The sequence below is a fragment of the Armigeres subalbatus genome, chromosome 3 (assembly GCF_024139115.2).
Source record: "Armigeres subalbatus isolate Guangzhou_Male chromosome 3, GZ_Asu_2, whole genome shotgun sequence".
Lineage (NCBI taxonomy): Eukaryota > Metazoa > Arthropoda > Insecta > Diptera > Culicidae > Armigeres > Armigeres subalbatus.
In genome coordinates, this window is record NC_085141.1 from 267,447,203 (window position 1) to 267,591,381 (window position 144,179).

Sequence of the window (144,179 nt, forward strand, 5' to 3'; positions counted from 1 at the left end):
AAATTCACACTTATGCCACTAAAGTTTTCTCCTATGACTAAAAACTACTCAATTATGACTCCAAAATACGGTTATTTGTGAGATAACGATTACACTCACAAAAAGGCACAAATATTATGTGAAAATATGATTCAGAAATGACTAATTTTAATGAACAGCAACGGGGAAATGTGTAAAAACTATGCTTTTATGCATTAAGGTAACTCCTGACAGAATCCAAGTTTCAAAGTGCTCGCGTTTTCGGGGGCACACCACTCGATACGGAGGCGGCGGTCAACTGTCATTTTTGTTGATTCAGCTTTGCTGCGTCGCAGCATGCGTGAAAAATAAAGATGACAGTTGTGCGTTGCTTCCGTATCGAGTGGTGTGCCCCCGAAAACGGGAGCACTTTGGAACTTGGATTCTGTCAGGAGTGACCTTAAATCCTACCCCCTGTAGGCAGTCGCACGCCTCTGCAAAAGAGCACATCTTTCCCCGAAAGAGCACTTTTTCAGTCTTCCGTCCATAATAATCGTGTTGAAATGAGAGATTAGAGAGGGTTAAGAAATGGTCCATTTCCAGTATTCCTTAGGAAAATCAACTAAAAACAAAACAAATAAAAAGTAATCACTTAGCTGTTGAATGTCAGTTCTCGGAGAGAAGTGGGTAGAACTTGTGGATCCGTTGTTGTTTATAATGGAGATCCACCGTCGGATTTTGTCATGCTCCATCCATTCCTTCATGAGATTCTTCGTTTTCGTAGGATTTCGTTATTTAGGATGTAGAATGAATCTCATTCTTGATCCGCATCGTCGTCGGGTCTCTTGATAAACTTTGCACCAGAATAATCCTCTGCTTATTGTATTGACTGATTTCGATTCTTGAGATTAACCTTAACCTTAAATCTATGACACTTGACATCGGATGTCAAAATTTTTCCCTAATTTAATGGTTTAATAAGTCTATTCAAATTTAATGAAAAAAATGACAGCATAGCAAAAGAAACACATCCAATGCCTCCGACTACTATGTTCAAACCAGGGTTGCCACATATACAGATTTTTCTGTATTTTACAGATTTTTGAGGTAAGGCTGTGGCCAAGAATCTGTATATACAGATATACAGATTTTTGGAAAATTTACAGATTTTACAGATTTCTTGAGGATTTTAGTACCAAAAATTATTGTAAATTACTTTTATGCTACTCTAAAATAATCTTATTAAAAGCAATTTTTAGATTAAGTAAATTCCAATTTAAAAATACAGAACATGTGGTCTCTGGTAGGTTTTGTTCCTAATTGGCAATTTATGCAGATCAATTATTTTAAAATTCGATCAGATTATGTTCCAAAAAATGTTCAGATTATATTTTAATACATGTGGTCTCAGAAAACGGTCTAAAATATTACTAAAGAATCAGGTCTAACTATTATTGATCATATCTGAAATGCTTTGAAACAGTTTATCAGTGATTCTTTTTAGTGTGGCTGAATATTAATCCAATGAAGTTGTTTTGCATATGGGTCATTCCGCGCCAAGTGACCGAGAAAAAGTGAAAACTTGCAGGTGAATACTATGAATTCCAACCAAAATTGGTGTATTTACTTACTTTGGGCCTACATTTCGAAAAAACATTTGATCCGACCGTTTGAGCCGCCCCTCCAGCCAAACACTCCTCCCCGTTTTTGAAGATTTTTAAAAACATGCCATTTTCAATAATCGATATCTCCGCCCCTGATGAAGCTACAAAAAACGTTAGTACCAGTTTTCTGCTTGAAATTTTGTTAAGATTTTACAAAAAATATTTTAGATGCAAAGCAGTGTTGCCAACTACATTATTTTCATAAAAAAAATAAAAATAACATTTTTCTCAAAATACGTATATTTTTTTTTTTGATTTCTCAGCGTTTATCAGTTGAGTTTATCAGGCAATTTCCTGTCAGGAACACTTGTCGTTACAAAGTAAAATGAGCAGTTGCTGAGTTATGACGGTTTTAGCGTTTTAGTTAGGCATAATCGAAGGTTTTCATTCAGCACATCGTTCAATTCGTTCTGTAAAGGTAAACAACTATGATAATGTAGTTTTTTTTAAGTTTTATTCGAATAATATTATTTACAAAAAAACATATTTTTGCTGCACATAATGCTTTTGAGGCCAGTGATGCCAGACTGAATATGTTTTAATGGTTTAAAGTTATTTTTGCTATTCCTGATCATAATACCTGGTTTACAGTTCGTCTTTGATTGATAAAACGGCCTACTTTTCCATACCAACGAAATGGGTGATTTAATGACCATTATGCAACTCAAATGGGTTGCATAAATTTCAATATAGCATTCATTTTGGGTGCTGTAACGAAAAACCATCATTAGGACAGTAGTTACATGACTGCATTTAGCTCAATTAGCTCTGCTGGTGGGCTACAAAGGTTCAGTTTCAATAGATCTTTAAACGAGGGAAATGCGTTGATTCTGTTAACTTCAAGTTTCAAGAGAGAACAAGTTTTACTCCCGTGAACACCAGTTTGAAGTACTCGTGGATTACACATACACATACTGCATGAGTATGTGCTGCTCCTGCTAAAACGCATTCGAGCAGCCGATGTTCGGCGAATTTGATAAATCCAATTTTGTAAAAAAAAAAATCCTTGAAGAGGGCATATATTTCAGTAAGATTCGCTAGAACCAGTGGTTTTGGACATAAACCCCCCCCAGAGAAAAGAATTTCAGAAGAAAATTTTTTTTCATAAAAAAAATGTTCTGAAAACCCCCCCCAGACCAATTTTCTGGCTACGCCACTGGCTAGAACCAAACGCTTCTGCTTCTGCACCCGTTTTCCTCCTTCACGCACGCTTTTGTACTCTTTTTTCCCTGAACTTTTTGTACGTTTTCTTGTTGGAGGAGATTACCCCTCTTAAGATTGGGCAGCACAAAATACCTTTTGTGTCAACGCATTTTTTCATGTTCCTTACTAAGCGTTCTGAACACTGAAATTCGTCTGAAGATAATAAAATTTTGATAATTATGTCAGAACATAAATTTATAATCCATAAGGGGTGGCCCATAAACCACGCTACATTTTCGAACCCCATCTTCTTTAATTCCTTAGTACAGAGGTTCCCAAATTTTTGGATATGCTAGGTGGGTCTAGCAGAATCCAATATTATTTGCGACCCACAAGGTGCAAAATTTATTGATTTTCAGAAATTTAATAAGAAGTGAGTTCTATTGAGCGAATCATAATAAATTACTTTATATTCCTTCATTGATTGGATTTGGATTGGGTTTAGATTGGATTGGATTTAGATTTGGATTGAATTTCAAACGATTTGGATTTGTTTAGTATTGGATTGGATTTGGATAGGGTTTGGATCAACTTTGGATTGGATTAGATTTGGATCTGGATCTGATTTGAATTGGATTTGTATATGATTTGACTGGATTCTGATTTGCTTTGGTTTGAATTTGGTTTAGATACGGATTGGATTTCAAATAGATTTTTCAATTGAATTTATATTGTTTTTGGATTGGATATGGATTTTGACGACCAGCACAGTTCAGCATTCATATTTTCACCTGTTTTGGATACCTAAAGAAGGCTATATACTTCCAAAAATTTGTTGTTCTTTAGTCATTCGTTTATTAGTATTCCAAATCTTATCATTACTTATAAGATTCAAATCTAAAAGCTGGTATACATTTTTAGGACAAAAAAGAGACTCAAGTATGAATCAAGAGTTGTCTTTTGCGGCACATCAATGATTATCCCGCGACTGCTCTGGGGGTCGATAAGTGTTTTCGATAGGAAATTGCCTGATAAACTCAAATCCGCTTAGAAATTGAAAAAAATATGCGTAATTTGATAAAAATGCAATTTTTTATTTTTTTTTTAGAAAAATAATGTAGTTGGCAACACTGCATATGAAATATTTTTTGTAAAATCTTCACAAAATTTCAAGCGGAAAACTGGTACTGACGTTTTTTTTAGCTTTATTAGGGGCGGAGATATCGATTATTGAAAATGGCATGTTTTTAAAAATCTTCAAAAATAGGGAGGAGTGTTTGGCCGGAGCGGCGTCTCAAACGGTCGGATCAAATGCTTTTTCGAAATATGGACCCAAAGTAAGGGGCCGTGCACATATTACGTAAGCACTTATGGGGGGAGGGGGGGTTGGTCAATATCTTACGCTGCATATAAATAAAAAATCATTTGTATGAAACAAATCTTACGGGGGGGAGGGGGATCAAAAAACCCAGGAAAATTGCTTACGTAATAAGTGTACGACCCCTTAGTAGATACATCTGATTTGGTTAGAACTCATAGTATTCACCTGCAAGTTTTCACTTTTTCTCGGTCACTTGGCGCGGAATGACCCAAACAAGATTTACTAAAGCTGTCATATCTCAGCAACGGCGCATTTTACTTTGTATCGATAAGTGTTTCCGACTGGAAAAAGTCTGTTAAGCTCGAATCCGTTGAGAAATCGAAGAAAAAAATATACGTATTTTGAGAAAAATGCTTTTTTATTATTTTGTGAAAAAAATAATATAGTTGGCAACACTGCTCAGCATTTAAAGTATTTTTTCTTAAAACTTCATCAAATTTCAAGCGGAAAACTGGTATTAAAGTTTATTGTAGCTTTATCGAGGGCTAAGATATCGATATTTGAAAACTGCATGTTTTTAAAAATTTCTAAAAACAGGGAGGGGTTTTTGGTCGAAGGGGCGGTTCAATCACCATGGTCATATGGTTATTCAAAATAATGGACCAAAATTAATATGTGCTAGGTATTTTTCATTAGTTTTAAATAGGTTAATTGCACGTGCTCGGTCACTTGGCGCGGAATGACCCATATGGCTATAATGGATCCTTGACATATGTTATTCGTAAATGATTAAATATTAAACCATGAGAAAGCAAACATTGTTGCTTGCATTCCTTTATTTGTAATCCTTGGAAAGAAATGTGCAAAAAAATAAATTATGACATGTCTGACTTGTAGTTTTGCATAGTATTTCCGGACTTCATCTTTTCAAACCAAAGTTAAAGACGATTGTGATTTGGTTCGGATGGATATATTTCGATTTGTAATACAGATTTTTTGACCTGAGATACAGATATAAAGATTTTCTGAGACATAAATACAGATTCAAATGTGGCAACCGTGGTTCAAACCCAGGATCCATAAGAGTGAGCAATAGTTGAAAAACAAAATGAAACTAATGTCGTTTTCGTTTTTGCGGTGTAGCTCCCGTTGTTATTGTTTTCTTTTTATGGTATCCAACAGATATCCATAACAAACAAACCCAACTGCACTCAAAACGTTCGTTCTTGCCGTGCAAAATGCTGCACTAAACGGTGTTGCTACACGGACAGATAAATCAACCCAAACTTTGAGTTCAATATACGCACTGTTGAGAATATCGCAGAAAAAAATTATCCAAATTTGAGTAGTTTTCCCTTTTTTCCCATGATTGTTGCCAAAAATAGAGCAAGATGTAAACACCTCACCGGGGTTGCTCAGCCCAACAACCCAAATTTGAATAAATTCAATATTCTCAATTTTGAGTTGATCAAGGTCCGCTTTGGATAAATTAAACTCAGCTTTGGGTAAATTGTTTACATGGAATTAAAGGCAAACTACCTAGTGCCAGAAAAGTCATTTTACTCAAATTTGGGTTATTGGCCCAAACCACTTTTGGGTAGTTTGGTTTTCAGTGTACACCTCAAAAACGAAAACGACATAAATAACCCACACAAAAGAAAGTAATGAAAAATAAACGACATGTGAAATAAACGTAAATTAACGAAATATGTCTGGCTGTGCATTCTTATTTAACCTCAAATTGAGATAAAATAAGGGTTGGTGATTGACATGAACTTTCCTATTACTATCAATGTGGTTTAACAGCCGTGAATATCTTCTTATTTTCAATTTCAATCGCGTTTCTTTTCTACTTTCCTTACGTTAAAGAAATTATGACGCTGGCGCTTAATCCAAAATTCAAAGGGACAATCGCTCACTTTGAGCGATTGAATGTTTATCCTCGCGAAGGATGAACAATTGAACAAGATAGAAAATGGTTCTCGACAACGATCCGACGGGAACAAGTAGGCGAGGTGCACAGCGACCAAGGTGGATCAATCAGGTGGAGGACGATTTGCGGTCCCTCCGCAGACTGCGTGGTTGGCGACGTGTAGCTATGGACCGAGTTGAATGGGAAAGACTTCTATGCACTGCACAGGCCACTCCGGTCTTATTCTGACAATAATAATAAGAAAAAACTAATACAGTTGTATAGAAGTAGCATAGGTCACATCACTTTGCATTGTGAATCCCGATCTATGTTACTGATAACCCCTCCCAACTAACACAACTTTCTTCCCGCAGGAATTGTGGAGATGCAGAGGTATTCTCGGTCAATAACCACACATTAACATTCCCTCCCTTATCTAACTATCTGTAAGGATTTGACCGGCGCCATTTGCGAGCTGCTGAAACGTGCACTTCGAGAATAGATGGTAAATCCCAACCACTGCTCACTTGGATCGTAGTGCAATTTGCACCAGTTCTGATCAATCACGGAATAGCAACCATGTACAGCAACATATGTACAGTCAGTCTAAGCTAAACTAAACTAAGCAAACATGACATGAGATGATTTGCACTGATTGATTGTGATATTCAATGATAAGATTGCACTTTTTTTTAATTTTTCATTTATATTTTTTTACAATTTACATAGTAATCAAAAGCGATGCAGTCATTTTCTTGTTTTATTATAGTTTTGCTTTCAACTATTTTTTTTACGTTCTGTTCTCACTTTAGCTCAATGTAGCCGAAGCCGCTTATTATCGTGCTGTGAGTATTTTTTTTCCTCATCGCAGCACACATTTCTCTTCCAACCGCTAGAAGATCACCTAGCTACTTAACGATGCACATCAGTTCTCGGTACGCTGAAGCTTTGTCGATTGCAAATCTATAATCAATCAACAACAGTCAAACCCGAACAAAGGGCTACTCAACTGGAACGGCCATGGCTGTTATCCACCACTAATTGAACGCAGTCAGTTATCAATTGTGGCACACTAATAGTGCTTTGAGTGTAACGTTTTTTAGTATTTGTATTAAATTGTTATGGTAATCTGTTGTTCTCCATTATAGATTATCAGTTTGCAAACGTTTGGCTGAATGGTAATTTGGTCGAATCAACCTTTTCGATACAAACACAAAAACTATGTCATAGAGGTCTACCTACGAGCTCATATAATTATCACCTACTTAAATAATAGTTCATACTGACTGTATAGCTATAGTAAGGAATTTACTGAAACAATTCAATTAAGTTTAAAATGGAAAAATGAACTCACTGATACAGTCAATATTAGCATATTGCCCATTTTTCGGTCAATCATTCAAACGTTTTTTCAATCGACACACAATCGACCGAGAACGGATATCATATCGTAAGCATGAGGCAATCCTCCGCAGTAGAGCAAAACAATCCTTTGTGTGTTTTGTGGTTTGTATCGTTTGCATTCATTAAACATCTTAGCTTTTATTTTTTTTTCTCTCAATACTTTACTTCAAGCGTTTTGCTGTAGCAGCGATTTTGTTAAGATTTGCTTCGGTATTTTGGTTTGTTTTGTTAGTCTGATTATAATTGTGCACAAGTGCAAGAAGCAAGCCATACGTAGTTAGTTTACTGATTTGGTAGGATTACATAATGCTGTTCGTTTTGCCTTTAGCGAATTTGTGATCATTGGTTTACTTCAGCTTCAGCGTTGCTTTTTACTTGGTTTTCTTCCCGCGCCTTCGAGGGTTGCATTATATTTAACATTGCGATTTGTTTAATCTGTTATCTGTGCCTGTTATCCCAACTATGTCAACGTGAGATTATCATTCTCCCGGTTGATCTTCGAACAAAGCGCCCATAACAAAATCGTGCTTGGTTTAACAAAGCAATTGATACGAATTATCACTGGATTCGGGGTGACCATAACGCCTCGCCTTTTCTTTCCCCGCTGTCAATAAAAAATAAAACGCATTCCTTTCTTTTTGGTTTCGATCCCTTCAAGATTCTGCTTGCGTTCACTAACATGTCACAAAAGCTCCTAGATGAAAATAATATTTGTTTTGCTCTTACGTGTTATAAATATACTTTTGTTGCTACAACTATTTCTTCCATGTCTTTTATATTTTAGCATACATACTTGTGTTGTTGGTTTTGAAGGCAAGAAATGTTTTTTGGATTTTCTGTTTTATATATTTACATTTACACGCGTGACTTAGGTGAATATATTTTTTTGCGATGGGTACGTAGGGATGACGCTACTGATGTTGCACTGTTGTGGGTGTTTTGCGGGCTTTATCAGTGGTTTGTACGACTACTACATACGAGAAATGATGCCGATTTTCCACTACAAGATTGAGTCGGTTGTCTGCTTCTAAGTGGTTTTCTAAACTGGGGAAATCGATTATACGAGTAGTGATATTTTCTGTTATATTTTCGGTTGATATAGTTATCTTGCTGTATGAGTCAACAGAATAATTGCACGAACTGGAAATAAGATTTCAGCGGCATTTCAAAAAGTAAATCGTCTCATTCTCAAGCACTTTATGGATTGTATTCTTTGCAAGTAAGCATCGTACCTCGTGTTGGTGTGATTTCTTGGTAAAATATTTGCTCTTTTTAGACGGCATTCTTCAAGTTTCTTTCAAATGTAAATAGCTTAAGATCGTAGAAAATGCATTTCGCGTCGGTTGTGTAAAGTTCCTGAACTGGAAGTAAATATTGGTCCATCTTGTAAAGATAGAATTAAATTCAACTCATAGAATGCAACGTACTGTTGTTTCGTCAAACAAAATATTAGCTTTCGGATATGTTGAATTTTGTGAACTATGTATTGACCACACATTTTAGGTGCTGCATGAGGCAAAAATAAACGAGTATCAATCATGTAACAAAAATCTCTCAACTCTCTACAGATGTACAAAACACAACAAAAAAGTGTTATATTGACTGACTAAACAAAATCTAGGTTTACCGATACAACTGTCCAAAATATTTACAATTTCCTTTCTTGCTTCAAATCATTCCTATGCCTTTAAATCTGTTTATGCTACTCCCTTTTCTATATCGTCACCGACCCTAATCACTCAGGAAGAAATATAACCTGTATTGAAGCGTATATTTGTGTTCTATTTTCTCATTTACTATTTTTAAAGGACTGGCAGCAGTTGCTAAGTTTGTGGATCTACTCCCGTATTTCGAGTGACGTTAGAATTTTTATTTCACATGGAATTGTTTGAAAACGTTATTGGCTAACTGTGTTGCATGCTGCATGATTTTTGTTTTTCGCACGACTTGGCAGGAATGTGTGCAGATGTCTTCCGATGTTGACTTAATGTGATGGTTTCAATACATTGACCTCTGGTTTTTCATAGAGGTGCTTGAATTCCACAATTTTCAAACCTCGACGCGTTACCGAAAAATTTTGTTCGCTACACTTATCTTTCTTCGCTGTTAAAACTGATCGATTTTTTGAAAAATGCTCATTTTTAGGGTTGGCCAATTTAGGCACTAAGGTGGCCAAACCGGGTACACTTACCCTACATTAAATGATGGCCGGCCGGCTTTGGTCCGATTCGTGAATCAAAATCGAATTAAACTTAAAAGTGACAGTTCAAAATTTCCAAATAACCCTGCTCGCAGAGCAAGGTTACTTTTGACAGATATTGAATCATTTTTGATAGATGTTTTGTTGTTCTTGCTGGGTAGCACCAGCCATTCTTATGAGCGGCGGATTTCATAATTTCCGAACTGTAACTTTTAAGTTTAATTTGATTTTAATTCGCGAAACGGACCAAAGCCTTAGATGCCATCAAACGTGAATCATAGCGTGGGTTGCTACGGCAACCTATAACCATTGAAAAGTAGGCTGTGCGTTCAAATGCATTGTTTTTATTTCCTCGTGACGTTTTCACAAGTCATCTGATCAGCAGAATTTGAGTTAACCATCTGAAAATCCGAGCTAGCAGCACATTTGAACGTGCTTTCTGCTCGCGGGCTCATTCTGGCAGAGTTTTCAATCGTTCAACCGGCATGACACATTGCGGACCTATCGTAATCCGTTGTAACTGGTGAACCTGGAGCACAGAGAACAGACGTTCATCTTCATTTGCGTGGTTGTGTAAATGTTTGTACTGGTCATTTTGAAGTATATCGTCATGCCCCTGTTGCGCGGTGCTAGTGTGCTGATGAATATGGTAAAATTTTTCCGTATTTTACTTTTTAGCGATACTGTTCATTCCTTATTTCCCCTAAATTCGCTCCTAGGTGGTAGCACTACATTGTTTATGTAGTGTATGCCAACGCCATCACTTAGTGAGATTGAGTTTTTATGACGTGCAGCCTGCGTTGGTGGCGCTGAGGTGCGATTTAAATCTTTACATACGTTTTTAACGAAATTTTGTTTCATGTCTGTTCTCAGTGCCTGACGGTAGAACCACATTGAAGAATCTCAGGCTCATCAAGCCCATCAAGATCGAGTAGACCAAATATAAACCGGTGCTTCGAGACGATCCTCAATGTATGAACTGTTTCCGTTTCGGCAAAGGAACTCGAAACTGTTTCATGAACTCTCGAGGAACAGATTGAAGAAGCGGACCCCAAGTGCGCCAACTGTGGTAACAAGGACTGGGCCACAACAAAGTCCTGCCCGAAGCGTGCCGAGTTTTGTGAAAACCGTTTGATCCGGAGCTCTCTTTCAACTCTCATCGATCGTAACTTTCCGGCGATTCCGTTTTCTGGCCGCCGATTCCGATCTTTCTACCACTGCAACCACAGAAAAGGTTAGCAGCAGCCACAGCCTCAGTATCAAGCATTCCAGCTTGCTCGCTCAAAAGCAAAATAATCCAGCTTAGCGGCTTCTTTAAAACCCACCTGAAGCCAAAAAACAAGTGCAACAACTACGGATTTTAGCCTGATGAGATCATATCGAATCCAGAGGGGGAGGACTGGCCATCACATTACGAAGCAACATAGACTCCCGCCTGCTGTAGCGCATCAAGCTCAAGTTCATCGCATCCGTTGGAGTGGAAGTTGCCACTTCCGTCGGCACCATCACATTCATCATGGCTTACTGTCCACGCTAGCAAAAGCCAGCGATGTAACATTTGATAATCTAAGAAACGAAATCGCTAGGCTTACAGCCACCCTCAGCATAGTCTTGCTTTGTAGCCGCGCGTCTGACCGCACGGCTAAGGAGGGCCCCCAAATTGACATAATCTGGTGCAACGATGAGCTGGAGGTTCATTACTCAGTCGACACGGTACGGAGCCCACACTACGCTCGGCATCTTTGTCACCAACATGGACGACCAAATAGCTCAACCGATAGTCAACCAAGCTACCAGCTTCGGCTACCACTATTCGGTGGAAGTCGAAGTTGGAACTTCGATAGGTCGGCGCCCGCTATCCCGGCCAAATTATCAACAACAACTATAGCCCCTTCATCTATTTTATCTACTTTGAGTATCTTTTCAAAAATTCTCGAACATTTTAACACCTCATTAAGTAATCTTAGTGGTAATGTGATAAATCCGGTCCAACCACCTAAGGCAATTGCGGATCAATCACACTCATCCGTATTCTCTTTTCTCAAGCACGTGCTTTCTGTTGTAGCCCACAGTATCGAAGTGTGTTTGTTTACTTGCCGATGATTGCTACAATGACTCAAATTGATAGCGCTTGGTTATTGCGTCTAAGTGTAGTAGCGCTCGGCTTTGTCCAGCACACTCAAAGGACAATTTGTGATGGATCGCCGTCAAGTTCCCACTGAGGCAGTGAATATTATTGTATATTTCATAAACAAAATATGCAAAATTCCTCCAGGGGCTCCGACGAGAATCCTCCAAGGATTCCGATGAGAATACTTTATTGATTCCGACTTGAATGGTTCAGGGATTCCGAGGGGAATCTCTAGAGAATTCGAGGGAATCCACCAAGCATACCGAAGGGAATCTCCAGGGGTTCTGAAGATAATCCACCAGGGATTCCAGCAGAAATGTTCCAGAGATTCCTATGAGAAACTTCTAGATATCCTCCATCCTCCAGGAATACCGACGGGAATATTCCAGAAATTTGAACGTAAATTATCCTCCCGTGATCTCGACGGGAGGGAGGATTGTTTGGGAACCGCTGAACCGTATACATCATTCACTACCTCGCGCGCTACTATTTTCTCGTCCTATACGCGTAAGGTGTCTCGTCGTGATAAACAGTGGCAATAAACATGAACTATGTTATGTTATGTTAGTTATTAAGCGATAAGCGTTTTTCGGCATATTGATGTTGTGAATCTACATTCCAAAGCAATATCATCAGCTACAGTCATTTGCTAATTTGACCTGTTGTCAATTGAAAGGTGCATCACCGATATATTTAAAGTACAGTCGCATTGCGTATCATTGAACTGTTATCGAATTTGCAGTTAACGACATGAAGGCTTGTCGAGTTTGTTCAAATCCACAGAATGCTGTTAGGACTGTAACATGCAGTGGGACATGTGGCATGTTATGCCATCATATTTGTTTTGGACTCTTTAAGTCGCATCATGGTCGGCAAACGTTGGGCTGTACTGGTTCTGTGAAGCCTGTCGACTGAATTACGACCCAGCAGTTTACGACCGAGAAAAAACGATTATAAAAGCACTGCGAGAATTGTTAATAAGAACAGACTCTATGGACACACGCCTTGGTAATTACGGGGAGAATCTAAGCAAAATCAACAAAACACTCTACGGTAGACACCAGCAACAGAAGCAAGTGAATGTGAATCAGTCCTCAGACCAAACATCTTTCCAACGTAATTTGGATTTGCTGAATTTCGACGACACAAACGATCCTATCCAACGCTCCAGGTCCTGTGAGGACACATCTTTTTTTGAAGTACTGGATGAAATAAACTCAACAGTTGCCCATAATTCAGAAAAGTTTATAGTGGGGTCGAATAAACGAGTGCATATCCTAACCAAGAAACCATCTTCAAGTTCAAGCGGCCAAGTCTATGCCACAGCTTCAACTCCCGCTACATAATCACGTCATCCGAAAACATCAAAAGGGGGTCTTCCGAATTCCACCCGTAGTCAAGTATTATCATCCATCTGTTTCTGCTGTGCCTGATTGTGTACCAGTTTTTAGCACAAGATGTGAAGACGAGACGTTAACCAACCAACAAGCTACAACATACCATAAACGAACATCATTGGATAACCTATTGGCACTGTACTATGAAAATGTACGCGAATTACGAACAAAATTGGACGAATTACGGACACTGCTATCAAGCTGTGACTACGATATGTATTAGTATTTACCGAAACTTGGCTCCGGGATGACAGTAATCTGCCTTCGATCATTTAGTAGTTTGCCAATAACTTATTCCAGAGGCCTAATTTCAAAGTGTATTGTATGGTGGACTTTTAGTTCGAAGGTTTTTCTACAACTCTCCGTAACAGGTCGATGTTCAAATTCCACTATTAAAGGAGTTACGGTGCTAGTTGCTATACTTATACTAAATGATAACGAAATATGCAATCATTTAGTCTATGTTACTGCTACTAGCGCTATAGCTCCGTTATTAGTGAAATTCAAACAACCAACTGTTAGGCAGAGTTTTATATAAACCTTTGCCCTAGAAGTCTCCCATACAATACATTTTGAAATTCAGCCTCTGGAATGAGTTATTGTCAAACTACTAAATGATCGAAGGCAGATTACTAAATGATCGATAACATCCTTGTCTGCAGCTCCGAGATATCATCAGATTACTGTTTCTTCCGTTGTGATCGTATTGTTCATACCAGCGATTTTTTTTCGAGGAGGAGGAGTGTTAATTGCCATAAAAAGCAATCTTAATTGTAATGCGGTCTCGTTATCAGATTACTTGAACAAGTCGTTGTTCGCATCATGCTTTCTACGCATTCAATATTCGTGAGTATATATCTACGTCCAAATTCAAGTCCCAGTGCATATCTCTTACTAACGCCAGTTCCGAACAAGAATTAGCACTTCTTGAATCATTGCCTGCTCATGAACTGATTCAAGTAAATTATGTCACGAACCTAAATGGACGTTTGCTAGATTTAGATTTTGTCAATGCCTCGGACGTTATTGAAATAAATGAAGCTACACAGCCATTACTGCCGATGGATCCTCATCACAAGCCATTTGTCATACTGACTCACAGTTGTGGCAACATAATGAATAATCCAGAACAACAAAATGTAATTATTCAGATGGACTTTAGGCGCGCCGATTTTCAAGCACTGAATAGTGCTATAGCTTATATCGACTGGTCGCAGCATTTTACTGGTAATACAGTCGATGCAAATACAGCAATCTTTTATGAAAAGCTTTCTGAAATATTGAACTGTCATATCCTTTGTGTACGTCGTACGCCAACTGAAACGAAGCGGAAACCATGGTGGACTGCTGATCATCGTCGTATGAGAAACAAGCTGTGCAAGTTAAGAAAAAGTTTTTTCAAATAAGGCATAAGGACGTTAGGCATAAGTACGTTAGGCATAAGAACGTTAGGCATAATGGACGTTTGGCATAATTCTGCCTTCTTTATGTCATGGGCTGTTCTTTGGGTAATTTTATGCCTAACGTCCATTATTCCCCTTCGTATATTATGCCTAACGTCCGTTATGACTAACGTCCATTATGCCTAACGTACTTATGCCCAACGTACATATGCCTAACGGGGTACACCCGTCGATAGTACTCACCTGCGACATATGGAATGTACAAGAGTTTATTGACCAAAACACACACTGAACACATGGAACAAATACAGCGAGACTTGAAGCAAAACCCAGCATCACTCTGGAAGTTTGTAAAATCCTTGAAAGCTAGTCCTAAAATACCAACCAATGTTGAGTTCAACGAAGTGACTGCCGAAAACTGAAGCCACAAGCATTTTCGCCGACTTCTTTTGGCGAGTTTACAATGAAAAACAACCAAATATTCACCTTGGATGTTTTCAACACGTACCTACTTATGATCTAAACTTTCCCTGAAGTTTTACCATAGTCGATGTGCACAAAGTTTCAGCAGAAGTATACGCTTCCAAAGGGCCTGGTGTAGACGGTCTAACACCATTGTTCCTCAAAAACTGTGCCTCGACATTAGCTTACCCAGTAACTTGCCTCTTCAATCAGTCGCTCACTGACAGGATTTTTTCCAGTATTTGGATAACACCTAGAATAGTACCTATACACAAAGCTGGAAGTCTTTATTGTGTCGATAACTATCGTGGAAGATCAATACTTTGTTCCCTCGGAAAAATTATGGATGAGATGGTTCGAAACCTACTCACTAGAATAACCAAACATATGATATCGTTAAATCAACATGGCTTCATGGAACATCGATCAACTACAACAAATCTCATGTGTTATATCAATGTTGATTCTGTCTATGTTGACTTTCTAAGGCATTCGCTGTCGTTCCGCATAACTATGCTATAGAAAAGTTTAAACACATGGGATTACCCGATCATATTGTCGAATGGTTGCGTTCATACCTGACAAATCGCAAAGCATTTGTGAGTATCAATGCAGATTGCTCCGAAGAATTTGGGAATAATTTTCGACTCAAGGATTCATTCGCAGGCACACTTCAGCATTCTCGGACATTTACACTCTGAAATCACTTTCTTTGTGCGCTGGTTTATAGCCTCATGGAGTATGCAGTCCCGATCTGGGCTCCCTACCATACGGTACACGTCACTTACCGGAAAATCGACCGAGATGTATGTTGATAAATTTGGAGACGCTATAGGCCCGGAGAAAGAAAATTCAACGGTTGTTTGTATTTGATGTGTTGGAGGGTAATATCGACTGCCCGGAGCTTCTACAAGAGATTAATATTATTGTCCAACCTCGCAGGCTCCGTAATCTTCCGTAATCCACAGAATCCAACGGAAATATTTCAAGATTCCAATAAAAATCTTCTAGAGATTCCGAATGGAATCCTCCAGGAATTCTGACGGGAATGTTCTAGGAGTTCCAACGGGAATGTGACTGAGACTCCGTCGGAAATTCTCCAGGAATTCCAACATGAAAGTCTCCAGGGATGTAGAAGCAAATCGTCGAAGGATTCCGAAGCAATATGTCGAGGGGTTCCAAAGCAAATTATCGACCCAACAAACAGTTTTAGCTGAATAAGCTAGTTTTACAGCTGAAGAAGACTATTTTCGGCTATGTAAGCGCTTCACACACCACCACTGTTTGTTGGGGAGGCACTCCAAATTAATCCTCCAGGGATTCCGTAGAGAATCCTCCAGTGAACTAAGTCTTCGAGGAATTCCAAAGCTAACCGTCGATGTATTCTGAAAAGTATCGTCGAATGATTCCGTAAAGAATCTTCCAGGGATGTTGAAGCAAATCATCGAAAGATTTCGAAGCAATTCGTCGAGGAATTTCGAAGCAAATCGTCGGAGGGATTGTGATCGTCGAGGAATTCCAGAGAAAATCATTGAGGGATTTCAAGGCAAAACGTAGAGAGACTCCGAATTAAATTATTAAAAAAGTGCTCTGAAAGAAATCGTCAAGGTATTCAGAAGCAAATCTCCGAATGATTCCGAAGCAAATCCTTCATGGATAATGAAGGGTGTCCCCACAGATTCCCATGGGTATCCCTCAACGATACCGAAAGGCATCTAGTGTGAATTCTTCTGGATTCCGGTTGGAAGTCTTTGATGATTCTGAAATGAATTCTTAAGAGATTCCAATAAGAATTCTGCTCAGATTCTGATGCTAATTCCTCTGGATTCTGATGAGAATCCTTCTCGAATGCTGTTTGGAATTGTCAATATTATCATGCTAAATAAGCGGAAGTCTGCTGATAAATTGTCATTCCAGTCCGTGAAGGTTAATCACATCGCTTTGACTGCTGGCGATTGCTTTGATTGATATTTTGGTGGCTCTCCGTTGTTGTTCATATCAAGCTTACTTTGATGCTTTCAAGTCAATTAGATCTTTCAAGTCAGATTAGATTAGAGATATTATAGCCTTTTAATCATTACACCAAGTGCAATTTCACTGCCACACAAGAATCTTTTTCAGAAATGAGAAACAAGCCCATATGTCTTCTACTTATTTTATTATGATAGGGTGAATATGGGAGATAACTCTTTTGTCTTCAAACTTTTTTAGTAATTCATCATGCTATATGTTGAAAATTGATTTCACTGCTAACTAACTTTTCAAGTCCTAGAGGGGTTGGAACACCCCCGTCCTCCTCCCACCTATATACGCCAATTACCATTGCCATTTACACTGGGCAACCAGCGCTTGAGACATGTTGTGTTCGCAAGACAAAAACTATCAAGACCAAAATGATGGACCTTCGAAATAGGGAATTTACCCATAAGGTCCGTGCTTTCACAGACTGTGCTAAGCCCAATTGACCTTTGGTCGCATTACATAGACAATAATGGCTATAAGGATCGCTTGTTAAATCCTGCAGACCGCAACGAAGGCCGCCGAATTCATCGGTATCAGGAAGGAAGACAAAGGAGCATCATCCCTCATCTTGGCTGATCTGCTTTGGGTAGAAAAAAAAGACACATCGCACCAAAATGCGAATATCTTATTTCAACGTAGAATCTCTTCATTACTGTGATTTTTACTGTACAAGAAGTTCATCACTTATAAAACAAAAGTAAAATTGGAACCGAGAAGGACATCGCAGTATCAGACACAGAGACTTGATGAAAATAAGTCATAAGTCGACAAAGATACAACAGGTTAAGGCGATAGTCGGTAATCGTCTAGAATGATGATGTTTCAATAGGCTTCGTGCACCACACGATTAACTGCGGTGTTCCAAAACGTCATTATTAGCACTAGCATTAGCATTGTTACGGTGTAATTCGTAGATTGGACACTAGTGATACTTATGTTTTACTTTTGATATCCTTATCTAGAATGCTATCAGAAATCAAGAAGGGGAGTGGACCTTGATTAGACAAAAATAACAAAAGCATGAGGATTACTACTCATGGCCACGCTCATCTTCACCGTAACTAGGGAGAGGAAGGAAGTGTTGATGTGGTACTTACTTAACGAGAGGCCACCTACTTAGCGACACCCTCATAAGTATCACGGAGTTGGATAATGAGGAAGGTATTCGTTGGGTCAGGATTTGCCTGTAGCCTGCAATGTAACCGTGGGAAATCTTACCCCGTAACACACCACGTAAAGGTGTTTACCCAGCGTTACGGGTTATAACTGCGGTGTTCCAAAACGTCGTTATCCACAAAATCGATAATGGAATATCTCATTATCGGTCAATATCGGTAATTTGTTAAATTGATTAAATATATTCAGGATGCTTCTGATTTTCACTATACGATCGTGGATTACAATATTCTGATGTTCAATTATCTGCAACTTCTTGAGACCAAATCGAATCAAAATAAATCCTTAAACGTCTAATACACACTTACAGGATGATAACAACCACATTTTGATCACATATTAACAAGAAGTGTAATTGTCACAGACAAAAACGTGTTTGCTTTTGACAAACTATTTGACCGAAACGACTGTCTGAGCCTTCTAGGCCAAGTGAATTTGTTTTTACCTAACCCAATAAAGATAGTTGCTTTGAAATTCTAGACATCGTATACCTACCAGTATATCCACTAGAGAAATGTTTCGAAATTTTTAACGTATTGAGCTATTTTGATTTAAATAAAAGCAGATAACGGCTTAAGAATAGTTTCAATATTATCCTATTCATAAGGTGGCATAAGAATTATTCATTTTGCGTAGCATAGCTGAGGATAGCGGGTAATTCAATAAATTATTCTGCGATATATCCTAACTATGTCGCGAATGGTAAATTTCACACGAGATCTCTGTACTAAAAACCATCACACTCATTCAACCGACTTACTTTTCACTTTCAAACTTCAACATATAGTGGTCTCTCAATTCCCATCGACTGATCGTTTTCCATTTCTATCGTTTCATGGTGTTGTAAAATAAATGTTGAACATATAATCTGTTCTCTGCTCACACTGTCTATACAAATTACAAACTACATATTTGTTTTAGCTAATACCAACATTTACCGAACTCAGCCAAACTAGAAATCAGGTGATGAATCAGCGGCGTACAATTACAAGGACTCTTCAATCACTCGATCTAGCTTACTGTTGCTTCCGTCGTCATCCTTGGGCAGCAGAACCTGCTGCTGCTGCTGCTGTTTCAACTGTTCGAGCGATACTTCGTCAACAGTGTTTCGATGACTCAATAAACTATTGCTAAAACTATCACTGTCGCTGTCTATGATACTGGCTGTTGTTTGCTGATGGTTGCTGCTGCTGCTGTTGAAATTGATGTACGTCACCATCGTGATGGACGTTTCCGTCGATAGCGTGGACGCGATGGATGCTATCGACAGCGACGACAGCGATGATTTGCGGCTGCTGCTGTCAATTCTACTACTAGTACTACAGGGAGCTCCAGCGGCTTTGGTGAGTGCTATCTTCTGCCAGGCTGCTGGTAGCATCATACGCTAAGGACTGTTGGGACACTCGAAGATTCTCTTGTTTATCAGCGGCGACTGCAGGTGCCGATGGGGATGACTTCCTCTCCGCGGCGTATGGCCAGATTTCCTAAATTACAATTACGGGGTCTTGATTTACTACAGGTGGAAATGCGAATGGCAGGGGTTCGGTGTATTTGTGAGTCGTGTTGAAATGACATTTTTATTGGGGATGATTGGAGGGACCACGTGGGGGTAAAAAAGGGGTAATTGTACATGTTGTAAGAATCTGGAGGACATTCAACTTCTGGGTAATGCAATGCAATACTGTACCTGCAGCGATTTTGCTCGTTCTCAGGAACTGGCCTTATCCTTTTTTAGTGAGAACGAGCTCATCAAGTTTTTTAAAGTCGCTCCAATTCCTTTTCCCGGTGTGTGGGAATCAGCCGAGTAGCGACCACTACCTTCCGGGTGAGCATCGAGACATTTCTGGTATCGAAGCTGGAAGAGACATTCCACATTTCGGTTCAACTGACGACATACTAATTTCCAAAAAAAAACTCACCTTGCAAGCAGCTTCTATCGTTTTGCACAGTGCCCCGCTAGATGGTTCGCAGTGAAACACGTGTGCTACAAATTTGTCTTGCGCCGTGTGCATGATAAACGCACAATTCTTGATATTCTTTCCAATTCCCAAAAAGCTAAGATACCTCACTCTACATTCGCATAACAAACGTGCCTCCGTGTCCTGGAATCGAATAAAACTTCTTTGTAATGCGGCATTCATAAACTATGCGAGGTGAACCGTTAACCCACCGATGTATTCACACTGATCATACTGGGAGCCACAGAAACGTTAACGCCGTCCCAGTTTTCCACCGGAATGCTGGTAACAAGCTTGTCAATGGCATCATTCAGCACCTCCATGCCGGTGGGTTGATCAACTTCGAGCGAACCGAGATATTGCGCCCTCAGAACCTTTTTCGGTTCCTCCATTGGAGTGGGAAAAGATGCCGCTGTTGAGGAAGACAGTCATTATTGTTAAATGTGGTGTAGAAACACACGAGTACGTACGGTGTCGTATCCATCGTCGGTTCTCGGTTGGTAGATCAGTAGGACGTATTGCACAGCGGGAGCTGCCCGAACTAGAACTGCTCACATCGAGCTGGAGGGATCGTTCAATCATTATTCGCTTGCAAATGTCTCTGTAGATGAAAAATATATAGATTGAATGGTAATGTATTTAAATTGACTGTAAAGTTTTTGAGCATCATTATAGACATCACGTATATAAAAACACATATAGTAGATCAACCGATTTTATTAAGTTTATCAAAAGACAATCTTCAAAACCCAGATTAATCCACCTAACGTTGGTGGAGCCCTTCTTGCGCATAATAAAAATTAGAATAAACAAACGAGTGAGGTAAAATAGCTCTTTAGGGGTATATATTTTACAAATTCTATCAGCATGAGCATGAGCATGAGCATGATGACCGTGCATTTCGTAGTTGCTACTCCGTGATCGACCAGAACAATCGCAATTGCACAGGGAACCAATGGATGGAAGCATGGGATTTGCTCTCCAACCTCAATGTGCACAGTCCGAGAGCTCTAGTATTTTTGGATAGTCGATAACGGCGCTGGCCACGTCCTCACGGTCATCGGGGATGGGAAGGAATTGATGATGCAGTCACTCGCCCACTGCAAGCCGAGAACACCTCTGCACTCGCCACGAGTTCCTGCGGAGTTTTATTGGAATCTTGGGGTTAAGGTTTTATGGCAGAGGTTCGTCTTGGTTAACGGGTTGCCAATGTGGTAGTTATGAAAGGGTGGTGTAGTATTCTAATTGGATGCCGAAACGAGCTTTTTTCGCTCATTTCGAATTCTAACAGTTACCTGCTAGAACTAATCAAGTTGTAGGTATAGGGATAGAAGATGGAAACGGTATGAAAGCTCATTTCCAGTTCTAGCGATTGCTAGAACATGAGAATTATATGAAAAGATACAAAGTAGGAGGAATGGAACGGGCCTGGGATTGAACCCACGACATCCTGCGTATGAGGCAGAAGCGGTAGCCATATGACCACCAAGCCCGTTTAGATTTTACAAATTCTATCAGGGGAAAAGACGGCTTTGGCAGGTTTTGTTCTATTATTGGCAGGGGGGTTTTTGTCGTCCAAACTTTATGAAATTTGGCCACGATATACTTTGATATGCAAAGAATGTTTAGGCCAAATTTGAGCATAATCAGTCATAAAAAACCCCCCTGACAATAATAGAACAAAACCTGCCAAAGCCGTCATTCCCCCTAACTCATATCTATTTGAGAGCATTGTAGTGCAGCAGTTTCTGCAAAAACGAGTTTCCTTCGATTTTGAAAAAAAATCCCAAGGTCCAAAAAACAATACTTTTTAATAATTCTGGAACAAAATGGCCAATTGTGCCAATTTTTAATACGAAACAACTAGACCGAATTCCGAGTACCAAAAAGTGTGTCTCACATTTTTGAGCACATACTCATACACACATACAGACATCACCTCAATTCGTCGAGCAGGGACGATTTGTATATAACAATATGGGTTTCCGAACTCGCCACCGCTGGATTGGCAATCCTACGTATTTGAACGCGAGACTGGAAACCCAGATGTTGGGAAATAATATAATAGTACGCCGACACCACATTAGTTCGTTTCTAATTAAAGAGTCCATCGCGGGACATCCCGGGATCAAAAATCCCGGATTTGTGAATAATGATATTTCCCGAAACCCGGAAAATATTTATTTTGGAAATTTCGAAGACCCTGGCATACCTCAAGACTACCTACTTCTAGAAAACAAATAACTTTTATTAATCAAAAAGTCTTTGAATTCTCTAAACCAGCGGTTCTCAACCTGGGGTACATGTACCCCTGGGGGTACCTTCGCTGGCCCTAGGGGGTACCTCGGACAAAAAATGCGTTATTGCGAACGTATTACAATTCCAATCAAAACTCATTGATACAGTTTTGATAATTGTGTATTTTTATTTCAAAAATTTATATTGCACATAATATGCTCTGCGATCAATAAATTCCAATTGAATTATGCCTTCCACAACCAGTACATTGTATGAAAGGCTGCGGAACAAAAGATCGAACGTGCAAAACGTCGAATGAAAAAAAAAATTATTCACTAATGCTCGGTTGCTTTGTTGAAGAGGATTAGAAGCATCATTCTACGCATCTCGGAAGCCTTCTTCCAAGCAGCTCGGAGGCCTCCTTTCAAGAGGTTTGGAAGCCTCCTCCTTTCAAGTGGATAGGTTGCCTCCTTTCAAGAGGCTCGTAAGCCTCCTTTCAAGAGGCTCGTAAGCCTCCTTTCAAGAGACGCGGTAGCCTCTTTTCAAGATCCTTTCAAGAGATTCGGAAGCCACTTTTCAAGAGGCTCAGAAGCCTCCTTTCAAGTGACTGAAAAGCCTCTTTCAAAGAGGCTCGGAAGCCTCCTTTCAAGAGGCTCGGAAGCCTCATCTCAAGAGCCTCGGAAGCCTATTTTCAAGAGGCTCGGAAGCCTCCTTTCAAGAAGCTCAAAAGCCTCATTTCAAAAGGCTCGGAAGCCTCCTTCCTGGCTCAGAAGCCTCCTTTCAAGAGCCTCAAAAGCCTCCTTCAAAGAGGATCAAAAGCCTCCTTCCAAGAGGCTTTGAAGGCTCCATTCAAAAGACTCGGAGGCCTCATCTCAAGAGGCTTAAAGGCATCCTTTCAAGAGGCTCAAAAGCCTCCTTCTAAGAGGCTCGGAAGCGTCCTTTCAAGAAGCTCAGAAGCCTCCTTTCAAGTGGCTGAAAACCCTCTTTCCAAGAGGCTCGGAAGCCTACTTTCAAGAGGCTCGGAAGCCTCCTTTCAAGAGGCTCGGAAGCCTCTTTTCAAGACGCTCGGAAGCCTCCTTTCAAGAGGCGCAGAAGCCTCCTTTCAAAAGGCTCGGAAGCCTCCTTTCAAGAGGCTCGGAAGCCTCCTTTCAAGAGGCTCGGAAGCCTTCTTTCAAGAAGCTCAAAAGCCTTCTTTTCTAGAGGCTCAAAAGCCACCTTTTCTAGAGACTCAAAAGCCACCTTTTCTAGAGGCTCAAAAGCCTCCTTTCAAGATACTCGGAAGCCTTCTTTCAAGAGGCTCGGAAGCCCCCTTCAAGAGGCTCAGAAGCCTCCTTTCAAGAGGCTCGGAAGCCTCTTTTCAATAGGTTCGGAAGCCTCATTTCAAGTGGTTAGGTTGCCTCCTTTCAAGAGGCTCGGAATTCTTTTTTCAAGAGGCTTGGAAGCGTCTTTTTAAGATGCAAAGGAAGACTCCTTTTAAGTGGCTCGAAAACCGCCTAGGCTCTAAAGCCTCTAATCAAGAGGCGCGGAAGCCTACTTTGAAGGGATTCAAAAGCTGAAAGGAGCTTCCGTTCAAAGGGCTCGGAATTATTCTTTCAAGAGGATTGGAAGCCTAATTTCGAGAGGGGGTACCTCAATTAATGCAAAAGTTCGAAGGGGTACCTCTCAAGAAAAAGGTTGAGAACCGCTGCTCTAAACATTGATACACAGTTGTTTTTTACCGTACTTCATGGAAATATATGCCAGAATCTGAAAACCAATAACAATTCGTCAAACAATACAATCAACTTCCTTAAACTACAAATAAGTCCTTTCAAGCTTAACCAACAGTTGTCTGCTTTAATAAGCAGCCTTTAGATAAAAGTACCAAAAGCATTTGTATGTGTTATATTTTTATATTGTAGGCCCCGACCGAAATCAAAGCCGCAACATTTGCGCGAAATTTCCAAGCACTAGACCTATGCACCGGTTGAAAATGTATCGGTGGCGGTGTCACGCCGTTGGTAATCGACGGCAGCGTTGCAGCGACGTGGGTCGGCGTGAGCTCATTTCAAGTAATTTCGAATTTCTTCCACAAATTCTTCCGTAAATTCCACCAGGAAGTGCTCTGAGAGCTGCTCCAGAAATTGCTCCAAAAGTTCCACCAGGAATTCCTCCGGATGTTCCTCTAAGAAGTGCTCCAGAAGTTCCTCCAGGAAATCCTCTGGAAGTTCCTCCAGGAAGTCCTCCAGAGGTTTTTCCAGCAAGTCCTCCGGAAGTTCCTTCAGGAAGTCCTCCGGAAGTACCTCCAGGAAGTCCTCCGGAAGTTCCTCCAGGAAGTCCTCCGAATGTTCCTCCAGGAAGTCCTCCGGAAGTTCCTTCAGGAAGTCCTCCAGAACTTCCTCCAGGAAGTCCTCCGTAAATTGCTCCAGGAAGTCCTCCGGAAATTCCTCGAGGATGTCCTCCAGAAATTTCTACAGGAAGTCGTCCGGAAGTTCATCCAGGAAGTCCTCCAGAAGTTCCTCCAGGAAGTCCTCCGAAAGTTCCTCCGGAAGTTCCTCCAGGAAGTCCTCCGGAAGTTCCTCCAGGAAGTCCTACAGAAATTCCTCCAGGAGGTCCTCTTGAACTTTTTCCAGGAAGTTCCTCCAGGGAGTCCTCCGGAAGTTCCTCCAGGAAGTCCTCCGGAAGTTCCTCCAGGAAGCCCTCCAGAAGTTCCTTCAGGAATTCCTCCGGAAATTCCTCCAGTAATTCCTCCGAAAGTTCTTCCAGGAATTCCTCCGAAATTTTAGAAATTCCTCCGGAAGTGTCTCCAGGAATTCCTCCTAAAGTTCTTTCAGGATTTCCTCCTAGAGTTTTTCCAAGCATTCCTAAGGAAGTTCCTCCGTGAATTCCATCGGTAGTTCCTTTAGGAATTCCTCCCGAAGCTTCTCCAGGAATTCCTCTGGAAGATCTTCCTCCTCCGGAACTTCCTCCCATAAATCCTCCGAAAGCTCGTCCAGAAGGTCCTCCAAAAACTCGGCCAGGAGTTCCTCCGGAAGCTTGTCCAGAAGTTCCTCTAGGATTTCATCCAGTAATTCCTTTAAAAAAATTAGAAATTCCTCCGGAAGTTCTTATATAAATACTTCAGAAAATCTCCAAAAAGTCCTGTAGCTTTTTAAATAAATTTCTCCAGAAATTCTCTCTCTAAAAACACTTCATAAATTACTTCCTCCAAGAACACTTCATAAATTACTTCGCAAACTCTACAGAAATTACCACGAGAACTCTTCAGACATTTCTTCTGAATTCCTTCCAAAGTTCACATGAAATTCCACTAAACCCACCTCCCGGTAATTCTTCCGGAAAATTGTCCAAGAATTCTTGGAAAACTTCTTATGGCAATAAAATTGCGGAATCTAGATCTAGAAAATCTTACGCGCATTCCTCTGGGACTTCTCCACACGAGCCAATTCGACCTATCAGTCGGCGCTTCAACGAATTCTTCGACATGTTTTTTCATGTTTTGTCGATTTCTAGACTTTTTCCGTACCGCTGGCCACAACCAATTTATTTAAGTTGTATTCATTTGGACATTTGTTGTCAGTTGGATAATTTTATTAAATAAACAAATAAATCCAGGCATGTAAGATGTTGTAAGGTCTCCAAATTGTCCTGGAGTTCTTATCAAATGGTCTACCAAATCAACCACGACTTTCATGATGTTTCCAGTCGCGATTCTCAGCGATTTTTCTTAAAGAATCCCAGAATAAATTTCCTATGAAATTTTCAAAAAAAAAATCTCCTTGGTTCTTCTTCTAGACTTCTTCTTATTGTTACTTGAACGTCAGATAACAACTCCAAGATCTTGAACTGAATAAGCATAGTTTAGCGGTTCATCACCGATTACGTAGTTTCATAATTATCACCGTGAGCGGGCACTTCTTTCGATCAAAACTTATGATGGAACACTTTAACACGCTTTAAATCATGTAATTTGCCCAACACCAGACGAGAAGCGATGTCTAGCACCCTTAGCTTGATGCATACTGACGATTTATCGACGACAAACATATATTTGCATGTGGTCTGCTCATAATATGCAGTTGCCTGCAACATTGAGGACCACACCGCTTTTTTTGTTGGGGCGTAGAACCACTGCGTACATTGAGTTGAACTTTTGTGTTATACCCCTGATTACTATTAACTATGTGTTCGCATCTTCTAGGTTGATCACCATTTGTCAAGTAAACAGCCTAATACGCGTATTTTCCCAGTCCGGTATAGTTGAGTTAATAAAACCCACTACCTTTCCAGGATTTGCAGTCCAAATATCTCCTGGTTGCATAAAGCCACTATTTAGAAATTTAGATCTACCCTTGTATAATGCATCACAACTGCAAAGCAGATGTTCCGAGGTTTCACGTTCCATGTTACAGAAACGACAGATATCATTCTAAATCTGGTCAATATTTTTCAAGTGATATCTGTTCGGGCAGTGTTCGGTTATTAGGCCAGTAAAGGTGCAAAGAGCTCTCTTGCTGAGCTCTAAGAGCTTTTCGGTTACTTTAACATTGGAAATTATAAATCTCTTTGATTGAGCACACTTTTCGGCAACCAACCAATTGGTCATCAACCTTTGTGCTTCCCAGGATTTTAATTCCATACTACAACGCTTAAGAAGAGGGAGAATAGTAACGATCCAAGATTTCTTCGCTATAAAAAAATCCGCTTGTGAACCATTCAGAAACAGAGAAGCCTATTTTGACCGCTAGTTTTCTATCACACATATTGGACCTGAACCAACCAAAAAGCCCACACAATTTGAAGATCCTACAATATTTCAAATGCTTGAATTTGAGATGCAAATAAAAGACAAATACTCGGAGGACATAATGAGGTTGATACCGCGGCTGGGGACATCAGGTTGATTCGGTAGACCATTTAATTCAAATTCCAGGACAATTCGGAGATCCAAGAACTTCATTGTGTAGTTTACAATGAATTCAACAAGTTCGCAGAAGATAACATAATTTGGAACATTTTCTGTAGTATTATACACCCTCAGGGTTCGGATTTATCACTCACTCACGCGATAACAGATCTCTCCACCATCCATTTTATCCGGATAAATTACAGTGCGATAAAATCCGGCGAGGTGATGGTGCGAAAAATAGTTATCCTTCTTCCCATGTTTCGCAAAAATCAAATGCTGCTTACTTTGCCTCTCCAAACCGATTGAATCTGCTGACGATGCGTCACGATAAGTGGAAGGTTCAATACAGCAGTTTTTCACTTCGTTCTCAATAAATTTGTGTGGTAGCATGGTTATAGTGGGCGCTCTAAACATTTTGAGATTGTTTTGGGTTAGAAATCCACTGCGGTTCTAAATTTTTGTAAATATGCTTGTAAAATTTATCTGGAGAGGCGACGAGAAGGAAAATTTGTGGCGAATTTATCACCCGCCATTCTATCCGGTTAAAAATGTTTAATAAGGCTTTCAAAAACAGTAATTTTCACTCACAACGTGGCTTATAACCTGAAATTAAGCAATTAACTTTGATTTGTCTTGATATTCCCTTGGGTGCCGAGAACCGTCCATGTTTGGGTGCCGACAACCATAATTAGCAATCATTCTGAAAATGTGAAAATAAAAGATTGATAGCGAACGCTACGGTAGCATTCAATATTGAATCACAAAATATAGTAAATTTATTTATTCTTTATTATAGAGGTCTTCAGCTGGTTCACCTCTCAAAATAGAGAAAATTTACTCAATGATCGTCTTCCGTTTTGTAACACTAAGCAAATAACCGAAAAAAAACTTCTGAGTTTTTTTTCACATGATCTGAAAACCTTTTCCTTGTTTAACGAAACATAGGCTTAGGTAGTCGGCACAAAAATATCGTGCTTATATAGCGCGTGCTTGACATGTGTCAAAATGTCCATATCTGTTATCTGTCAGAAGTAAAGTAAAGATGCAGAAACTCGACCAGTGCCAGCAACCGACCACCTTTCGTGTGTATATAAAGTGTATATTTTGGACCTCATTTCCTGAACTCGTCAAATGATACAAAATTTATAGGAATACAGTCCCGCATAAACTATCCATTCCTCTTAGAATCCATTCTAGCTGTGGTGCAAATCCCGTTTGTTGCTATGTAATACAATATATGTGTCAAGTCCACACCAAGACGTCACTTTATTTTATCTCTTCATTCAATCGAGCAATTATCTGGACAGAACTTTTTATTTGCACACCCTCTAGTGCAGGAACGATTTTTTTTTGTCTAAGAGTGCATAGGTGTTAGCCTTGTAATACACGAATGCCAGAAAATGGAAACTAAGAAATTTCGAAAGTGATAACTGTGAAAGTGCTTAATGCATAGATATGAAGCGGCAATGTCCTAGTAGGGGATGTAACGTCATCTAAGAGGGAAGAACTCATACTTCTTCTTCTTCTTCTTCTTATTGGCATTACATCCCACACTGGGACAGAGCCGCCTCGCAGCTTAGTGTTCATTTAGCACTTCCACAGTTATTAACTGCGAGGTTTCTAATCCAGGTTGCATTCGTATATCATGAGGCTAGCACGATGATACTTTTATGCCCAGGGAAGTCGAACCAATTTCCAATCCGAAAATTGCCTAGACCGGCACTGGGAATCGAACCCAGCCCCCCTTCAGCATGGTCTTGCTTTGTATCCGCGCGTCTTACCGCACGGCTAAGGAGGGCCCCAAGAACTCATACTATAAATAATAAAAATCAGACCCTCCACAAGTTCCGGTCTCCGATAAGCTGATAAGCGAACTGTAATATTCTTCTGAAGCAATATAAGAGTGAGAAACGCATCGAACCCATTCATTGTGCCAATCTGAAAAGTCCAACCTGTTTGAACCAGAATGAAAGCTTCGGTATTTGTGATTCTGTTTCCATTCTGTCTAGCGGTGAAAATCAAGTTGGAAAATTATACTAACACATTTGAAAGTGATTTTCATTCTTTATTTTGTCAATGCTGGTGTTATCATTGAATCGCATCTTTTCAGCAACATTCGGATGTCTGCAGCTCAGTACGAATGATGGCTGTCGACCTTATCTGTCCACCAACAGATTCAAACACCTCAGGACAACGGTAAATAACGTTACCATTATGAGGATGGGTGTGATGGCAGCTGAAGGACCGCACATCCGCTTGTCAAAGATCGAGTATCCGGTAGACGCTAAAATTAATGAAATCGGTAATTATGCATATACAGCTTTGAATCGTGCACACTGATAATTTCTCTTAATTCAGTACTTTCTGCTTGGAACAATACGGCAAGTGAGATGCGAAGTTACGTACGCAAGGCAGATGGAACTTTAACGGATTATCAACTGCTGAAACGTATCAGTACCCCCGGGATGTTGTCACGGTTCTATCCGATGCTGTTTACGATGGAAATAGACCAGAATGGAGTTGTCAAACTGGTTAAAGATGGACACAGGGTTCCGTTGGTGGAATTCCAAGATCGAAACCTTTCGTTTAACTATGTGGGATTCTGTACTTACAAAGCACCGGCCACATTCTTCTTCGATTGTCCTCTTGTTTAATGGATAACAGTCGAGCTTCCATCTTACTTATTTTTATTTCTTTATCTTTAAGTTCAGATTTTAGGCCAAAAGTAAGTTTCATCACATTTTAATGTTTTGATTTGAATTCCAAAAATAATTATATTCTATAAATAATTACCAAAAAATATAGGTTCATTCTTGAAATTTGACCATGAATTAGTTTAAGAATCGATTGAGCACATGGAAATCTCGAATTTCCTTCTCTAAATTGAAATTATTGTCATGATTTTTTATGTGCAGAATAAGTTTCCAGAACATTGTTGACCTCAAAAATTCGACCATGCCAAGTTATTTATTGTATACCAGTTTTTAAAGAATAAAATGACCAAGTAGTGTAATTGTCGCCGAAAAATGCAAATAACAAGCAACAAAAGAGAATAGCGATAAGTTTTTGTCTTCATCTGCAGATGATAAGGACAATGTTGCGTTCCATTTTCTCTGCAACAAACATGGAGAAGTAATTGTTGTGAACTTTTCAAACTGCGATAAGTTGTATATTACAGAAGTAAAATACAACCCATGTTAACAGATTGTTAAGTTTATAACTAATAATTAATAACTGATACTTATTTAACCTTCTTCAGCTAGGAAACAAGCTTATTCAGCTAAAATTGTTTGTTAGGCTTTTGAATTGCTAAAAATACCGGATTGTACCGAACGTTCTGTCTATCTTTGTGTATTCCTAATGGATTCTCGATCTGCAGCTAGCATTATTGCTCGGCAAATTCGAGTTCTAGTTTTTGAGAAAAGAATTTAACATGAGTAAAGCTCACGTCACAAATCATAATATGCAGAAGGAACATGTATTTAAACGCCCTTGGAAAAGCCTGAACATTTCTAGGATTTGAGACAGAAAACTAAAAAAAATTCTGCGTCCATCGGTTTCGTTTATTTTAAGAAATGTTATGCAAATTTGACAACATTTTGCATATCTCAACCTTTTTGTCTAACTACTGTACGAGTAAAAAATGGACACAATAATGTGTTGAAGCAATCACACCATCATTGGAAATCAGTCGATTTTTCTCATTTTATAATTTGGGCAACAAAATATGGTATCAAAACGTATCACGTTTTTTTCTTGGTTTTTCGACCGCCCCTCCTCCCATGAAAGATTTATTTCATACAAATGATTTTTTATTTATATGGCGCGTCAGAAAACTATTTTCAATTGCTTTGGCAGTTAAACAATCCTGCTGTTCCGATTTCGAAATCTGTGAAATGATTTAAGAATGAAACAATTGTGAAATTAAAAAAAATAAAGCACTAATTTTTCCGATTTTTCCCCCGCAAATTAACTTAACGCCCACACCTCCGCTAACATCCAAGCCAACAACTAGCGCCATTGGAGGTGGCTACACTGCTGCAACATCTGTGCCGTTTCCTGACCCGGACAGTCGTGGAACCTTGAGACCGAATTCCATACCCCAACCAGAACTTTTGAACCAATCACAACAACTGTGTCCTCGGTAACTAGCGCGCCAGTAAACCGGACGTTATGACCCCACCGGGACGAGCGGGTCGACCTCGGCACCTAGTGCTTAGCTAATACCGACTGTACATATAAATGGTTGCTACTCCGTGATTGATCAGAAGTGGTGTAAATTGCACTTCGATACAAGTGAATAGTGGTTGGGATTTCCCAACTAACATTTTATGTCAATGTAAATGTTATTTCAACTCGTCTATACGGCTTCAAGCTGAATATGTGTGCTATACATATGATCAAGAACTTCTATTCAATGATTTTACCAGCAAATCTGGCGAATCTATTCAGCTGTTTTTGACGTGCCTGCACAACTACTTTACAGCATGTTACACAATTTTGTCTCAATCTTTACTAAACCATTTAGTCATATAATTCGATTCAATGGCGCTTATTCAGATTTTTTGAATCTGTTCAATAAGTTTTATACAGCCACTGAATTCAATTTGATTAAATATTATTTAAGAAAGAGAGTAAATTTCGGAGTTTATTTAATTTTTATTTGTGAAATGCCAATTTTGTTGCTATCTAGATTCGAACTCCTGATCTCCTGATTCAATGGCTGCTGCTTTGTCATCACTGTCACTTTGACATATGTAAATAACAAAGAAAATTATGGATGTGCTTCTTCGCATACCCCATAGTTTGTTTTACTAACGCTATTTTCAGATTCATGCTGTATAAATGTTAGGAAGAGGCCTACATGCTGCTTTCAGCACATATGCTTAAAAACTATGCTTTCAGTATTATTTCAACCATTATTCAAACATCTATCAGCATGTTCTGTTGGCTAACTTTTATGCATCATCAATCGATGAAATTGTTTTTAGGCAACATTTTCTCAATCTGTATAGATGCTACTCTGCTGCTAATCGTTTAACAGTAGCCGTCAACAGAAATATTGCTTCTAAATGGCCTGTTTTCTTACACTATCTTTTAGCATTAATGACAGCGCTTTGTCAGTTGCTATAAGAGCAGGTGAATACCTTTGTAGCTGCATTATAGAAATCAATAGCTCATACACAGCTCCGGCAACAAAAATCAAATGTAAACATTGCGGTTTTGACGTTCCATACTGATAAGCTATTAAAAGAAGCAGTATAAGGTTTACTTAAACGTTGTGTAATCTTCAAAGATACTAAAGTTGCCTTAAAGCTTCGTTAGTTCATTTATAGCGTCATTACGCTATATTGTTAGTGCTATAACAACAGCGAAAACGTTTTCGTTGTGAATGCTACTCATCGTAATATGGGAAGTTGCTAACAAGCAACTCAGTTACATACATGAGCTCTTAACCGATAAGCTTTGTTGCTAATTCAGACAGAGCTGTTTTATGACTATATGAAAGCTGCATAAACGATAAAAAATGACTAGCTGATAGATATTTGGGTAATAGTTGAGTTGAAGTTGTAGGGATTATTTGCAGAGGCTTTTCATTTATTCAGCATTGGCTGCTTTTATTCAAATATTATACAGCCAAAGGCTAGAAGTTGAAGCTTTCAGCTCCAAAATTGTTAGTTGGGTTGCTATCTATTCTCGAAGTGCACATTTCAGCAACTCGCAAATGTTGACCAATAACAGCGCCGGTCAAGTCCTTACAGTCAGTTGGGAAAGGGAGGGAATGTCAGTGTGTGTTTATTGTTGCTACTAGAGTCCGAGGATACCTTTGCATCTCCACAATTACCACGGGAAGGAAGTTGTGTTAGTTGGGAGGGGTTATCAGTAACAAAGATCGGGATTCTCCATGGAAAGTAATGTGACCTATGCAACTTCTATAAAACTGTATTAGCATTTCCTTGTCTTGTTCAATCGTTTATCCTTCGCGAGAATAAACAAGCAATCGCTAATGCTACGTTTTGACAGCGCAAGTGAATTGAACAGCTCAGTTGAATTCAATTGACTTGCCAAAAGTTGAACATGTTCAACTTTCTTTTGGTTCAAGTGAATTGAATTAAGGTGTTTACACGTTCAGTTCGCGTTCGATTCAAGCGACTTGCTCAATTCACTTGCCTTGTCTAAACGTAGCATAAAAGTGAGTAATTGTTCATTTGAAATTGCTTTCTCATTTATTCACTTGCACAACGAAAAACTAAATATTTCTATGTTCACGCGATCGTTCTGTGTGATAGAGGGAAAAGGTCGGACGTGCACTCAGTAGTCGAGAATTTTAAGAATTTAATACAATCTTTTAAATCTATGTACAAATGCCAAAATTTGACATAAATTCTGGAAGGCTTTTATACAGAAAAAATGATTCAAACTAAGATTAGACGCTCTGATATAAAAACATTCTAATAACTTTGAAATTTTTCAAGGTAATTTTCTCAGCGTGATCAAAATGTTACATATGGCGATTTGAAAAATTACCCGAGAATTGAATAAAACTGTGAAAATGGGTAAAAGAAACATCCTCGCCGGTTATCTGCTTATCTATTCCGAGAGTTTTAGAGTCCTAAATTTCAGCTGATCAAGAAAAAAAAAGAAACTTTTTTTTTCTAATGGCTTAACACCAGCGGAAAGCCATTTGAATATTTCAAACCGGATAACGGATCGGTTAAACGTCAATCGGCAAAAAATCACGTTCCCCCGTTAACTCGCTGGACAATCCTACTCGTGTTCCATACCATACTGAACCAGCAAGAACCAACACTCGCGCACTCCGCGGAAACTTTTCCGAAATCGAAATTCGTAATTCAAATCGAAAAAAAAATCGAAGGCGAGAAAAATTTCCTGTCGAAATATTAAACACAACCGACAGCGTGCAAGACCTACTTCGATCGTCAATGCGCCATTTCAAGCACTCCTGGTCGACCTAGGCACCTAGTGGACGAAGAAATGTCATGCAGGAGAACTTGTCCAGAGCCCCCGGTAGTCTCCCATCGATTATGTTACCCCTCCAGATTTTTTCGGGGAACAACAACCCAACGCATCACATGGTTTCGGTTCATCTAACGGTTCATCATTCGCCCCTACCTTCTTCTGGTTTGGAGACGATAGCACACTCTTTCGTTAAAGGTCAATCTCTGTCGCCAGTGGAACATCATCGGCTTATGGAACAACCTTCCCTATCTAAAACTGCTTAGCCATGACACCCCGCCCCGTGGATTATTGGTATTAAGGAGCCTTAATCCACTGAAATGTAAGCTAAGATTCATGCACATGAATGGAACAGTATTATAAGCGTAATTCCACACGTGATATAGCCTAAATGTATATAATATTTGACGTGAATCGTCAATATTGCATACAAGTTGTAAGCAATCTTGTTGGGAAGAGGACCATTTCAGCGTAGAAAGGCGTAAACTTCCACTTGTTAAGTTTTACGCGCTGTTTATATTTCATTATTTTTTTTGTGAGGCTCACATGACTCCATGGACTCCGCTTCCTTGGCAGGAAGAAAAAGTGGACCATCAACCCTAGCAGCACCTAGCAGCACAATCCAAACAGATTTGGTTGCAGCTACTTGAGTGTGACTAAATTCAGATGTATATGGGTCACAGAACCTTTTGTGCAACATATGTGCTGCTCGGGAAGATAGTTTCAAATATCCGGCACCCGAAGGTGATTGGGGTCTATCGGGATATCCCATTATATGTACATCAGCTCGACAAAGACCCTCCAGTTGCAGGAATCCGTCTCAAGGAAAGTTACGTGGTCAGTGAGGTAAATCTCTATTTACCTTGTGGCTCTGTACTGGGCATTCAGAGAAATGTAAGCGACATTATCAGCGACTCTCCCGCCTCTAGCCACCGCCATCGACGTGACCGCAGCCAGTCGGTCAATACTCCCGTCTCTTGAATGAGAAGTGCCCACTGACTTATTCGGTTTCGGTCACTGTCCACGCTTCGCCCCGGGCATCAGCCGGAGGCCAAGCTAGTGCTACAATGCCGCCAGCTGGGACGCATATGATCACCAACCACCTCTGCTAAGTCCCGCTGGGATTGGTTATCCCATGATCAAAAACCTTCCACCCTGTAGCATACTAGCATATCATGTCGGGAAAATCCAACAATCAGCAATAAGGATAAACCCATTAGCATAAATTATCGAATACCTAATTAGCTACCATTATCTTGTCATTGTCATTTGTCTACGAAAAGTACTCTTTACGGTTTTACCTAAAACAAACCCACTAACGGGTTTTGCCCAAAACATCACATTATAAACATCAACAATAAACGCCTTAACCTTAAGCACACTTCCAATGTCAGACACCACACCGTTATATTATTATTTTACCTACTCACGTGTTTGGGTCACGTACCTGAACGCAAGAAGACAATTGTAAACTAGTATTTAAGAAAGATACAATAAAGAAACGACGTTCATTCTTACTCAAGTCAAATCCAGACGGACATGCTGTCCGATGTGTTGTGAATCTGTTCAAGTTATCACCACCCGTGCAGGAGCACACTTAATGGCGAACCGTGACTCTAATCGGCGATCTAGCCTTTGCTGTTAAAAGTGTCTAAGTAGCTCAGTGCGATCCGGACTTATAATCGGCAACCTATAGTTATCAGCGGAAAATTAGTGAAATCAAAGCCTGAAAATGTGGTTCGGTGACACGATAATCAACCATAATGAGAACACCATCGAAGTGCGAGTGATAGCGGGCACGTTTGTTATTATGCTAGGCGTACTGGTCGCTTACATGTGTATACGCGCTCACAATAAGTTCACAAGTGCGAAAATCCGACAAGCCGCCCAGGCGGAGATCCAATTAAATAACATACGCACACAGTGAGAACAAAAGTGCACACGCAGAAAAACGAACTAATGATAAAACTCGCGTGCGGCGTAAGGGCTGTTGGCCCATAATAGTGACGACGACAACAGAGGGCAGTACGTCCACTCATTTAGTGGAAACTACCGAAAGTGAGGAATACTTACAAGTGCCAATGGAACAATTTAACATCAATGAAAACGTTATGTACTTAGCAATAATCGCCACGTTAGCGATAGCGGTGATAGTGCTTACAATCATCATTGCGCTATACAAACACAAACAACAAAAGAAGAAAAGTGAACAAGCAAAACTGATCAAAATAATCATAGCGACAGCGCAAGCCAGCGCGGTGAAGGATAGTGAAATGCAATAAGTCAGCCGTAGTTAGCAACATCCAATCATCACAACAAGGGGCGAACGGTCGAAGCCAGACCACCCTACGAGACGCTACAACGAGTGCGGAGACATCACACATTGTCAGGGGCGAACGGTCAAACCTGACCACCCTGAAGACTGCCGGTGCCAGCAACCGTGGTAGCAGTAATACCGTTATACGAAGTAGTGAAAAACATACAGGTATGAAAAAAAAAAAAAAGTGCTAGAATATATTTATAATTCATATGATAAGCAATGATGGACTAGTGTGATGTGGAAAAACAATACTAAAATTCTTTCAACGACAATTAAAAATTTGTTATAAATGTAAAATCCTTTTATTTGAAACTAAATGAATAGACTGAGAACGATCGATGAGTACGTTAGAAGGGAACATACAAATTTGTTGAAGAATATAAAACGTCCTCGGTCTCTACAGGGAATACTAGAAAAGGGCGAAATACTCAAAGATTTTTAAATGAATATAAATCGGTCTTAAACAAAAACAGGCGTTGTCTTTCGGATACACAGTGGAACGACGAAGTGAAAATTTACCAAGCGTTAAAGGCTCGATACATGGAATGTACTAAAATCTTAGAAAATACACAAATTTTGAAAAATACGCAAATTTCCACTCCGTCCAAACCTACTCTAAAGTCTGTAGCAAACTCGATAATTTTTTGTAAAAGGTTAAGTGGAAACTTCAGAACGTGGGAAAATTCCCCCACCGTTTCCATCACGTCTAATCCAACCCCAATTAGCAAGCAGAACCCTACCACCATTTCAATCATGCCTTCCGGGACACCTAACGAAACTTTTGACATCAAAACTGCTACAGCACTCGTGCAGCCGTACGACGGCTCTGCCGAGGGGCTGGACGCATTTTTGGATGCCACTAGCTTGTTAGAGGAGATAACAGCAAACAATATGGTACCCAGGGCCATAAAATTCTTGAAAACACGTCTTACTGGCAAAGCCAGGCTGGGATTACCAGAAAACCTCAACACAATTGACGAACTAGCGCAAAACGTCAAACAACGATGCGCTAGCAAAATCACACCAGACGATGTGGTGGCAAAACTGAGAGCGGTTAAGCAGAAAGGATCTGTAGAAAATTTTTGCGACGAAGTAGACACGCTTACAAACAAACTGAAGGCGGTCTACATCGAGCAGGGTATTCCCGTGCAATTAGCAAACAGCATGGCAACAAAACGGGCGTTGAAACCCTAATTAATGGTACCAACTCCCAGGATAATAAAATTATATTGAAAGCAGGGACTTTCAATGACATAAAAGATGCGACACAAAAATGTTGGAAAATTCAAACAATAACAACCAACATGCTCAGGTACTCTCGTTCAACACACGCGATGCCAATACACATAGTAATCAAGGACAACACTCTAGGAACTACCGCGGAAACTACAGAAACCAAAGTTCCAGCAATAGAGATTCAAATTACTACCCTAGAAATTATTCGAACAACTGTTTCAGAGGCGGTCGGCCGCAACAACACCGCTCACAATTTAATCAATCACAATTCAATCAACCGCCACAACGACGGTATTACGGGTATAATAATAACCGTTTCCAGCGCGGAAGATCAAATTTCAATACGAGAAACATTTTCACAGCGAGCGCGCAGGAGCAAGCAATGCAAGTGCCAATGCCATTCAATACTCCGATGGCAGTGGTAGGAAACCAACAACAAGGAATGTTGACGATGCCACCAGGAGGCCCGGTTATGCAACCAGGTGGCTCGATGCAAAATAACGCTTTTTAGGGCACCCGGGTCAGTTCATGACCCCACAAAATTAGTATACACAATCAACACCAGTGCAGCCAATTTTGTGACACTGTATGTCCAATCGTCCAAATGTACATTTATAGTAGACTCAGGGCAGAAATTTCCATCATTAAACAAAGAAAATTAAGCCCCACGCAACCATTTGATTTTTGCAAAATATTTAAAGTGACAGGCATTACAGAAGGTTTTACCAATACAGTGGGCGAGGCTCAAACCTGTATAACCTTCGCTAATGGTTTAACGTTAGAACATACACTTCAGATAGTCGGGAACGACTTTCCGATATTAACCGACGGTATATTAGGTCGGGATTTTTCGTTAAATATAGATGCACCCTAGACTACGAGAACTGGTTGCTCAACTTTAGTTTCAATAATTGTTTGGTATCAGTACCAATCGAAGATAAATTTAACAACAGCATCATCATTCCAGCGAGATGCGAAGTGGTCAGAAAATTTCCAAATCTTAATGTTACAGCCGAATCAGTAGTATTATCACAGGAAATCCTCCTGGAGTGTTCTGTGCAAACACTATTGTTTCACAAAGTGCTCCATATGTAAAAATTGTAAATACCACCTTCAAACAAGTGGCTATTACACACTTTGAACCAAAAATCGACTTGTTAGATGATTACATTAAACCTAAAAACAGGAGCAATGTTCCTCAGAAGGACCGGGACACACGATTGAGTAAAATCTTTTCAGAAATTAACATGGACCAAGTCTTACCCAGCGTAAAACCAAAACTTAAAAACTTAATTAATGAATTCTCTGATGTATTTTGCTTACCTGGAGAAAAGTTGACGACCAACAATTTTTATTCACAGCATATCCCATTACAGGATACTTCACCCGTGTACATACCAAATTATAAATCCATACATTCGCAACAAGAAGAAATTCAAAGTCAGGTGAAAAAACTTCTGGATGAAGACATTATTGAACCTTCAGTGTCTTCTTACAATTCCCCAATTCTCCTAGTACCGAAAAAGTCTGATGATAGTTCAAAAAAATGGAGACTTGTAGTGGACTTCAGGCAATTAAACAAAAAGGTATTAGCAGATAAATTTCCACTACCACGCATAGACACAATTTTGGACCAATTGGGAAGAGCAAAGTACTTCAGTACTCTTGATCTTATGTCAGGATTCCATCAAATCCCACTAGACCAAGAATCCAGGAAGTACACCGCATTCTCTACTTCCTCGGGTCATTTCCAGTTTAAACGATTACCTTTTGGTTTAAATATCAGTCCCAACAGTTTTCAGAGAATGATGAACATAGCAATGGCTGGACTTACTCCAGAATGTGCGTTCATCTACATTGATGATATTGTAGTTACAGGATGTTCTGCTGATCATCACCTTGATAACTTACGAAAAACATTTGAGCGTTTAAGGCATTACAATTTAAAACTTAATGCCAGCAAATGTAATTTTTTTCGGACTGAGGTTACCTATCTCGGTCATAAAATTACCGATAAAGGAATACTTCCAGATGACTCCAAATTCGATGTATTGAAAAATTTTCCTAGACCCACGAATGCTGAAGAGGCACGCAGATTTGTAGCATTCTGCAATTACTACAGGAAGTTTGTGCCAAACTTCGCGCACATTGCCAAACCATTAAACGAATTACAAAAGAAAGGTTCAACATTTCAATGGACCAAGGCCCATGAAGAAGGTTTCCAGAAACTCAAACAATATCTAATGTCACCCCAAATTTTACGCTACCCAGATTTTTCAAAGAAATTTATTGTCACTACAGACGCGTCAGATATAGCATGTGGTGCAGTACTCTCCCAAATGTACGAAGATGGAGATTTCCCAGTTGCTTTTGCAAGCAAAAGTTTCACACCCGGTGAACGTAATAAACCAATAATCGAAAAAGAGTTAACAGCAATCCATTGGGCAGTTAACTATTTCACACCATATTTGTACGGAAGAAGGTTCTTGGTTAGAACAGACCATAGGCCTCTGGTATACCTATTCAATATGAAAATCCTACGTCAAAACTCACTAGGATGAGGGTTGATTTAGAAGATTTTAATTTCGATATCGAGTTCGTAGCGGGAAAAGCAAACGTTTGTGCGGACGCGCTCTCACGTATTGTAATTCCTACTACTTCAGAACAACTTAAAAGTCTAAAGTGTTCTTGTGGTTAACACAAGAGCCATGACAAAGAAGAAAGAAACATTAAAAATACCCACGGATTCACAGGAAGCTAGCAGTGAGACTGATCACCTCACAGCTTGGCAAACTGAGAACCCTTCTCAGACTAATAAACTCCTTAAACTCGATGGTAGCGTGCACAACAATCGGTTAAGGATGTCCATTTAATCATAATTATAGAAAGATGCTAGGAACAGTTAACGTAACATTCACGCGCGAAAATGGAAGTCAAGCTTTAGAGTTTGCTCTTCTAGAAATATCGAAATATATGAAGCATTACAAGAGAGATAAGCTAGCACTCTCAACGGAAAACGAAATATTTAATTTTATCTCGCTCCATACACTCAAGGAAATCGCAAACAATGCCATTTCCACGTACGAGATAATACTTTATAAACCCCAGACGTTTATAGAAAATGAAGAGGATATCAATGAAATACTAACACATTATCACATGACACCTACAGGAGGTCATATAGGCCAACATCGGCTATATTTAAAATTGAGAGAAATATATAAGTTCAAAACATGAAAAATTTAATATCAAACTTTGTCAGAAATTGTGAAAATGTAAGGTGAATAAAGTAACCAGACATACTAAGCAGCCAGAAGTAGTCACTACGACTCCTTCTAGACCATTTGAAGTCCTTTCAGTAGACACTGCAGGTCCACTGACAAGAACTGATAAAGGGAACAGGTATATTTTGACAATACAATGTAATTTAACTAAATATGTGGTACTTGTACCAGTACCTACAAAGGAAGCTGCAATATTAGCCAGAGCACTAGTATACAATTTTATCCTGATCTATGGATCATTCTTGGAAATTAGAACTGACCAAGGATCAGAGTATAATAATGAGGTTATGGAACGAATTTGTAAACTATTGGAAATAAAACAAAATTTTTCGACAGCATACCACCCACAGTCAATTGGAGCACTGGAGAGAAATCACAGATGTTTAAACGAATATCTGAGATGTTTCACCAATGCTCATCAAACAGATTGGGATGATTGGGTAAAATTTTATGAATTCACATTCAATACTACACCACACACCGAACATGGCTACACTCCTTATGAGTTAGTATTCGGCAAGAAAGCTAGGCTACCGCAAGATTCTAAAAATTTAAACTCAACAATTGAACCAATTTATAATCTTGATCAGTATGATGCCGAACTAAAATTTAGACTCCAAAACTCCAACCAAATAGCTAGAGATAGCTTGATTCAGAGTAAACAAAACCGACAAATTGCAGCAAATACAAATACAAACCCTATTTTATTAAGCGTAGGAGATAAAGTTTATATCACAAACGAAAATAGGAAGAAATTAGACCCTTTTTACATCGGCCCATACGTAATAATTAAATCAGAAGAACCAAATTGTATAATCAAACATACGGTCACAAATAAACAGTCCAAAGTTCACAAAAATAGATTGATTAAAGCGTAAAAAGTTAGGAGCGTACATCACTTCATATTGAAATTATATATATTTTTTTATTCTTTTCGAATGGTTACACCATTCTCCTAAAGGGGGGAGGTGTAGCATACTAGCATATCATGTCGGGAAAATCCAACAATCAGCAATAAGGATAAACCCATTAGCATAAATTATCGAATACCTAATTAGCTACCATTATCTTGTCATTGTCATTTGTCTACGAAAAGTACTCTTTACGGTTTTACCTAAAACAAACCCACTAACGGGTTTTGCCCAAAACATCACATTATAAACATCAACAATAAACGCCTTAACCTTAAGCACACTTCCAATGTCAGACACCACACCGTTATATTATTATTTTACCTACTCACGTGTTTGGGTCACGTACCTGAACGCAAGAAGACAATTGTAAACTAGTATTTAAGAAAGATACAATAAAGAAACGACGTTCATTCTTACTCAAGTCAAATCCAGACGGACATGCTGTCCGATGTGTTGTGAATCTGTTCAAGTTATCACCACCCGTGCAGGAGCACACTTAAACCCACCCTTTCCCAAAATCTGGTTCCTTAAGTTGATCAGCCAAGCATGGTCTGAAAAAATCTTTCAGGACGAATGGCGGAAATGTCTCGTTGTACCCATCCCCAAGAACATTTCCTCCCGAGATGGCACAAAGTATCGTTAATTGTCCTTATGTCTACACGGTAGTGCGTCTCCGCGGATAGTGAACCGGCGCGGCGGCTGAATCGGATAAATTAGATGCCGATGGTTATGTTCGGCTTTCGCCAACATGCGTTTCGCCCTGGATACGGCACGGGCACATATTCCGCATACCTGGAAGATGTACAGCCGAACGATGGCAAGCACGTGAATCTGGTTTTCTTGGATATTTTCTTCAACAGAACTCTTCCCTCTTCGTTCTTCAACAGCTGAAATAGTGAGGCAACCTCCTTACTTTTGTCCGGAATTAGCTCACAGGGCGCTTGTGATTGGTAATCAAAGTACGAGGACTCTTCACGAAGAAACCAGAGTTCCACAGGGCTTCGATCTAGCCGTCACGGTATTCTTCGTGCATATGAACGGGGTGCAGAGCAGGCTATCATTGACAGTCCCTTAATTCAAGATCTAGAACTGAACTGTATCGCCTACCGTAACCTCTTCGAAACTCTGTCGCCAATATTCAATTCCTTCGTTCGAACTGCCAGGATTAGGGTTTGTAGAAATCGCTCTCAATAGATAACAATAAAAGAGAGGCAAAAACCTATTCCAATCATAACAAGCAATGAAAACATGTTTATCAAACTTTTATACAAGTGCGAAAAAACGAACAGTGGGTAATGTCTGTGACATAACCGCTAAGTGGACGTAGGACTTGACTTGACCATGCCTTTAAAAGATACATAATATGTCCAAATTTCTCACATCAACTATTTTGGATAAATAATCGGCGTTGCATACCATTCCTTGGCAAAATTTTTTCATCAAACCGACACAGAAATCAAATCTACCTCGAACAAGAATCATCAAAAAAATTCAAGAAGTATCTGTCCGGTCACGAAATATTAGCCTCGACAGTGGCAACCTTCCCACTGAAGGACTGCCTGAAATAAACCACAAGTTGGCTCAGCAGGGGATGTAGACTGTATCTCAGCCCTTCCACTGAAGAGCCTTCTAATCCGTGCGATAGCGACTGAAGGAGAACATTATTTTTAACTCTTAGAGCCTTGAAAAAGGCTGTATGCTTCGGCTTAGTGCAAAAAGTAAGAAAACGATCTTTTCAAATAACCGCGAATTTCTAGTGATGGTATAAAAAAGACTGAATGCTCTGCGCGCGAATGCACTTTTCTTTTATACCTTATTTTGAATCTTCTCTGCTTCCCAATTGGTGGGCCAAGCAGCTAGTGTCTTGTATCCCGCTTCTTTGTCAGCCAAAGCGTCATCATCATCAACGCGTTCGAGAAGGGCTTCTTCTTTTTTGCGCTTGTTGCTCGCTGCTGGCGTCTATTTCCTAACGGGACTTTTCGCTAGATACAGGCCAATAAGCCGGGCAAGCGAGCTTAGAATTGCAGTTCAGGTGCGAAGTACGTGTTTTTTTCTGAAGACAGCATTGTTAGTAGTATAAGGAAGGAAACACCCGGACATGGGATTTCGGGTGATAAGATTTAGAATTGGTAACATGGAACATTGGGGCCCTCCTTAGCCGTGCGGTAAGACGCGCGGCTACAAAGCAAGACCATGCTGAGGGTGGCTAGGTTCGATTCCCGGTGCCGGTCTAGCCAATTTTCGGTTTGGAAATTGTCTCGACTTCCCTGGGCATAAAAGTATCGTCGTGTTAGCCTCATGATAATACGAATGCAAAAATGGTAAATGGCTTAGAAACCTCGCAGTTAATAACTGTGGAAGTGCTTAATGAACACTAAGCTGCGAGGCGGCTCTGTCCCAGTGTGGGGATGTAATGCCAATAAGAAGAAGAAGAAGAACATGGGACGATCATTCAGTCACGTTCGCTTTGTGTGCGGTCAGTATCAAACAATGTTTATCTACATATTTTTTTTATCAATGCCAAAAATTCCAACATTTGATGAAAAATCGATTGATAGTTTATTAATGTTTGAGCTGTTATCGGTGTTTTTTTATCCAAATAAGATTATGTGAGAGATTTGGACATCTTATGAATCTTTAAAGGCATGGTCAAGCGAAGTCCTTCGTCCACTTCGCGGTTAAATCAGAAAAATTATCCACTGTTAGTTTTGACGCTATTTATGAAAATCACGCATAAAATACCCAAGTACAATTTCTATCCCGAAGGGTATTGAAAGCATTGATATTGATCTCTATTATTGGCTCTCTGAAGAACCGTTTGTTTTTTGGACATACATGCTGCATCATGTGGCTTTTCTTCAGCCTGTCTCGGCTCAGCACCGATGCCGGCCGGTCTCGGCTCGACTCTGTTGCAGCTGCCGGTATCTACTCAGCATTGCTGCTTTGTTGGGTCTGTAGGGTGGACTGCTGATGTACTGGCTAGGTTTCGGCTGATGATGGTCGCTTCGATGGTGTCGAGCCGAAAAAGCGGTCGGTGTAGACTTCATTCCCTGCTAAAAGGTGTGGGTGCTGTTCAATCGATGATGCGGTTGCTTCGCTTGTCCCGGTCAGAATGAAAGGAAAAAATCGCGTTGCGCTATTTTATGGCTTCTCGGCAGACCCAGCGGCTGCTCATTCGCTGATGTCTGCACCAATCAGAACGTGATAATGGAATGATGCAAGAATTATGTGGTACCCATATTTATAGGTTCCCTTGATCTTAATGTTTTTCATTGAAAACAGTTTCATGCCTATTGAAACAAGTTTTTCGGGTCTTATCAAGCATGGACATGGAAGGCATACTTGAAATCTGTCGATTGAGGGGCTTACCGCAGAAATTCGTCCACTGAGACGAACGCTATTAACGTTTAAAATCTTTCAACACAGCGTAACGCGGTCGATTTGAATATTTTGAAATGACACCCGGTATAGTAAAGAGAGACGTAAGTCCTACGTCAAAAAACAGAATTGGATAGGTAGCTCCCACCGAGAAGCCGCTTGGTTCTCGCTCATTTTGCGTAGGGACCATATTTTTCGCACAGCTATGTAAAACAAGTTGAAACGCATCGTCAGAGCCGGTGACCCCTGCAATTGATGCTTTAAAAGGATAAGTGTGATATTTTTTTCCTTTTTCTTCGGATTCAGTTTTTGGTCGAGATTGTTACCCTCAACTCAACACCAGTCGAGTCTGCCTCTGTCAAGGCCATCTGCTTAAAGCCACCTCGTTAGACGCAGCCACGTAGAATATAGGATCATTCTCTTCACTAAAGAGAACCGGATTCAAGGCACGATGGTTGGCGTCGGTCTCCTCTAGTTGGCGCCATGGAGCGAGGAGCTAGTACTCTTCATCAGCTATTATAAATAGCTACATAGCTTAACATCCGTAGAGGTGCAACTCCGTGGCCGAGCTTGTTAACAGAGATTTTCGCAACCACAGACACAGGTTTACGAATGGGTCAGTTTAGGGTCGGTTTCACTGTCCCAGACAACCTCCCGGATATGTGCAGCATCTTCTCGACCAAAGCAGCCACGGCATTCATCGCTGCCACCTACCCGTTCAAGGAACTCAACCTCGCCCTGTCTTACTCTGCCAGCGTCATTTCCACATTCCAGAGCGACCAGCCTGAGCCCAACCCTGAATCCAAAGCATCTTTGCGTACATGTTACCGAACACGACATGTGATTGGATTCCGGGTCACTGCAAAGGGCCTGGCAACATTACGGCAGATCTCCTTGCCGGAGCCGGACATGAGGGCTCGCCCCTCAAAGAAAATTTGGAAAGTTCCTGGATCGCCTCCACCTCATGATACCTTCGGAAAATTAAAAGGAACCGCATCGCCATGGACAGATCTACTCAACCTAAAAGACAATCATCTTAAGGCTCCGAACTGGACTCACACGGCTCTTGCATAACTTCGGCAGGATCACTTTACGTACAACTTGCGACGTCTGTGATGTTAGCAACATTGTGGAGCATTATGTCTGACGATGTCTCAAATTTTAGGTTCCGAAATTTAACACAAACGGCTTTACGTGCATCCCAAAATCAATATCGGGAGTAACTTCTCGCAACACGAGACTTACTAGGGCATACTTTTGATTACCCCAGGATTATAAGTTCAACCCTAAACCCAACCAAAAACCAACCTGAACCTGTATTATTGCCACCAAAGTTTATCTGGATTTCCCGTACTTTTTTTCCTGTAGTTGGAATCATTTTTAACCAGTTTAATTTAAACTTTAAAGTTTTAGCATTAGGTTTTAAAATGTCAGTAAAGCCTTCAGAAATGGGCACTTTATTTTAGAGATAGTGGCGTTCCTAGTGATCGGATATGCAAGTTTTTCACAGCGTTTCATAATTAGTAAACCATTCTTTTGGGTCTATTTTTTTCACAGTTTGAAACTTACATGGTTTCAAAATATTCACCATGCAGGAAGAAAAACGATAAATAAGTCTGCACAGTCCTGCAAAATCCATCTTCGTCAAAAGCCAGATTTTACCCTTCATTCAGTCCCATGATGGCCCATTTACGTTTTGGCTAGATTTAGCCAGCTGTCATTGTAGCAAGGAAGTGCTACAATGGTACTACAATAGTGGAGTCCAGGTCATCCCAAAAATCTGAATCCATAAAATTGTCCTCAATTCCATACAACAGAATAATTTTGGGTGATTATTGAAGACGAAGGGAGCAGTTGCCACTGCCATTGGCTGTATAAAGAATTGGTGGAATTAGCTAGCCAAAATCATGACTGGAAAAGGTGTGCGCCGACTGACAAGCGGCGCCGACAGGAAACTGCGAGATTTTTTTTTCGAAACAACGATGCGTGATTCGTTTCAGTCAAATCGGAAATATAGGAAAACACGTGCTTTTTTTCAGTTATGCTACACAATCGACTTCAGTTTCAGCACTGTATTAAGGCGATTATACAATCAAGCCATGGGGTGAATTTCAAATTCACCACACGGTTTTCTACTCCTATTATCAAAAGTTCAAATCTGGCTATTAATTTTAGTACAATGTTGAAATTAATGTCGATTGTTTAGCATAAGTAAGCAAACGATCTACGGATGTTTCATCCCCATAGGCGCTGTGGTTCTCTCAATTCGTGCTCTTGAAAAATCACAAGAAAAGCACGTGGTTTCCAAGATGGTGTTGGCCTTGTTGTATAACCACCTTAAAATTATTATGTCGTATTTTATCTATTGAAGATGGGAGTGGAAAAACATGTGGTGAATTTATAATTGATTGTATAATCACTTTAAATCAACTCAAAACTAATGAGATAACTGCAGGTTTTGTTAATATTACTCCAAAAGTGGATATTTTTGTTGTATATTTGAATTCATAACGATTTGAGATTTATAGGATACTAGGAAAAACAAAGTTTTTCCCATATAAACATAAATTGCCTTTGCGCCACCCCTAAACCACCTCCAAATTGCCTAAAATTTTGCCAGGACTCCTAAGTCATCAAAAAGATGCTGAAGTTCGACTTTAAGAACATTTTTAAAAATTTGAGCTCCCTAGTGGCCATTCTGTCACCCCTTCTGCTAAGTTCCCCTGGCCATGGCACTCTTGACGAGTGAAGAGAAGAACTTAAAAACTTGAAAATTCACATAAATAAAGGAAGAAAAAAATCCTGGGTAGTAGAAAATAGCTAAATAATTATCATGCGCCGGCAAATCTATATGGAAGGATGTGTTTAGGGAATACTAATCGTTTGAAGTATAATTACTGGTTGCCATCATGGCTCTTTAGCCTATTAGCTAGCATTACAAAGTAGGTAATGTGCAATGTGCATTGCTCTACCATTCAATAACCCTCTTACCATAATCCAAATAAAAACCAGTTATTAATGTTACACAAATCATGGTCATACACATACACACACTGAAGAAGACATTCATATTTCGTTAAACTCCGATAAGCACATTATTAAGAAGTAAGACAAGTAATACAGCGATAAGAGAGTCTGAAACACTCAAACTAAGCTTGATCTCTTAATGTGTTCACTGTTGCCTGTAAAGGACTGGAGAAATCAATTTCAATTTATACGAAAATGAAGAGTTTGTTTATCATTATTCTAGTTTCGACTTCACTAGCAGGAGGACTCAATCCAGAAAACCACTCAAACGCATTTGAAGGTAATCGTAAGCAATTAGCTATTCCAATAATAATAGTAAACTTATCGATTTGTTTAGCAACATATGGATGCTTGCAATACAGCACAAAAGATGGATGTCGCCCGTACCTTTCGACCAACAGGTTCAAGCATCTTAAAACCACGGAAAACGGTGTTACCATCATGAGGATGGGCGTCATGGCAGGTGAAGGACCACACATCCGTTTGTCGAAGATCGAGTATCCATTTGACGTGAAAATCAATGAAATAGGTAAATCGGATTTTTGTTTCAAATCTAATTATTTATGTTCAGGTTACCCTTATTTCAGTGCTTTCCGCTTGGAATAACACGGCAAGTGAGATGCGCAGCTACATACCGAAAACCGGTGGAGGCATTGGAGAATATCAACTGTTGAAACGAATAAACAGTCCCGGGCTGCTGTCACAGTTCTATCCGATGATGTTTACAATTGAAATCGATCAGAAGGGAAACGTTAAACTGATTAAGGACGGCGAACACGTCCCGCTGGTGGAGTTTCTAGATCCAAATATATCATTTGAATATATGACATTCTGCAATTACATGGTGCCAGCGACATTCTTTTTCGATTGTCCGCTGGAGATCGACCGGCGGGATTGTAGTGGTGTTGTATTCAGTTAATAGTGATAAATAATATAAACAAATTTCCTCTATTTCACACGTAGATCTAATACAAGCTAAATAGAACTGTAGTTGGAAAAGTAAAACAAGTATCATTTTGAAAATTTGAGTCAAGTTTTAATCAACTACTGGTTGGTGTAAATAAAAAATAGTTTTCGGCTATGAAGAAATTGGAAACATAGAGCTGATGATAGGTTGACAAGTTGATTATTTATTTAAAAAAAAAACCTCAACAATGTATTACTTATGGGGTCAAGATAACCTTTCTTTCATGCCTTCCTGAATCATGTGCGCTTTGGAAGCGTTTCCCGACGAAAACAAATCCTATTCTTTCCGTGCGCGTGGAAGATAACGATGATTAAACGTCAGATAGCCTTATAGAAAATGGGTCATGGGATTATCGGTTCGTATCGATAATTTGGATCCCAAAGTATGACGTGAAAACTGTTTTTGGAAACGTTAATAGCCTATTCAGATTACGCCATTAATGACATAATAATTGGCGTTTCAGGGTAAATACGCTTTATGATGTCATTATTCACGTAATATTCCATACATTTTGCGCTGTCAAAAGATACCCGCTAAAAAGAGTCATAAAGAATTTATTACGAACAATTATTACGAGAGAGCTTTCGTTCTAACTGCACGCTTAAAATCAATAACACAGAGATGTGTTTGCATCACACAAAACGGATCTAATGCGGAACATCCACGGGGATGACATGCTACGCCATCTTTGTCACATCTTTTCTGAGTCACCAATACGAGTGCACTGCGAATGCAACACAAACAACTTCCAGGGTGAAAATGATATAAAACGAACGAAGGCATAAACAGTGTCTTACGCAAGTAGCATTCTAAAGAATTGAGCAAATAAGTTGAACATTCTTAAGTTTAAAGCACAGAGAAACAGACGTCTCACTCTACACATGTATCATCGTTCATCTTTTTAACGGTGGATTCAATTTTTTGTAGGTGGTCAATCGGCCACCGATGGTGCTTCCATCGGTTTTGCTTGTGTTTGACGTTTGCTCACTATCGCCACCTGGTTGCCGCTTGTCCACTCACAGTGCATTTAGCATTGGGCGGTAATGTTTCCGTGACGATGATATTGATTGCATTTTGTTCTAAGTGAGACGTCTGTTTCTCTGTGTTTAAAGCATGGAATCGAGTCTAAAATAGTTTTAATTTATAGTTCGTTCATTTTTTCTCTATTTTCTCATGATTGTATCATGTTGCATTATTGAGTGAAATGGGCGTTTTGCATAATATTCTCCTGTGAAAACGTAAACATTCAAAATTCGCGCACATACTATTGCAAAATAAATCAGTATTGGGGTGATTTGACACTGGGGGATAAATTTATCACCCAAAAAAGCACGAACAGGCGAACCTGTCAAAATCCATAGTGAAAAAAATGGGTGTCGTTCCCCTGGGAACATCCCCTAGATGAGCGATAGTTACACAGCCACAAAAATAGCTCGTGTGGTTTTATTGAAGCTAGGATTTCAATATTTTCAACAGTATTTGGTTCCTCATGAAACAAGGAATCTGTACAAACGTTTACATGTTGAAAAGGACCGTTATCACGACCCTACGAGGCTTTTTTGTGCCTGTGTAACTGTCGCTTATCTAGGGGATGTTCCACATTAGGTCCGTTTTGTGTGATGCAAACACATCTCTGTGTTATTGATTTTAAGCGTGTGGGATGCAGGGAGAAATTCAACAAAACAAAACTGACAAGCGTCACGCTCTCTTTGCCAGAGAGAAAATTCTCTCTGTTTTCATTTCGTTTCGTAGTTGACAATCATGCTCTTTCTGTCGCAGCAGGGTCGAATGCATGTTAGATGGAAATCTTCTGAGCGCTGAAGAATAACTCGGATTGTGATGGTTTTGTGGAAAGCATTTTATATGATGAAAAATAATGATGATAATTATTTATTCTCCCCTTATTCAACATAAACTGTTTAAAAAACAGATGCTCTCTAGAATTAACATGAAGTATTTAACTTAAAACTAGATTTAATAGAACAAATCGAATAAATTTTCAAAGTTCAAGGGCCAATGCGGAAGACAATTTAAAACGTAGGAATGGTTGTAAAACGAATATATTTGATGAATAAACATGATTTCATAAATTGTTTCAATTCTGCTCCTTGAATGCCTGAATATAAGGCTTGTACGCGACAAAATCTGGACACCTTTAAACACGTATAACTTTTGAAATAGCTCATCAACGAGTGAAATATTTCGTAGATTGATGAATCTATGTCTGTACTTTCTGAAAATATATTTCTTATGAGTGGTACAAGTACGTAGTGAATAATGGCGTCGAAGGAATTGCAGGTTCGGAAAGAATTGTGTGCAGTCGCAATTGAAATTCGGGTCTCTCGATCCAGAAAATGACTAAAAACATTTTGTTTTCATGTGAACACTGCTCAAAGCGTTTTAAAATTTGTCGATGCTTGTTCGACAATATCTAAAACGTCAGAGATTGGAACAAAAACGGATTTTATGAGCCACCAGAAGGATACGAGCTCGAAACAAATTCTACTGAGGATGCCAGATCATTCGGCACGTATTATTTCTTAGAAAATTCAAATGTCACCAAGTTTCGTGCATACATCGAAGCATCGATAAGGAATGAAGCAATTTGAAGTGAAAAACGTACCGAATTAAACCAGCAGCAGTTTATGTTGATTCTTAAAGTTATGTGTCCAGATTTTGTCGCGAACAAGCCTTACTTTGGATTTCAACATTTTTCACGTGGGACAACTGTACGATTTGAATGGGATGTATATATAAAGTAGAATAACCTTAAATAAAACATGGATTGGTAATGCATCAATTCATCCAAAATCCAGTTTAAATTATATCACATTCACACGATTCGATTTTGTTAGAAGCTGTATCATTGATTGTCGAGTAGAACGCAATGGTTCAGTTTCCATTTTTGAAAAAAATTAAATTGCTGAGTTGCCCTTCATACATGGAGATACTGGTGGAAATACATTTTAGTTCGAAAATATTTCTTGAAAATTTGTCTAATCGTCCTTTTTTATTTATTTGTGAGAATTCCCAAAAGTATCCAAATTTTTCTATCAAATCTCCGTTCGATCATAGTACAGAATCAAAATACATTTTAAACTTAAAAATAAATTGAGGAATAGTCTGATTCCCCGAAGAACGGCGCACCCAACTAATGAATGTAGCTTCGCTCATTATCCTTAATGAGAGCTTTAAATATTCTTCGAAAATCCCTTTTCATATTTTTTATATATTTTTTTCGTAGAAACTTTGTTCAGAAAAAAATGTTCGATTGTCGCCACACAAATGCTTGATTTCGCAAATTAAATTTTAAAACTCTCCTTGAATTCAACCCTGTATTAGCGTGCAAATGAGGAAACATGGAAACGTCAAGATATATTATCTTGCTGCAGTCTGAACACCTCGTAATAATTGGATACCCTCTCACTTAACAAAGTCATAAATAGCTCAATCTGAATAGGCTATAACGCTCAGGTCGCTAGAAAGGACTTGTTCCGTCCCACAATCGGTAAGAAGAGCCTTCACTCCGCTACCAATGACAACGGCATACGGCTAGTAAATTTCGCTGCTGCCAGAGGGATGGCCATCAGTAGCACCTACTTTGCACGGAAGAACATCCAAAGGCACACCTGGAGACACCCGAATGGTGAAACTTGCAACCAGATAGACCGTGTTCTGGTAGATGGGCGCCAATTCTCGGATGTTGTCGATGTGTGGACATTAGGGTGGTTCAAAAATTCGATTTTGCTCCACACCGCTCATCTGATTCTGTTCCATGTTCTGAGTGTCCTCTGAAAATTTGAGCTGATTTGGATGAAAACTGATTGAGCACAAGCCATTTCAAGTTTGCATGGAAATTAGTATGGAGAAATTAAATTTTCCGTCGTACTCAATATAGCGCTTCCCCATTGAGCGTAGGCGAAAAGATAACCCACATAGCTAAAAGGAATACTCATGAGCTTTCGCTCAATGAAAATCGCATCTGGATTAGTCGTTCCAATAATTAGTAATCGATTTTAATACAAGTTGCAAATCTTTGGTCATGAACATTAAACTTCTCTGAGGGCATCACTGAAACGTGCAGTGCAACATAGTAGCCCGAATTTGCTCTGCTATTTTTCGCGCCAGAGGCAGCAATGTTGCCTGTTAAATAGTAACGCAATTAGCTCTAGAAAACTACGATATAGATTAAAATCGATTACTAATTATTGGAATCATTAATTAAGACGCGGTTTTCGTTGAGTGAAAGCTCTCAAGTATTGCTTTCAGCTATGTGGGTTCTTTTTTCACCTGCGTGCAATGGGGAAGCGCTATAATCAGTACAATGAAAAATCTAATTTTCCCATACTAATTTTCATGCAAACTTGAAACGGCTTGTGCTAAATCAGTTTTCATCCAAACCAGCTCAAATTTTCAGAGGACACTCAGATCGTGGGACAGAATCTGATGAACGGTGTGGAGCAAAATCGAGTTTTTGAACCACCCTAATGGACATTCAGAGGTCCGAACATTGACTCTGATCACTACCTCGTTGTCGGTAAAATTCGATCACGGTCGTTTACTGTATCGAACGAAAGATCACAGAAAACGATGCGTTACAATATCCAGCAATTGTCGGCGGAAAGAGTATCGGATGAGTACGGCCAGAAGCTCGACGAATGGATAAGTGCAATCAACCTTAGCGACAACATCAACGATCTATGGGAGTCGATCCATGGAGCGGTGAGCACAACAGCAAGAGACGTGAAAGGCACTGCACAGAGGCGACCCAGGACTGGTTGGTTCAATATGACAGACGAGAAGAACGTTGCCAGAAGCCGGATGTTGGTGTCGGATACCCGATAGAATAAAGATCGGTACAAAGAAGCAAAAGCAGCCGAAAAAAGAAACCCACCGCAGGAAGAAAAAATAGTATGAAGAACAAGTAATCAGTGAGCCGCATAAAACAATGGAGCAGAATGATATGCGGAGGTTTTATGAGACTTTCAATGGCGTGCGGAGAAAGACAGCGCCATCTCCCGTCATGTGCTGCGACCAAGAAGGGAAGTTGATGACAGATAAAACTGAAGTGGCTGCCAGGTGGAAACAACACTTCGACACTTTAATTGGGAAAGTACACTTTGTTGAATGTGGAAGTGACGGTGCATCGGTGAACAGAGTAAATACTAGCGATGCGCAAGCTGTGGAATCGCCTACACTAGATAAGGTTAGAAAAGCTATTTAAGAGCTAGAAACAATAACGCTGCGGGCTGTGAGGTTTGAGTACCATCAGCGTGTGATTATACATTAACACCTCTGCGTGTCAATCAGTGCGCAGTAAGCCATGACTCGGCCTCTTCTTGTCAGACCTCCGTGGCGTGCACACGCACCCACGGAGAGCTGCTGTCATAACGATTTGCTCCGGCCATTTGGGGCTTCACATTTTGGCGATCTTGCCAGGTTATTTGTTGGGTCCTGACGTTGATTTCAAAAGGTGAGTTGAATTCAATTGTTAATGTGCTAATGTGTTAAAATATCTGATGGTTAAAAAAACACAAGGCAATGGGTTTGTATTGCTACAAAGCGCGTCTGGTAGAACGCTGCCAAATGGATTGTGGTTTGAATAATCATAAAGAAGGTGGTTCGAGACCGCTGAAAAATGGATTGTGGTTTGGAAAATCACAAAGCGTGTCTGAAAAAACGCTGGAAAATGGATTGTGGTTTGGAAAATCACAAAGCGCGTCTGGAAGACCGCTGGAAAATGGATTGTGGTTTGGAAAATCACAAATCGCGTCTGGAAGACCGCTGGAAAATGGATTGTGGTTTAGAAAATCACAAAGAGTGTCTGGAAGACCGCTGGAAAATGGATTGTGGTTTGGAAAATCACAAAGCGTGTCTGGAAGACCGCTGGAAAATGGTTTGTGGTTTGCAATTCCACAAGGCGTGTCTGGGAGACTGCCGAGAAAATGGTTGACAACCTAGAAAATCCCAAGGGTGGTCATGGAAGCACTGATTTTGGTTAAATTAATTTAGTTTGAAATGTATAACTTAGCGACTTTAGTGTACATGAGACTACCAGTTAAGCTAGTTCTAACGAAATCTGAGAGACATGGAGGTCTATCGTATGCTACAAAGTTGTTTGGAAGGCTTAAGGTGATTATACAATGAAGCCAGAAATCGGCCATTTTGCTGTGCCACCGGCCACCATGTGCTTTTACAATATTTTTTTCAAGAGCACGAGATGAAAGAACCATAACGTTTATGGGGCTGAAATAATGGTAGATCGTTTGCTTAGTTATGCTGAACAATCATAATTTGAGTTTCGCCACTGTACGAAAACTACTACGCCAGATTTGGGCTTTTGGTAATGTATGTTGATAAACGTGTGGTGAATTTGAAATTCACCACGGGCTTCATTCTATAATCACCTTAATATATTAGCTTGAAGTTTATTTTGGAATTTACCAGGCCTATGCTAAGAGCTCATGTTTAGCGTAGCCAACACCAACACCAACGCCGAGCAACGTACGTCAAATCTAAAAAAGCTTAACATCATAAAACATCCAAATTCAGCTTTCTTCAATATGCAACTTTAATCGGGAATATTCATTAAATATGACTAACGAGTTTAATTGATTCAAAACTTATCTACATGATCAATTTTGATTTTACTCACATGGAGAGCAACAATTTGTCTTTTATTTCACCGTGAAACGCTTGAGCAGAATTTAAAAATAAATCCTGCTCTTTTATTGTTGTGGATATTTTTAGTTATCAAGCTACAGTCATTGGTGTTGTTGACGATTGTTGACATCTCATGCAACTGACAGCGGTCTATCTGCACACTGTGCCCGGGACATGGTGGCTATTTTTAGGCTAAGGGAGTTAGATAGGGATATCTATGGCCTGGAATTTACTGACTTAGTAGTCGTAGCGGAATTACCCGTTGGATGAGATATCCAACATTCATGAAGCTCAAAAACATTGCCAGCATTCACAAAGTCATAAGTTTGGAGTTATTGGCTCATAGTACTGGTTAACATAAGTCTAAAATTTAGGTATATACTTATGTTATCTTACTTAGGTATGATATCTCTGCGAAATTTTAGATAAATATCATATCCTAGGCCAGATGTTCCCAAACTACTTGTACATTCGACCCACCTAGCAGAATCGCATATTACTTGCGACCTTCCCAAATTGGCTTTTAGAATTTGGATAAAAATGAGTTCGCGTTAGATTGAACAAACCATTATGAATTGCTTCATATCCCATCATTATATTACTTTGAATGGATTGGAAATGATTTGAAATTCGAACGGATTTGGATAGGATTTGGATTAGATTTTGGTTGGATTTGATTTGAATGGATTTGAATTGGATATGGATTGGATTTGGAATGGATTTGCAACGGATTTGGATTGGATTTTGGTTGGATTTGGATTGGATTTGGATTCGATTTTGATTTGATTTAGATTTTGATTAGAATTGCATTTGATTGGATTTGGAATGGATTTAGATAGAATTTGGATCGGATTTGGATTGAATGTGGAATGGATTTGTATTGGATTTAGATTAGATTAGGATTGGATGTTGATTGGAATCGGATTGAATGTGGCTTGGATTTTTATTGGAATTGGATTGAATTTGGATTGGATTTGAATTGTTTGGATTTCATTGTATTTGACAAAATCTCAAAATTTATTTTCCTTTTTTCACTACATAGATCCAAATCTAATGGCTATGATAGATTTGTTGGACAAAATAGGGACAAAAGTATGAATCAAGATTCATCTTTCGCAACCCATCATTGATCAGCCCACGTCCTCCCTTGGAGTCGTGGCCCACAGTTTGGGAACACATGTTCTAAGCGGTTGCTAGCAAGTTCAACATCGATATGTTGAAGATCAGCTTGCTGGTATTACTTATATGAAGCTGATATTTGAATATAATGGACGGTATAAGATATTTAGATTATTGCTACAATATAAAATGTTTCTTGTGAGATCAATACCATAACACTAGGTACCACATTTAAATGATACAACTTATTGACTTGCATTTCATTGTTCTGCGATTGAAAACCACGGTGATCAGATAAGTTTATTTTGGAGTTCAGTTTTCAAAGGAAATTATCGGTTTCTCAAAAGCAATATGTTCATCTTCGTCTTGCGTAAATAACTTTCAAAAAAATCATTGCGTTCTATGCTAGAAGATTTTTTTTTGTCTTTTTTTAATGAGAAAAGAAGCGAAATGTGGGGTTTGAGTAAGTTACCATCAGCGTGTGATTATAAATTAAGGTCACTCCTGACAGTTTCAAAGTGCTCGCGTTTTCGAGGGCACACCACTCTATACGGAAGCAACACACAACTGTCATTTTTACTTTTTCACGCATGCTGCGACGCAGCAAAGCTGAATCAACAAAAATGACAGTTGTCCGCCGCCTCCGTATCGAGTGGTGTGCCCCCGAAAACGCGAGCACTTTGAAACTTGGATTCTGTCAGGAGTGACCTTAACACCTCAGCGTGTCGATCAGTGCGCAGCAAGCCATGACTCGGCCTCTTGTCAGGAGAGCTGCTGTCATAACGATTTGCTCCGGCCATTTGGGGCCTCACACGGGCAAGGAACAGCTCCCGGCTGAACTTCTTAAACATGGAAGTGAGCAGCGTTGTGAAGTTCTGTACCATATTATCTCTAGCAGCATACATATTCTACATAGGTTACTGCAACTCATATGCGACCGGATTCAGTCACAATCAAGTTGCTGCAACCATTTTCGTCTGACTTGTACTGCTCGGGATGTCGAAAATATGGGAAGACGAGGAATTGCCAGCTATATGGTTGGACGGCCTCATTGACCCTCTTTTTAAGAAAGGGCACAGACTGGAGTGCGCCAATTACCGAGGAATAACTTGATCCACTTAGTATTTGGCTGCACGAAATTAGACATTTCTTTGCCAAAAAAGTACATAAAAAGGTGGATCAGGTTTTATTATACAGGGAATTTAGTAAACTTTGAAGGAAAAAATATCGAAAAATTATTTATTGGCATTTCGGATGAATTCTCGGACTTTTCTCTCAATACCACTCGTTATTTTTTGCACAGTAGAACGGTCAACTTGATCTGCCAAAACAAAATTTCCCTAAATAAATCAATATTAGCAATAAACAATTACAAAATTTTCTATTTATGTATGGAAATTTTGTATTTTTTCTGTAGAACATTTTGATTTCTTTATGTAAAGTTCATCTTATATAATATCTAGCAATTTTTGCTTTTGAAGCGCTAATTTATTTTTGTTTTGTGGAAAATTCTCAATTATTTGATGAATTTTTTTTCGCTTTATTGGCAATTTCCTAATCTTTTATGGAAAATTTCTAATTCTTGGTGGAAATTTTGTTTTGCTGCCTATTTATAATATCGAATTTATCGCTATCAGAACAGCACTATATTCATCCCAAATCAATTACTGTGGTGACAGATGAAAGGTGATACTACTCCAATATAAAATAATCCAGGCTTGTTACAGTTCTTACTTGGTACAGTACCACCTGAAAATTTTAGCGGATCGCCTCATACTAATACTAATGTTAAATAGAAAGTCACGTTTCAGAGAAAAATTAAAGCCATAGAGACGAGCCAGCCCGTTAAAAAAAAGCCACAAATGGGGCTTTCTTCAATTGGTTGGTTGGTTCAAAGGTTGTTAGAAAGTTTCTTTTTTTCATGTAGCTATAGTAGTAAAAAATCAACTATAATATAAATTAAATGTACCCCAAATCATTTTACATTAAAAAAAATATACCTATCCGAAAATAAAATAAAACATTGTTTTGAACTGTGCAACTCGTCAACAATTCGAGCACCACTATACTGCTCCAATCGCATATGTATAATGACGTCGAAACCTGTTCTGAACAGCATCTCTCTTCTATAGACAATTCTCTCAAGCTACCCTGCACGAAGCTGGGATTGCCAATCACCAGTCGTAATCAGCAGTTCGTCCGGGCTACAATGCTTGTTTTAATTTCGGCGATTTCAATTATTCTCAGTTCATCTGTTAGCAGTGAACCGGCAAACAAATTTGAAAGTGAGTTTATATTCTTAACCAAACTTCTGTCAATAAGCTTCTAAATTTTAGCCACATGGGGTTGCTTACAGTACAATACGGATCATGGCTACAAGCATGCACACCCGTATTATCCTATAAGTCGTTTTCGAAACTTGAATGAAACCAAGGATGGTGTCAAAACGTTCCGGATGGGTGTTCTTGGCCCCAATGATGGACATTTGCGTATAGCCCCAAATATGTATCCTTACGATAAAACCGAAATGAATGAGATCGGTAAGTACAATTGTCTACGTTTCAAATAGGTATGTGAACATCAAACCGGTTTAAAAAAAAACTAACGATTGCTCTTCATAGTTCTATCCGGATGGGGAAACACCAAAACCGTTGTTCGTCATTACACACGAAATTCACCTCAGGAACAGATCAGTGAGGTTGTGCTCCGAGAGCAATCCAGCATTGGAATGCTGTCGTACTTCAAGCCACTAATGTTCACCGTCGCCATTCACCCTGAAGGATTGGTGCAACTCACAAAGGATGAGGATTCTCGGCCGTTTTTAGAATATCGAGATTCAAAGGTGGCGGCAAACTATATTGGGTTCTGCAATTGGGACAAACCGTTGGTGTTCTTCTACGACTGTCCACTGGAGCTGGATCAAAGAGCTTGCGAAGGAATAGTGTTCCGAAAGTAGTGAGATTTCGGTGGTAGTTTATCATTTTTTTCTCTCGCCATTTGAAATAGTATAACGCTAAATATGTTGGAAATATATAACGCCTCAATTACCTCTTTGTAACGCATGTTTTATTAAATTTTAAACATTTAAAGTTATTGAAGGAATGAGAACGTATGTCGCAAGAGAGAGGTTACTTAACATGTTCTGACTAGACAAAGTGAAAGCGTCAAGACGGGTTAATTTTCATCTTATCACTACAGAACGCAAGTGTTCAATACTTATAGGTCCGTAATACTATGGGTCTCCGGGCCGTTTATGAAAGTTTGTTTTGTTAGTTTGAAAGGCAGAAATGCAAAAAAAAAACAATCTGACAACATACGTTTTTGTACTGAACGGCTTTCATATCGGCACCGATTCAAGTATCATTATACTGCTTTAACCTTATTATGTATATAATAACGTATGCATATAATCAGTTCTGAATGGCATCTTCCATCTATAATCAATACTCTCAAGCAACTCTACACAAGGCTGGGATTACCCATAGCCAGTCGTAATCAGCAACTCATCCAGGCTACAATGTTTGTTTTAATTTCGGCGATTTCAATTATTCTCAGTTCATCAGTTAGCAGTGAATCGGCAAACAAATTTGAAAGTGAGTTATTGTTCTTACCGATCTTCTGTCAATAAGCATCTAAATTTTAGCCACATGGGGTTGCTTACAGTACAATACGAATCATGGCTACAGGCATACACACCCGTATTATCCCATAAGCCGTTTTCGACACTTAAAAGAAACTAAGGATGGTGTGAAAACCTTCAGGATGGGTGTTCTTGGCCCCAATGATGGACATTTGCGTATAGCCCCAAATATGTATCCTTACGATAAAACCGAAATGAATGAGATCGGTAAGTACAATTGTCTACGTTTCAAATAGGTATGTGAACATCAAACCGGTTTAAAAAAAACTAACGATTGCTCTTCATAGTTCTATCCGGATGGGGAAACACCAAAACCGTTGTTCGTCATTACACACGAAATTCACCTCAGGAACAGATCAGTGAGGTTGTGCTCCGAGAGCAATCCAGCATTGGAATGCTGTCGTACTTCAAGCCACTAATGTTCACCGTTGCCATTCACCCTGAAGGGTTGGTGCAACTCACAAAGGATGAGGATTCTCGGCCCTTTTTAGAATATCGGGATTCAAAGGTGGCGGCAAACTATATTGGGTTCTGCAATTGGGACAAACCGTTGGTGTTCTTCTACGACTGTCCACTGGAGCTGGATCAAAGAGCTTGCGAAGGAATAGTGTTCCGAAAGTAGTGAGATTTCGCTGGTAGTTCATCATTTTTTTTTTCTCGCCATTTGAAATAGTATAACGCTGTTACCTCTTTGTAACGCATGTTTTATTAAATTTTAAACATTTCTAGTTATTTCAGGAATGAGAACGTATGTCGCAAGAGAGAGGTTACTCAACATGTTCTGACTAGACAAAGTGAAAGCGTCAAGACGGGTTAATTTTCATCTTATCACTACAGAACGCAAGTGTTCAATACTTATGGGTCCGTAATACTATGGGTCTCCGGGCCGTCTATGAAAGTTTGTTTTTGGAGCGAAGCCTTTCGGCACATTTTATGTAAGTGAAAGGCAGAAATGCAAAAAAAAAACAATCTGACCACAAACGTTTTTGTACTGAACGGCTTTCATATCGGCACCAATTCAAGTATCATTATACTGCTTTAACCTTATTATGTATATAATGACGTATGCATATAATCACTTCTGAATGGCATCTTCCATCTATAATCAATACTCTCAAGCTATTCTACACGATGCTGGGATTACCCATCGCCAGTCGTAATCAGCAACTCATCCAGGCTACAATGTTTGTTTTAATTTCGGCGATTTCAATTATTCTCAGTTCATCAGTTAGCAGTGAATCGGCAAACAAATTTGAAAGTGAGTTTTTGTTCTTACCGAACTTCTGTCAATAAGCATCTAAATTTTAGCCACATGGGGTTGCTTACAGTACAATACGAATCATGGCTACAAGCATACACACCCGTATTATCCCATAAGCCGTTTTCGACACTTAAAAGAAACTAAGAATGGTGTCAAAACCTTCCGGATGGGTGTTCTAGGCCCCAATGATGGACATTTGCGAATAGCCCCAAATATGTATCCTTACGATGCAACCGAAATGAACGAGATCGGTAAGTTCGATTGTCTGCGTTCCATGGATATATGAATGCCAAACTGGTCAAAAAAAAAAAATTGATCTTCGCAGTTCTATCTGGATGGGCGAACACCAAAACCGTTGTTCGTCATTACACGCGAAATTCCCCTGAGGTACAGGTCAACCAGACTGTGCTCCGAGAGCAATCCACCATTGGAATGATGTCGTACTTCAAACCACTAATGCTCACAGTCGATATTCACCCTGGAGGATTGGTGCAACTCACAAAGGATGATGATACTCGGCCGTTTATAGAATACCGAGATCGAAAAGTGACGGCGAACTATATTGGATTCTGCAATTGGAATAAACCGTTGGTGTTCTTCTACGACTGTCCACTGGAGTTGGATCAAAGAACTTGCGAAGGAATAGTGTTCCGAAAGTAGTGATATTTCGCTGGTTGATGACCATTTTTTCTCGCGAGTTGAATTTATATAACGCTTATTATATTGCAATTTTGAAACAAATCACTTGCCCATATCTAATGTGTTTTGATTAAATTTCAATAAGAATTAAAATTTTAAATATATGCAGGAGTAAGAGCGTATGTCGCAATCGTTTGTTTATACATCATGTTCTACCTTTGAACAAATTCCAATCGTCAGTTACTTCTCTTCTTATCATTATGAAAAGTAAGTGAAAGTTCAATGTTATCGTTAACACTTCAATTCAAAATAAAAGAAATCAATTAGGGAAACCCTCATTTGCGACTTACGCCAGTATTGCTGAAAAATAGTAGATTGTATGTCAACTATTACTTTTGTTACACTTTGATCTTCTATCTCTCGTTAATCAGATGCGACTAACAACGAACGAGGTTATCACTCAGCGGGCTCACGTTGGAACTAAGAGAGATTACTAGGAGCAAACTTCATTTTATAGAAATAATTAGAATTTGGGATTTTTTTTATAGCCCAAATAGAGGTATTTAGAAATGTATAAATTATAAAATTGAGCTGAACTTGAGCAATCTCCCGTAATTGCTACTCTTTCATGGCCAGATGAGCTTTTCTTGCACAGAGAATTCACAGAGAGATGTGTGCGTCACCGCCGACAGTTTTTAGCATCACACCGTCGACGACAATTTGTATCGTTCTCGATACCGCTGGCCTATCTATCTCTCAGATCAGCTCTCGACCAGGATACAAAGCCGTTGGTCGGACGAAACGCAAATTGCTGATAAAGCCAGAAAGAAAGATCCCCTCTCCCCACCCCGAGCGCTGTGGAGGCTTCCCCTGGTCACTCGCGAGAAGTAAGTGCAATTGGAAAACTACAAACAAAAACACTATGAACGCCGAACGGTCATCCAATACGCCAAAAGGAAGCAGTGGGAGGACTTCCTTGACTTCAACAGTCCACCTCCGAACTGTGGGGGAAAGTTAATGCGCCAAGTAGCAAGCGTAGATCTTCCTCCACCCACATCAATTTGCAAGGCCGTACTATTTTCGATCCGCCGGAGGTGGCACTCAGGGAATATTTTGCATCACTCGCATTGGTAAGTGACTATCAAGCCGATTTTGAAAGGCTTATAGCCACTAGCACCCTGACGATGCAGAACTTTCGAGTTCTGGCGGACTTGCCGTTTTCATTCGCCGAACTTTCCCTCGCTCTTGCTAGAAGCAACGGGAAGTCTTCTGGTCCGGATGGAATAAGGTATACGTTGCTGAAGATTCTTCCCTCTACCGCAAAAATAGCATTCCGGGAAATCAAGCCTGGATCATACGGTTGGTTCGCTCGAAGGAGTATTCAAGCGAAAGTGTGAAGACTTCTCTTTCTAAATTCGTTTTCTAAGAGAATCGTACAAGAAAACAGTTTCTCTTTATATGCAAGAGCTAGCGTCATACCCACTTTTCATCACACAACCCCGCAAATGTAAAGAGTACAGGCAAATGACACTTTGCTGTTTTCAATAATGCAAAACGTTAGACCTTTTTGACGTAAACTATGTCTAAAGGGAATGCTTGGGAAACAGGGTGCAAAATGAAAATTTGTTAATTGGGGACCGTCACGAATTCATGTAAGATTTCAAACGTTAATAGCGACTTTATCTTTACGCCTTGGAAAAATTTCAGAACAAATCAATTCCGTTCATGCACCCCCAACACGGACATCAGATTGATGTAAGGTACGTCCCTTTGTTGGTCCACCGACCGCTTCATTTTCTCGGTGCATAAAAAGAGCCGTGTCTTGCACGCGCGCGTAGAGATGTCGTAAAATCTCGATTAATCGATTAGTAACTAGACCGACTATTGGAAAGTTCAGCGCTCACCGGCTGACGAACGAAAACGGCCTACGACTAATTGATTTCGCCGCCTCCAAGAATATGGCCATTCGTAGCACCTACTTCCAACACAGCCTCCCGTATCGGTACACCTGGAGATCACCACTGCAGACAGAATCACAAATCGACCACGTTCTGATTGATGGACGGCACTTCTCCGACATTATCAACGTCAGGACATATCGTGGCGCTAACATCGACTCTGACCACTATCTGGTGATGGTTAAACTGCGCCCAAAACTATCCGTCATCAACAATGTTCGGTACCGACGACCGCCGCGGTACGACCTAGAGCGACTGAAGCAACCTGATGTCGCCACTGCATACGCGCAGCATCTCGAGGCAGCGTTGCCGGAAGAGGGTGAGCTCGATGGGGCCCCTCTTGAGGACTGCTGGAATACAATTAAAGCAGCCATTAACGACGCAGCGGAGAACAACGTCAGGTATATGGGTCGAAGTCGACGGAACGATTGGTTCGACGAAGAGTGCAGACAGATTCTGGAGGAGAAGGACGCAGCGCGGGCGGTCGCGTTGCAGCAAGGTACCCGGCAGAACGTGGAACGTTATAGACGGAAGCGGAGACAGCAGACCCGCCTTTTTCAGGAGAAGAAACGCCGCCTGGAAGAAGCGGAGTGCGAGGAGATGGAACAGCTGTGCCGTTCTCAAGATACACGCAAGTTCTATCAGAAGCTCAACGCATCCCGCAAAGGCTTCGTGCCGCGAGCCGAAATGTGCCGGGATAAGGATGGGAGCATCTTGACGGACGAACGTGTGGTGATCGAAAGGTGGAAGCAGCACTACGAGGATCATCTGAATGGCGCTGAGAGTACAGGCAGTGAAAGTCAAGGCAGCGGAGGAGATGACTACGTCAGTTCAGCGGGCGATGGAAGCCAACCAGCCCCCACCTTGAGGGAAGTTAAGGATGCCATTCAACAGCAAAAGACCAATAAAGCAGCTGGTAAGGATGGTATCGGAGCTGAGCTCATCAAGATGGGCCCGGAAAAGCTGGCCACTTACCTGCACAAACTGATAGTCAGAATCTGGGAAACCGAACAGCTACCGGAGGAGTGGAAGGAAGGAGTTATATGCCCCATCTACAAGAAAGGCGACAAACTGGAGTGTGAGAACTTTCGAGCGATCACCATCCTTAATGCCGCCTACAAAGTGATATCCCAGATCATCTTCCGTCGTCTGTCACCATTAGTGAACGAGTTCGTGGGAAGTAATCAAACTGGATTCGCTAATGGCCGCTCGACAACGGACCAGATCTATACCGTACGGCAAACGGTACGGCAATGCCGTGAATACCAGGTCCCAACGCACCATATGTTCGTTGATTTTAAGGCGGCATACGACAGTATATACCGCGTAGAGCTATGGAAAATTATGGACGAGAACAGCTTCCCTGAGAAGCTTACCAGACTGATCAAAGCAACGGTGGATGGTGTGCAAAACTGTGTGAAGATTTCGGGCGAACACTCCAGTTCGTTCGAATCGCGCCGGGGACTAAGACAAGGTGATGGACTTTCGTGCCTGTTGTTCAACATTGCGCTAGAAGGTGTCATGCGGAGAGCCGGGTGTAACAGCCGGGGTACGATTTTCAACAGATCCAGTCAATTTATTTGCTTCGCGGATGACATGGACATTGTCGGCCGAACATTTGCAAAGGTGGCAGAACTGTACACTCGCCTGAAACGTGAAGCAACAAAAGTTGGACTGGTGGTGAATGCGTCAAAGACAAAGTACATGCTTGTGGGCGGAACCGAGCGCGATAGGGCCCGCCTGGGAAGCAGTGTTACGATAGACGGGGATACCTTCGAGGTGGTCGAGGAATTCGTCTACCTCGGATCCTTGCTAACGGCTGACAACAACGTTAGTCGTGAAATACGAAGGCGCATCATTTGTGGAAGTCGGGCCTACTACGGGCTCCAGAAGAAACTGCGGTCGAAAAAGATTCGCCACCGCACCAAATGTGTCATGTACAAGACGCTAATAAGACCGGTTGTCCTCTACGGACATGAAACATGGACAATGCTCGAGGAGGACTTGCAAGCACTCGGAGTATTCGAGAGACGGGTGCTTAGGACCATCTTTGGCGGTGTGCAAGAAGACGGTGTGTGGCGGCGAAGAATGAACCATGAGCTCGCCCAACTCTACGGCGAACCCAGTATCCAGAAGGTAGTTAAAGCCGGAAGGGTACGATGGGCACGACATGTTGCAAGAATGCCGGACAGCAACCCTGAGCGCAGCGAGCGAGATGGGCAGACCAGGTGCAGAACGACTTGGCGAGCGTGGGGCGTATCCGAGGATGGAGAGATGCGGCCTCGAACCGTGCATTGTGGCGTCAAATTGTTAATTCAGTGTTATCTGTTTAGATGTTAACTAAATAAATGAAAATGAATGAACTAATCGATTACTCTCGATTCTTGACGATTATTGAATCGATTCATCGTTGAGTAGTAATCGATTCAAAATTAATCGATTATCACAACGATAAATCGATTATTCGAAGTAATCGACATCTTAGAGCTGTCGTAAAATCCTGATTAGTAACTAATCGATTACTCTCGATTCATTGAATCGATTAATCGTTGGGAAGTAATCGATTCAAAATTAATCAATTATCGCAACGATTAATCGAAGTAATCAATTAATTTGCGACATCTCTACGCGCGCGTCATTTTCGTTCGAGAGTTCACGGCGAGCGGCTCGCTCCGCTGGAACGCAGACCATCTGGTAGCTGTCTGGTAACAACGGCTCGGTGGCGTCGGCGTTCGGTGGTGTCTGTGGCGATCGTGGCAGCAGCAGCAGCACATCATTTACGGTCGAGATTTCACGGAGCGTGTACCAGCCGGCGTCCGTAGCAACGAATCATCGGATGGTGATCGTTGTGCAATTAAAATCAATCGGTCCTTTGTTAGGACCACCATTATACACAGAAGAGAATTTGTTTTACCGAAGATGTTCAGCAAAGTGAAAATTCATAGAATAATGGCGGCCATCAGCGGTGGTTGCTGCAGAAAACTCGTCATCAGTAGGAACATCACTCAAGTGAAATCGATGCCCGCATGCTGTTAGTAATTGCACAGACATTTTAAAAATAGGTTCTTTGTCAGGACCATTACTATTAAAAGAGATGGGTTTGATTTGTCGTGTTTGAATTTGAGAAACGATTTCTTTTTATACTGCTGCATTGTTACAGACTATTGCGCAGCAATTTTTTTTTTGCTGCCACCACCACAGTCGAACAGCTCTGATGCTGCTGGGACCGCTACCGACGCCATAATAGTCACTTTCAATTTGAAGGCTGCTTCTACAGCAGCCTTCGGCGATGGCCATCATTGCATTGATGCCGTTGGGATCACTAACAAGACATTCATAGTCATTTAATTTTATTTCATTTTAAAGAAAAAGTTTAACTATCTACCGTTGAATGGCTATAGACGATACCGTGGTGAATAAATTGTCTGTAGCAACCACCGTCGACGGTCATCACTGATGCTAATGGGATAACGACGCAATCATTGCAATTTAATTGAATGTCGCTTTAAGGAAAATACAGTTCAAAACAACTCTTCCGTTTCAAATGGGGGTTCTGAGAAGAACCTATTTATGCTTCTTTAGGCATTGTTGAGCATTCACAAATACTAACAGCATGCAACCGATTATCCAAATCTTGCGAGAATATTCCACTTATCATATCAGATTCCCTTAATCCACTATTACATACAAAAGCAAGTTTTATAGTGAGAGAAGTTTTCACCAAATTACTAAGCACATTCTTATGGTGACTGTCGAAAATTAGATGACGTCGTTCTTGAACTCTGTGGTGGCAGTCGGCAGGTTGATGCGAAAGAAAATTATACAAAAGGATGCGCCTTTCTAAATATTAAGCACAATCTAGCAATCAAATTTCACTTTCCATTGCAAAATAATTACAGACGCTAAATTCACTGCAGCAACCACCGCCGACGGTCATCACTGATGTTATCCTAATTGTCATCAAATTTTCTGTTCCTGTAAAGAATATGCGTCACATATATAGTGTCTTCCATTTAAAATATTGATCCTGAAAAGGACCGGTTTATGTGCCTTGAAACATATCCGTTGACGATTGTTGCGGATGGCCACTCAATGCTTCACCACGATTTGCTGTACACCCAGGTTTTTTTTTACACGGTTTGGTTTTAGTCGTTTAAGACCTTCAGCGTCAATGAAACAATGAGTTAACCATACGAAAAAATTCACAAAAAATCAAAGAAAATTCAGGTGGTATTTAAAAAGCTGTGAAAGTTTGGGTTAACCGAGAAATTAATGAATTCCAACCGTGTAAAAAAAAACCTGGGTGTACTGCTGTATACTTGAGTACTGATTCTGCAGCAACAGGCCGACGAGCACCACCGATATCGATGCTGGAACCACAACCCACTGGACGCAGCAGACTCCGACGAAGACCACTGATGCCGATACAGGGACCGCTCTCCATGGAATCTCGAACAAAGAGCTCGCGCGGGAAAGCTGTCTTCTTGTTTTCAATATAGTGAGCCTTATGCCCAGCCTCTTTGTTAATCTTTATTGGTTAAAAATTATGTGCACTCATTACGAATAACAAAGGGGCGGAGCTACTGTGCTTACTTCATTAGATACTAGGAAGCAACTTCACCACGCGCGTGCGCCATTTTATTCGAGATTTTGCAGAGAGCGGTCCAACACGGTCCCAGCATCGCAACCAGCAATCAGCGCGTGAGAGCCAGTTAGTCCGAGATTCTTCGGACAGTGGCCCCAGTATTGACATCAGTGGTGTTCTCTCGCGTAATTGGCAAATGCTGCAGATGCGGTTTGATGTAAATATTCGTGTGGCCGTCGTCAGCAACATCATAAAGATTTCGAAATTCATCCAACAATTTTGGACGTCGGCGGTGGTTGCTGCTGAAATCTCGTCGTCGGTGGGAACAGTACTAAAGCTAAATTTTCTCGCATACTGATAGTGAATGGCGCACTTAATCGGTCCTTTTTCAGGACCTTCATTTTATAATAAACGCTGCGATGCTGATGACAACCTCACGATGATTTCAAGCAAAACCGTAAACGCGCGCGGGTGAGCAGTTTTTTCAATTGACTTGAGACGATGTTTGCGTCGGTAGCGGTCCAAGTAACATCCGTGATGGTCGTTGGTGGTGATTGAGAAAAATGTTTATACTGAGATCAGATTATGATGATTTTTGGTTAAAATTCGCAATTGTGTCATGTATACAACCTGATATTCATATGATATTACGATTCTCATTGCACTAAGAGATTTTATGTAGTGTACGTCGAGCGGCCATGTCTTGTACACTACACTTCTATTTTTTTACACAGCAACAAAACACACGCGACCGAAAAAAAATCTTCTTTATCGACTATGTCCCTCCCGGCTTGATTTACACAAACGTGCAAATGCTCTCGAGTGTGAATCAATACATTTCTCTTTACTGGTGAGATCTCTACACAGTACACACTTTAGGTGAAAATGTGAGAAATGCCCAACCCTGGCATGGACAAGTCAAACTTTTCCCGACGAATTGCGGCTCAGTCAGTTCATGCCTGGATTTGACGTATATGTAATAGATTTGAGCATTGGAAGAAATAAACTGGTACAACAGCTCAGTAGAGCTGATACGATATCTATTGGAAGTGTGGGAGTGACCAACGGTGTAAAAATGGCGGACATTGAATTACGAGCAAATTCCCTGCGCATCCGTTTTGATCGCGGCGTGCCGAAGCCAACGGACAGTGAAATTTTCAAGTTCATAAAGGTATAATTTTTCATGTTCATAAAGGTACAATATATGTAACCGAAACGTCGGATTAAAACGTAAAACCCGTTTTTTGAGCATAAAAAGACTGAAAGTTATAACCTCAAATTATCGAAGAACGTTTACAAAATTGTCGCATTTCGCATGATCCAAAAGTTTGGATTGGGTAATTGTCAATTCCCGTAATCAAACATTTTTCGGTTTAAATTATAATTTCATCCCTAGTAGCACAGTTCTGTTGGATTTTGTTGCAGCAACTATTATATGACTTAATTAAGTCGCATATGAGTCACAGAAACTCCTCTATAACAAGTGTGTTGCTCCGGTCTGTTTCCCGGGCTGACGATAAAGCCTGGGTAAAAAATATTGTCGGCCAGACATATTGCAGGGCCCGGAAGGATCGGAAGGCAAAAGAATCCACGGCACCTTGGACCGACATACCCAGTATCAAGCACCAGCAAGTCATCTTCCACCTCCACATCGGCCACACCCGATTCTCACATTCTCTCAACAGTAGACCCTTCCGGACCGATTGTGAAATCTGCGAGATCCAAAACTCAGTAGAAAGTGTGATTTGCTGGAGTCCAAAGTTTGACATTCCTCGATCCTGCTACGAAATATCGTTACTGAAGGGTTTGAGTAAGTTACCATCAGCGTGTGATTATAAGCACCTCAGCGTGTCAATCGATGAGCAGCAAGCCATGACTCGGCCTCTTTTTGTCAGATCTCCGTGGCGTACACACGCACCCACGGAGAGCTGCTGTCATCGCATTTCGCTCCGACCATTTGGGGTCACACACACATACGAGATGCCTTGGCTAACGATAGCCTACCAGGTTTCAGCCCTTATCTGCGTCCTCGAAGATGGAGGGCTGCACTACCAAATCTAGATCCAGCTTAGGTCTCCCGGGCACCCAACCCCAACCTACGGAGGCGTGCGGGTCTCCCTTGTCTTTTCAGGAGTATCTGACTTTAGATTGTTACAATACGACATACAGTTGTATTTTATTTTTTTCGCTCAAATTATCGAAGGAAGAAGTTTCAATAAAAATAATTAGGTTAGCTTAACTAAGCAGCATTATGAATTTATCGAGACAAATGTCCCGGCATATAAAAACCATGCGTAGTCGACCGAGTGGAGTGAAAACACATGGAATTGTTTTGTGTGCCTGAACAGTGAACATCCATCTCGACAACTCATTAACTTGATTGGGAATTTTTGTTGGATAAGAAACATTTGTATGTAAACAACCGTCCAAAAATGATGCCTATAGCAGAAGCGTTGTTCTGTTCAAAATCTTCTAAACTTACCTTAACGTGTTGGCGATCGTCCTGGCGGCGGTATCACATCGGAAAACGTGACACATGTGGATTCGGGTGAGTCGATCTCTAGCCACGTAAGCAAAATCTCTGCAGACATACAAAATAAACGAAACCAATCCATTAGTCACTAGATTAGGTTTTAACAGATAGGAAAAATATTATCAATAATAGAAAAATGAAAGTGACATTGTATGACACCATTTACTTCAGTCACGCTGGTGATTAATCATACCTTTCTCTGGGAGTACAGCAAAATAAGATACCACACAGAAAGTATAGTTTGTTTGAATGAAAGTTTATGCATGTTGTGCACCAGTGATAGAAAGCAGCAGGAAAAGAAACAGACAAAAGAAATATTTTGAAAAAAATATGTTGGAATAAACAAATCAAGGGTATCTGGACATGAAAAATAGATTATGAAACATCCGTTTTAGAATGTGTCTTGTTTATGATCTTTTTGAAAGCAATATTACTAATAACCTTCGGGGACTCGCATAGTAGTGAAAACCTTTGACGAAAGCACTCTTGTCGTTCATAACAGGGGCAGGACCTGGCGAGTCCCGGTAGGCTAAGGGCAGTATTGTTAATAATAAACATATCAGGTGCGTTACTATGTAATAATTGCTTTAAATGAATATCGGTTTCACTGGTCACAACCCTAAGTGAAATGTGTATAAAATATATCATCAAAATTTAAAGGTTCATTCAGCTGAAAATCATAGCTAAAACTGACTTAGAGAAACAGCATTACTGGATTAGGGAAGTTGATGAGCGGTGTGCAATTCCGTTTACAGCGTTGGAAGTGGCTTCTCGGATTCATTTCCTATTGCATTTGTATTAGTCTCCTATATTAAAGCCTAGTTAGGCATAAATGCGTTAGGCTTGAATGCAATAGGACAAACGTACATAATATCATGGATATGCCATCGGTTAAGGACAATCCTCACGGAATCCAAATTTAAAAGTACTCGCGTTCTCGAGGGCACACCACTCACACCACGCGTCGCAGCATGCGTGAAATAATGAAAATGACAGTTGAGCGTTGTTTATTGTATTGAGTATGTGCCCTCGTGGTGTACTGAGTGGTATTGAGTGGTGTGCCCTCGAAAACACGAGTACTTTTAAATTTAAATTCCTTGAGGATTGTCCTTAAGAAAGGCTAGTTTCTTGGTTTGTTATTATTGAAAGAAAATTATGTCCATTTTTTAACGCACATAAATATAATTTAGGTCAAATTTTGCACCCTTTGATCCCCCTGTTACATTATTCGTCTATATCTTGTTAAAGTCGAATGTATAAGCCTAATACTAATTAGTCGTAGCGGAGAATTGCATCCTACAATAAGTTAAGATCAATTAACTCACCTTCCATTATCTCGACCAACGCCCCACACTCGTATCGTGTGTATCGGCTGCGAATTTAGTATTGTCAACGATTCTGGATCAATTAATTTTAAAGCACCTTCATCTAAGTCCATAAACAAGTCTTTACCCTAAAAAGCACAATATTGGCAATGTTAGTAAAATTCGCTCATCCCCAGGACACCAACAGCAAAACTTACATCACCCCATCTACCCACAACGTCCAGCATCTCATTTCTTCCAAGCGAAAGATCCACTATGCACTTGTTGACCGCTTTAGAGGACCGTTCTGGAGTGAGATCCTCTTCTGCAATCTCAACCCAACCCAACGATCGCACCGCGAATCTTATGGGTCGGTCTGAATCTGATTTAAGAGGAAAACTTCGTCGTCTGGAAAAGTAATTCACCTTTAAATAGGATACCACCCACCACAGTTCCACCCTTTAACTAACTTCAACGCAATGTCCTCTCTCCGTCGTCGTTCATCTTCCTGATCCAGGGCCGAGCTGGTACTGCTACGGGTAACGGACGTAATACTGTCGTGTAATCGACCACTGCTGGACGAGGTCGAACTGGTCTCCGGTTTTGGTGTCCCGTACAGGCTGGCCAGCGTCTGGGAGAACATGGAGTTCTGAATATAGCGAGGCGTTGGCGCTATCGGTGTCTTAAGCTCTTTCGGTGGTTCTTTTGGCCAAACTGGTGGCTCGCGTTGTATTGTTCCCGATTTGATGTGCCAATAGTAAGGACCGCCATTGTCTGCGAAGAAAACAAAGTTGGATTGTTTTGAGAATAATCAACATGAAGTCGAAAGTCTAACCTTCATGCTTTTCCCAACCCGGCGGTAGATCACTGGTCTTGTCCTTGTCTTCGATGGCTTCAATTTCTTCCTGTTTACCCTTTTCTTCTTCATCTTCTTCCTCGTCTGCAGGGGCGACCTCTCCCGCTGGTTGCTTCTTCTTGTTCGGCACTGCGTACAGATCATCGGCGTTCAGCGTTCCAGCTATGTGTTTGATTTCCTGCTCTTGAGTCTTTTTGCCCTTTTCCGAGACTTCATCCTTCTGCGTTTCTGATTCGTTGGGAGAGCCGTCCAGCAATTTATGTTTTCTACCAAAGAACTAGAACCAAAAATAATGAATATACTTATACGTCGATGTTTCAGAATCATGTTGGTTACTTGTCAACTTCCTTGCTGTCGACAGCCATTGATGCAATGTCCAGATATCCTTTCCGATTGCTACCCAGCAAACTTGGGTCCCTAACCAAATTTACGCTTCCGGCGGGTCGAAGAGTACCCTGCTGCTGCAATTCGGAGATGATCTCCTCGTACAGATGCGAGTTACGCTCCATTCGGAGTGGGTCCATATGATAGTTGGGATTCTCGTAGCTTAGCAAGCCGTTTTCTGAAAATGGGACCGGAAGCAGTAGTTTCATTTAGTATCACAATACTTTGAATATGATTTAAGTAACAAAAGTCGAAAAGAATCAAATAAATAGTATGTGATAACCTAAGTGCTAGCAATTATCAAACAAAAGCATTGAAGCGCTAATACATCTAATGTTATAGAAAATAAAAAAACTCAAATTAAAACTTTATTGATAGCAAAGCAAGTTTCTGTGCAACAAATTTTGACATGCTTTTGAATCTGACCATTTAGAAACAATTCTTAATTTAAAGGAATGACAATGGGCCAAATGAGGGTGAGATTGGGCCACTGTTTAAACTACTTAAATCTAATGGAACTATTGTACCTAAAAACAATAAAACTAAAACACAAGAGACCCTTTTGAACGATTTAGTTATCCGACCTACGGATTCTGCATGAGAGCGATGACCAATTTAACACCCAGGCCCGTTGTCACCCCCATTGACGGTATTAAAAAAGTCGGTATTTACGGAGGTATTTACGTTTCGCGTAGAGGGGCTGGGAGTAATATGGACACACCCTAAGGAATCACGTCATTTTCACATGGAAAACGTTGTGATATTGAGAAGCTAAGCCACTTACGTGAATCTTAAACAGAAGCATTACGATGCTGGAATTTTTATGACAATGAAAATCAGGATGAAAAAATCACGGTTCAAAAGTATGCGGGTGAAATGGACATAGTGTGTGGGTAAAAGGGATGTGTTGAGAAATTAAGCTTAAAGCAATGAATTCAGTTAACGAATTGTACGCATAGGCTAAGCATCTAAAAAATGTGTTTCTTGAAATAAATATGTTGGATAATAATTGATATATTGGTAACTTACAATGATTTTACTAAAAAAGCATGATTCATCAATAAAAATGACTTAAAAATGCTATTGGTCTGAACAAAATCGGAAATTCGAATTTCCTAAGGTAAGCAATACAAACTTTTCGAAAAAAAATCGATGAAAAAAATGTATGTACTTCATATGGTCCATATTACCTATACCATAACGTGTTTATTTTACGCCACCATGATCCAATTTATACAAAAAAAACATTTTTTTTTGTGTTCCCTCAAAATCACTATTTTGCTTTCTAAAATCGATCTAAACACGGTTTGGGCAATGAAAATTTTTAATTCACGATTTTAACAATTTAACACTTCAATTTTTTAGAATTTTGTTCTTCAAGTTTTTTTATCCAATCAACTAATTTCTTTTCCAACATATTTTGAGTTTAAAAACTCTTGTTCAATGCTGACTTATTGCAATTTAATTACTTTTCATTTTTCGTGTAACGAGTTGGATAAATATTTTAGAGTGTAACATTCACCATTATTACCTTATGAATAAGGTTAGTTATAGAAAAATACGAAACTACAAATATTTAACTCTTCAGAGGTAGGAGCGCAAACATGGAGGAATAAAAATTACTAAATTTTCAATATTTTTTATAAATGTGTAGAACTTTTAAAATTGACTTTAAACCACATGTATTGAACTTTATCGAACTTTATTAGAGGGTTAAAAGAGTCTTAAATACTGCACATCAAAAATAATATCTTCAAAGCATTTCAGCCATAGTTTACATTAAAGCATTAATAAACAGAATAGTTTTCATTTTTGAATGTAATATAATATGCCGTACTCATGATTTGAAACAAGCAATAAGATCTACTTGATAGAGTGCCAAATTTGTAACGATTTAGCTCGAACGGGACCCCTATCCGTTTTACCACCCCCAACCCCTCTACTAAATCAAAATCATAATTGTACCGGTTGCTGATTGGGTGAAAATGACAATCGATTACTTCGACCGGCGGTGGCATATTTTCATAAACAGTATTAATCTTCTTTCAACCATTTTCACTCTGAAACTCATTTAATTCCATGTAAAAACTTTTGTCTGTAAGTACGTAGTAAGTACGAAATAACGTCAAATATTAATATAGGGGGAATGACGGCTTTGGCAGGTTTTGTTCTATTATTGTCAGGGGTTTTTTTTATGACTGATTATGCTCAAATTTGGCCCAAACATTCTTTGCATATCAAGGAATATTGTGGCCAAATTTCATGAAATTCGGTCGACAAAACCCCCCTGACAATAATAGAACAAAACCTGCCAAAGCCGTCTGTTCCCCTACATATAATTTGGCGGATTTTGCCAAAAAAAATGATTTGGAAGAACTGGCCACCACCTCTTTAACGCAATCGGCTGATGATATAACAAGGCAGTCGAATTTGAATTGTGACAACCGACAACCAAGATCTTAACCAATCTGACATTAGAATTGTCATTATTCATGACATCATTACTTTTAGGTTTGGACAATAAATTAGTTCTAAATTTGGCTCTGTACTTGTCTAATAATTAGATTAGACACATGACACTTACAGAGTGCTTATCGATTTTCTGTCTCAAGCCAAAACAGACCAATACTGGTCAACAATTCAGCTTTTACCTAGATCCCAACTTAAAGTAGCAACGGTTCGGTTAATTTCCCTCAAGATGTGGCACTTGACATTGAGCGAACACATCAAGTTTATTGGGTTTTATCTGTTCGCTAGGGAATTGTCCCCTTATACCCGGTCCAACGGGCACGTGTACGTGGTATCTTCTCACATTCTTTCACACCTGACGGCATGTGTGAAGGCCCCAGACGTTGCATGAGTTGCTGTTTTCTTCAAGTGGAAATGTAGAAAAGTTAATTGGTTGAGCAGAGAGACGGAAAATATGGAGCCAGACAGGGAGATAATAAAATCCTACAACTGGGAACGGAAGCAGCACACACTGTAACCCGTCTTCGGATGAATGTCTTAGCGTAGATGGAAACGACAAGAAACATCAAGCCAACTGTTGGTTATTGTGGCATTGTGAGTTGGATGCTACAACAACCAAAATTTGGCACGATATTCCAGTGTCTGAATTGCTATTAATAATAATCTAATGTTTCATTAAAATGTATTGAACCAATGTGATCATCAAGCTTGCAAAGATGTGAAAAAGGAAGAAAAAACTGATATACTGAAACAGTTTCCAAATCGAATTTCATGTAGGCGCAATTAAACGTAGAGAATTGAATTGAAGAGTAGAGAAAGCTTTTAAATTGAATGTTGCACAGTGTCGCATGTAAAAAATATGAACAAAAATAAATGCCATTACAAAACCACGACAACAAAATGAGGTGCACTACAAACACCAACAAAATTACCAACTCCTAACATCCTGAAGAAGGTCAGATAAACAACCGAAACGTTGAATGTAGAAGCAAAAAACGAATTTGCTGCTTATTAAGAGTGTTTTTGCCGAAAGGATTGAACATTTGGATAGAAAGTTTCTCAAATTCAGCAAAAACTCTGAATAATTCACCCAGCGGTGTTAGTGCATTTCTCGATGTAGGTAAAAGGTAAAATGCATATAAGAAGACTGAAAGAGCACTGTTTAGTGGATGTGCCCGTTATTAAAATATTATTAAACTCAATTCAAAAATGAAATTAGTATTTTGTCGAATCCCGGAAGGTTAAGGGTAAATACCAAAAGCAGAGCGAGAATTTTTGCTCACAAACATACATAAACACATACACACAAACATATACACACACAGACATCCCTCAATTCGTCGAACTGAGTTATATATCACACTATGGGTCTCCGGGCTTCCTAAAAAAGTTTGCTTTTGGAGCAAACATATAGCTTTTACGTATACTTTGTATTACGAGAAAGACAAAACAAATGAAATGAAATTGTGGAATTTTAAGTATTTTTTTCGACGAAATTAAAAAGAATTGAACGAAATGAAATTCAGAAGAATTCTCCAAAAATAAATTGGGAGTATTTTCACAAGAAAATCAGTTCAGTTTCTTTAAAAAAAATCAAAATTATTTCCCGAGGAACGCCCGAACGCCGGTCGTTATGTCTTCGACGTACTTACATTGAATTTTATTTTAGAACAATAAGTTTGTTTTCGTTTTAACGAGCATGTACGGATTTAAAGAACGCGGACTCTTTTTAAAAGCTCATTATTAAACTGACAAAGGACAATTAAAAATAGTTTCATCATGACGACTAAGAGGATGGGTTTGATAGCGTGGCTGGATCTGAGGGACGGTTCAGATTCTGCCCGAATTTCAGGGCAGTGTTTATGTATCCAACAAGTTTGGTTTGCTTTAAACAGACTTGCAAAACGCAAATTCAAGCAGACTTATGAGCTTCGACATACGTCCCTACGGATTATCTAAGTCGTAATAATGATACTAAGGCAAGAGGCCCCAAAACGAACACTCCATCCCCATGTAAAACGCCTTTTGAGTATTCCCTCATATTTACCGTGTTTGAGATGGCCGTAACCAAACTAGAATAAAATGTATGTATTTATGGCGATAAAAGTGTCGAAGTGATAGATAGGAAAGTAGGGAAAGCCCTAATAATCTACCTAGGCTAGTTTAGGGCTACATATTTTTGAATAGCTTGTGAAAAAAGTTATTAACAAATTAGACTCATGACATCGAAATGATAATTCCCGTAACTGCCCTCTAGTTATATTGCTTACATTCTACTTCACATTTCCACCTTATTTCTGTGGCTTTCTGATACCATAGCAAAAAGAAAATATTGAATTGGAGTAAATTTAACAAACAGGTGTAAATAATGGCTATTTTGTCACATAAGGAAAATACATACATACATCCCCACACTGGGACAGAGCCGCTTCGCAGCTTAGTGTTCATTAAGCACTTCCACAGTTATTAACTGCGAGATTTCTAAGCCAAGTTACCATTTTTGCATCGTATATCATGAGGCTAACACGATGATACTTTTATGCCCAGGGAAGTCGAGACGATTTCATACCCGAAAATTGCCTAGACCGGCACCGGGAATCGAACCCAGCAACCCTTAGCATGGTCTTGCTTTGTAGCCGCGCGTCTTACCGCACGACTAAGGAGGGCCCCCCTTTTGCACATAGTTTACAAAATAAAGAACTGATATTCCATGCATGTAAAAGACCTTTAAGGTGAAGGTGGGTTGAGTACCAAAACAAAGCTTTGAAAGTATTTGTACAATAAAAAGTATGTAGTAGTATTGGTGTCGTATTAAAAAAAAAACAAAGAATATTAGTAGGGTTGTTCAAAAAACGACCCAGCACCACCACGCTCACTCGATTCCGTCCCATGCTCCGAGTGTCCTCCAAAAACCGATTTGAACAAAAAGTGGTTGAGCGCATGTCGGTTCAATTATTTTATTATTTATTCAGACTAAGGCCGAAGTGGCCTGTGCAGTATATAAGAGTCTTCTCCATTCGGCTCGGTCCATGGCTACACGTCGCCAACCACGCAGTCTACGGAGGGTCCGCCTTCTTGTGCCCGTCGGATCGTTGTCGAGAACCATTTTCACCGGGTTACTGTCCGACATTCTGGCTACGTGCCCGGCCCATCGCAGTCGTCCGATTTTCGCGGTGTGAACGATGGATGGTTCTCCCAACAGCTGATGCAATTCGTGGTTCATTCGCCTCCTCCACGTACCGTCCGACATCTGCACCCCACCATAGATGGTATGCAGCACTTTCCTTTCGAAAACTCCAAGTGCGCGTTGGTCCTCCACGAGCATCGTCCAGGTCTCGTGTCCGTAGAGGACTACCGGTCTAATTAGCGTTTTGTAGATTGTCAGTTTGGTACGGCGGCGAACTCTATTCGATCGGAGCGTCTTGCGGAGTCCAAAGTACGTACGATTTCCAGCCACTATGCGTCTCCGAATTTCTCTGCTGGTGTCATTTTCGGCAGTCACCAGTGAGCCCAAGTACACAAATTCTTCTACCACCTCGATTTCGTCGCCACCGATACAAACTCGCGGTGGGTGGCTCACATTGTCTTCTCTTGAACCTCTGCCTATCATGTACTTCGTCTTCGACGTGTTGATGACTAGTCCGATCCGCTTAGCTTCCCTCTTCAGTCTGATGTAGACTTCCTCCATCTTCTCAAAGTTACGTGCCATAATATCTATGTCGTCGGCGAAACCAAATAGCTGGACGGACTTATTGAAAATTGTACCACTCGTGTTAATCCCTGCTCTTCGTATTACCCCTTCCAAAGCGACGTTGAATAGCAAACACGAAAGACCATCACCTTGCCGTAACCCTCTGCGGGTTTCGAAGGGACTCGAGAATGCCCCTGAAACTCGAACTACGCACATCACCCGATCCATCGTCGCTTTGATCAATCGTGTCAGTTTATCCGGAAAACCGTGTTCGTGCATTAGCTGCCATAGCTGGTCCCGATCGATTGTATCATATGCGGCTTTGAAGTCGATGAATAGATGATGTGTGGGCACGTTGTATTCGCGGCATTTCTGCAGTACTTGGCGAATGGCGAACACCTGGTCCGTGGTGGAGCGTTCGCCCATAAAACCCGCCTGGTACTGCCCCACGAACTCCCTTGCAGTTGGTGCTAGTCGACGGCATAAAATTTGGGAGAGTACCTTGTAGGGGGCGTTCAGCAATGTGATTGCGCGGTAGTTGCTACAATCCAGCTTATCGCCCTTTTGTAGATGGGACACGACACCTTCCATCCACTCCTGCGGCAAAACTTCCTCCTCCCAAATCTTGGTAATGACCCAGTGCAGCGCTCTAGCCAGTGCCTCACCACCGTGTTTAAATAGCTCTCCTGGTAGTTGGTCAACCCCAGGGGCTTTGTTGTTTTCAGCCGGCCAATCTCCTCCTGGATTTCCTGGAGATCCGGAGCCGGTAAAATTATGTCCTGCGCGCGTTCTCCCAGGTCCATCACCATACCGCCATCTTCGTCTGCCACATCGCCATTCAGGTGCTCTTCGTAGTGCTGCCGCCACCTTTGGATCACCTCACGCTCGTTCGTAAGAAGGTTCCCGTTTATGTCCTTACACATATCATGAACGGTTTAACTTCTCATAGAATTTTCGTGTGTTATTAGCGCGGTACAGTTGCTCCGTCTCTTCACGGTCTCGATCTTCCTGCTGGCGCTTTTTCCTCCGGAAAATCGAGTTTTGTCTGTTCCGCGCTTGTTTATATCGTGCCTCGTTCGCCCTCGTGCGGTGTTGCAGCAATCTCGCCCATGCTGCATTCTTCTCTTCTACTAACTGCTCACATTCGCCGTCATACCAGTCGTTTCTACTCTGATCCGGGGGCACCGTGCCTAGTGCAGCGGTTGCGGTGCTACCAATGGCGGATCGAATATCTCTCCAGCCATCTTCAAGAGACGCTGCGCCTAGCTGCTCTTCCGTTGGAAGTGCCACTTCCAGCTGCTGCGCGTATTCTTGGGCTAGTCTACCGTCTTGTAGCCGCCCAATGTTAAGCCGCGGCGTCCGACTTCGACGCGTGTTGTACACCGTCGAGAGTTTTGAGCGCAGGCATACTGCAACGAGGTAGTGGTCGGATTCAATATTCGCACTGCGGTAAGTGCGGACATTCGTGTCGGTTCAAGTTTGTATGAAAACTAGTATGGAAATTAAACCTTTTATTACACTGGCTACAGTGCCTCCCCTCCATACGCTGGCGAAAAGACTCACCTCCATGTCACACTTTTTGTATGAAGCATCTGCCCCTGGTGCGATAGTGTAGACTAGGCTAGACTAGCAGTATCTGCCCCTGGTGCGATAGATATCACAGACAAATTCCACTGCCAAAAATATCTATATAAGATATATGTGTCGCCGTTATAAATTTTTGCAATAGCTCCACCCTAATATAATCGATATAGAACCACACATAAATTAAATAATTGCTAATACGAGACCACACATAAAGCTTATTTGGACATATATTTTATTAGTAGTTCGCGTGGAGAATGGTTATGTGTGCACTGATATACATCATAAGTTAAATCTATGGATTTTTGCCAATAAATATGTGTGGATTTTTAGTAGTGTCTGGGTATTTTGTTGAATTGCACGTTTCACTTATGCCTTCTGAGAAGCCTAATTGTCATGCTAAAGATTCGCAACCTCGATTAAAATCGACTCGCAACTATTGGAATGACCATTCAATATGGATTGTCTATGGAGTTGAAGCTCTTGAATATTTCATCCAGTCATATGGTCTCCCCCCTCGCCAGGGCCCAATGACGAAGCACCACAATCAGAATAATGTTAAATTCAATCTCGCCATATAAACTGTCATACAAGCCTGAAACGACTTGTGCACGGTAAGCCGGTAAGGTTCAAACCAGCCCAAACCATCGGATGACACCCAAATTATAAATCACAATCGACTGAGCGGGAGCAAAATTATTTTTTGAGCCACCCTAATTATTAGTTTGCTGCTGCCGGTGCCGTTGTTTACATTCGCTCCGCGATCAGTTTTTAATCGTTTTTTTTCGGGCAAAAATAGCAGTTTATATTAAGTTTTCGGTTTAAACAAGTGACTGATTTCGAAAAGTGATGTTTAATTTGCATTCCATCAACATTTCGGGCTCCTCATGTACGGAGAAGTGAGTGAAAACTTGATTTTTTCAGTGCCCTTTGAGAAGCAGTGAAGTGCAGTGATAAACCCACCAAATCGCGAACGGCTAATAAATTGGCACGAAACTGCTGATTTATGATATTATTCGAGCTGAAATGCATGGGATTCTTTGGATAAACATGTTCATTATCACGGGAAGTGAATAAATATGCTGTGAGCAGGTTAGTAATTTGAATATTAAACTTTTGTTCGATGCTGTTCGATGCATTCGGATGTTGGTGGGAGAGGAGTGCGGGAGGTGTGGGGTTGGTCCGTGGAAGGACCGGTGCCATATTGGCGGCCATCGTGGTACTCTTCCAACTATGTCCTTAAATAGCTTCCATTTGTACTTTAAAGAGATTATGAAGGGAAATCTGCAATTATCGTTCTGACAAGTGTCTGGTATTGGGAGGTGCGCTGGGAAAACATAAAAAGTCGTATGATGATTCAACCCGTGGTTCTTTTGCCTCTTTTATGAAATGCAGCACTTTTCTGTCGAAGACTCTACAAATAGTGTTCTGGTCAAGTGTATGTAGAAATCTTCAACCACCTTGCATTTGTCATCACCAATATAAACTCGTGATGGGCGACTAACTTTGTCCTCTCTTAAGCCTTTTACTATCATTGTATGTACTTCGTTCCGGACGTGTTAATGACTTGTTAATACCGCTTAGCTTAGCTTAGCTTAGAATCAGAAGAGATCATAAGTGTAATCAATCGTGTACCATCCTGGCAGCCTATTACTATGGATCATTTGAGCGAGTTCTATACGGCTAATGATGATGTCCTGTTATCGAAGTGGGGTTATAATGAGCAAAGTAAGTTCAACATCCTGCGGCCGGTCTTAACGCCAACGTCAGTGCAACCAAATCTTTGGAATTCAACATGAACAATTCCTCCAACTTTACGGTAGCCGCAGGACAAGCAGTGCAAAATCTCGAAAGCTCGATATTTTGGAGGAGAGATAGCGAAGAACGACAGAGCTAAGATCAAAGTAGATATAAAAATCAAAGGAATTTGAGAAAACTAAATAGAACTTTTTAGTGGAACTAGGGTGGGAACGTGACCACGTCTGTCAACGAAGGCACTAACTGGGAAGGATTGTGCAAGAAAACCCCATCCTCAACCTTAAAATTGTAGAAGTACTTGACGTTGCAATCAACCGTGGTCTTAACTTTCTGCGTCATATATAATTTAACGTCACTGATGTGTGACAGTCTGTAAATTGTTGTTGTTATTGATACACAATCGTTTTTTTGGAACGCTGTCAAAAATCGAATTTAAAAATATTCAAGGGGAATTGATTCCTTGCTTTGATAAAAGTAGAACGGTGCTCTCTAATTTTTCAAATATTTTTCCTTCAAAATACGCAGATTTTTCGACTTGCTGAGTGTATTCATGAACGATTTTCTATATGGACTTCGACAGCGCATGCAATCATAGAAATTGGGGAGAATTGATCTTTTTTACGATATCTACTCTATAAATATTTATTCGTGACAAGCCTGCATTAAATCTGTCAAATCTACACAAGAAGAACCGCCTGAGAATAATTCATTTTTTTTTTCACCAAATTTGTCCCCATATTGACGCTACAACTTGAATTCCAAATATCTCAAAATAAAGATGGAATATTGGCATTTTAACCAGTACAGATCATTTAGCATATTCATGGTTTTGTGATGCGAAAAAATATAGCATTTGATTATTGGTAGGAGAAGTATTGCGAGGCCACTAAAACAAAATCCTTAGCAGAGTCAAAACAAACAAACCGTCCTGCAGAATCAATACGGTTGCCAATCCAAAATATAACTCACCACATAACGATCTGAATAGGTTATAACAAGCATTTTCAGTCATTTTGCAACTAACTTTCAAAAGAGCTGGATATTTTGAGTATTTTAAAAAATGTACATAATTACGCCAAAACGGGGAAGGGACGTTTGGCCGAATACCACTTGGCCGAATGCGGTTTGGTCAAAGGCCATTTTTCTCTTCTCACTGTAAAAAGTGAGTAGTGAAACGTCTATCCTGTTCGGCCAAATGATTTAGTCGGTCAAATGTGCTCTTCGGCCAAATGTCCTATTCGGCCAAAGGTCCTATTCGGCCAAATGTCCTATTCAGCCAAAAGTCCTATTCAGCCGAATGTCCTATTCGGCCAATTCTCCTATTCGGCCAAATGACCCGTTCTGCCAAATGACTTTCGGCCAGATAATTTGTTCGGCCTAATGGCATTCGCCCAAATGGTTTTCGGCCAAATGACCCTTCCCCATAATCCACCTAGCGGTGACTGTGCCTTCTCTTCTATTATAAAATATGATGAAAACAAATAGCTATTAGGCTGAATGGCCATTAGGCCGAAAGCTCATTAGACTGATAAGTATAATAGTGAAGGTGAGAAGTGAGAGGTGGTAAGTGAAAAGTGAGTAGAAAGAAGTCCTGTAGTAAGAAGTCCAGTAGTCCCGAACTGAAAAGTGAGAAGTGAACAGCGTGTAGTAGTGAGAAGTGGAGAATGAGTAGTAAGAAATAAGAAGTGAAAAAGAAAAAAATGCGAAGGAAGAAGGGAAAAGTAAGAAAAGAGAAGGGAAAAGGAAGATGAAACAAAAAAGAAGAAAAAGCAAGAAGGAAAAAAATAATAAAGAAAGTGGAAGAGAAATGGAAGAGCGAAGAATACACCGGATTCTTGTTTTAAACGGGGGATGCGTTCCGTGTAAAAAAAAAGTTTTCAGTTCAAAATTTGAAAATCGGTGTAACACAAGTTTTATGATTTCTTGACAAACCATGCAAAATGGAGCAACTTTGCAAAAATTTTGTGTGGGATTGTTTACACGGCCGTGTGAAAGCCGAATCGAGTTTAAATAATATTAAAAATAATTTTATATTATCATGATGGAATAAGAAACGAGAGTATAGATTAGCTTGTTCCCTTAACGTAATACTGGAAGCATGAACAATGATCAAATTATCATCATTTTTATTATCGATGTCAATCTTCTTTCTACAACAAATAGGTTAATTCGCTAAAGAAGCGGGCTTGGTAGTCATATGGCTACTGCTTCTGCCTCATACGCAGGAGGTCGTGGGTTCAGTCCCAGGCCCTTCCATTCTCCTACTTTGTATCTTTCTCTATATTTCTCATGTTCTAGCAATCGCTAGAACTGGAAATGGACTTCCATACCGTTTCCATTACTATTCCTATACCTTCAACTTGAGTATTCTAGCAGTAATCTGCTAGAATTGGAAATGATCTATAGAGCTCGTTTTCTACATCCAACTAGAAATTCCATCAGTTACCTTCTCCTATCTATCACATTGGCAGCTCGTTAACCAAGACGGACCTCTGCCTCTCCAACCTAACCCAGAAACTCCAACAAATTCCGCATGAACTCGTGGCAAGTGCAGAGGTATATTCGGCTTGCAGTGGGCGAGTGATTGCATCATCATTTCCTCCCCCTTCCCAACATTGACTTGCATTCTGACGTGGCAGGCGCCAGTATGACCTAACAAATGAGATCACCAGTACTTGTACATTGAAGATGTGTGCTAGTCCCAAGCAAACATCTGTTGGTTCCCTGTGCAAGAACAGCTGATCTGGTCATAATGGAGTAGCAACTACGAGCAGTCAATCAAGCTCAAGCTCAAGCTCAAGCTCAAGCTCAATAGGTTAATTCGCTAAATGTTGATAGACCAATTTCTTCCCCTATTGTTGAACGCACGTGCATTTCTTATGGGTGTCAACAGTATTTGAGAATTTTAGCCGTTCAACATTTGGCGGTTTCCCCTATGGCTTTGAAAAAGTGTCACAGCACGTGCTTACTCGCAATATGCGATACATTTGCAGTATATTATTTATTATATTATTATATTTTGAAATGAGACAAAACATCGTAAAAATAACACGGTATGTAGTACCTCCCCGAGTCACCTTAAAGTACAACAGGCATGAACAAATTTATATAGAAGAAGATTTTCCGCGATTGGTTCATTGGGCCGAAGGTTATTGGTTTTTTTCTAACTGGGGTTTACTCACCGTGGAAACTTATTTGTTGATTTAATTGGCTTTTTGTCAGTGAAAGTGAATCCAAAACTCATAAGCCTGAAGGTCATCAGGCCGAATGGTCATAAGGCCGAACGCTCAATAGGCCGAATGAGTAGTAAATAGTAAAAAGTGATAAGTGAGAAATGATAGGTGAGAAGTTAGAAGTGTGAAGTTATTAGTGAGAACTGAGTAGTGAGAAGTGAGTAGTGAGAAATGAAAAGTGAGAAGTAAGGCAGGGCTGACAATAGTCATCGTAGCAGCACGAGATGCCACAGTAGCGACGAGTTGTAGTATCTTCATTACTACTCGACGCATCGTCGATGACACGCACGACGTGCAACCAAATCGTCATGACGACATCGAATAACTTCACACTCCATTTTTATTAATCTTCTGTAATAATGAATTTGGAGGCGTTAGAAATGTTATCGATACATTTGTGTTACCAAAGTTCCTACTATTTGTTTGTTTGGGACGCCATTATGTGTTTAACCAGTTCGTCTATAATGACATGCAATCAATTATGTGAAGAAGTGACGACGGAAATCTTCATAACGCAACTATCTTTGTGGTAGGCATGCGGCGCGAAGAAACCGAATAGGTGTTGTGTCGTGCAATGTTATGACGAAGACTATATTTTATTCGCTTTCTTTATACGGCGAGAATGACTATTGTCAGCCATGAAGAAAGAATCAAGAAGTTGGAAAAGTTGATGAGAAGTCCGAAGAAAAAAGTAAGACGAAAGAAGGAAAAAGGAAGAAGAAAAAGGCAAGAAGGAAGAAGAGAAAAAAGAAAAAGGGAGAAGGAAAAATTGAGAAGGAAGGATGAAGAACGTAGAAAGAAGATGGATTAGGGAAGAAGGAGGAAACAAAAAGCGAGAAGGAAGAAGAAAAAGAAAGAACGAAGAAGAAAGAAAGAGGAATAAGGAAAGAGAAAACAAAAATAAGGAAGGAGAAAGAAGAAAAATGAATAAGGAAGAAGTGAGAAAGAAGAATAAAGAAGAAAGAAGCGAAAATAAAGAGAAAAAATGGAAAACAGATTAGTAAGAAGGAAGAACAGACTTATTATTTCTCACCTATCACTTTTTCCGTCTCATTCGGTCTATTGACCATTCGGCCTAATGACCGTTCGGCCAAATAACCATTCGACCAAAGGACCGTTCGGCCTAATGACTATTCATCTAAATGACCTTCAGTGTTACGGCCCTTGGCCCAATGGCATGATACCATTTTCTGCTCGCTTTCAAATCTATTTCCATATAAATTTCTTCATGCCTGTCGTAGATTCTGTAACAAATACTATACCCAATTACCCGAATAACGTTCAACCGAATGCCATTCACAAGAATAATATTTACCCGAATGCAATATTTACCCGAATAGAGGAAAAAAAAGAGGATTGAAATGTTTCAACTTAAACATTGAGTTATTTGCAAGGAATGTAAAATAACAACATTGCCAATGACAACAACATTATCCTCTCTTGTAAATGTTGGGACAAACTCAACTCGCAAAAAGCGTTTGTCCCAAACTGCAACAGAATAGGACAATGATCGCCTGCCACGCATTTTGAGAAGTAGTCGGTTTCCGATGATGTTTTTGGTTAAATTAGTATCAGTTATCATAGATTAGACATAAACTTAACCATCTGTTGATCATGTCAACAGTTTTACTTCTGAAATATACAAGTTATCGCAGTTTGAAAAGTTCACAACAATTACCTCTCCATGTTTGTTGCAAATAAAATGGAATGCAACAATGTCTTTATCCTCTGCAGATGGGGACAAAGAGTTATCGCTATTCTCTTTTGTCGCTTGTTTTTTGCATTTTTCAGCGACAATTACATTCCTTGGTTATTTGTAGTAATCTTTTTCACAGAAATGTCATCATCACCATTCTACAACATTTCAAAGGGCCTTTACACAGCGACCGTGTACTCCTGCGGCATATTGTAGCAAACATATTCTTTGAAAAATGGATTCATTTATTTTGTATGCAATATTCCGTGAAACTTAGTTCTTTGAATAAAAGTGTCGCATAATAACGTTCATGCCAAAGAAAGTGTAAATTTAAACGATATTATGCCTGAATGTATGCAATTTAGATAGCATTATGTCACTTTTTATACGAATATGTAAATTGCATACATTTAAGGCGAACTTGTTGGACAATATCCATGTACGACAAGAATAGTGTAATTTTCCATGTCTACATTTTTTACGGACTGATTATTTTTCATTTTTAAGCTTGCTTAAAAAAGCTTGTATAATCCTAAAAGACTTATTGTATTAACTAACTGCAATGACATTAGTTCTGATGAATGAATAGAACAATATTCAATCACTTTTAAATAATTAATTTTAATGTTACAGCAGAAAGAAATTTATTGATTTATATTTTTTCGATTTTTACTGTAAATTTATTTTCGGGTGAATGCCATTTGGATAAGTGTCCCATTCGGGTAAACGTGTTTCGGGTATTTGCCATTCGGGTTCTTGGTTTTCGAGTATTTGTTATGGAACCTTTGTCGTATCCTAACCAAACAATCTAACCTACACATTGGCATCTAAATCTATCGCACATCTTAGTATGAAAATGATACTGACATCTTCATATAATTTTTAAAGACGTTTAACTTCACTTCCAACTCATTATCTGAAGTTCAATTTATTTGATTCATGTAGGATGAATATGAATAATGGAACCTATGAGGTTGATTGCAGTTGCAGTAAAAGCATTTCTGCAATGCCATTCTGTGGAATACAGTCTGTACTACTTTCAAATTACTGCAATAACAAACTCAAATCAATTCCATTGCTACCGACCTTGATTGGATACCGCCCATTGGGTTTCACGCTCACATTGATTGAAACTTCACAGTCTCACGTAGCGAAATCCCTCGAGTCAAAAGACTATCACGCGTAGAAACACTGAGCCACCTAACAATCAGATGAGGCACGATTTCGAAAGAGGAGTGCTCAATAATAAAATTAACCAATCCACCCCAAAGTGGGGCAGAGCAAACAACTCTTGATTACTTTCCGAAAAGGACAGGATGTAGGGGTTTTACTTTGAATTGTTATTGATGTATATTCAAAGCACATGTGTTTATCAAGAAACACTGGCAGCGGTAAATCATACCTCATTAGTGGATCTCCTGAAAATGAAGTAGGAAATTGAAAGCATTGATAAGTCTCCATCACCAGAAAAATAAGGTCATCAAGCAATATAAAATAACACAGACTTACTGTTGAAGTTATCCTCGAAGTTCGATCGAATGTCATCCGGCGCTTCGTATATGTTTTCGTGCCTTTGGATAGTTACCGCATCATACAGATGATCCTGTTCCTTCAAGCTACCGTACTGGAAATAGATCTCCGCTGGTTGATGCCAGGCGGACCGTTTAGGCAATCTCGCAGCCCCCAGTTGGTGAAATCCACTACTTGATGCCACCACCGCCTTGTGACCATTGAAAGTTGATCCACTGTTCAACATAAACTGACTCACCCGAGCCGAATCCATCCGGGCTCGCTCCAGTTTGGTCAACTTTTCATCCAAACGTTTGTTACGCCGACGGAGCTGACAGTTTTCGAGCTCGACCACTTCCTGCTGGATGGCTCGATCGATTAGGTCGTTGGTGATGGATTCCAGTACGGTGGTGATGTTGCGTTGGAACGTTAGCAGCGTGGACAGTTTGTCACGGAGCTCGTTCAAGTCGGACATGGTTGGATTAGGGTTTTGCTAAACGGTGTATTACCTTGAGCAGAAATCTGATGCATTCCAACTTTTTGGTGACGGAATCTCAAATTCTATATATTCACTCAACTCTATTTTGGTTCACAATAAAACGCACAACGGTCCAGCAAAGTAGAAGCAAACAGCCAATCGGTCTGTAGAGTGCACATAAGACTGATTCAAATTTTGACTTTTTTGCTTCCCGGTGCTTAAGCTATTGCATTTGCCATTTGTGTAATCCTTCTAGAATTTTAGTAAATTTTGATATAATTTCATTGTGCGCCATTTGAAGTTTGTATGAAAGTTACTGTGAAAATCAACCCTTATGTGAAAGATCATTCCGTGACTGTTTAAATGAATCAACAGTTCACTACATAGAACATTTCCTAAGCTAAAAGGCAGTTCTTGTTGTGAAGCAATTTGTCATTCAAAAGCAAAGTAATGAAGAAAACAAAACTGCTCATTGTTGACATTTACTTTATACTTACGATTCAGTATTTCCCTAATAACTTTTCTTACAAGCATCAAATCGTTTCGTAACCAAGACGACCTGTTTCCTTGTAAATCCTATGTTGTCAATGTACTCATATATTTTTAGAGCTTAGTTGGAAGCGTTGGGGAACGGTTTTCCATAAAATTAATGTTTTCAAAGTAATATTCATGTTCCGAGATGAACCAGCCAAAGGCTAAAAATCTCAAAAATAAAGCTAATAATAATAATAGTAATATTCATACAAACTTCAAACTGCGCGTGCACTCAAATTACATCCAAATTAGCTAAAATTTTGGGAAGATTATTAAATTGGCAAAAGCAAACTTTTAAGCATCGGGAAGTAAAAAAGTCAAAATTTGAATCACTCTAGTGCACATATAAATAACTTTCAAATTATTCAGGTAATTATTTTCGTTAAAAAATATTTTCGTAAAAATGAATAAGAAAAATTGATCAAAGGGTAGAACATTAATTTGTACACCCAACCAGCGAAAGACAGATTTTAATGCAGTTCTTTTTTTTTTAAACTCCAATAAAATCAGGGTTTTTTTATTCCTTCCTCTGTCTGCGGTTGCTGAAACCAAATCTTGAAGTCAACTATGAATGGAATTTCCGGTAGATTCGACTCCTCTGGCGCACCCCTGTTTAACATTTGCAATGTCACGAACTTATAATTTTCCAAGCTGCACAGTAGAATGCCAATGAAAATGACATTTCCGAATTTCAAAAAACGACATTGCTCACAAGTTTCATTACCCCAAAATATGACCCCATGCTAAATTTGAGCTCAATCGAACATTATTTATCCTAAAATTACCTAAAATTCATCAAAGTTTTGAAATTTTTGCCCATGAAAATTTTTCAAAGACCAAAGGAAAAGTCGAAAATCGATTTTTTGTTTTTGATGCCAAATGACCTAAAAATGCAAGAAACGTCGAGATCTGAAGTTATTAAAAAAAAAATTTGGAAAAAAATCGATTGGAAAAAAAATTTTTATCGAGTTTTAACACCGGACGATACGCAAACGTTTTCGTAGCCAAAAATATCCCCCTATGCAAAATTTGATCTAAATTGGACATGATTTAGGGGTGCTCAAAATTAATCAAAACTTTTTTTTACCACAAGGGAGCCCCTACGCAAAATTTGAGCTCCGTCGGACATGATTTAGGGATGCACAAAATCCTGCTATCAAATTTTTGAATTTCAAAATTTTGAAAAATAAATTGCTTTCAAATTTTTTTTTTAGATTGCTCCAGATATCAACGTTTCATGCATTTATAAGTCATTTGGCATCAAAAACAAAACATTAATTTTCGACTTTTCCTTTGGCTCCCTCTTGGAAGAATTTTCATAGTTAAAAATTTTAAAACTTTGATGAATTTTAGGCACTCCTAAATCATGTCCGATTGAGCTCAAATTTTGCATGGGGTCATATTTTTGGTAATAAAACTTGTGAGCAATTTCGTTTTTTCTTTAAATTCGATGACAAAATTTTTTTCCCATACATTCCATTCACTATGGTCCAGGATACAGATTTACGCGGAAAGATGAATTTAACGCCAAAACTATATTTTTTAGAAAAAAACTGTTGTTCTACAAAATTGTTCGAAATAGTAAGGCCATCATTATGGTGCTACCAAAAACTAGGGTGGCCCATCATATAAAAAAAATGGAAAATATTTTTTTTATTTTTTGGAATATTGACATGTTTTGTTCTACAAAGTTGTAACGCAGCTTATTCCAATAAATTTTGCCAAAAATAACTTTTTCTGTAACTTGTACCTCAAAAAAACAGTATTTTTTAACTAGTTTTTTTGTTTCGGATTTCTCGAAAAAGTCGTCTTTAGGTGACTTTTAGAGGCAAAGACTTTTGGGGCTTTCTAAAACGCGTGTTTTGCTATAAGAATATCGTCTGTATCTTCTTCCATTGTCGAGTTACATCAATTTTTTTGAAAAAAACATGATTTTAGTAAAATTGGTAGAACTTGAGATAAAAAATAACATATCTCCGCTTCTTTGACATAATAAGGCATATGAATTTCTCTTTCAAATGCCGTGCAAACATATTTTTTTGGTCTGCCCTATCCGGAGATATCAATTTATGAAAAAAATGTAGAAAAACGATTATAACTTTTGATCGGTAGAAGATATTGAGCATATTTACCCATCAAAAGTTGCATTTTTTTGAGCCATAAAAGCAGAAACTATGATAGCATAACACAACGATGCAAAGATTGTCATCGGAGATGCAAATGCGCAAATCTTTCGCCCTGTCATTGGTACGGAAAGCCTTCATTCCGCTACCAACGATAATGGTCTGCGACTTGTCGCAGGAGTAAGAATATCCGCAAACACAACATCCGAGTGGAGACACTTGCTCACAGATAGACCACGTGCTGATTGACGGACGACATTTGTAGGGTGTTATAGATGTAAGGTCCTGGTTGCAGAAATTCGGGCGCGACTCTCCAGCGTCACGAATTCACGAAACAACAGAACAATGCGTTTCAATATCTAACGCTTGTCAGCTGAAGGAGTTGCTGAACACTACCACCAGAAGCTGAACGAGTGGATAGGAGATGCCACCGGATCTGGCGACGTTAACAGATTGTGGGAAAATATCCACGAAGCTGTGACAACAGCGCAGGAAGTGTTAGGCACTGCACAGCGACGCCAACGAAATGGTTGGTTTGATGAGGAGTGCCAGCAAGTGACGGACGAGAAAAATGTTGCTAGGAGTCGAATGCTAGTGGTTCGTACCCGTTCCAACAGAGAGCGGTACAGTGTAGCAAGGGCAGAAGAGAAACGAATCCACCGCAGAAAAAAAGGCAACACTAAGAAAGTGTGATAGCAGAAGCGCAAGAGAACATGGATAGAAACGATATGCGGAGGTTTTATGCAACTGTCAATGGCGCGCGGTATAAGACTGCTCGCCATGTGCAATGACCGAGTGGGGAATTTGCTAACAGTCAAGACTATGGTGGCAGCCAGGTGGACGGAGCACTTCGAAGATTTGTTGAACGGTGAAAATTAAGGTGTATTGAGGAGCAGGATGGACATAGTCGGCGACGATCAAGATGTGGAACCACCAACGCTGGACGAAGTTAAGAAGGCTCAAAACGAGCTGAAAAATAGTAAAGCTGCTGGAAAGGATTCCGGTCGAGCTTCTCAAACACGGAAGTGAGCAGCTGCATCAATCAATCCACCACATTATCCAGAAAATATTGGAGGATAAAGAACTGCCTGCCGGCTGATTGGATGGCCTCATATGCCCAATCTATAAGAGAGGGCACAGGCTAGAGTGTGCCAATTACAGAGGGATCACCCTTTTGAACTCTGCGTACAAAATCCTGTCACGTAACAGACTGAGACCGCTTGAGGAGTCCTTCGTCGGCGAATACCAGGCAGGTTTTCGCGAGGTCCGATCAACGACGGATAAGATGTTTAGCCTGCGGATGATCCTTGATAAATTCCGGGAGTACAACTTGCAGACTCACCATCTGTTGATTGATTTCAAAGCAGCGTACAATTCAGTGAAAAGAAATGAGCTGTGGCAGATAATGTCCGACCATGGTTTTCCGGTGAAACTGATTAAACTGATACGTGCAACGCTGGATGGCTCGAAATCAAGTATTTGGATTGCAGACGAAGTGTCAACCTCGTTTGTGACCTTAGATCAACGGTTCTCAACCTGGGGTACATGTAACCCTGGGGGTACCTTCGCTGGCCCTACGGGGTACCTCGGGCAAAAATGCGTAATGGCGGACGTATTACAATTCCAATCAAAACTCATTGATATAGTTTTGATAATTGTATATTTTTATTTCAAAAAATTATATTGTACATACATAATATGCAATGCGATCAATTAATCCCAATTGAAATCTGCCTTCCACAACCAGCACAATGTATAAAGGGCTGCGGAACAAAAAATCGAACGAGCAAAACGTCGAATGAACAAAATGATTTTTTTTTTCACTAATGCTCGGTTGCTTCGTTGCAAGAGGATTAGAAGCACCCTTCTACGCATCTCGGAAGCCTTCTTCCAAACAGCTTAAAGGCCTTCTTACAATAGGCTCGGAAGCCTCCTGGGCACTTCAGAAGCCTCTTTTCGTGAGGCTCAAAATCCTCCTTTTCTAGAGGTTCAAAATCCTCCGTTCAAAAGGCTCGGAAGTCTCCTTTAAAGCAGCTCAAAAGCTTCCTTCCAGGTTTGTAAGCCTTCTTTCAAGAGGCTCAACTGCCTCCTTCCAAGAGGCTCCTATCAAGAGGCTCGGAAGACTCCTTACAACATCCTTTTAAGAGGCTGGGAAGCCTTTTCCAAAAGGCTCGGAAACCTTCTTTCAAAAGGCTCGGAAGCCTTCTTTCAAGAGGCTCGGAAGCCTCTTTTCAAGAGATTTGGAAGTCTCCTTTCAAGATCCTTTCAAGAGGCTCAAAAACCTCCTTCCAGGCTCAGAAGCCTCCTTTCAATAGGCTCAAAAGACTCCTTCCAAGAGGTTCGGAAGGCTCCTTTCAAGAGGGTAGGAAGCCACATTTCAAGAGACTTAAAAGCATCCTTTCATGAGGCTCAAAAGCCTCCTTCTAAAAGGCTCGGAAGCGTCCTTCAAGAGGCTCAGAAGCCTCCTCCTTTCAAGAGGCTTGGAAGGCTCCTTTCGAGAGGCTCGGAAGCCATCTTTCAAGAGGCTAGGAAGTCCTAATTCAAGAAGCTCAGAATCCTTCTTTCAAGAGGCTCAGAAGTCTACTTTCAAGTGGTTCGGAAGCCTTCTTTCAAGAGGCTTGGAAGCGTCGTTTTAAGCTGCAAAGGAAGCCTCCTTTTCAGTGGCTCAAAAACCGCCTTCAAGAGGCTCGGAAGCCTCTCTACAAGAGGCTCAGAAGCCTCTAATGAAGAGGCGCGGAAGTCTACTTCAAAGGGATTCAAAAGCTTCAAGTAGCTTCCCTTCAAAGGGCTCGGTATTATTCTTTTAAAAGGATTGGAAGCCTAATTTCGAGAGGGGGTACCTCAATTAATGCGAAAGTTCCAAGGGGTACCTTTCAAGAAAAAGGTTGAGAACCGCTGTCTTAGACAGATTAAAACAGGGTGATGCACTTTCCAATTTATTGTTCAACTCGAAGGCGCTATTAGGAGATCTGGTGTGTAGAGGAACGGCAATATCATCACACGGACGCATATGCTCCTGGGCTTTGCGGACGACATCGACCTTTTTGGAATCGATCGCAGAGCAGTAGTGGAGGCTGTTGTCCCACCGAAGAGGGAGACTGCGAGGATAGGCTTAACCATTAACTCTACCAAGCCAAAGTACATGGTGGCAGGTAGAGATAGAGGAAGACCTAGTGGTGTTGGTGCTGAGGTAGTGCTTGATGGGGATGTGTTTGAAGTTGTTGAAGAATTTGTTTACCTTGGACCGCTTGCGACCTGTGACAATGACGTTTCCCGTGAAGTGAAAAGAATAGCGAAAACAATATTCCACAGATAATAAGAAAGAGGCCACCGACTTCGTGGAAGGCCACGAACACCGCTGACTGCACGCGGTGGAATCGGACCTGAGGACCCTGAGCGTTCGGGGATACTGGAGGAACATCGCCCAAGACCGACGATTATGGAGCTCTACCGTACTTCAGACAGAGGTGTATCGACGCTGTAGCCAACAGGTACCCAGGTAGGTGATTAGTGAACGAACCCTTAATAGCACCTTTATTATGTGATTTACCGTAATGGCGTTTTCGAGACATTTTATCAGTAAGTCAACGCGCTCCTTTGGATTTATTCAGCCTTACGATTTTCTTTTTATTTATTTTTTTATTTTTTTCTTCCTTTATGTCTTTGCGAGAATGGCAGCAAAAGTTCTTCTGAAAAACTTTGTCGAAACCACCAAGTTCTTAATTTCATTACTTTTGAAGATTTATTGATTTTTATGTCAACAAGTTTTGAACATGTTCGACGTATGAACATACAAGCATATGGAGACGCATGGTGCATTGGTTCATACACTCCTTGTGATGGGAGATTGATTTTGCTTAGCGTAGTAGGAAATGTTTTTTTGATGAAACATCCCTTACATTCGCTTACAACTCTTTCGTGGAAAGGGAAGGGGTCTTCCGGACTCTACTCGCAGGCAAGTATTGTTACAATCCTTGCAATCACCATCTTGAAATACCATCGAATTTTAGCGCCACGAAACCGTATCAAATCGCCGAGTATAATTCCATCACGCAACACATTAGCACTTTTGCCATCGTGTACAACGCCTATCAGCCTTCACCAGGATGCACCTGCGTAAGCCGTAAGGAAGACCTCAACCTACCCGATACAGTCGCGCCTCTCTACACTACCAGACATTCATCGCTGCCACCTCGCTTGCTTAGTTCCTACCTTCTAAGTCAACCTGGTCCTGTATTCGTGGTCAAGGAAGAGGTCTTCCAAAATCAATTTGCAGGTAAGTATTCTGAAGTTGCAACCTTAGTCCTGCCTGAAATAGTTTTGGATTCCAGCAGATCGAACAACGAGAGTATTAATTCAAACAATCGTCTTCTCAAGGCTGCTGCATTCGAAATCTGTCTTCCTGCAACTTCTACGACAGCGCTGTTGAATACATCGAACGTCAGTGAAGCAAGTTCCCCACGCCAAACCATGCATCACAGTCGAGCTTTCCCCGCCAGCGTCTTGCAGTCATCCTGGTCCTGTGTATGAGTTTGGAGATGGGGGCTTCCAACCTCCTCTAACAGGCAAGTATGAACACACTTGGAACAACTCCTTTCCATTAAATTGCAACGATCCCAACAGACCAATCGATCCTTGTGCAAGTTCCCTCGAGTGCATCACGACAGTTCCCACCTCAGCAGAACGTACATCGAATCCCACCAACTCATCAGGAAACGAACCGAAATCCAATTTAACGGTTTATTATCAAAACGTAAGGGGCTTGCGAACGAAAATCGCACAACTTCGTTTACTGCTTGCCAGCTGTGATTATGATGTACTGGTATTCACGGAAACCTGGCTGCGGGGCGATATCGACAGTGCTGAATTATCAGCCGATTACGCATTCTTTCGCTGTGATCGAAGTGCAGCAACGAGTCAGCTTACTCGTGGCAGAGGGGTTTTAATTGCAATTAAACGTCATTTGCGATGCGAGGGTATTTCGTCGTCAAATTGCGAAAGACTGGAACAAGTTGCAGTTCGCGTGAGGACGCTCGATCGATGTTCGATCAGCATTATTGCAGTTTACCTCCCACCAAGCACGAGCGATGATTTATACTCCATCCACGCGAACGCCGTGCAGCATCTCGTAAGCTGCACATCCGAGACCGATAATTTTCTGTCTTTGGGTGATTCCAACTTACCGAATCTACGACGGCAGCTTGGGGACGAGATAAATGGTTACGTTCCGTCAAATATTTGTTCAGATCAAGAACATTCTCTCATCGACATCATGTTTGCTACTGGCCTACGGCAAGTCAATGGTGTACCGAATATCAATGGCAGGCTACTTGATTTAGTTTTCGCTAGTTCACCGGAGCATCAGCTCCACTCATGCCCATCGATAATCACCACACACCATTTGTTTTACTTCTCGGCGTGAGTAACAGTAACCTGGTCGCTTCTGATGATCACGACAATTATTTAAAATATGACTTCAGCGCATGTGATTTCCATCAGTTAAACGAAGCTTTCGCTAATACTGAGTGGGACTCTCTATTGCGTTTCGAAAATCTCGACATCGTTTCTTTCTAACAAAAACTGAGGGAGACAGAGAAACCCTTCGGACCTCGTTAAGCCGATTTCACTTCTATTCAACCAGTCGTTGCGGGAAAAGTCATTCCCGACTTCATGGAAGACTGCTTTCGTCGTTCCTATTCACAAGTCAGGGAACATTAATAGAGTAACGAATTATCCATACTGTGCAGTTTAAGCAAAGTTTTCGAAAAGCTGATGCACAAATGTTTTAAGAGGAACTTTTGCTACAACTTTTATGATGAATCAAACCTTATATGTTGTGCGGTGGATAAAATATTTTTTTATCTCACTTTTAGGGGGATTCATCAGTAAGCTAAATACTTCCAAAAAATCGCATTACCTTACTGATAGAATGTCTCGAAGACAACATTACGCTAAATTGCATAAAAAAGGGCTGCAAAATGGTGGGTTGACATCAAGGAAGGAGCGCCCAACAGAGCTCTGGTCCCCACAAGTTCCTATCTCACGCTTCCACGGGTCGTCCGATGACAAAAGACCGCCAGCTAAGGGTTGTGTATTTAGCTGGAAGTGCAGCCTGGGCACTGTTATCCTTCTGACATCAGCTAGTGTAAGAAGGTACGCCTCGAGCGTCTGTTCACCAGGAGGTGCGATTCAAACAGCCTCTGCCTGATACTCAGCGGTTGATTAACGAAACGCTGTATCGCGTCAACTATACCTAAGGTGGCAGCCCCATCATCGCGATGTAGGTAAGCGACCCCGGTAAGGTAGCTTACTGAAGCCTCTCAAATACCACGAAAAATGGTGATAGAAGAAAAAGAGAACGTTATTTTTAGCAACCGACCCGGCAACGAAATAATGACTATGATTAGAAACTCGGTACCTGGAATGTCAGGACCCTAAACGAACCTGGATGAGTGAGCATTCTGGCTTGTGAACTGCAGAAGGTTGGAGTGAACGTGGCCGCTATTCAAGAAGTCCGATGGCCTAGATCCGGAGAACTTGAATTCCGAGCCGTGGACCCCACGACCAACGCTGCATTCAAGTATAACATCTATCACAGCGGCGGCGGAAAAGCAGAGCAGGGAATTGGTTTCGTAGTGATTGGCAAGCAGATGAAACGAGTGATGCGGTGGAAACCCATTAGCGAACGAATCTGTGTGTTGAGGATACGGGTCAAATTCTTCAATAACAGCCTAATCAACGTTTACGCACCGACAAACGATAAATCCGACGACGTGAAGGACACGTTTTATGAATGTCTTGATAAGGCCTATGGAGAGTACCCAAAGTATGACGTGAAAATTGTTATCGGAGACGCTAACGCTCAGGTCGGTAGAGAGGACTTTTCCGTCCCATAATCGGTAGGGAGAGCCTTCAGCTACGGCCTACAGCTAGTAAATTTCGCTGCTGCCAGAGGGATGGCCATCAGTAGCACCTGCTTTGCACGAAAGAATATCCGAAAACACACCTGGAGACACCCAAATGGTGAAACTTGCAACCAGATAGACCATGTTCTGGTGGATGGGCGCCATTTCTCGGATGTTATCGATGTGCGGACATTCAGAGATCCGAACATTGACTCTGATCACTACCTCGTTGTCAGTAAAATTCGATCACGGTTGTCAACTGTATCGAACGAAAGATCACAGCGAACGATGCGTTACAATATCCAGCGATTGTCGGCGGAAGGAGTATCGGCTGAGTACCGCCAGAAGCTCGACGAACGGATAAGTGCAATCAACGTTAGCGACAACATCAACGATCTATGCGAGTCGATCCATGGAGCGGTGAGCACAACAGCACGAGAAGTGGTAGGCACTGCACAGAGGCGACCCAGGACGGGTTGGTTCAATGTGGAGTGTCAGAGAGTGACAGACGAGAAGAACGTTGCCAGAAGCCTGATTTTGGTATCGGGTACCCGATCGAATAGAGATCGGTAAAAGGAAGCAAGAGCAGCCAAAAAACGAACCCACCGCAGGAAGAAGAAAGAATATGAAGAACAAATGATTAGCGAGGCGCAGGAAAAAATGGAGCAGAACAATATGCGGAGGTTCTATGAGTCTGTCAATGGCGTGCGGAGAAAGACAGCGCCATCTCCCGTCATGTGCAACGACCAACAAGGGAATTTGCTTACAGATAAAACCGAAGTGGCTACCAGGTGGAAGCAACACTTCGAGACTTTGTTGAATAGTGGAAGTGACGGTGCATCGATGAGCAGAATAAATATTAGCGATGATGGACAAGCTGTGGAGTCGCCTACACTAGATGAGGTTAAAAAAGCTGTTAAAGAGCTGAAAAACAATAAGGCTGCGGGGAAGGACCAGCTCCCGGCTAAACTTCTCAAACATGGCAATGAGCAGCTTTATGAAGTTCTGCACCATATTATGTCGAAAATATGGGAAGACGAGGAAATGCCTGCTAGCTGGTTGGACGGCCTCATTTGCCATCTCTTTAAGAAAGGGCACAGACTGGTGTGCGCCAATTACCGAGGAAAAACCCTCCTTAATTCGGCGTACAAAATTATGTCCCGTATTCTGTTCAACAGATTGAGACCGCTTGAAGAGTCCTTCGTCGGCGAATACCAAGCAGGTTTTCGTGAGGGCCGATCAACGACGGATCAAATGTTTACCCTGAAACAAATCCTTGATAAATTCCGGGAGTACTTGCAGACACATCATCTGATTATTGATTTCCAGGCGGCGTACGATTCAGTGAAACGGAATGAATTATAGCAAATTATGCTAGAACATGGTTTTCCGGCGAAACTGATACGGCTGATTCGTATTACGTTGGACGGATCGAAATCAAGTGTAAGGGTTGCGGATGAAATATCGACGTCATTTGTTACCTTAGATGGATTAAAGCAGGGTAATGCACTCTCGAATCTACTGTTCAATATAGCGCTCGAGGGAGCGATTAGGAGAGCTGGTGCGCAAAGAAGCGATACCATTATCACAAGATCGCATATGCTCCTGGAATTTGCGGACGATATCGATATTATCGGGATTGATCGCCGTGCCGTGGAAGAGACTTTTGTGCCTTTTAAGAGGGAGACAGCGAGGATTGGACTCACGATCAATACCAGCAAAACGAAGTATATGGTCGCTGGCCATCAACGTGGGTTCATTAGTGGTGGTGGTAGCGAAATGGTGCTGGATGGTGAAAAGTTTGAAGTGGTAGAAGAATTTGTGTATCTTGGAACATTAGTGAAGTGCGATAATGATGTTACCCGCGAGGTGAAAATGCGTATAGAAGCTGCAAATAGGGCTTATTACGAACTTCGTAACCAGCTTAAGTCCCGTAGTCTGCAAACGAAACCAAAACTCGCGCTGTATACTAATCTGATTCTTCCGATGGCTTTATACGGCCATGAAACATGGACGTTAAAGGAGGCTGATCAGAGAGCTTTCGTAAGGTGCTGCGGACAATACTCGGCGGTAAACAGGAGAACGGTATCTGGCGACGTCGCATGAATCGCGAGTTGTACCAGGTGTATAAAAAAGGGCTAGATATTATTAAGCTTATTCAACACGGCAGACTACGGTGGGCTGGTCAAGTTGTTCGTATTCCAGAAGAACGTCAAGCAAAGATAATATTTAGTAGAGAACCCGGAAGAGGCCGCGGGCTTCGTGGAAGGCCGCGTACACGATGGCTTTTTGCACTTGAAGAGGACCTGAGGGCGCTCAATGTTCAGGGCGATTGGAAGCGATTGCCCCAGGATCGAGTCCAGTGGAGAAGGATACTCCATTCGGCGTAGGTTCAAGTAAGTATTAAATAAATGCGCTGAAAACACGATTTTAGCCACTGTGCGCACTGGGGCATTGCCATCTTGCAGCTCAATGTCGATTAACAATTTCCAAGATTAGTTTACATAGAACTAATTATAGCTAGGAAATACCGACTATCAACAACATTTCAGTTGGTTTCGCACATTGTACATTACTTCTTCATTTCTGTAGTTGCAACGTTCTGCTATCATTTTAGTATAGAGAATGTATTTTCGATGCGTATTAATACAATTTCATTTTTCCCGTTTTTTCAAAATATTTTCTTGTTCCACTCACGTCTCAGAACGTGACCGCTGATTATAACAATTATACGAATTAATCATCTAAAAAAATATTCAAAATCAAGATTCGCATGACAGTCGTCTGATAAACAATTTCCAAGAAAAAACCAAATACAATATTCGTTCAGTTCAAGCACTTAGTCAGATATCCGTTGCGAAGCTCACACGGTAAGTCGAATATACAAACATTGCGCCCCGCACGTGTACGCTACATACATAATATTCATGGCGACCCTGCTGATTCACCGCTGGTACTGCTGAAACGCCACCGCGCCAGCCAGCCGGTAGAACGATGGAATCGGTAAGGAAAGTTGGCGATATTAATATTCTAACGTTTGTAGTGCGGTTGCCGTCATTTGGCGCCAGACTTACTGACTGCTTACCTTTATTATTTCGCCTTACTTTCAATTGTACTTTCGCCGATCGGCGACCAGCCCGGCAGGGTGAGTGGGCGGTGGGTGTGAAAGAGGGTGCCATAGCCCAACAAGAGGCTTCTTCAAACAATTGAAATAGGGTGAGAAGAGTCCAAAATGCACCACTTGAGCTTTTTCGGTGGTTTCACAAATGTAAACAAGAATATCAACTATTTCAATGTGCAGATGGAAAACAATTGTCTCCTGTTCAAAGCAACAAGATTTTTATTAATTTAAATAAATTTTGAAAATGGACCTGGGACAAAACGTCCGAATGGTGGTGTAAAACGACTCAATTGCATGTAAAATGACGGTGAACGCATGGTTGCTTGTTTTGTCTAAATGGATTGAACGACAATTATAGGGGTGAGGTGATAGATTCAAAAAGCTTAAATAAGTGAAGCCATTTTACCCCGTGAGTACGATATACACTGTTCTACCCTACTGTGGGCAGTGCGGATTGTGGCGGAGAGCTACGGAAATTTCCGTTCGTTACGGCATTTTATTACTCAGTGGAAATGAAAAGGATTGGAGGGGGTAATATCCTCTGTACCATGTGCCGCAGAATCGAGGTGTTGCTGGTAACAACAGCAGAAAATTAATGCGATGTTTTCGTAGTTCTCTTGCAGTGAACTGAATTAGATTTTCTAATTTTGGATGTCTTTATGGCTATTTACCGATGTATATTTTTATACAATTCAAAGAAATGGTAATCACAACAAGGATATTCAGATCCACATCAATTATGGTGTAGACTTGTGATTGTTACTTTTCAACGGATTGATTATTAAATGCTATCTGCGTCATGGATATTGTACTAATTTCTAGTCGACCATTTGAAACATAATAATTATCCACAATATTTTTCTTTCGAATCACAGGTTCATTAGTCCAGCATCATAACATTTGTAATTTGTAATAACATTGGAACTTTCGCACTTAAATGTGTGAATTTAAGCAACACTTCACCATTTCACCGCACTCACTTCATACTGAATTGGCTTCTCTCATTTCTCAGATGGGACACTTAGTACACAACTAATCCAACCCAAGATAACGGAAAAAGTTTTGATTAGAGAGCAACAAACTGACCGGTAGCAATGCAGAATAAGTACTGGCAACTACAGGAGCCAATCACATATAACGCTTCAATGTCGCCAAGCTGCTAATACACACCAAGCAGTTTTTACGATATTGATAAACATATAATAAAGAAGTTTTTGTTAGTACAGCTTTGACCCCTCATTCGCAAGACTGTGTGTCATAACCATAACTTATCAGATGCAACATATTGAAGGTGACTCATCATAATTCGGTGTAATCTTCTTCTTTTTTGGAAGAAGTGATTTGCATGATATGCTGAGTAAAACTGTTAATCCGCAGAACAAACTCGTAAATTTTGCAGAACGATATCATATAAGCTGGTTCGAATTTATCTAAAAATAGTTTTATTTTTTAGGGCTTCGCATTGATATCAATGCAAACGTAAAACCGAAAAAAAAATCCAAGATTTAAAATGGGGATGAATCCTGTCACGGGACACAACGGCCTGTCAATAAAACCTGTATAAATAGTAAACTATCTTCGAGTATGCTCTTGTCTGCCAGACTCCCTCTATATGATGCTAATAAATAAATTAGGAAGCTATAAACCCGACCTTTATCAAAACGGCCCTCCAACTTGGCTCTGGACACACCCACCAATCTGATTTCGCTATGCTCCGCAGTGTTCCAAAGCCCCATAAAACTAATCCTCGGCTAATCTAATAATCACTCTAATCGTGCCTACGACCACCGACAAACAATACGCCATGCCATATGGAGGTTTCCTTATGAAGCTATAAATGGGATATTGTTCCCACCGCACTCGGTGCCAAACCGTGCACCTACAAATAAATAAACAAACGAGATAGACCGACAATTCTGGCTTTGTTTTATCACTTTTATCTATTCTGGCCGGGTCGACGGAAGCGAGCTGAATGTGGGTAGGCGAGGAGTTGATGTTATCCGCAGATCACAATTATGTTGAATCGAGAAGGTGTTTGTGTGGGTGCATAGCATGCAGAACGCCCGGGGACTGGTCAGCAATAAAAAAAAGGCAAATTGACTAAATGAGAATGACAGCGTGAAGTGATTTAATTTGATAAATTGATTAATGGCGAGCGTGACTTGTAGCGTTGACCAACTGCGTTGCTTTATGACTCATGAGTAGAAATCGTAGGTACTTTTCGTTTCGATGAGAAGAAATCAAACGGAGCTCTATTTTCATAGTTTATGGGAAAACTTGGGTTAAACACATCTTTCACTTTACCACTCTTTCTAAGGAACGAACATGAAAGATAAAGGAAAATTACGCCTATTTCATGAAATTTCTTTTTAGTTTCATTGCTTTTACACCTCACTCATTTTCGCGAAAAATTTCGATTAGCTGTTTATAAGATCGGGTCACAATTATGCAGGCATAATTGTGTGAAATAATGAGTTTAATTTATATTTTCGTTTTTTTGGGCATGTCTAGTCACTGAACACACACTATTTGAAACTAAGCGTTGACCGATTTGCTTGAAACAAGTTGCATTCGATGGGGAATTATGTCGCATTGTTTTCTGTTGGAAATTTGTCGCAATTTATGGGCAAAATATATTTTTTTACAATTAACAAAAAAGGCACCGCTACACTCACAAAAAAATCCGCATAATATTCATGAGTTGACACATGGATTTTTGCAATGGGGTTAGCGAAATGGATTCCATAGAGGGATGTAAGTGACATTTTGACAAATATTGAGTTGACTACAGCAAAAAATACTTTGGTTCTCAAGCTTTGCAGCAATTTGTTGATATAGGCGATGTTTATCAAGAATGTGAAAATTCACAGAAAATTAGTAATTGTTTTAACTTCCATATAATTTGTATGAAGCGAAAAAATATTGAAAAAATTTGCACCCATTTTTCTCAAAACCAACTTTTTGTCACTCACACCCCTTTGCGTTTGACCCCCTCAATTGATGACTCCAGTGATGGACTTGAACTTGTTATTATCTCAATAATTGAAGGTTGTTTGAAATTAGTCAGTGGCATGAGTGATGCAAAAACTAAGAGAAGGGTATAGAATCGATCACATTCCAATGTAAATAGTTAACGACAGCGCAAGGTCATTGAAAACATGGCATTTTCCATAAGACATAACTAGAAAAAATCTTCATCTACTCGGCGCCTCGAATCGTAGACCTTTAGATCCGCAGGTCCTGGCACTACCACATAGCCCACTCTAGTTCCATACCAGTGGGTTGAGCATACTGGATGACATTTCTCAAAAACCATAGTCAACTTTGTTTTGCCATGGGGGGAATGGTCTTGCTTGACTACCCTATTCAAATGTTGAGTATTTCACAAAAACTGCATTATTACATGCCGAAGATTATTTTTCAGAATAAAGTGATGTATGGACGAAACTTCCGCAACACTCGATGGAAATAAACGTAAAAGTTGAATTAGGCACATATTGAAAATTTATACTACCACCAGAAGCACCTAAATTTATTTTTCAGGTTTTTGTGCATTTTTAGCAGCAAAATCTACTAAACAGTCATAGAATAAGCCCTCTAAACATCCTAGTATCAATGACAAAGTGGAAGATAATAGTCTAAAGAAGCTAGGAACGACTAATGCTTCAATTATGTGGAGTAAAATTGTTGCATTCAGACGACATTTCTATGAAAAAGTCTGAAAAATCACAAATCTCGTTTGATGCATCTCTAAATCTTCATGGATTTGGCTGATAATTGGTCAGGAGACTCCATTTGAAATACTCATTGAAATAGAGGGGTGGCACTTTGAATCTGAAATACTTTTGAAAATGGTGAACAGATCTAATATAAATGAATGTAGTGAATGTAAATAAATGGAGAAAAATTAAATCCATTTACCCTAAGTGCAATTTTAGACCTTTCTTGTGTGATTGTTTTCAAAATCCTGCCTAATGTACGAAAAAGGCATTATCACTGCTAGGTGAATTTAACTGAGTTTTTTTGGTCGAAAACCATTCGGCTGAATGCCATTTGGCCGAAGCTCACTAGGCCGAAAGTTGTTTGGCCGAATATACCATTTGGCAAAACAGATCATTAGGCGGAAAGTCATTTGGACGAATAGGTCATTTGGCCGAACAGGTCATTCGAACGAACAGGTCTTTTGGCTGAACAAGTTATTTGGCCTGACAAGTAATTTTTCCGAACAGGTCATTTAGCCAAACATGTCATTTTGCCGATCAGGTATTTTGACCGAACAAGTACACAGGATTCGGTTTTTACACATTTTTTTTGCTCGTAGTTTTGATCGTGTGTCTTCATTTTGCCACCAAAGTCTTTGCAACATATTTCCAAAAATCATAAATAATTCAAAGAAAAATCAAATGGTAATTAATATGAGTTGAACTTGAAGATTTAGGATGAGTGAAAAATTGAGAAAATATAAATCGTGTGAAAACAGAATCCAGTGTAATTTGGCCTAACAAGTCATTTTGACGAACAGGTTTTTTGGCCGAACAGATCATTTTGCCGAACAGGGTATTTGGCCGACCAGGTAATTTGGCAGAACAGGTCATTTGGTCGAACAAGTAATTTTGCCAAACAGGTCATTTTACCAAACAGGTCATTTGCCCAAACAGGACATTTGGCTCAACCAGTCATTTTGCCGAACAGGTCATTTGGCCAAACAGGTCTTTTGTCCGAAAAGGTAAATTTGCCAAACAGGTCATTTGGTCGAACACATCATTTGGCCGAACAGGTCATTTGGTTGAACAGGTCATTTGACCGAACATGTCATTTGACCCAATAAGTAATTTTGCCGAACAGGTTATTTGACCAAGCAGGTCATTTTGCCAAATAGGTCTTTTGGCCCAACAAGTAATTTTGTCGAACAGGTCATTTTACCAAACAGGTCATTTGGCCAAACAGTAAATATGGCCCAACAAGTCATTTTTCCGTACAGGTCGTTTGGCCAAACAGGTCTTTTGTCCGAAAAGGTCATTTTGCCGAACAGGTCTTTTGGCCGAACAGGTCATTTGGCTGAATAGAATCACTAGAATGAATTACCCAGATCTGATCCATTCAACGAAGTGTTTCATTTTTCCAATCTCTAATTGGAATGCAAGACCATCAGAAAATCGAAGCATGTCAAGCCTTAACGGCAATATAATAAAACATAGTGACATTTTCAAATACGGGTCATTTTCGATTATTCATTTTAAATATTTCGAAGTAGGTAAACCAGTTTCAATCTCCCTTTATCATGTTCTAAATTATTATAAGTATGCTGAAACCATCCATAAAATACGACATGAAAAAAAAACAAAAATATTACAAAATTGATTTTTTTTTACTTTTGATGGGCTACAGCTCTTCGGTGAACCTACGCCGAATTAAGTATCCTTCTTCACTGGACTCGATCCTGGGCCAATCGCTTCCAGTCACCCTGAACATTGAGCGCCCTCGGGTCCTCTTCAATTGCAAAAAAGCCATCGTGTACGCGACCTTTCACGAAGCCTGTGGCCTCTTCCATGTTCTCTACTAAATATTATCTTCGCTTGACGTTCTTCCGGCATACGAACAACGTGACCAGCCCACCGTGGTCTGCCGTGTTGAATAAGCTTAATAATATCCAGCCCGTTCTACACCTGGTACTCGTGATTCATGCGACGCCGCCAGATACCATTCTCCTATTTACCGCCTAGTATTGTCCGCAGCACCTTACGCTCAAACACTCCTAAAGTTCTCCGATCAGCCTCCTTTAACGTCCATGTTTCATGGCCGTATGAAGCCACCGGAAGAATCAAAGTAGTATACAGCGCAAGTTTTGTTTTCGTTTGTAGACTACGGGACTTAAGCTGGTTCCGAACTCCTTGATAAGCCTTATTTGCAGCTGCTATACGCATTTTCACCTCGCGGGTAACATCATTATCGCACGTCACTAATGTTCCAAGATACACACATTCTTCTACCACTTCAAATTTTTCACCATTCAGCACCATTTCGCTACCACCACCACTAATGAGCCACGTTGATTGCCAGCGACCATATACTTCGTTTTGCTGGTATTGATCGTGAGTCCAATCCTCGCTGTCTCCCTCTTAAAAGGCACAAAAGCAGGCATTGCAATTGATCCCATCATTCGATCTTCTGAGCAAAGATACTGATGATATGCTGGGATATCGATCTTAGTTATCTATCTGCTCAGTAAACAAAGTGCAATGTTCGCCATGGAGAAAAGTTTTTTCACTGCCTTTGTTGTAGCAACGCCCTCGCAACGTGAACAAACCCCGAACCGCGCTGGCTATCAGGATCATCATCAATTGCTCAAATGATAATATCTTTCCAGAGTGCTCTTTGATTAGAGATAATATCTTTGCACAAGCAAATATGATATCCTGTGCTCAGATGATATTGCAATGCCTGCACAAAAGCCTGTTCCACAGCACGGCGATCAATCCCGATAATATCGATATCGTCCACAAATCCCAGGAGCATATGCGATCTTGTGATTATGGTACCACTGCTTTGCACACCAGCTCTCCTAATCGCTCCCTCGAGCGCTATATTGAACAGTAGATTCGAGAGTTCATCACCCTGCTTTAATCCATCTAAGGTAACAAATGACGTCGATATTTCATCCGCAACCCTTACACTTGATTTCGATCCGTCCAACGTTATACGAATCAGCCGTATCAAATTCGTCGGAAAACCATGTTCAAGCATAATTTGCCATAATTCATTCCGTTCACTGAATCGTATGCCGCCTTGAAATCAATAAACAGATGATGTGTCTGCAAGTTGTGCTCCCGGAATTTATCAAGGATTTGTCTCAGGGTAAACATTTGATCCGTCGTTGATCGGCCGTCACGAAAACCAGCTTGGTATTCGCCGACGAAGGACTCTTCAAGCGGTCTCAATCTGTTGAACAGAATACGGGACATAATTTTGTACGCCGAATTAGGAGGGTTATTCCTCGGTAATTGGCGCACTCCAGTCTGTGACCTTTCTTAAAGAGAGAGAGTGAGAAGCTGCCTTCATCGGGAGTATATCTGGTACCGAAGCATAAGTCCTCATCTTCATTGTTTCATTCATCCAAGCCCTGCTCATCAGACCTTTTTTTCTTTCTCACAAAACGATTACTTTGCAAAAATCATCATGAGTAAGCATTTTCTGCTCGTGAGAATAAATGAGAATTACAATCCCTGCTTATGAATTATCATTTCATCATTCTTTACGGACGAATTTTTTTGACGTGGATCTAATGTCTAGAAGATCTAGGTAGGCTGACCATACGTACCGTATTTAACGGGACAGTACTGTTTTTCTGACCTTATTGTACTGTTCCGTCGTAATCGAAAAATACTCAATCTGTCCCGTTTTTTCATTGACTTTACAAAATAACTCTGAAATTTTATTCAAACGAACTCAATATTGTTGGTAGAAAACAAAAAAAAACACAACAAAAATGTATAGAAACCCATCAAAAAAGTGTAAAATTTAAAAAGAAAACTGGGTAACGTTATTTATGTTGCTGTCAAAAGAATGTTATCTATGTCGCAATGTATTTTCCGGAGAAAGGCCGTTTGGTCGAAAACCATTCGGCTGAATGCCACGAGGCCGAAAGTTGTTTGGGCGAATATACCATTTGGCCTAACATACCATTTGGCCGACTAGATCATTTTTGGCCAAACAGGTCATTTGGCCGAACAGGTTTTTATGTACTAACAGGTCTTTTGGCCAAACAGGTCGTTTGGCGTCTTTTGGCCAAATAGGTCATTTGGCCGAACAGGTCATTTGATGGCCGAAAGACCTGTTTGGCCAAATAACATATTCGCCAACATGACTTGTTCGGCCAAATGACCTATTTGGCCAAATAAAATATTCAGCCGAAAGACTTGTTTGTCTAAATGACCTGAGTAGCCAAATGACTTGTTCGGACAAATGAGCTATTCGGCCGAATCACCTATTTTGCCAAATGACTTGTTCGGACAAATGACCTGTTCGGCCATATCACCTATTTGGCCAAATAACCTATTGTCCAAATGAACTATTTGGCCAAATGATCTATTTGGCTGAATGACCTATTCATCCAAATGACCAATTCGGCCGAATGACCTGTTCGGCCAAATGACCTATTCGGCCAAACGACCTATTCGGCCATATGATCTTTTCCCACCAAATGACCTATTCGGCCTAATGACCTGTTCGGCGTTCGCTTCCGATCCGGCAGGGACGAGACGACGTGGAGCGCAGCGAGCGAGATGGGCAGACCAGGTGCAAAACGACTTGGCGAGCGTGGGGCGTATTCGAGGATGGAGAGATGCGGCCTCAAACCGTGTATTGTGGCGTCAAATTGTTGATTCAGTGTTATCTGTTTAGATGTAGACTAAATAAATGAATGAATGACCTGTTCGGCCAAATGACCAACTGATCTATTTGGCCAAATAATATATTCAGCCGAATGACCTATTTGGTCAAATAATTTATTCGACCGAAAGACTTGTTTGTCCAAATGAACTGTGTGGCTAAATAACTTATTCGAACAAATGACCTATTTGCCCAATTGCTTTCGGCCGAATGGGTTTCGAACAAACGATCCTTCCCTGTATTTCCATTGATCGATTTTTCTCAATATTCTCAACATTTATCATTCCTCCGGAAGATTTTTTCATACAGATACATTTCAATTTGTTTCTGCTTATTCAAAAGGCATTGAAATTAGGCCAAAGTCATCAGTGGATTAACCGGAACAAGTAACTTGGTAGAAGATATGGGCGTTCAGATCCAGAACCGTTGAAATAATCCGCGGATCTTTCAAGTGAGTGAATGATTTGTAGCTCACTTTTTGGAAGATCCGGTTCATCAGATAAGCAAATTATATGCTTGTAAGTGAGAGAGGGGTGAAATTATTGTATTTACGGGTCAAAAGTGTGGTGCTGAATGACAGGACCCGATCCGTATGAAAAATCCGGATCACCAGAGCGAATGAACCAGATCGGATCCGGTCTACGAAGTGATCGATCTTGCACATCTCTACTTGAGCATCAAAGAATTAAGACATGTCACGCCTTAACGTATAAAATGGAGTAACAATTTCAAGTTCGGCTAATTTCCGATTATTTATTTTAAATATTTCAAAGTAGGTAAACCTATTTCATTTCATTTCTTGCTTTATCATATATTTTTAAGATTTTTGAGTTTTTCAAAAACTCACAAATCATTCAAAGTGTTTCTGCATAATTATAAGTTTGTTGAAATCATTCATTGAAAAAAAAAGTCATGAAAAAATAATTTACAAAAATAATACAAAATTGACTCCAAAATAAAATACGCTATTCAAGCACCAGCCAGACCTCCATCACCTCGGCAAGATCTGCCTAGGATCCGACGTATAACATGCGTCAGTACAGAAGCTCCATCACTGCTAGAGATTCAAACAGCCATCCAAAGCATGAAAACTAATAAAGCCTCAGGGGTGGATCGCATATCAGCCGAGATGCTCAAAGCTGACCCCATACTTGAAGTTTTGCTTAGAATACAGTTGATTGCTCATGCTCAATCGATATCCTCTTCCAAGACAATCGTGGAGATGCAGAGGTATACTCAGTCTTTAGTAGCAACGAGAGTCGGACTAACAATCCTTTCCGTTCTATATGACCGTAAGGACGTAGCCGGCGCCATTATTGACTTTAAATAGTCTCTGTGCAATTTCTCAAGTTCTAGTCAATTACGGAGTAGTAACTACGAATTTTGCTGTCATAATGCATATGCTTATGCTCACCCCAATCTTCATAGTTCGACGCAAAGGGATTTAATATTCTATTGTTTTTAGAATACTCAGGTGTTCTATTATACCACCTTCGAAGAGGCTAACGGATCTCTTTATCTTTAAAGGACTAATTTCCCCTTCTAATTGTATTAACCATATCTCTCTCAATGTCAATGGTCCTTTCATTAGTAACTCATGAGTGCTCATCAAGCTAACATCCTGATAAACAACTTTGCTGTATAAATTGGGGTCCTAGTTCTCTTCTGTGATTATACACATGACACATCCAATAATGTAATACGAAAATATTTCCCCATTCATTCATCATCCTGGTCTTATAAATATTTAAAGGTCATAATAAGTAAATAAAATTATAAAGGTATTATATAAAGTGAAAGCTGTGTGTTGGTAGCTGTTGATTGAATGAATAAAGTTAATCTAAAATAGCTGTAAAATATGTTCAAAGCATGCAAACTCTAAATTCTATAACTAGGCTACTGGTGACTACATATCTATAAAAAATTAAAACGATACCGGTGATGACGGAACTGCTTTCTGTTGGTTCCAAAAGCAAAAACCTAAAGCGGATACACAAAAAATAAAACATGTCACAAGTTTATCTGAAACAAGGGAGAATATGAAAAAGCAAGAAAAACGAGAGGAAAATGTAGCAAAATCTGCTGCGCATAGAGTCCATGTAGTATCACAAAAGCGACTGAAATGTGTTCTGTTAGGTGAAAGTTCAAATGTGTAGTAGTGTGGTAGAAAAAAATGTAAAACCAATTTAACTTAGATAAAATTTGCTCATAGAAACTCATAATTGAAAACAGAAAATTACTACACTGTGACATTAAACCATCGAGAGGAAAAGCATGTATCCATTTAATCAGAATTACCTAGGAAAATGTCGTCATCATCGATATTTTGCTGATTGGCGAGCGTGGCGATAGCTGCCATAGTTCTACAAAATTCAATTAATGAGGGTGGCGGTAGCAGCACCACGCTCAATGGTGATCGGACCAATATGTCACCCGACAACATTCAAAAGTGAGCGGGATACGGCGCTTACCTGTAACGAGAAGAAAGTGGAGAAAACACATTAGTTTGCTAAATAAACTACTAGTATTAATTTGACCAATCATGAAGATCACTTCCACTCACAATTGATAAGTTTACTAAATCGGTTACCGCGTTCTGGAATTGAAAAGTGCCTCTCGTAATCATATTGCCTTCACTAGAACAAAGCGTAGACAAAATACGTATTCTCCCATCAGTAATGCCTACTTTCTTTGATTGTCTTCATTACTGCCACCATCAACACAAGACGGATTATTCTACAATTTTATTATCATCCTTGGGTCAACAGTGTTTAAAATCTCGACGAGCAAAATCTGTTCAAATGACATCAGAGGAAAATAGAGCATCAAACTTGTAACCTATCGCCCGTGAAGGTGAAAATATCTTTTCCAATGAACGAGCTGAACTTGTATCCATCTTCTGATAAACAGACTTTTACCAACTGATGGAAATGGATCGATTCCTACATAATGTATTATCTATTTACATTTTTTCCGATCAGCACCTTCATCAAAGTTTTATGCCACCGCTACGAAATGATGGTTTCAGGTATGTACTTCGACACCATCCAACAGCGAAAAAGATTTTACCAGAATGAGAAAAAGCACTTTTTACCTTTCGCCCTTGGTGCCACTATTTCTTGGAAGTTCAGTGCATTCGCTTGAAAACAAAAGTTGTTGAAACAGAAAACTTTTTACTTTTCACTTATTATTTAATCCACGGTAATCCTCTCTCCTTATTGTGCCAGTTTAACACAGCACATGACTTGTTTTCGCAATAACTTGTTTTTGAATAACCATGGACGGGGAGATGCTTTTATGATATGGATTCTAAGGATGAGGCGATTACAGCTTGGATGTTCCGATGACATTGACATTATCAATTACAATCGACATAGCACCGGCAACGTTCAATTCCATCTAATACAAATCTTAATACAAAAGCTACGGACATGCGAGTATTGAACTCAATGTGAGTTACACTTGGTGATCAATAAATAAATCTAAAGAATATTAAAGAACATGTGTTTTGCGGAATACGATCTTTGATCACCGAGAGAAACTTGTTGATTGGTTTTTCTTTGGCTTTTATCGGCCAGACACTCAGAAGAACTACCTACGCTCGAAGTGGGAGGGATCATTTTTTCAAAGCACGATGAAGAATATGATCAAAAGTCATCGCAAATGAGCGACAGTTATGAAATCGTATAAAAGTTGAAAAAGTAAGCAAAGGGCCATTGAGGAACAACACGAAATTGAATCACCGTTACTTTGCCAAGTCGTTCCTGGGGAGGGGGCGTTAGGCAAAATAATAGTTTTAAATATGTATCAATTTAGCAATAAAAGCCAATGAAATATCAATTGAAATAATATCTACCAAATAAAGCATTCTTACTTCATCCTTTTTCGAACCAAGCCAATGTATTCTGGGTTTATCGTATTGAATCCCAACTATCGGTAATAGTTCTTGTATTTGAACATAATCCTTTTTACTCTACTGGTGGTTGAAAGACTCCAATTTTCAATTTTCTAGTTTGAAATGGTGTTGTAACTATTGCTAAAATCTGTACACCTCTATCAAAGGTGCAAAGGCGTAGTATTGCCAATCCGGAGATGGCGAGTTCGTTTCTCAGTCCAGTATAGGATGTTTTCGGGTGGGATACATTCTCACCCCGGGCATAGTGTATCCATTGTACTTGCTACACAAGATACATAATAGGATGTGGTGTAGTTTGGCAGTGGGCTCTACTAAACCCCTTCAAAAAGCTGCACGTGACAGCAAGCAGGCCTGAATGTGTGCGCAAGCGACAGTGTGCCGCTAAAAGCACACAAGCCCAGCAGGAGTACCAATCGGTAGGGGAGAACGGTCCAAAATGCACCCCTTAAGCTTTTTCGATTTTTTCGCCCATATAAACAAAAATATTCAACGATTTCAACATATAGGTGCAAAATTTACAAACCCAGCTACATTTCACAATGATCTCCTATTCAAAACAATAAGGTTTTCATGACTTTCTAACGCATTTAAAAAATGTTTTAAAAATAAGCCTGGGGCAAAACGCCCGAATGGTGGTCTAAAATGACTCAATTGCATGTAAAATGATGGTGAACGCATGGTTGTTTGTTTTTTCTTAATGCATTGAACTAAAATCTTACGGATGTGGTGGAAGAATAGCAAATCGTTAAATTTAAGTGAATATGAAGGGATTTTGCTTAATTTTTCCAATGGAGCCCAACGATGGATAACTGATTATGAATTGTAATGGTAATAATCGTTCAAAAACGACGTCGCCACGACGCCACGACGTCGAAGTTGCGGGGATGTAATTCGTCGTTGATCATCCTGTCGCAACCTGCGAAACCTAGCGACTTACAGTTCCATGTTCCAAGCTGTCGTAGCCAAGCAAATCCGACATTCGATATGCTTTTTTACCGATGAAAACAAGCGTAGAACACGTCCTCACGCTTCAAGAATAGAACACTGAATGATGCGCAAACGCATTTTCATCATCATGCCGATTCGACTCGAACGAGAATACGTTTTCTCTTTCTAACTTATTCTCTTTGTTGTCGATAGACGCTTTTGCTCTCTTTCGTTCCATTTCCGCCAAAATTGATGACAGCAAGCTTAAATCCCACCTTCATTTCGAACCTTGTGTTTACACTCTTATAAGGAAATGACAAATACCTTCCAAAAAATCAAACAATCTGATCCATAATCATTTGGATAATTCACGTCCAGTATTTCCAGTATTTCCAGTCCAGGAGTCGAATCGGCATGATGATGAAAATGCGTTTGCGCATCATTCAGTGTTCTATTCTTGAAGCGTGAGGACGTGTTCTACGCTTGTTTTCATCGGTAAAAAAGCATATCGAATGTCGGATTTGCTTGGCTACGACAATGACGTAGTCGTTGCTCCCTTCAAGGTAAGAAAAGTCAAGATGTGATTGAAAGAAAAGAAAGATTAATGAGGCAAAAAAAAAGGAAAGCCTCAGAATGGAAAAATATGGCAAAAAAGAAAGATAAGCCATGATTGGTTAAGGGTAAAAAAAAAAGGTAAACCCCAGGCGAGATGGCAAAAAATAATGGTAAGCCTCAGACGTGAAATAAATGGCAAAAAATAATGATAAGCCATGGTATAAAGAAGGCAAAAAACAATGGTAAGCCTCAGTTGGAAAGCAGAATGGCAAAAAATAATGATAAGCCATGGTAGGGCAAAAAAGAAAGGTAAGCCGCACACAAGGAAATGAACTGACATAAATATGGGAAGCCACGAAGAAAATGAAATTGAAAAAAAATAAAGATAGAAATGAGGTATTGTTATAAGGCAAAAAAACTTGATATTTAATAGATTAGTGATGCAAGATAAAAAGAAATTGAAAATTTGTGTTTTGATGAGCAAAAATAGCAATATTGAAAAATTCAAAGAAAAATAAAATGTGTTTCTCCATGTCAAGAGAATAATCAGTTAAGTTTGGAAATCATCCGTTGGTGCGTGAGATTGACAGTTACATGGTCTTATAATTTGTGAGATTTTGACATTTGTCTTCTACAGTGTGGTTGAAACAATCAAAATCACTAAGATGAATATTTTTATTTTAAAATTTATCAGCAATGTGCAAGAAATAGCGCGTTGAACTGAATGTGTCGTAGTCGGTGAGATTGGCAAGTTTTCGTATTCTTGAAAGTCGTGGAGAAAACGAAAATAATTAAGTTGATGATGAGCTCAGTTTGCAATTGAACTGCTTAAAGACGCTAGTGTGCACTTCATTTCAAGTTGGGATAAATAATTCGTAGTCTGTGCGATTTGGAAAGTTGTCTTCTACAAAGTTGTTCGGTATATAAAAAAACATTAAGTGGATGATCAATTTTGATTACAGAAAATCAAAATCAGCAGGTGCAAGATCAATTAAATTTGGAATTAATCCTGTAAGTGGCTCAAGTTTTTATATAAATATTTCTTACTCTATGAGTTCTCGAAAGTCATCAGTAGTTGTCTTCTATACAGTTGTTGAGTGAATTAAAATCATTAAGTTGATAATCAGTTTTGTTTAGAAATCATCTGGTCGGTAGTGCGAAAGTGTATATGATAGTGTTATTTGGGATGAAAATATCGGAATCTGTAAGAATTGTAAAGTGGTCGGTTTCTACAAAGTTGTTGAAAAATTAAATAAAGAATCAGCTTGGTTTGAAATCATGCATCATAGTGAACATCATAGAGGCGCTAGTGTACACCAGATTGCCAATTGGAAATAAATCTCGGAGCCTGTAAGCTCGAGAATTTGTCTTCTACAAAGTTGTTGAAAAAAATATAAAATCTTTCAGTCGATGTTCAGTTTGATATGAATTTCAGTCACTGGACGGTGAATAAGATTGATAGTTGAGTTGATTATATCATAATTTATGTGATTTGGAAAGTTGTTGTCTTTTAAAGAATATTGAGTAATACATAATTGTTGAATTGATATTTGGGTGGATGTCGTCATTTTCCACGTGTGGTTCAGAAAATCGATTGGTCAAGTTTGCTTTTTTAATATAATGTAAACTTTATATTCAAATAAACAGTGGAAGAGTAGAGACGGTGAATATTGTGGGGAATATACTGGACGTGAATTATCCAAATGATTATGGATCAGATTGTTTGATTTTTTGGAAGGTATTTGTCATTTCCTTATAAGAGTGTAAACACAAGGTTCGAAATGAAGGTGGGATTTAAGCTTGCTGTCATCAATTTTGGCGGAAATGGAACGAAAGAGAGCAAAAGCGTCTATCGACAACAAAGAGAATAAGTTAGAAAGAGAAAACGTATTCTCGTTCGAGTCGAATCGGCATGATGATGAAAATGCGTTTGCGCATCATTCAGTGTTCTATTCTTGAAGCGTGAGGACGTGTTCTACGCTTGTTTTCATCGGTAAAAAAGCATATCGAATGTCGGATTTGCTTGGCTACGACAATAACCAAAGCCGGTAAGCGCGCTGAGAGATCAATGTAACGTCAAGATCCAGAGCTCCCCGTTTTGGTTGCGGAAAGGCTTTGCGGGAATGCAGGTGGCCTCATTCCAAGTATCTCTGGCTGACGCCGAAAAGATACTGGATAAAGCTAAACTGAAATTGGGCTTGTCAGTATGTTCACTCAACATAAGCCAGCAATCTTAAAAATGCTATAGGTGTCTCGGTTATGGTCATAAGTCATTTGACTGTAGAGGACCCGATCGTAGTAAGCTATGCAGTAAATAGGTGTGGAGCAGATGACCCTCAAGCTCGCACCTGCCATGCTGCTGATCTGTCCCCTGGCACAGACAACAGACACCCCATCGTTGTTCAGGCCTGTCCGGCCTCTAGAAGACATGTAAGTAACACAGCTGAACTTAAACCACTGCAAAGTAGCTCAACTGTTGCTACAATAGTCGGTTATTGAGCGCAAAGCTGAGGTTGCCTTGTTGTCCGATCCATACCGCCCCCCTGCTGGAAACGGCAGTTGGATCGCGTATAAGTCCAGAACAGTGCCCATCTGGACTTGTGGGTGGTATCCTATCCATGAGATATTGTCTCCTGACGATGAGAATTTCGAAACTCTAGGAAATCGGACTCTAGGCCTAACTGGTGATGAGTTATCCGGCAATCGCCAACCGGTGTATTTGTGGTCGAACACGATTGCTAATCTTCGTAGAACTTGTCTCAAAGCTAAGAGAATTTTGCGACGGAACGGCTTGAAAAACGTCGAGTTTTCCAGACAGCGAGACAGCGCTTTGTAGGATGGCAAATAACGTTCCATGGGGTGATGCGTACAGGATAGTGATGGCTAAGACTAATACTTTAACTCCGGAGAAACCCCTGGAGATGATAGCCAGGATCGTTGGAGGGTTATTTCCGAAGCATGACTCATCCGACTGGCCCACCGTTATTGACTAATGACGAACGAACGAATGCGACTCTGGTCAATCCATATATGATCAGGAGCTACCTCCAACGATGCCTGGATGAAGGTAATTTCCCGAAATTGGTGCTATTGCCAAAGCCCGGGAAAATACTCGGAGACCCTTCGTCATACACCGATTTGCACTGTCGACATAATTGGACAGTTCGATCTATACTAAGTGTGCTGGTGGCTTATCGATTAACAAGTGTAGTGTCCGTAAAGGCCGTCGGTCGGTAACGGATACGGCTAAGATAGCGTGGTCTAAATAGGCAAGGTATTAGATACTGTTCGTTATTTCACTAGATATAAGAGATGCATTTAATAACGCAAGCTGGGCAGCGGGGAAGGGTCAATTGGCCGAAGCCCATTCGGCCGAAATCCATTTGGCCGAATGCCACTTATCCGAAAGAACAACAGAACCATTAGGCCGAAAGGATCATTTGGTTGAAACGGTCATTTGGCCGAAAGGATCGTTTGGCCGAAAGGATCATTTGGCCGAAAGGGTCAGTTGCCAGAAAGGGTCATTAGTCCGAAAGGGTAATTAGGCCGAAAGGATCATTTGGCCGAAAGGGTCGTTTGGCCGAAAAGGTCGTTTGGCCGAAAGGGTCATTTGGCCGAAAGGGTATTTTTGCCGAAAGGATCATTTTGCCGGAAGGGTCGTTTGGCCGGAAGGGTCATTTGGCCGAAAGAGTCAATTGACCGAAAGGGACATTTGGCCGAATAGGTCATTTGAAAAGTGAGAAATTAGGAATGAGGAGTGAGACGTCTCACTTCTCACTACTCATTTCTCACTTCTCGCGGTTAAAATTGAGAAGCGCGAAGTGTGTAGCGAGACGTCTCACAACTCACTTCGCGTTCTTATTTTTTACAGCGGGAAGTGATAAATAAGGAGTGAGAAGTGAGACGTCTCTCTTATTACTCCTAATTCCTCACTTCTCACTGTAAAAAGTGAGTAGTGCGAAGGAGTAGTGAGATGTCTCACTACTCACTTCGCGATTCTAACTTTTGACAGTGAGAAGTGAGGAATGAGGAGTGAGAAGTGAGATGTCTCACTTCTCATTCCTCATTTTTCACTTTTCAAATGACCTATTCGGCCAAATAACCCTTTCGGCCTAATGACTCTTTCGGCCACATGACTCTTTCGGCCAAATGATCCTTTTGGGCCTAATGACCCATTCGGCCGAGTGACCCTTTCGGCCAAATGACCCTTTCGGCCATACGACCCATTCAGCCAAACGACCCTTTCGGCCAAACGACCTTTGCGGCCAAATTACCCTTTCGGCCTAACGGTCTTTTCGGCCAAATGACCCTTTCGGGCAGATGGGTTTCGGCCTAGTGGAATTCGGCCAAATGGCTTTCGGCCGAATGGGTTTCGGCCTAACGACCCTTCCCCCTTACTTGGATGCTAACCACTGACCATGTGAGTCTAACTTGGGTGCTTACCCTTCACGCACCATGTGAGACTAACTTGGATGCTCACCCTACCACCTGATTCACGCTCTAGCACGGAAATCTGAAACTTCTTTGGGTGCTCACTCTAGCACACCCCAAGCAGCACGCGCAACATCTTTCAATTAGCTGTTTGTTCCTAATACATTGCAATGAAGACACTGGCAACACATCGAGTCACATTAAAGCCACTTTTCAGTTTAGGGAACACACAATGTTTCATTTCCGTTTAAGGGGCGTTGCAATATGTCACGCATCTGACTTCCTGGGTGATTTGGAATTCAATGTTGTTTAACGTTGCAGTATTAATAACTTTTCGATTCATTGCTGTTACGGCAATGTTTCTGATAAGTTGCAATACACTTTGAGCTCAGCTGAGCAGTATTTTATTTTTGACAGTCCCCTGCATGTTCCGTATAAGGTACAATGAAGTTACAATTGACTTTGTTGTTTATGTAGTGCACTTGTATCAGAATCTCGAAACAGAATTGATGGTGTGATGGTTATAGTAAAAGGTTACAATCTCCATGGTTCGATTCCCGGTTGGTTCTTGTGTTTTTATTTTCATTGTAGCAGCAAGATGTTGCAAATAGGCTCCACCTCTTGCGCTTTTTGTGTCACAAAGGAGTTCCAAATTCGGCGCGTTGTGCATAACTTAGACCTTTAGTAAGTCACACCACAGTTGGTGTTACTTACTAAGAAACAACTGGTGTTGTTTGGGACCCTGCCACTCCTCCTGACACACGCACAGACACACCATGTGGGACTTACTTAGGTTCTCACTTCTGACATACCATGTGAGTCTGGCTTGGGTGCTCACCTCTAACATGCCACGCGAGTCTGACTTGGATGCTCACTCTACTCACCTCTGCCATGCCTCGAGGTTTCTATAGCGAAAGGTACCAACGGTTCTACGCTACGACCCTCCTACCTCGGCATATGCAGTCCATACTAACACCTATGCGGTCACTCTTCTGCCATGCCTCGTGATGGCGACTGCGGTTGCCACCCGCTGCGACACTCTTACCTCGACATGTGCAAACCTCTCATTCACTTCCCCGCGCTCAGCCTGTTTTACCAATCACAAGTTAGTCATGCTTGTCGACTGCTGCTCGGCGCACCAGATTCTCTGCAAGCTGCAGGCAATCTGAGTGGTTGCAGTCGAAACTGCGTTCCACTTCTCCACCGCTTGGCACATCCTCTGGATAAGGGTATCCGGGGTTGTGTTCCGACCGCAAACGTCTAGCATAGCTCTTCTTTCGACGTCGAAACGAGGACATACGAACAGTATGTGCGCTGCAGTTTCGTCAACACCTGGGCAGCCAGGGCAGCTCTCCAGCTTCCACGGGTAACTGGTTACCGCCAGAGCTCTCGCTCAGGATGGGCTGCCGTACCTAAGAATAGATACGGCAACGCCTGCCAGTAGACGTAGGCACACCTTGGAACTGTTGGACACCATCCAAGATAATGCGGCAACAGCAGTCGATATGGCTGGCGAAGGTCAGCTTGTCGTCTATTACGACCCCAAGGAGCTTCAAACTCCGCTTTGATGCGATCGCGACTTCACCCACATGAATCACTGCATGTTGAACCGACTTGCGGTTGTTGACGATAACCACCTCTGTTTTATGTTGAGCGGGCTACAGGCCTCTAGCGCTCATCCAATCCTCCACCGTGCTGATCGCGTGTGCTGCGGTCAGTTCTACCTCGGGAATTGACTTCCCGTAGACCTTCAAGGTTACGTCATCTGCGAAACCGACGATCTTAACACCAGGAGGGAACTTTAGCTTCAGAACCCCGTCATACATAAGGTTCCATAGTACCGGGCGCAGTATTGAACCTTGCGGAACTCCTGCGGTAATAGGTACGCTTCTCTGACCGGCATCGGTCTCGTATAATAGTACGCGGTTCTGAAAATAGCTTTCCAAAATCCGGTACAGGCCCACCAGCAGGCTAAACCGGTGTAACGAGAGCGCGATGGCATCCCAGCTTGCGCTGTTGAATGCGTTCTCACATCAAGTGTCACTAACGCACAGTATCGAATACCTCGCCTTTTCTGTTGGATCGCTATCTCGGCGGTCTTTACCACCTGTAAGACCCTATTTCCCACCATTTCACTTACCTCAAGTGTGCACACCCAACCGGTGGTTGTTAGATTTTCTAACAATTCTGTATAAGAATCTACCAAAAACTGTATAAGAACTGGGCATATGCGAAATTGATAGAGTTTTATACAAAAAATGTAAGAAAACCTTACAAAATTACAATATTTGTATGAGAATCTAGCAATTCCGCATATGCCCAGTTCTTACACAGGTTTTGGTAGATTCTTATACAGAATTGTTGGAAAATCTAACAACCGCCGTTTGGATGCATATGAAAGTTAATTACATCCGAAAAGTGTTCTAATTGCAGCAACATGTGTTTTCTTAACAAAATTGCATTGTCCTTTAAAATGGAACCTCCAATTATTGGTGCAGTGTTCCAATAGTTACAATAACTTTTAAATTGGGTTCCTATAGTTGCGAATCCCATTGTTTTTATATGGTCGGGGTTCTGCCAAAATACACCAAGCGCTAACAAAAAATCAAACATTTTTATGCCCAAACTTTCGATTAGCGGATGTAATTGGTCGCAAATCGTATTGAATATCCCCCAACCTCGTAACTGAGGATATCATGCATCAAATATACGTATGAGTTGATATGAAATGATTCCCGTGTTTCTTGTGTGAACGAAATATTACAAGTCAGTCAAAAAGCCGCTTGGTGCGGTTTGGCTGAACCCCGACCATATGAGACTCATAACTGTAGGAATACTACCGCAACCATTGGTGCAATTGGATTGGTGCATTGGATTTTACGGGAAATCCAAACCTGTTTTCTTTTATTTCGTCTAATGACAGGGTTACAAATTGATGGAATAGATGGGTTTCTGCGTTTAATACGTAGATTTTGTTAAAATAGCACTACCGCAACTATAGGAACACCCACGACTATCGGTTCTTTTATCCTAGGCATAATGAATGCAAAACTATTAACTTGGCTTGACAATCACAGCAAAAAAAGACAAAAGTCGAACATGTTCGTTTTATGCTTGACTAAGAGTTGTTGCAATAATGTCTTTACGCGTTGCCATTTTGTTCTTATAAATAATTTCGTTCACAAAAAAAACTTAAAGTTGCTTCTGTTCAACAATGTCTTAAAACAATATGCATACATTTTTGTAAGGCAATACATGCGCACACAAGTTAAGGTGTACCGTCGTGCGGGGCTTCTTTTGATTCCGGGGGCTACTTTGGATTTTTAATTTTCTAAAAAAAACTTAATGAAAAAATACCAAATTTGAAACAGAAAGTTGTCATCCAACTTTCAACAAGACACCCGAATGGTGATAATGGCAATTTGATGGTAGTTTACGTTATAGTTCTGTCCATGTAGCCCCCGATTTTTCAAAAGAAGCCCCGCATGACGGTAATTCGTAAGAATCACATTTTTACAGAAGACATAACATTGTAACCAACAAGAAACTGCAGACAACTGCAAACCCCGTTCGAATGTTCGCATTGATAAAATATGTACCTAGACCATTTATTACTTTCAACGCTTTCTCTTGAAAAGCATTTTCTGTGCATTGAAATCCTCGAAGTACAAATTACCCCAAACTAATGATTCATATTTATTTATTTGATAAATTACCTATGAAAATATTCGCTCCTTTGAGTCCCATCGCTGTCAGTGTTTCCGAGCCTAGCTTGAACGAAAGAATAATCCCAGTGGTGAGCAGGTTCAGCTTGATTAGCACATCAATCAGCACACTATTGATTGTGTTTATCAGCAAACACATAGACAATAATGCGGCACGATATTCGAGATACTGGCTAAAGTGCGCCACTTTGAATCCGTTTTCACTTCACCTTCTTCGCTGATAACTTCACTTTTTTCAAATTTTTGCTGAATTTGCACAAAAATTCTTCGCACACTGCAGTAGAGAGCAATGTTCTCCCGTGCGCTCCAAGATACCAAGGTGTGCTCAGCACAAAAAGTTCACTGCACACAACACAGCCAATCAATATTATTTATGGCCTTTCCACCAGGACCGGCATTCATTTTCCGTTCGAACTTTCCTTGAACTCGACGCGAACCATCCCAAGATCAAAAGTCAACTGCAAGCTACTGTGTTTGGTCGGGTATGCTGCAAGCATTCCCGTTCGGCAATCGTCGTCACGAACTAGGAAAAACCGTTTTCCACCCAACCGGTTTCTTGTTCCATAAACGTAGAAGCGATGACTCATCAACAGCCAGACATTTTGGCGACCCCGGATGACGATTCATGAATTAATGCATCTATTTTCACGATTCGAAAAACACGGAAGCACTGCCAGCGAGAAAAACAACTTTGAAAACTGCTTGTCACCGCTAAATCACTCACCGGAGGAATTTGTAACAGCCTCAGTCAGTTAGCCTTAGCTGGGCAGAATGAGTCACGGAAAATGCACTTTCCCGAGCCAAACAACGAAGTGCACTTTGCAGTAGAAACCCGAAAACTGTCGGAAAATGTATTATTGTTTTTCCGCTGTGCGACCTATTCCCTTTTGAGCGAAGCTTTTCAGCCGGAACAAGTTTTCCGTCCGAGTTCGGAGCTTTTGCCGACCGAATGGCTCTTTGTCGTCTGTCGGCGAACTTTCGAGGCCAGCTCTCGCACACAGTGACTGGACCGGTGAGATGGAGGAGCCGAGCGCCTGCCAAAAGGTTGGCTGTCTAGGAGCTGACTAATCAGAGGGACCCAGGTTCAAGGAAATTTAAGCTTCGGCATCGGGGAGGTATTAAAAACGATCAACGAAGCTCTGTAGCTCGGTGCAGGAAATGAAATTACAAAAAAACGCATACCGGCAAGGTGGTGCCAATGTAAATGCATGAATGTTTGTGCGATGCAAGTTTTTAGAGGGAATTTAGGGAAGCATACCGTGTAGGGGAGGATGCCCAACAACGCCTCCCGCCCCTTATGCAAAGCGCTCATCGTTATTCTTCACATTTATTGTGTTTGAGTTTGAAGTAGACGGAACTAAACGAAAGTATGAAAAACGTTCCAAGCGACGGTGCATTCTTCTTCGACATCACGAACCTCACGCACTTACCGAGGCCTCGGCGAGGTGCGAATATTGAGTTCGATCATTAGCTGCAGTAGGCTTGCGCTCAAAACTGTCGACGGTGTACAACACGCATCATAGGCGAAAGCCAAAGCTAGGGCGGATACAAAACGGTAGCAGTTCCACCGAAAGAGCAACTAGGTGCAGCTTATCCTAAAGATGGATAGAGAGATATTCGATCTGCTATTGGTAGCACTGTAACCAATGCACTAGGCACGGTACACCCGTGCAATTTGCTCCTGTGGCTTAGAGAGTTCTTCGTATTTCACTAGGGGCACAATCAACGGTGAAAATATCAGAAAAGAATGCATACAAAACGGCTTCTACTCATCTACCGAAAGCATACGGGTCATCCATTGTTTTAGGATCTGGAATCGGCTCACTACACAGAAAAAATAAAGAACCTAAAAACAGTTTAAAGTACTCAATCAAAAGATATTTTAGTTACTAGATAAAGATTGTCGCTGTCGTCGCTGTCCGGAACATCTTTTGCTGGCGAGGATAGGGGAGCTAAATGTCAAAGAAGGAAAATCCATACGATTTGACAGCTTGGTACCCAACATGTTCCGGACAGCAGAACAAAGGGAACCGAAGCGACAATCTTTATCTAGTAACTAAAATATCTTTTACTCAATCCCAAATAACATAAATTTGAGTTGGTGAAACTTCATGGAGTAAAGGCAAAGATTTTTTCGCATTTTACTTATTTTTGACTTCTTCCGGGGAAAGGCGGATTTGAGTAAAAGGAACCATAAAGTGAATTGTTTCGCGGTTCCGTGTACGCTTCTGCTATGTTAGAGATGCGTAATAAAGGAAAAAGTCGATTTTGTCGAAAAATTCCAAATTCAGGAGGAAAGTCCGAGCGTTCTTCAGAAATGAGAATTAAATATTCAAACTCACGAGAATTCGTTCATATGTATGTTGGTTGTCATTTATATAAAGCAAATTTGTTTTTTTTTTTCAAGTTTGTTTATTTGATAGGCTCAGGCGTATACTTTACGGAGCCATGTTTCTTTGTGATATATACAATCAATGTCATTTTTTTTTTAGTTAGTAAGAGAGGGATAGGAGCCAGCGTACTCGTGGTGACTCGAGGTTAGATTTACAATATTTAAGGAAGGACGGATCTTAGGATTCGGAATCAGGGAATTTTGGCTGTTCATCCGGGCATTAGGCGTCAAGTACGTAGTGGCGTGTCGTCCTGCTCGAGGATTGGTTCGACTGGGAGCATCTTCCGGATGGCCAGAGTAACGTAGGTCTACAGAACATAGCGGCAGAGACAATACAAAAAAAACTTTCACAGAAGAAAAAAAAACAAAAAATAGATTTTGATGTTAGAATCACAAATGAAACTATAAATGGCCTGCATATAGACCGCATTACGATCCCCCAGAACAACCCCTGAAGGGTTGTTTACCTCGGGCCACAAGAGTATCCAATAGTCGCGCTCTGAAGGCGTCATTTTCGAGCAGAACCAAACTACGTGATCTATGTTATCGTAACCGGCTCCGCACCTACATAAGTTGCTATCGACAAGGTTTATTCTGTACAGATGTGCGTTTAGTGAATAGTGATTGGACATAAGTCTCGACATCACGCGAATGAAGCCTCGACTAAAGTCCTCACCTCTGAACCACGCTCGCCCAGAAACTTTTTGGAACTATGGAAAATTGCCACCGTCCGAGTTCATTGTGTGTCCAATTCCTTTGCCAACTTTGAAGAGTACTCTGACGGACTAATGGGAAAAACTCGTTGCTCGAGAATTGTCTATCAAAAACCTCACCTTCCTGTGCGCCCACCTTTGCCAGCGAGTCTGCCTTCTCATTGCCGTAGATTGAGCAGTGAGATGGGACCCAAACAAAGGTAATCTTGAATGATCTTTCGACCAAAACACGCATCTGCTCTCTTATGTTTGTAAGAAAGTAAGATGCGTGCTTAACAGGTTTCATCGACCGGAGTGCCTCGATAGAACTAAGACTATCCGAGAAGATGAAATAATGGTCTACGGGCTGATTTGAAATTGTCCCCAAAGCGAAGTTAATTGCTGCCAGCTCAGCAACAAAAACCGAACACGGTTCCTGAAGTTTTCGGAAGGTGGTTGAAGTTACATTGAAAACACCGAAGCCAGTGGATCCGTTGATGCGAGAACCATCAGTGAAATATCTGTTATTGCAATTGACATGTTCATATTTTTCGTAAAAAAGAGAGGGAATAGATATTTGTCGAAGATGATCTGGTATTCCTTGAATAGCATGTTTCATGGACAGATCGTATTTAATGGAAGAACTGTCGTTAGTGAAGTGAATTCGAGGTGGATTATAACACGGAAGACAAAGATCTGTTGATATGTAGTTGAGATAAACTCTAAGGAATCTTGAACAATAAGACAGTTCAAGCATTTTATCGAAGTTATCTAAGACAAGTGTGTTACTTGTTCCACATTTGATGAGTATTCTAAGTGAGAGCTCCCAGTAACGGTGCTTTAAAGGAGTGACTCCAGCAAGCACCTCCAGGCTCATGTTATGCGTTGAATGCATGCAGCCAAGGGCAATACGCAAACAACGATACTGAATTCGTTCCAATTTGATCAGGTGGCAATCAGCTGCTGAGAGGAAGCAGAAAGAGCCGTACTCTAAAACAGAGAGAATAGTTGTTCTATAGAGTTTGATGAGGTCTTCCGGGTGAGCACCCCACCATGTTCCGGAGATAGAACGTAGAAAATGAATCCTTTTGCGGCATTTCTCTATCAAATATTCAGAATGGAGTTTCCAGGTACATTTAGAATCAAACCAGACCCCAAGGTATTTATAAATCAAAAACTGGTTGATGTCATCATTCAACAGCTTTAGTTTCAGTTGAGCAGGGTACCGCTTCCTAGTAAACACAACCAACTGACTTTTTTGCGGTGAAAACTCGATCCCCAAATGTCTGGCCCAAACAGTCAGATTATCCAAGGTACTTTGCAATGATCCTTGCAAGACATCTGCACATGGACCTCTTAGAGAGACCATGGCATCATCTGCAAGTTGTCTGAGCGTGCATTGTCCTTCCAAACAATTGTCAATATCTTTAACATAGAAGTTATAAAGCAAGGGACTTAAACATGAACCTTGAGGAAGGCCCATGTAGCTTGTTCTGGAAGTTGTCAGAGTGCCGAGTGTGAAGTTCATTTGCTTTTCTGACAACAAATTGTACAAGAAAATGTTAAAAATAACGGGTAATCCACTACTGTGCAGATTGTCTGACAGTGCTTCTATGGAAACTGAATCAAAAGCGCCCTTAATGTCCAAGAATACTGAAGCCAATTGCTCCTTGTGCGCAGAGGCTAGTTGTATATCTGAAGAGAGCAACGCTAGACAATCGTTTGTTCCTTTCCCTTTTCGAAATCCAAACTGAGTATTTGAAAGCAATGCATTTTCTTCGACCCAAGGGTCGACTCTTGAAAGGATCATTTTCTCCAATAATTTTCTCATGCATGATAGCATGGCAATCGGTCGGTATGAATTGTAATTAGACGCTGGTTTCCCAGGCTTTTGAATAGCTATTACTTTGACCTGTCGCCATTCAGGTGGCACAATGTTGTACTCCATGAAACAGTTGTACAGGTCAAGTAATCGTCTTTTTGCGATATCTGGGAGGTTTTTAAGAAGATTGAATTTGATGTTATCGCATCCCAGAGCAGAGTTATTTGATGAAAGAAGAGACATAAAAAGTTCCAGCATTGAGAATGGTCCATCCAAAGAACCGGAATCAGTGACTGATTCTCGAAATAGCGGTTCTGCTGGTACGCAATCTGGACAGACCTTTTTTGCGAAATTGAATATCCATCGGTTGGAGTATTCTTCACTCTCGTTGGTGGAAATGCGGTTCCGCATGTTGCGGGCCGTTTTCCAAAGTGTTGTCATTAAGGTTTCTCGTGATAGTCCCTCGACAAAACGTTGCCAGTACACGGTGCTTCATTTACCGTTATTATGAAAATAAATATACCATTCAATCGGCAGTCGCCATTCGATTCCTACTATAATTCTACGCTTCTGGACAAATTTACAAAAAAATCGTTGGTGGGATTTTCGAGTTATGCCATTTTTGAGTTTTTCGATGAAAACGCCTTAATCGATTAAAAATCCATAGCACAACGTCATAACTTGAACACGAGATTTGTATGCGAAATCAATTAAATCTCTATACCTACAAAAAAAATAAGTATTTTCTTTTAAAACAATAGGGTGACCGTACCTAGTGGAAGTATTGTCAGATTCTTTGGATGTGATACACTGCGCGGCTGTTATGATATTCCCAAATAGATACTTGCACAAGACTTCACGCAGCGAATCACTGTCGAAAGGTACGGCCGTGCCAAACGACGTACCGCAATGCTATTCACCCATAAGAATCAAGTAAACGGGGTGCAGAAAGTGCGGCGGTACCTTTACTAACGGGTTCGCCGCGTGCAATTTTGAGAAAATCGGGCAATAGTATGCTTTTTTTGTGATTATACACTCTACTAGAGGCCTTGAGGCCTTATCAAGGCCTCTACACTCTACTATAGTTTCAGTTCGGGCATTATGGTATAAATATGGTGTCCTTATCCTAAAATATTGCTAGAAAACCCATTGAAAATAATGGTTTTTCTAAAAAAAATTGACTTCCCTGTACCTATTGTGGAACAACTGTACGTAGTTCTGGATAGTGCAATTCGAAGATATTGTTTTCAAAGAAAGGAAACCATCATGAACAAGTATTACATCCTCCTTGGTTATGACATCGACATCATTGGTGTAGATCGCAGAGCAGTGGGAGAAGCTTTTAAACGGAAGAATAGGACTGATCATGAACTTTGTCAAATCAAAGTACCTTGTGGCTGGCAAAGAGCGTGGCAGCCCAAACGGTGTTGATCCCGAGGTTGTATGGGTGGGATGCAATTTGAGGTTGTCGACGAATTCATATATCTTGGAACACTCGTTACATGTGATGATGACAGTAGCCGCGAGGTGAAAACACGTTTTGCGGCTGCAAGTAGGACTTCCTACGGTTTGCGTAGCCAGCTAAAGTACGCTGCATACTAACACGGACAAAGCCAGCTCTGTACACATCGTTGATTCTTCCAGTAGCCATGTACGGCCATAAAGCATTGGCGTTAAAAGATGCAGACTATCGAATTCTGGGAGTGTTTGAGTGGAAAATTCTGCACTCAATACTTGGCGGTGTGGTGGAAAATTAAGTGCAGACGCTTGAATCAGATGTGCCAAGTGTACACAAATGCAGACATATAGGCAGGCTGATAAAATACGGCATATTATAGTGGGCTGTATGTACGTATGCCGGAAGAGAGACCAGCAAAAGTCATGTTAAGCAGAGAATCTAGAAGAGGAAGAGGACGTTGGCTACATGGTAGACCACGCACTCGCTGGCTGTGTGTAATCGAAGAAGATGCGCGTGCGGCAGGCGTGCAGAGAGACTGGCGACTGGTGGCCCAAGAACGAGCGACCTGGAACAAGACATTACAGTCGGTTTTGCTCCGGATAACACGGAGTGTACGACCGTCATAGGTACAAGGAGGTGGAGATTTAATTGATGTTGCATAAAAAACTCGTTTTCAAGTTATTACGTTATGCTATGGATTTTTAATTAATTTACAATGGGTTTTCATCGAAAAACTTAAAAACGGTATAACTCGAAAATCTTGCCAACGATTTTTTTGAAAATTTGTTCAGAAGCGTAGAATTATAGTAGGAATCGAATGACGACTGCCGATTGAATGGTATATTTATTTTTATAATAACGGTAAATGAAGCACCGTGCAGTAGCTACGTGTTTTTGCCTTGAGAAGATTTTTGAGCTTTCTTTCGAGCCTCAAATACTTTTCAAAAAGCTCGGACCTTCCATGTTTACGGAAGGCCTTGAAGGCATCAGATTTTTCAGAATACAACTTAGTACATTCATCATCCCATCCAGGAGTGGCTGGTCTTCTGATGACAGATGTACTTGGAACGCGTCGTTTCTGAGCTTCTAGTGCGCTTTTTTGAATCAACTCAATAAGGAATCGATATTCATCCAAAGGTGGAAGAGTGTCAGTTGAGTCAATACCAATTTTTACCGCCGATGCTAATTTTTGCCAGTCAATGTTCTTCGTGAGATCGAAAGGAACATTAACTGGCTCAGATTGTTGATAGCCACTCTTAATTGTGGTGACTATCGGCATATTGTCACTACCATGGGGATCTTGAATTACCTTCCACGTGCAATCTAATGATAGTGAATTTGAACATAAAGACAGATCAATACGGCTTTGTTGACCATTTGGTCCTATTCGAGTTACTTCACCAGTGTTCAAAATATTCAAATTGAAATCGTCACACAAATCATAGAAAATAGGCGCTCTATAATCGTCATACGTTAAGCCCCATCCAATACCATGTGCGTTCATATCACCCAATATCAATACTGGAGATGATAGGAAGGAGACTGCGCTCCAAAAATGTCGACGATTAATAGAGGCATTTGGAGGAATGTACACTGAAGCTATGCAAAGTGCAAATATATCGCAATCGGAATTGCGAATCAAAAACTTGAACACATCTCATTTATTTTTCAGACTATGACAGTTCCACTGCAGCACAGTGATTGTATCTTGGGTATTGGCCGTATTATCCATCGAAAGATACAATTCCTGCAAGAAGGGGCCATGAAACAGTCAATTGCTTCAGATAACTTTCCACTGTTGGTATAAAAAGGTCAATTATAGGCCTCAATGAATTCGGAATATTGAATAAATTCAAAAAACGGTCCACAAGGTCCTTAAAGGAGATCAATCCTCGCTTGGACGGAATACTTTTACTAGAAGTGCGAATTACTTTTTTTCTTTCGTTGATTCTCTCTAGCCGGATGTTTCTTCGAAACATCGGATTTTAACAATGGCGGGAATGCCTTACTGCAACTAGGATCAAAAGAAGCAGTAGGGACAGGTTGCTTCGGGATTTTAAATAAACCCCCATTACCTTCAGATTTTGCCAAGCTTTTATGGATGATTTATGTTCTCTTGCGGCGCGATCTCGGGGAAGACGGTTGCTTCCTCTTTTCGGGCACGTGTACCTCCGCAGGATCATCCATATCGGCTGCGTAAGAGACCAATTCATCAATGGATATGGAATCATAATAATCACTTACACGAACGGTGGCTGAAATAGCAGTCGATGCAGTGGCTGTGGCGGATGTGTCTTGCGACTTAACCATTTCCGCATACGACTGCTTGGAGCGCTGTACCAACGAGCGCTTCACTTTTTGGGTGCGCTTTTTGTACACCGGGCATTCCTGCAAACCATGGGGAGGATTCAAACCACAATAAGCACATTTTGTTGCTTGTTGCTGGCAGGACTCCTCCAATGCCTTTCAGAACATTTGCCACAACGTGGTTTGTTGTCACAAAACTCGGCAGTGTGACCAAGTTGTTTGCAATTGGTACAATTAAATACCCTTGGCACAAAAAGACGCACCGGAAATAGCAATTTTTCAATATCAACATATTTTGGAAGCATCGAACCGGCGAACGTCACCCGAAGCGAACCTGACTTGGAATATACCTTCTTTCCATCTAACGTGGCTGCTGAATGCAATTCCTTGCAGTCCAGAATATCCACGGTAGACTCCATTGCATTCTTTAGGCGGCCTTTTCCCGCAAGTACATCCTTGCAAGTCAGGCTCGCTGCGTTGATCACACCTTCAATTTCGACCTCCCGCGAGGGACATAAACCATATATTCAACATTGTACGCCCTGTCGCCAGCAATTTCATTCGCCACCTGGTATGTAGGTGCGGTGATGCGTAGTTTGTTCCTGTTGATCTGGCTAAAATCAAGCTTCGGAAAACGACGCGTCAAATCTCGTTTTATGCCGAGAAAATCTAGGCTTTTTACTTTCTGCCGAAAGTAAACAAACCAAGGCCCAGGCGAAGCCGCATGGTACAATCGAGTGCGCCCTCCATCTTTAGCAGGCACATTGCCTTCTCCAGTCTCCGCCTCCATTCTCACCCCGCAAGGTGGAAGGATAATTTAGCTTATACTAACTTAAAACTAATAGCAAATTAGAAAAAAAAACTTAAAAAAAGCTAATTCGATTAATACTAAGCAGTCCCACTCTGTATCAAACAGAAGGGAGAACAATAAAAAGTTTTGCCACTTATCTGCCCCTGCTGCTGTAGGTAGCAGCAGTAACAATAGCCTGCTTCACTGGCGTCACCAGAAGCAGCTACTTCACTCGCCGACAGCGATCGCCTTGGATCCGTAGGTAGGAGCGCACCACACAATAGCCTTTTCACTACCCAACACAATCCGCGATGAGACACAGCACACACGTCTGGCTCGTTCGAACTATCGGCACGGAATGAAGAGCTTCTTATTTGAAACCTTCTAACAGACATATTGTCACTATGGATGGGGTTTCAATTAATTGGTCTAGCAAAGCTAAATATTTAGGACTTCTGCTAGATCAAAAATTAACTTTTGAAAATCACATTGAAGGCCTTCAAGCCAAATGTAACAAATATATTAAGTGTCTATATCCACTTATAAACAGAAAATCAAAACTTTGTCTTAAGAACAAACTTTTGATTTACAAACAAATTTTTGGCAGGTCTAGCCATGTTGTATGCTGTGCCAATATGGACTAGTTGCTGCAATACCAGAAAGAAGGCACTCCAGAGGATTCAAAATAAAATTTTGAAAATGATTCTGAAGTTGCCTCCGTGGTATAGTACCAATGAACTTCATAGAATTTCTAATATTGAGAGATTTCAACAAATGTCCTACAAAATAATTTCTAATTTTAGACAAAAATCGTTGCAATCGTCTATTGCAATGATTAGCTCCTCGTACCCTTAGTATAAATTAGATTAGGTTTAGTTTAAGTTGAAAACATTGTAATTCCTAGATGGTTCAATTCAACCAGAGGCAATTGAAATGTATTAATAATAACTAGAAATGTAACATAGCAAATAAGGATGATAGTGTTAAGAAAACACGTAACACCTAGTCTAAGAGATGAATGCATGTATTAGATCATTAGCAAATAAAATTAGTAAAAAAAACCCGACTTAATCCACCTACAGTGAACGCAACCCTTCTTACACTTTTGAATGGTTGTGTGTGCCCAGTGCATATTACAATTTCTATGCATATGACCTTCAATTGAATGTAAAATAACTGATATTATCATGCTTTTAACGATTTCAAAATAAAAAAAGGGATATTTCTGGAAATTTAACAATTTTTAAAAAATACAAAAAGACTGCAGATTTGATTTGCCGCCTTAAATGGCAATATTACAGCTTCTGTTTAAGCCCAAAAGAGTTCAAATCGGGTCATAGACGGCTGAGATATTGGTGTGACAATTCTTCATTAGTAGTCTGAAAATATGTCTCATATTCGTATTTCACAGATATCTCTGAAACCGAATTTCCGTTGCAGAAAAAAATGGGTCCGATGATAAAAACATAGCTTTCGTTTAAAGATAAAATCGCACAAGTCGGTCCAAGGACGACTGAGATCTTGTTGGGACATATTTTACCAATGTGTGAAGTTGATACGTCTAATGCTTTATGTTCGTATTTCAGAGATATCTCCGGAACCCAATGTCTAATTGCAAAAACAAAATACAATGGGTTCAATGGCAAAGTCATAGCTTTCGTTTAAAGATAAAATCATGCAAATTGGTTTACAGACGGCTGAGATATTTATGTGACATTATTTTGTTAGTTTTCTGAAAATACACTTCATGTTCGTATTTCTCACATATCTCTGGAACCAAATGTCCGATTGCAAAAAAAAATGAACTCGTACAATGACAAAGTCATAGCTTTCGTTTAGTGTTAAAATCGTGCAAATCGGTCCACGGACGGCTGAGATCTTGATGTGAGATTTTTGTAACGCACACACATACGCACACACACACATACATACATGTGCTCAGTTCGTCGAGCTGAGTTGATTGGTATATACGACTTGGGTCTCCGAGCCTCGGATAAAAAGTCGGTTTTTCAAGCGATCTTTATACCCTTCTTAGGGTGTAAGAAGGGTAAAAAGGGATATTTCTGGAAATTTAACAATTTTAAAAAAATACAAAAAGACTGCAGATTTGATTTGCCGCCTTAAATGGCAATATTACAGCTTCTGTTTAAGCCACGGGGATGACAAGCTACGCCATCTTTGTCACATCTTTTCTAAGTCACCAATACGAGTGCACTGCGAATGCAACTCAAACAACTTTCAGGGTGAAAATGATATAAAACGAACGAAGGCATAGACAGTGCCTTACGCACGCAGCATTCTGAAGATTTGAGCAAATAAGTTGAACATTCTTGAGTTTAAGGCATGGAATCGTGTCTAAAATAGTTTTATTTTATAGTTCGTTCATTTTTTCTCTATTTTCTCATGATTATATCATGTTGCATTATTGAGTGAAATGGGCGTTTTGCATCATATTCTCCTGTAAAAACGTAAACATTCAAAATTCGCGCAAATACTATTGCAAAATAAATCAGTATTGGGGTGATTTGACACTGGGGGATAAATTTATCACCCAAAAAAGCACGAACAGGCAAACCTGTCAAAATCCATAGTAAAAAAATTGGGTGTCGTTCCCCTGGTTTAAGCCCAAAAGAGTTCAAATCGGGTCATAGACGGCTGAGATATTGGTGTGACAATTCTTCATTAGTAGTCTGAAAATATGTCTCATATTCGTATTTCACAGATATCTCTGAAACCGAATTTCCAATTGCAGAAAAAAATGAATGGGTCCAATGACAAAAACATAGCTTTCGTTTAAAGATAAAATCGCACAAATCGGTCCAAGGACGACTGAGATCTTGATGGGACATATTTTACCAATGTGTGAAGTTGATACGTCTAATGCTTTATGTTCGTATTTCAGAGATATCTCCGGAACCCAATGTCTAATTGCAAAAACAAAATACAATGGGTTCAATGGCAAAGTCATAGCTTTCGTTTAAAGATAAAATCATGCAAATTGGTTTACAGACGGCTGAGATATTTATGTGACATTATTTTGTTAGTTTTCTGAAAATACACTTCATGTTCGTATTTCTCACATATCTCTGGAACCAAATGTCCGATTGCAAAAAAAATGAACTCGTACAATGACAAAGTCATAGCTTTCGTTTAGTGTTAAAATCGTGCAAATCGGTTAACGGACGGCTGAGATCTTGATGTGAGATTTTTGTAACGCACACACATACGCACACACGCACACACGCACACACACACACATACATACATGTGCTCAGTTCGTCGAGCTGAGTTGATTGGTATATACGACTTGGGTCTCCGAGCCTCGGATAAAAAGTCGGTTTTTCAAGCGATCTTTATACCCTTCTTAGGGTGTAAGAAGGGTGAAAAAGGGATATTTCTGGAAATTTAACAATTTTAAAAAAATACAAAAAGACTGCAGATTTGATTTGCCGCCTTAAATGGCAATATTACAGCTTCTGTTTAAGCCACGGGGATGACAAGCTACGCCATCTTTGTCACATCTTTTCTAAGTCACCAATACGAGTGCAACACAAACAACTTTCAGGGTGAAAATGATATAAAACGAACGAAGGCATAGACAGTGCCTTACGCACGCAGCATTCTAAAGAATTGAGCAAATAAGTTGAACATTCTTAAATTTAAGGCATGGAATCGAGTCTAAAATAGTTTTATTTTATAGTTCGTTCATTTTTTCTCTATTTTCTCATGATTATATCATGTTGCATTATTGAGTGAAATGGGCGTTTTGCATCATATTCTCCTGTAAAAACGTAAACATTCAAAATTCGCGCAAATACTATTGCAAAATAAATCAGTATTGGGGTGATTTGACACTGGGGGATAAATTTATCACCCAAAAAAGCACGAACAGGCAAACCTGTCAAAATCCATAGTAAAAAAATTGGGTGTCGTTCCCCTGGTTTAAGCCCAAAAGAGTTCAAATCGGGTCATAGACGGCTGAGATATTGGTGTGACAATTCTTCATTAGTAGTCTGAAAATATGTCTCATATTCGTATTTCACAGATATCTCTGAACCCGAATTTCCAATTGCAGAAAAAAATTAATGGGTCCAATGACAAAAACATAGCTTTCGTTTAAAGATAAAATCGCACAAATTGGTCCAAGGACGACTGAGATCTTGATGGGACATATTTTACCAAATTGTGAAGTTGATACGCCTAATGCTTTATGTTCGTATTTCAGAGATATCTCCGGAACCCAATGTCTAATTGCAAAAACAAAATACAATGGCTGAAACTTGATTATGCATATGTACAACATGTGATAGATTTAGTTCGGAAAAGGTATTGGAGGGTAACCGCCCCTTCGGTGGGGTTTGATCCCACGACCAATTTCCACTCCGGGTGGCTCAATACCCGGCATATAGGCAATTAACTTTGAATGTACCAAAATACAATGGGTTCAATGGCAAAGTCATAGCTTTCGTTTAAAGATAAAATCATGCAAATTTGTTTACAGACGGCTGAGATATTCATGTGACATTATTTTGTTAGTTTTCTGAAAATGCACTTCATGTTCGTATTTCTCACATATCTCTGGAACCAAATGTCCGAATGCAAAAAAAATTGAACTCGTACAATGACAAAGTCATAGCTTTCGTTTAGTTTTAAAATCGTGCAAATTGGTCCACGGACGGCTGAGATCTTGATGTGAGATTTTTGTAACGCACACACATACGCACACACGCACACACGCACACACACACACATACATACATGTGCTCAGTTCGTCGAGCTGAGTTGATTGGTATATACGACTTGGGTCTCCGAGCCTCGGATAAAAAGTCGGTTTTTCAAGCGATCTTTATACCCTTCTTAGGGTGTAAGAAGGGTAAAAACACGAATGTCAAAACTCGATGTGAATGCTTGCTTTTTTATTCGTTCATGGACAAAAAAATCAAAACGAAATTCCATAAATTAGATAAAAATAAGTTAAGAAAAAAGTCTATTGCTTTGAGTAAAACAACTTTTCCAATACAGTTCATCTAAGAATTCTCTGGAGTTTAGGCATGAAGGTCTACACGCGTATCCAAACAGCTGTTTTCTCTTTTTCAAAATGGATAATGCGCTTTGTATTCAATAGAACCACGAACGGATTTCCGGATTAACTGACACGGTTGATCAAAGCGACGATGGATCGGGTGATGTGCGTATTTAGAGTTTCAGGGGTATTCTCGAGTCCCTTTGAATCGCGCAAAGGGTTACGGAAAGGTGATGGTCTTTCGTGTCTGCTATTCAACATCGCTTTGGAAGGGGTAATACGAAGAGCAGGGATTAACACGAGTGGTACAATTTTCAATAAGTCCGTCCAGCTATTTGGCTTCGCCGACGACATAGACTGCGATCGGCCGGGTACGTAGCCAGAATGTCGGACAGTAACCCGGTGAAAATGGTTCTCGACAACGATCCGACGGGCACAAGAAGGCGAGGTGCACAGCGGGCAAGGTGGATCGATCAGGTGGAAGATGACTTGCGGACCCTCCGTAGACTGCGTGGTTGGCGACGAGTAGCCATGGACCGAGCCGAATGGAGAAGACTCTTATATACCGCACAGGCCACTTCGGCCTTAGTCCGAATTCATAAAATAATAATAATTCAATAGAACCAAATTGGATATGCCCTCAAAAATTATTTTACTCCAGGTCTTCCGAGAATTTCCTTGAGTATACGCCCTACTGGCTTTTTTTTCAAATTGTAAAGGTTTCAAATGTGTAAAGGTTTGACGGAATTTTTCTTCTAACAAATTGGGGGAGGAGGATGAACTCCCAAAACTACCCCCAGCCTACGGCACTTAAATAATTTCAACGGCGCGCTCAAAACTCACCGGCGGCGCGGTCGAAAAATTGCAGCGTCGCGCTGGTCAAAAATAATGGCGACGGCGGCGCATAAAATCATCGGCGGCGCACAGCTGTAGACCGATGCCGGTCAGAGAAGCGTTCTTATTACCGCAGGAGTTCCGCAAGGTGTAATACTGGGCCCGGTATTATGGAACCTTATGTACGACGGGGTTCTGAAGCTAAAGTTCCCTCCTGGTGTTAAGATCGTCGGCTTCGGCGATGACGTAACTCTACGGGAAGTCAATTCCCGAGGTAGAACTGACCGCAGCACACGCGATCAACAGCAGGGATTCAGGTGGGTCGCAATCGCATCAAGCGGAGTTTAAAGCTCCTTATGGTCGTAATAGACGACAAGCTGACCTTCACCAGCCATGTCGACTATGCGTGCAAAAGGGCTTCGACTACTGTAGCGGCATTATCGAGGATGATGTCCAACAGTTCCAAGGTGTGTGTTCCGAAGTGTGGCAGGCGTTGCCGTATCTATTCTTAGGTACGGCAACCCATCCTGGGCGAGAGCTCTGGGGGTAACCAATTACCTGCCTATCGCAAGATATCACACGATGCCAGTCGGGCTTTTGACTCCAGCCATCAACCTCCTACTCTCTACAAACGGCAATTTCGATTTGTGGTTGATCATTATGTTGTATCGGAACAGATATCCACAAAAGGGATCTTTTGACAATAATTGTTAATAGTTCTATTTTGACAGATAAAAACCGAGGTTGTTCTGAAATATTCAGCATGCATGAAAATAGAAAATCATTATGCACATAATGAAGCATTCCCATGTAACATTTTAGGTTTTATATCGCTCTTGAAGACCATAATCTACTTTACAAGAGTGTTATTAACCAACATAAAACCAAAATGTTACTAGGGATTAAAAGAATCAATGTGAATAAATGCCGACAAGATTCTCCAATTCTGTATAAAATATTATTGAAGGGTCTTGGTAGCTTGGTAGGAATTGAAGCTTCAGAAGTCTATCATCAACTCCCGCATTTCCTGGTTCATTGTGATCTATACAAATTTGATTTTATTTTGCTCAACTTATTGGAATTGAACTACGAGAAGATGACGATATCACCAGTTTCTTAAACAGCTAGCAGATTGCATTAGCTTCAGTTCAAACCATACATATTTAATCCGAAACAAGTCAAAAGCATCGTCTTGGATTTGAATATGTGCTTCTTCGCCAGAACGTTCTTAAGGTAGTGCCATGTAGTAGCAGCACCAGAGCGATCTACTTGCATCGCTAAGCTGTATCGCTTTTATATCGTCGAATACCCGACTTGCATGATTGCGCTCACCTTCGCCTTCGCTTCGGTTCGAAACGGGGTGCAGAAAACAGTGGGGCAAATCACAAGCAGTAAACTTTGGTTCCATCGGTCGAGCGATAGGGCTTTAACCTATTCCGCCGGTAACCGTACCGTACCACCCACTGACTGGGCCATCCTTGTGTTGTATCCTTCATTACCCAGAACGTAGCCCATTCAGAAACTGCGCAAATGTGTTCACGTGGTGTTTGATATAACAACGATAGAACGCCACCACGATGAGCATAAAAGGGCGCTGCATAGGAATGTGTGCAGCGACTAGAACGGTGCACACTGTCTGAAGGCTGGAAAAAATTAAGAATTCAAATTTTTATATTTCTTGCTTGAAATACGTCACTGAAATTGAATAAAAGAGTGGAATTAACATCGTGTTTTTATTTGCACCGCAGTCCAGGCGGAAGTAACTCGATGTCTTCCTCCTGGTGAAATCAAAATGTGCGAGGGGATGGACCACGTTTCGATTAGTACGACAATTTAACCAGAAATTCCGCGTGTTTTATTTGGCTTTTTATAGCACTATAGCAGAAATCCAAACCAATTAGTTCGAGTTGTGTCGTGTTTTAATGTGCACGCCGTTTTTATTTCCACTTTAGTGAAAAACATTTGATGTCTAGAAATCATAGCGGTTATTTAATTAATTAGAAAATGTTTTAAGCCTAGATAAAAGTATGAGAGTAACATCACTTCCATCCGTTATCACAGCTTAAGATTTGGGACTAATCAGTATATTTTACTTCGTAGCTGATCCAATAGATCAGGCCAGACCAGTCCTGACCACGTTCTTACGAATGCTTACACCCAACCAGCAACTGTTAGATTTTCTAACAATTCTGTGTAGGAATCTACCGAAACCTGTAACTGGGCATAAGGACTGTATCGAGAATAAGTTATCCACTTTCAAAGTGTTACTACTCAGAAGCTTATGAATGTATTGGTTTGTTTTACCCTGCATTTAATGTATTCGTATATTAAGTTTCAAATCAGAGTTTGTTTGTTTGTTGAAAATTTGTTGTTTCCGATGTATCGCAAATTGAAAGTGATATTGAAATTCGAGTTTTGGACACATGGATCCGTAAGAAGGGCATCAAGATGGATAATTTGACCAAGCGTTTCGCTATCCACCCTCAAAGGTAAAAATTCATGGTCAACAAGCTTGGGGAATACTACTCGTTCGCTAACCTGTCGGAAAAGGAAGAAAATCAAGTTCATGTTACCGGAATTTGGACCAGAAAGTAATCATGTTATAAAACGAGGCAATTTTATGCCGATTTGTGACCAGGACGAAAAATGCTTGAAAAAATGTTGGAAGAGTGTAATATTTATTCAGTATTATATTTTTTCATAAAACTTAACAAACAGAATTAACATATATTGCTAGACAAATTTTAATAAACTTTTAATATTCATCCGATTTTATTCGAATAAAATAATGTGGATAACTTATTTTCGATACAGTCCTTATGCAAAATTGTTAAATTCTTGTGCCACGATAGGTTTTGGAATTTGTAGAAAACATAAAATATTTAAAAACATTTTGGTGGAATGTTCGAAAAAAGGTTGAAATACAAAGTAAGAAAAGGACAAGCCTGGAATTGAACCTACACATTATGCTTACAAGGTAGAAGGCAGAAACAATAGCCACTAGACCACCGTGTTCGTCAGGTCCCTCAAATATTTTCATCGCAATTGCAGATCAGCTGAATACGATTTGAGGTTTTGTCCAATTTTTGCAAGGAAAACTGACAATGTGCGATGTCATACAATGAATGGAATGGAGCGCTTTGTTCACCATGGATGGAACCATCTCGTGGTGGCTTTGCTTTGGTTGCAGCACGGAACCACTGCAAGTCGTTAGAGTATTGCATAAATGAACGATAACCAGAGGGTAAATTAAGAGGAAGTTTATTATATCCATGCTTTTCCTATAAATGGGAGAAATTTTCCCGCACTGATGACTTGTTATCCGGTTATGTTCGAAAGGAAGTACTGTCACTGATTTGAAAGACACGCGAACAGCACACGATCATATGAATATTTAATAATTGAAGGATGATTGAATGAATCCACAACAAATAAAGATATCTGATATTACATTTCGTCGAGTGATTTTCTTTGTGCTACATCAAATTGTTTTC

The 144,179-nt window shown here is 40.4% G+C and overlaps 6 protein-coding genes across 7 annotated transcripts; 5 read left to right on the forward strand and 1 right to left on the reverse strand.

The window, feature by feature from the left end:
• Window positions 1-19,650: 19,650 nt before the first annotated feature.
• Window positions 19,651-90,876, reverse strand: LOC134224142 (protein Fe65 homolog). The gene is made up of 12 exons (XM_062703404.1): window positions 90,264-90,876; window positions 74,276-74,501; window positions 73,919-74,205; window positions 73,554-73,857; window positions 73,302-73,491; window positions 73,105-73,232; window positions 71,729-71,827; window positions 20,622-20,752; window positions 20,364-20,563; window positions 20,113-20,295; window positions 19,881-20,048; window positions 19,651-19,677 (listed from the first exon to the last, which is right to left on the reverse strand). The coding sequence occupies exons 1-11, from the start codon at window positions 90,736-90,738 to the stop codon at window positions 19,902-19,904; spliced, it is 2,370 nt and encodes a 789-aa protein (XP_062559388.1). The 5' UTR covers window positions 90,739-90,876; the 3' UTR covers window positions 19,651-19,677; window positions 19,881-19,901.
• On the forward strand, window positions 29,170-31,514 carry LOC134224139 (uncharacterized). The gene is made up of 3 exons (XM_062703399.1): window positions 29,170-29,328; window positions 29,388-29,579; window positions 29,636-31,514. The coding sequence occupies exons 1-3, from the start codon at window positions 29,244-29,246 to the stop codon at window positions 29,929-29,931; spliced, it is 573 nt and encodes a 190-aa protein (XP_062559383.1). The 5' UTR covers window positions 29,170-29,243; the 3' UTR covers window positions 29,932-31,514.
• On the forward strand, window positions 48,510-49,989 carry LOC134224138 (uncharacterized). Its single transcript, XM_062703398.1, has 3 exons — window positions 48,510-48,694; window positions 48,752-48,943; window positions 49,002-49,989. Exons 1-3 carry the CDS (start codon window positions 48,610-48,612, stop codon window positions 49,331-49,333), a joined length of 609 nt encoding a protein of 202 aa, XP_062559382.1. The 5' UTR covers window positions 48,510-48,609; the 3' UTR covers window positions 49,334-49,989.
• On the forward strand, window positions 59,348-60,221 carry LOC134224137 (uncharacterized). Its single transcript, XM_062703397.1, has 3 exons — window positions 59,348-59,448; window positions 59,500-59,703; window positions 59,785-60,221. Exons 1-3 carry the CDS (start codon window positions 59,373-59,375, stop codon window positions 60,117-60,119), a joined length of 615 nt encoding a protein of 204 aa, XP_062559381.1. The 5' UTR covers window positions 59,348-59,372; the 3' UTR covers window positions 60,120-60,221.
• LOC134224136 (uncharacterized) lies at window positions 60,517-61,438 on the forward strand. The gene is made up of 3 exons (XM_062703396.1): window positions 60,517-60,756; window positions 60,807-61,010; window positions 61,091-61,438. The coding sequence occupies exons 1-3, from the start codon at window positions 60,564-60,566 to the stop codon at window positions 61,423-61,425; spliced, it is 732 nt and encodes a 243-aa protein (XP_062559380.1). The 5' UTR covers window positions 60,517-60,563; the 3' UTR covers window positions 61,426-61,438.
• LOC134224134 (uncharacterized) lies at window positions 61,437-63,803 on the forward strand. 2 transcript variants are annotated; one of them, XM_062703391.1, is made up of 4 exons: window positions 61,437-61,738; window positions 61,923-62,061; window positions 62,112-62,315; window positions 62,390-63,803. In XM_062703391.1, the coding sequence occupies exons 2-4, from the start codon at window positions 61,935-61,937 to the stop codon at window positions 62,722-62,724; spliced, it is 666 nt and encodes a 221-aa protein (XP_062559375.1). In that variant the 5' UTR covers window positions 61,437-61,738; window positions 61,923-61,934; the 3' UTR covers window positions 62,725-63,803. The 2 variants fall into 2 exon arrangements, with proteins under 2 accessions (XP_062559375.1, XP_062559374.1); XM_062703390.1 differs by having other exon boundaries at window positions 61,437-62,061; window positions 62,390-63,802.
• Window positions 90,877-144,179: the final 53,303 nt, after the last annotated feature.

Bases quoted from the DNA above. Each gene is read 5' to 3' on its own strand.
- LOC134224138 (XM_062703398.1), top strand. From the start codon at position 48,610: ATGAAGAGTTTGTTTATCATTATTCTAGTTTCGACTTCACTAGCAGGA. The intron at 48,695-48,751 runs GTAATCGTAAGC...CGATTTGTTTAG, and splicing joins CCACTCAAACGCATTTGAAG to CAACATATGGATGCTTGCAA. The intron at 48,944-49,001 runs GTAAATCGGATT...CCCTTATTTCAG, and splicing joins CGTGAAAATCAATGAAATAG to TGCTTTCCGCTTGGAATAAC.
- LOC134224136 (XM_062703396.1), top strand. From the start codon at position 60,564: ATGCATATAATCAGTTCTGAATGGCATCTTCCATCTATAATCAATACT. The intron at 60,757-60,806 runs GTGAGTTATTGT...TCTAAATTTTAG, and splicing joins ATCGGCAAACAAATTTGAAA to CCACATGGGGTTGCTTACAG. The intron at 61,011-61,090 runs GTAAGTACAATT...TGCTCTTCATAG, and splicing joins AACCGAAATGAATGAGATCG to TTCTATCCGGATGGGGAAAC.
- LOC134224142 (XM_062703404.1), bottom strand. From the start codon at position 90,738: ATGTCCGACTTGAACGAGCTCCGTGACAAACTGTCCACGCTGCTAACG. The intron at 73,858-73,918 runs GTTAGACTTTCG...TTTTCTTCGCAG, and splicing joins GGGTTGGGAAAAGCATGAAG to ACAATGGCGGTCCTTACTAT. The intron at 73,492-73,553 runs GTTAGTTAAAGG...TTACTTTTCCAG, and splicing joins AGAGAGGACATTGCGTTGAA to ACGACGAAGTTTTCCTCTTA.
- LOC134224134 (XM_062703390.1), top strand. From the start codon at position 61,869: ATGCATATAATCACTTCTGAATGGCATCTTCCATCTATAATCAATACT. The intron at 62,062-62,111 runs GTGAGTTTTTGT...TCTAAATTTTAG, and splicing joins ATCGGCAAACAAATTTGAAA to CCACATGGGGTTGCTTACAG. The intron at 62,316-62,389 runs GTAAGTTCGATT...TGATCTTCGCAG, and splicing joins AACCGAAATGAACGAGATCG to TTCTATCTGGATGGGCGAAC.
- LOC134224139 (XM_062703399.1), top strand. From the start codon at position 29,244: ATGAAAGCTTCGGTATTTGTGATTCTGTTTCCATTCTGTCTAGCGGTG. The intron at 29,329-29,387 runs GTGATTTTCATT...GCATCTTTTCAG, and splicing joins TTATACTAACACATTTGAAA to CAACATTCGGATGTCTGCAG. The intron at 29,580-29,635 runs GTAATTATGCAT...CTCTTAATTCAG, and splicing joins CGCTAAAATTAATGAAATCG to TACTTTCTGCTTGGAACAAT.
- LOC134224137 (XM_062703397.1), top strand. From the start codon at position 59,373: ATGCTTGTTTTAATTTCGGCGATTTCAATTATTCTCAGTTCATCTGTT. The intron at 59,449-59,499 runs GTGAGTTTATAT...TCTAAATTTTAG, and splicing joins ACCGGCAAACAAATTTGAAA to CCACATGGGGTTGCTTACAG. The intron at 59,704-59,784 runs GTAAGTACAATT...TGCTCTTCATAG, and splicing joins AACCGAAATGAATGAGATCG to TTCTATCCGGATGGGGAAAC.